This window comes from Thunnus thynnus, chromosome 1, assembly GCF_963924715.1.
Source record: "Thunnus thynnus chromosome 1, fThuThy2.1, whole genome shotgun sequence".
NCBI lineage: Eukaryota > Metazoa > Chordata > Actinopteri > Scombriformes > Scombridae > Thunnus > Thunnus thynnus.
This window is the reverse complement of record NC_089517.1, coordinates 17,210,106-17,354,284: the sequence shown is the minus strand read 5'-3', so window position 1 is coordinate 17,354,284 and position 144,179 is coordinate 17,210,106. Positions and strand designations below refer to the sequence as shown.

Sequence of the window (144,179 nt, the reverse complement as noted above, 5' to 3'; positions counted from 1 at the left end):
AATCAAAGCAAAAGAAAAGGAAAAAAAGCACCAAATAGTGCAATATACAGATAAACTGGAATAAAAATGAAATGAAATTTATACAAATGTTTCACCTGATGATAGAATATGCCATCAAGTTGTTAGTCAGTTCACAAACTCCTGCCTATTTGAATACAGAGCCGGTGACACCATGTTATCATCTCCTCAAGCTTCCTCTAATTAAATATGCTTCCTGTGTTTGTCATGAGAAGGTGTGTATGACAGCATCTTGATTAGTTACTAAATTATTAAGATGAGAAGTAAAAGCAAAGACATCATCACCGATACTGTGAATGGACTTGCGTGTGAATACAAATGCTGCAGACAAAAAGTGTCTCCTTATCAGATTGCCATTGTCTCTGATCACGGAACAGAAGCTGCCTGGAGGCTGCATAAACCTGTAAACTATATAACACAACTCCTTTTTCCGTTTCTTCCCCAGGCTAAAGCAATATTCAAAGAGGTGCTTGGTACTAAACCAAATCTTATCAAGCAAGATTTCCTGTAAGTCCAATTTGTTTGTGTGTGCCTATTTGTTAGATAACTGTGTAAACACAGTGTTTTTTTGTGTACAATCCTAGTCTATACCCAACTTTTCTGTCTTTAATGTGTTAGTACTCTGCAGCTTTAATGTATATGTGAGGCTATGTGCATCTTAAGACTTTTCTCTCTTTATGTAATCAGGAGTCTGGGAACAGTGGGTCAGGGTGTGAGCTGTAAGGCCTTACAGGAGCGTTTCAGAGCTGATCCTTTGCCTTTGCCAGTGAGAAGAATCCTGGCGTTTCTCAGGCAGCAGCCCAGTCCTCTGCACACCTCACTGGTAGACATACTGTTTGTTTGATTGATCTGATTGTACTGTAGGGCAACAAGGGCAGACGTGTTGTTCCTGTTCATGTGATATAAAATGCATTTTCATGTGTATTTGTTTCTACTCGGGACAGAAAAAGTGTGTGATCGATGAGCTGTATCAGTTTGAGTTCTTCTCTCAGCTGCTTGAAGATCTTGGAGCTGAGATTGCCCTGTCCATGCCGTAAGTCTGAAGTTGTAATTAATCAATGCACAATAAATATATTAACATGAGAGAAAGAGAAATAGTGATCTCGCTATAAATAGAAGATAATGAAGAATAATAAAATAAATAATAATAATAAATAATAATAACATTGAAGGTTAGTGGCTGCTCTCTCCTTATCGAGATAAAACATCAAAAATTGGCTTGATTTGGTTGATTAATTCATTGTCCACTTGACAGTATCAACCATCAACCTAGAAGAGCCACACTTTATATTCATAAAAGCTGAAACAACAGTTTATTAGTAGAGATTTAAAGACATACTCACTTAAAGACATACACCCTAACCCTTATTTTGTGTGTGCAGGGTGAGCACCATTAAAAAGTTCTCTACAGATATGATGGACACTCTAAGGAAGATAATTATTAAGGACCTTCATCAATTTATCGTGCTGTCAAGAACAAAACAGGAGCTCCTGGTGGACAAAATGGTGCAGAGGATGGTCAGTAGAAGGTGTTCAGTAGTGCAGAGTTTTAGTTGTTTTGTGTATTTGATGTGTGGTCAGCAGTGATTGTTGCACTCTTGTTCTGCAGGGCATGTACACAGGGGTGTTCACTGAAGAGGAGTTCCGTTCACTGGGCATCATGGCCACGTTTGTGGTGGATGAGGTATTCGTCCAACTGGACCGCAGCTTCTTCACTGACAATCTGGATTTCCTTCTGGGGCTGTGCTACAGCAGCAGCAAGATGGACATAGTGGCTTCAATCCTGCAAGAACCTGCTGCCTTCGGGTAATGTGATTACCTCAAATGCAAAGTTTTAACCATTGGGAGGAAAATGCAAGAAATCAGTAATTTTAATTGTGTGTGTGCATTTTAAGAGTTTATCCAGTTGGATTTTAAAAGTGTGTGTGTGGCAGATTTCCTCAACCTGTTGTGTAAGTTTTCAGTTGAGGTGAAAACATGAAAATTATCTGAATGATTAGGGATCTGAGTGATTGAGAGGACACATATGACAAAGCTCTTTGCGAACAGATATAGCAGCTGTTCACACCACAAGGCTTATGGTGTTAAGATGATGAAGTGTTCTGTTTCCTCACAGCCCAGTGCAGAGCTGGAACCAGACTACGCTCAGTCAGGTGGACAGATTTCTCTTTTTCCTGCCCGAGGAAAGGCTGCAGAAGATTTCCCCGGTGAGTTTACTGCTGTATTTTCATTCATTCAGTGTCACATCTTAATTGCCCCTGAGATAAGACAGATTGAGAAGAAAAAACCTTAAAACTAAAGATTACTTCCATTATCAGTAACCTGCACAATACAGTCTATTTTCTTGATTAGTCTATTATCGTCTGGTCTATAAAATATTGGAAAATGGTGAAAAGTGCCTATCACAATATCCTAGAGCCCAAGGTGACCTCATCAAATGTTTTGTTTTGTCTGACCAATGGTCCAAAACCACAAATATTCAATTTACAATCAAGAAAAGTAGCAAGTTTTCACATTTGCAAGTCTGGAACTATCATATTATTTGTCGTTTTTGTGACTTGAAAGATCAGTCAATTATCAAAATAATTGCACATTAGTTTTCTGTCAATCAACTTAAATGATTTATAGACTGATTGTTGTTGATTGTTGTAAAGAATTAAAACACAATGCTTGTACAGATTTATTCCATTTCCAGAAATCCATAGTGAGGTGTTGGGATTGTTAACTGAGACCATGGTAGGTTAGACTGTAAATAAATCCCTCAGGTGTCACATCTCCAGGAGGTGTCAGGATCAGATGGTGACATTCCTATTTTTCTCGTAAACCATCAGTGTGTGTGTGTGTGTGTGTGTGTGTGTGTTCCCACAGGAATTGATGACTGTCGGGCGAATAGAAAAGCTGTTCATGAGCCAGCGTCAGTGGGAACATGGGGATGTTGGGATCCACTGTTTAGACAAGAACGAGAGGAGGCGTTTTTTTGAAAAGCAGCAGTTTGTTCTTCAGTACTTCCTCGGCTTCCTCAAAATAAAACCTCTGTCACGTGAGCATCACTTTGGTTCTTAAATCTTTGATAGAATCCTGATGGTACTCTTGAATGTATGGCAATCAAGTTAGAATGATTGTTTCTAAAAAATTAAATCTCTTTTTGTTAAGTCAAGTATATGCAAGTAACACAAAAGGTAACAAAATTTGATCAAAAATGTATCTAATAATGAAACCTGTTGTTGTCATATATGCTTTAGATATAACTATATGATACATGTCAACAGTATCTCCTGATCAGATATACTGAATGCGTCTGTCTGTCTTTTGCCAGCGACCCCTATGGTTCCTACCTGTGAGATTCTGCATACAACAGCTCCCTCTGCCTGGACCTCGAAAAGTCTGACAAGCATGTCTTCATCGGCCTTCTCCAACTGTCTGGAGTTGATAGGTCAAGACCCATTCCTTGCATCATACCAACGCAGCCAGGTCATCAAAAAAGTCAAAGAGGTGAGATTATTATGTGGCTATTTAAAGGTATAATATGTAATTATTCCACATTAAAATGTCTAAAAACAACTAGACCTATGTTATATATTTTGTTGAGTCGTGTACTTACATCATCCCAAATGTTTCCAACAATTTTCAAACCCAGAGAAATCTGTAATTTAATCAAAGTAACGGACCGTTTCATTTGGTCGCCTGTCAATGGCGTCATATCTCCTGTACCAAAGAGTAAACACACACACTCCTCTACAATGGCATCTACCGAAGAGTAACTTACACACATACAAGATAGTACATCGGCGTTGTGGTTGTTCCACAGAAACTGTTATAATTTGACTTTTATTTAGTTTTAAGCCACATTTTTATGATAAATTTAGGTGTTATTACCATGTTTTGATTGAGAGACCCCTAGCGGCTGAAATTACATATTGTGCGTTTAAGTCCATTCAGCACCATCACAGAAGTCCCTACTGTTCAGGGCAGCTTCCCCTCTTCAGCCCAGGTGGTAATACTGTTTGTCTGCTCTTTCTTTACTGGGCTCCTTTGGAATGACGTGTGTGTATGAAGACGTATGGCCCCGTGTCCTCCTACTCCCAGTCTGTGATCTCCCAGCTGGGTGGACTAGCGGTGGAGCTGTCAGTAGAGGAGCTGACCACCCTACGTTTGACTGACAGGAGGAGCATCGCTTCTATGGGTGCTGTCAGTGCCTGGAGCAACAGACAGGTAGCTGCTTTGTTAACAGTAGTAAACATATTGGGTACATTTACTTTACGGCCTTGCTAGGCCGAAAAACTCAGTATTTGTCAATATTAAAGTCCAATCAAGTACAGAGACAGTGAGTTTGTGCTGTTCGTGTAACCAATTAACAAAAAAAGATGAATAGTTGCTTAGTGCCAACTACAGAATTTAATTTCAAGCCTCTTTGATATAGACAAGAAATGAGATCAAAAATGTGTTATGTAAGTAAATGAAGGATTGATATTTGTAATTTTACAACATATGGCAGTTTGTTGGTATGTGGCCATGATATAATTAGGATCAAGCTTGACAAATTTTTAGTTCCACTAGTCACGTCAGGTTGTTCGTTGCCTTAGCGTAATCCAGTTGTGGAACATATAACTTGTTGGGTATTATCTCTTACCTGTTATAAGTTATCTGTCTATTACAGTTTGGTTGGCTAGCCTCAAAACTTCAAACTCTTTTTTCTTAACGTCACCACTTTGGTGATTGCTGCTCTTTTCCTTTGTCGGACAGTATAGGTTTACGTATAATACAACACAATTATATTTGTCCCACATTCTCATATCTGTATTTGAAAGCAGATAATGCTAAATATGTCAGTTACTCAATGAAGTTCTATTTGTTTTTATTACCTTCACTGAATATACCAAATGTCAGGATACTTACTCTCTCCATTTAGTACACTGCTGACGTGAATCCAAGTAGAAGAAAATTAATTTCTAACTTAATATTAAACAAGTACCACTGATGTACTTCACAAAACACTGTGGAATGCAAACTAATGCACCCAACACTGCAAAGTTTTAGTATATGTCCAAAGGTTATGTCTGGATCATAACTCTTGTTTTCATCCTAGCTGGCTGCACTGTTTACCGCTGTGTTAAACTCCACCAAGCAGAGTCCGAGCCAGCTTGACTCCAGCACACTGGTTGCTATGGGATACATCGTGTGCGGAGCTAAAACCACAGAGATGAACACTTTCAATGCTGTAGAGTTTAGGTGAGCAAATAACACCAATAACAGACACCTTTACAGTGGTTCAATCACAGTATTGTTAGTTTCCCCTCCTTTCTCCTCTTCCCCTTGTTGACGTACTGTGTCTCCCCCTGGTGGCTGCAGTAAGGCGGTGCTCTGGCTGGGTCAGCTGAGGTTGTCCTGCTCAGAGGAGCAGCTGCTGGCACTTGTTGGGCTACTGACCCACAGCCTTGCTTTTGGACTCATGAGCTCATGGGGAACTGATGTCTTTATTGAGATCGGAGTTCTGGCAGGTATGGTGCATTCACTACATCTGTATACTTTTTAAAGCTGAATCACCAATGAAGAAACTTATATTTTCATTCTGTTGCTATTACGATACTGTACTATCAACAGTTTTCTACATGATAGAAATAGAAAATCAGATCAACCTTAAATTAAAGCCATCTTATTTTTATTGTTTGTTTTATTGACACCCTCTACATGTATTGTGTCAGTCTATTATGGCTGGACTCAGTGGACCTTTGTGCGACTTCACTCTTTGAAACATTTTGCACCCTTTACAGCTGGCATTTCAGACATGGCCATGTCCTCCTTGGTGAAAGAGCAAATTGAAGGAATCACACCTGTGGCTATTTCAATGATATCACCTAAAAGATTTGCTGTAAGTTGACAATGAATGACAACATGAAAACAATGTTCACAGAATTAGCTGTTATGATTTAAGATTAACTATTTATTAAGACCTCTATTTATTAAGTTCTTCCTCTGGAGTCCAAAATATCTTGATCTGTGATCATGTTAGTGTACTCATATTGACAACGACTTATCTGGTCTTCTCTTTTCCCATCTCTCTGTTCCTCTGTTTCTGTCTGTTGTGACACTTGAAGGCGGTGTTTCGCCAGCAACAGATCAGCATGTTCTCCTATGAGCAGGCTGCTGCAGTAACTGGTGAGCAGCTGTCAGCTCTGTCAGATGTCCAGAAGACGGCTCTGGCTATGGTGCTGACGCCCTGGGAGGACCGGCCTGTAGACTTCAGAGGTAAAACATTGAATGAAACAACCATGAAACTTTATCGTCCACTAAACATTTTCAGAAGCATACTTCATGTAACACAAATTCATAAACTGTAAATTATTCTTATGATTTTGTGTATCTGGTAAATGTTAACATACATCTCTCAAAGCTCTAACCAAAGTTGTGTCCCAATTCCATACTGATACTATACAGTATTTTATAAATTAATATTCATAATACTTAGTGTACAAGAAATAAAGCACTTTATATTTGCACTAAAAGGAAATGACACAAGGCATGCAGCAACAGAAGTCACATCACTGCTGCCAAATTAAACATAACAAAGAGAAAGCAACATGTTTTTCCAAAGATGTAATGCTTTTACATTTTGTTTTTCTTGTCTGAAATCACCACGGAGCTGTCCACCCATCATCTGCAATTTGTCTTAATTTTTCCTTTGTGCATTGCATTACAGGACAATAGCGTCCATGGAGCGCCTTCAGAAAATAAGATAATTTAGTATGATTTGATTATACTTCAGTCCCATATGTGTAGAATTTTCAGATAAAACTATTCCAATGTCAAATGTTTTTGCTTGTAAAAAAAAAGTGAGACAATCCTGGTGAAAATTGGTGCATTTCAGGGGTTTCATACAGTGGCCCATATGGATAATGCACACATAAGAGTGAATCGATTAATAGATTAGTTGTCAACTATTAAATTCATTGATTAATCATTTGGAGTCATTTTTTAATTCTCAAATGTGAATATTTTCTGGTTTCTTTAGTCCTCTATGACAGTAAACCGAATATCTTTAGGTTTTGGACTGTTGGTCAGGACAAAACAGGACATTTGAGGATGTCATCTAGGACTTTGGAAAACAGGAATTGACATGTTTCACCATTTTCTGACCATTTCCATTTTCATTTTATAGACCAAACAAGTAATATATTAATCGAAAATGAAAATAATCTTTGGTTTTGCTCTAAATCCTTGTTAGAGTAGTACGTAGTGTGGAATTGGGACACAGTGCGTGACTCTTAAATGTACTTTAATTCACCTATTTCAAAATTACATGTATCTTTTTCAGAGAGTGAGTTTGTGGAGTCATAGAGTTTGTAAGAGGTTTATTTCACAGCAGTCCATGAACAACGGACAATGCTCACTTTGAGAGTGATTGTGAACTTCTTATATTTATGCTGAAATGCTTCCTTGGGATTCAACATGCTAAATTATATAAAAAGAAACAGAAACAGGATCACTTGAGATGAGTATTCTTCCATCTGTTTTGTTATTCCATAGTCATAACAGCTCTAAAACCTGGAATATCACTTCAGTGTCATCCGCACCATTCCAGAAAGTGTAATGAAATACTGAAATCTGTTTTACAGTGATTTTTGTTATGATATATAAAAATGTATAACAATCAGGGATCATATTTTGCATGATTCTACATTTGTATTGGTTTCACTGTGTTCTTGTAGGGAAGTCACTGGGGCTGGCGCTGAGCCACAGTCCTCTGTGTCTGATAGTGGGACTGCTGATACTGCTGATCATCCCGCGCTACCCTGACCTGATCTGCCCTGGCACATGACCCCACTCACCCCTGCTGGATCTGGAGAGAACTCTTCCCTCCTCATCCACATAACCAAGATTATCTCATTCATCTGTGCAATACCATGTCTGATTGTAATAAGCGTCACTTCAGTATTTCTATATACTGTATTTAATGAGATTATTATTTATTTTGTGCAACTTAACATATCAACATTCAGCACTGAGGTAACCAAAGGAATAGTTTTTAACTTAAAAAAGAGAAAAGCAATACATTTTCACGATATAACCTCCCACAGAATTATTTTCATTGCTGTTGGAATATATATATATATATATGTATATGTATGTATATTTTTTTTAATCTTGAGAAACCTGTATGAACCACAACTGTCCCAGTGTAGTCTTCTAAGGGATGTTTTACGCCATACCTGGAAAAGCAACCCAAACACTTAAATATTACCAATATATATATTTTTTGTGAAATGACAAGAGTGTAAGAGCTGTAATGTTTGCTACATTTATATATTTATCCCGAGTTTTCTTAATTAGATAAGATTAAGGTACATAAAGGTCAACAAGAACTGATAATACTACTATTGGTCAACTTTCAGTCTATTGTTGCTGTGAGTTTTGTATTGTTGTGCACACATTCTGGTGTGATAAATATAGACGTAAGTTATTAAACTGAACCACTCTGCCTCTGACTCAATTTTGGTTTTTGTTTAATTTTGCACTCATACACACTCAGTGGAATTGTTCAAAAAATATTTTTTCACAATACTCAATAACTCACATGTGCAGTAAGAGTTTGTGTATAATGTTCATTTATGATAATCTGTGTGGACATACATCTCCCAACAAGAAAAGAAAGCTATAGTGAGATGATGCTAGAACTGCAACAATTAGTAGTATAGTAAATTTATTGTCAACTATTTTAATAATTGATTAATCATCATTTTTCAAGGAAAAAATTCAAACATTCTTGTTTAAGCCTCTGAAATGTGAAAATTTGCTTCTTTGTAGTAAAGTGAATATTTTGGGGTTTTGGACTGTCCGTCGGACAAAACAAAACAATTGATGACACCTTGGGTTAAAGGAAATTCTCTTTTCTGATGTTATATGGGCCAAATGATTGATTGATTAATTGATCAAAATAAAAGGCATCAGATCAATTATGAAAGGAATTATTGGTTGCAGCCCTATTTGTTGCATTATCCACCAACTATACTGTAAAGGCCAGTTAGGATGAAGTGTAATATGTTGTAGTTGGGACAATTTGTATTGCGATATAGTGCATTAAGTGTTGAAAAATGACACTGATTAAGGTGCAACAAAAAAAAAACTCAGTCCTGTGGGTTGTCATATTACACCCAACACACACCATATCAAGCACCTCCTTCTGTTTACTATTTAATTAAATAAAGACACCCATAGCTGCATGGATCAGTGTCATGTTGCTTTGAAGCAGTCCAAGTAAGTCAGGACATTAGATAAACTGAATGGGGCCAACAAGACCAACTTTACTGTCTTCATGTTCTACTTAGAATCCTCTAAAACTGAAAACTGGAGCCTTATGTAATTAATTTGATTTGTAATTTCTTTAATTTTATCTTAATTTCTTGCTTTTAATTTTTTATTTCTTTATCTTTATATATATTATGATCTGTGCACTACCTCAAGTATGCATTTCCTTGTTAATGTTATTGGAATAGTAAACCTGTTGTAAATTCCATTGTGTAAATAAAGTTTTTTTTTTTTGAAAAAAGTAACTAATTAAAAAAACGTGGCCAACGGGCTGCAGCACGGACTTCACAGCGAGCCTGTCAAACACAACCAACACAGCCAACATGGCGGACTGGGGTGAGGAAACTAACTTGGGAAGGATAGCCACCTTTACATCATCCGCTTGTCACAGTCTTTTTTCTACAAGCTTATCACTCCGTTATTGTCAAACTCGCCCGTTATAAGTGGATTGGACTAACACAGTTTTATGTTGTCTTTTTTTTATTTTTATTTTTTACAGACGCTGACAACTTCGAGCCGGAGGAGCCGATTAAAAAGGCGGTAGTGATGGACAAATGGGAAGGCGAAGACGAAGAAGAAGATGTTAAGGTACATTAACGTGACAAACGCTTCTTCGGTGTGTTTATGAGAAGAGCCGTTAGAGCCGTTACTAGCTAACGTTCGGTGGAAGCGTTGTGGCCCCGGCTGCGGTGCTATGCTTCGCCTGTCAATCCCGGCGTTAACCTCCGCTAGCTGTCGGCTAACTCATGTGGCTCCTTCATGAAGCCTTTAGTAACTCATATTTAGCTAGTACTCGGTCTAGAACTACCGGATCGTATCGTTAGTCGGTGTGCCAGTTGGGGGTTGTGGGTTAGACTTAATTTCTGGACGATGTTGGTGTCTGTTATTATTTGAAAGTTGGCAGTTCGCGGTTTAATTCGTTGATAGCCGGGCTAAAATTAGATAACGTAGCTCGAAGATAACCTCTTGCTGGGCCACTCAGCTAGCAAGATCGCTAGCTCGCTGAAAATGAGCTTTAATGTTAGGTAACCTCGACGGTGGCGTCGTTAACTTGAGTGGGTTGGAGTGCTTGGATAATGTAGACGGTTAGTCCATCGTTGCCCAGACTTGGTTGCGTTCAACGATTATAGGAGATTAGCTTTATGTGTCATGTCTGAATTCCCTCAGTTTGAGTTGCGTTAAACATGAGGCAGGCGGCGTTAGCTTGCTAACCAACTTTAGCCACAACCAGATGAAATCATCCTCTGGGTTGATGACTCAACTCTATCAAGAACTAGGCCTAGAACTTTCCGAATGTCCAACAGGCGTGTATTAGGAAACTGGTGTTCAGTTGAAGCGACAATACAGGTTGTTATTACCTGAATGTCATGGTTTCTGTCCAGAAACCTCAGATAATTGACCTAGAGAAAGTGCTGGTTAGAGGCCTTTTCAATTGTTCCATTTTTTTTGTGACATATGGTGCCCAAACTAAAAAGAAACTGATGATTTCATGTCCTCCTAAGTACAAACAGTGGCCTTATTCACTAAACTGGGTAAACAGTGTGGCTAACTGCAATTAATTACTGACCGAAATAAATCCATTTTGTAATCTGGTTTGGATTGAAATATTGGTGTAATAATACTATGCTCAAATATAACAACATGCTTGTAAAAGCTTATTGTGTAAGTGTTATTGTGTGTTTCTGTGTTTAAAGCTGAGTTGGTAATTTCATGTACAGGTTGTAAAGTATTGTATCTTGGAGATAATTGGATAAGTGTGGGAAAGGATATGTGTTGTTTGTTATTGTATTCAGTTGCATGGCAATCTCAAGTAGTGCTGGACAGTATGGTAGAAATCATTATCACAATGTCAATGTAAAAAACTTCCAATAATAATAGATATTATGATATAAAAGATGTATGAAAAAATACATCTAAAATAATCAGTTTGATCTTCAAATTAATTAACTATGTTACCCTGTTATGCATTATGAGAATCATTCATTTGATAACAGAAATTTGTAGAGTGATAGACCTGAAAAGATCATATCATCACAATATGATTTTAAGTGAAAATCACCCAACTTTAATATCAATGTGTTTATTAGTTCGGATTAACTTGGGATCATCATAATTAGGATGTCTCATTTTATATCAGGACAGATTTGTTACTGAAGTAGTGGGATGATGAGGGCACTTTGTGTGTAAATTTGGCTGTGCTTGTAAAATTCTAAATGTTTGTAATTTTGCCGTTTATCTGATTGATACAAGTTTGAGTAATGATGAAATGAATACAGCACTTTTTATAAAGCCTAACATAAAACAAAGTGTCACTCAATTCTTGACAACTGACTCATTTGACTGATATAACAACTGAAATATTTAATTTGATTAGTGGCTTGATCCCAGTTTGTTAGTGACGGCTGCTCATTAATTAATAATATGTCAACTGTCCCACTTTTTATCTGCACAGGATAACTGGGATGATGAGGAAGACGAGGACTCGAAAAAAGTAGAAGTGAAAAAAACAGGTGAGCAACTGGCAGTTTCATAACTATGTAATTAATTGTTAATCATTTGCAAAGTCCTTTGCTTTTTTTCCCAAATTCACCTTTTTATTATTCCGTCATTTCAATTTTCAGAGAAAAAGGTTTCTGATAAGAAAAAGTTGATGGAGAAGATTAAAGAGAAGGAAAACCGTTTAAAGAAAAAACAACAGGAGTTGGAGAATAGCGTGAGTTTTTACCCACATGGCTTTCACAGTTGACAGTATAGAGCACAAAACTATTGTCCCTTCTTTCATCGCTAATGATGGTTTCTCATTTTCACTTTGTGAAATCTGTTTATTCAGCGAGCAGAGCTTACTCAAGAAGAACAACTCGCAGAGAAGTTAAGAGTGAAGAAGCTACAGGAAGATGCCGACTTGGAGTTAGCAAAAGATGCTTTTGGTAAGAGAGAGATCCCCCTCCAAAAACCTACTATTTTGAAACTCTTCCTACGTCCTTATATGTAAAAAATATAGTAGTCTTCCGTAATACTGAATGTTGTTAGTTCATTTGCATTGCATAAATGAAACAGTACGTGTGTATTGATGAATATTTGTGTTAAATTGGTGCCTGGACTGATAAAATGTGTGCCCAGTTCCTCCATTGGTTTCTTTTACATTTCGACATGTACCTTGTTGTTCATAGATGCAAAGTACTGCAAGGCTTAATTAATTTGAAGCTTAACTCACTCATATAGGCACAATTGGCTGCGTCATGTACGTAGACTCTGAAGGTATGCACAGAGCTACTGTTCAGTAGGGCTGTCAAGGAGTATCCTAAATGAGATTATGTATTTATGTATATGCCTATGTATTTAGACATATGTGTTTAGAAGGAATAATTGAATGTCATTTTTTTTTCCAACGTTGGCAGCCCTACTGTTTAGTCTGTCCCTTGAATGTATGGTTTCATTAGAGGTACGAGTTGTCACTAAAAGCAAAAGAATCAATGAGAGAGATTAAAGTACGGTGTGCAGTATTGCCTTTTTTTTAAACATGCTTAAACAAAGCAGTTATTAATAAAATGATCATTTGTTTCTTATGTGTGTCAAACTTCCCAGAATCATTAAACACAGTTAACAGTGTATTTCACACTATAAATTATAGGGTTTTTTAATGACTTTATACTCAGAGAAATTCTCAGGGTTGCTACAATTTTTAACTTTTTGAGGAATTACTAATATCTCATGATGGCTGCTGTTGCATCAGAACACTTTGTTTTGAAGGGGAATGGGCAAACAGTAATTAATGTACATGGTCATTTCAGCATCTCCAAAATTCAACCCAGATCTACACTTTTGAGCCCAGTCGTGGACATAATGAAACCTCCTTTCTTGTTCTGTTTTCAGGTGTCAGCAGCACTTCAAACAGTGTCACTGGGATTGATGGCATGTGTCCATCTTCCAAAGAAGACTTCACAGAGTTTGAAAAATTGCTGAAAGAAAAGATAACCCAGTTTGAAAAATCTGTGCATTATTCGAGTTTCTTGGATTCATTGTTTCGGGAGCTCTGTATTTCATGTAAGCGCAGCATTTTCCTTACTGTCATTTTAACTGAACAATATTGATTGTCACTCATGCTCACTGTATTATTACTGTAAATTTTAATCAAAGCAGATTAGACCTGTAACAATTTTGCTTGTCTCTCTTACAGTGGAAGTAGATGACTTGAAGAAAGTCAGTAATTCCCTGTCAGTCCTACTTAGTGAAAAACAGAAACAAGAAAAAGTAAGTGACTTTATGTGTGTACTGTATTTTCTCACATATTAATTCTGATCTGTCATTTATATTCAGTAGGGGGTGCTGTTCACCTAGCCCAGTCACCCAAATTGGGCTCATAGTAGAAGCCAACTGTAATATGCCCAGTCTTACTTAGTCATGTGGTTTCTATAGTGAGTTAGAATCAACAGTCAGGTATTTAATTCAAGCGTAATATGTAACATACTAGTTTATTGTATATCATTTTAATTTATTTTCTTTCACAGCAAAACAAAGGAAAGAAAAAGAAGAAAGGTGTCGTACCTGGTGGCGGTTTGAAAGCACAGCTGAGAGATGACCTTGACTATGCAGAGTTTGATGGTGGATACGCCCAAGACTATGAGGACTTCATGTGACACTGGCTCCATCACCACTGTCCTCTCCCCCTCCCAACCCTGAGAAATGCAGCTGTACCTTCTCATGCTGTCCAGTGCCATCCTGGAAAATCTGAACTATGTGTTGCCCCCTTCATTTTGCTTCAATGACCAGAGGGACTATACCAGGGAGCATCCAGTCTCACCAACTCTTATGTTAATACATATGGAATTGCCTTTTCTCTGTCTCATTCAGCCTCGACTCACACACACACATAATCATGTAGTATATCTGTTGGGTGACCCAGCTTCAAGGGAAAATACACTTTAACTGCAGTTGTCTGAGTTTTTGCAGGGCTCATTTTTTCATTAAATGTTGCTCCTGTCAAAATGGCAGAAATAGTATTGCAGTTATAAGTGTAGTGACATAGAAACACATGGTTCTATGCAAATTCTTAAACCAGAATGTCATGTATATATTATAGGTCTCACTTACCTGTGGATTATTCTCTTACAGGAAAGTATATAGTATCTATAACTTTGGTTGCCAAATGCAGAACAATTATTCAGTACATTATTCATCTTTATCTCTGGAAAGGTTGCATTGTGGGTTATTTGAGACTGACAACATGTAAGTAGTAGTTATAATTTTACAGAGAGCACATGACATTCACTGTAAGATAAAAGGGATAGACAAGTGTAATAAATGTGACTTTAAAACATTACAGCCATTCTCTTAATACATCTCTGGAATATCCTTGAAAATTTGGAGCAAAGAGTGCTTATAGGTATTTTTTGTGCATGACAAAAATGTAATTTACTAATTTGATTTCTACTAATGCAGAAAAAGTATGGATCAGGCAAGTGGGTTAACTTGCTAGTACTGGTCTCCTAATCATTGCTTCTGCAGGCTTGTATCAAGTGTGATGAGGAGCGGGGGCTTCTGGGCTTCACCCCACCATGTCTTCATATGGGCTACAGTTATTTGAAAGGGGCGTATTTCTCCTTTTTTTTCTAGCAGTTGACCAGTTTCAATGTTACATGGACAATTGGATACATACAATGTGGAAGATACAGCATTTGCAGTGTTTTATAAGCATCTAATTTAATAAATCACTGGTCAAAAGGATTAATTGTGTTTCTGTTCTTGTTTACAACATAAATGAAAGAAACAGTCGAATAACACAGCACCCAAATTCAACGATTACTGATTTTTAAGGTATGTGTAATAAATACTCTATTTACAGTTTCAAGTAAATATTCACCACAGTACAGTTAAAATGTAAGGGAAAACAATGCAAACAATTCTTGGGAAGAAGCTGCAAGAAATAGGCCTAGTTTTGTGTAATTACAGATTTACTTAATTTGTAAAAAGTCAATGTAAAAGGTTTGCATCAAAACAAGGTTAACGTTATCCACTTCTTTCATTATTGATTTGGTCTCCATGTGGGGCCCTGACCTTTAAGTATTGTCTTGTTCAGCTTCTGGACTGTGTGCGTCTTCCTGTAGGATCTCTGGTGCTGCGTCTACGACTACTCCGGAGAGCATTGGCCCTCTGTCGGCGTCGGTTCTGCCTGCCTTCTCCTCTCACCACACTTGTCACTGTCTGACCTTGAGAACTCTGCAGGGTCTGGAAGACATTCTGGCGTGTCACCTCACGATCTCCACAAGTGAACACCAGTGCTACGCCCTCGTTGCTCTTCATGACACGAGACGTACCATCAGAGGTTCCATCAAAGCAGCGTCCAAGTGCAATCTCTTTGGCTGTGCGGGGATCCTGGTCTGTCACCGTATAGATTCCGTAGTTATGGCCCAGAGGGTCAAGAGGTGCTAGCATCGTGAACTCGTTGGTGTCGTTATTGACAGCAAGGGGCAAGTGGTTGACAAGATATTCTTGAAGTATTGGGTTTACTTGATCTCTCTTACAGCTACCTTGTGGAATCACCTTCACCAGAGTACGATCCACGCGGTCCTGATCATACAGCATCCCGCTGCACTTGAACTCCAGACACACAGCAGACAGTGTTGCCTGGTCCATGTCACGAATACTTCGAGTGTCTCGGAGGCCATACAGCTGGCCCACTGTCTTGGGGTGGGTGCCACCCATGTTGCGGGATCTCACATTGATCTCGTGTGGGCTGTTGATTTTGACTTTTATGTAGCAGGCTCTGTATTCCATGGGCTTGGGCCACCAACTCAAGTAGTCCTCTGTCCAGCTCATTGGATCATCTTCATTGAACGGCACTGTGTTGTAATCGTAGCGATCCCCTTCTACTCTTGAGAAGCGGAAGTGTGCTGCGCTGAATGGTGCCTCCTCACATTCTTTCAAATTCTCAAATGCATAGACTGGTCCGTTGCTTTCCTCGGCTGCGTTTTGACTTGGTTTTGCCACATTGATGCTGAATGCTGTCTTCTTCACTCTGGGGTCTTCATGGTCAGTCCGTCTGTAGTTAAGCTTATCTAGGTAGGGCTGAGGCACTCCAATGAGGTTGGGATTGAATTTGGGAGCAGAAGGGACAGCCTCCAATTCCTCTCCTCCAAGGTTGGCCATGACATATGCAGAATAGGCATCAGCTTTTTGTTCATCACAGAAGGCAGGAAGGCAGGCACCATTGGGACCGGTGACAACACTGTCAAAGCGGCCCCAGGCACGTGGGTTAGAGGAGTAGCCAGCTGTGGGCTCCATGTTTATGAGACTCACTACAACTCCCTCCACCTGCTCACTGGGCATGAAGCGTTCACTGCGGAAGGCCCTCACTTTTACGTAACACCTGCGGTTTTCTGGGACGTCCAGGTTGAACAGACGCCTCTCTCTGATCTCCATGTTACCAATCAGAAAGGTTCTCTCTTCCCTTTTGCCTCTTCTTTTCTTCTCCACCTGCAGACTTCCCTCCTCCTCCCACAGGCCAGTATCAGGGTTCAGGGACCACAGCTTCATAGTACTGAGGTGCTCGGGCATCGTCACCTGAGCAGAGTCCAGGAACACTTTCACTTCACCAGCATTCAGCGGCTCATTGGTTTCCTCTCCCCTGAAGTCAACTGAGAACATCCCGTAAGTTCTCAGTGGCAGGGTATCTCCTTCATTCCCTATAAAGTTGAGATCACTTTGGGCTGCAGCAGCTGTGGAGACATCTCTGGGGTCAAGAAAAGTTACACTAGCATTTACATTACCCATGAAGACTTCTCCATTCTCCTTGTAGAAGGAATGGGGAGGAATCTGGATTTGAACCATTGGCTCTTGGCCCTCTACTTCTCCAAGCTCCAGAGTGTTGGTTTCTGTGGAACTAATGGTCACAGGAGCTTTTTTTCTGAGAAGTTTGATCTCATGGTAAACAGCCCCTCCTTTGGTGTTAAATGGAAGTACCTTTGTGGTGTTGACAAATTTCTGCATGTTGTCCACAAAAGTCAGGACTAACCTGTCTGTTTCAGGAGGAACCTGTATGGAAAAGGTACCTTTGTAGCCTGTGCGGCTGATTCTGATTCCATTCATAAAGATATGGCCGAACCTCATTGGCTCACCGTTGTCAGCAGCAATGGCCCTACCATGCACAATAGCCTTGGTGTCCACACATTTCTGGCAGCCACACTCAGTCACCACCATGGTGGGCAGTTGGTAGCCCTGGCATGTTAACTGTCTCTCCTCCATCTTTGCCACACCACAGCAATAAGCCACTTTGTCTTTGCACCTTATGCCATTGTCCTGCTGCCCAGTACATGTACCTGTGGGGCACTTGCCCACATCATAGTAGAACGAGTTTGTGCTGTTTTGGTAGCAGTCATGTGGAAGGCGGATGAGGTGGGAGTCAGGCTTGGGGTTACATGAATGTTCATCTTTACCTGTGTACAAGATTTAGAAATCAACATGTTGATTTAGTTTGATCATATTACTGTATTTAATGTCCACAAATGTGTTTTTCACATTTCTATGTATTTATTGTATTATATTATTACCAATTTATTGAGAACACACCTATAACTTTGAGAGTAGCTGGTTTGGTCTTAATTGCCCCAGATGGACCACTTGCTCTGCAGTAGTATTCCCCAGCCTGCTGAGGATGCAGATCTTTTAGGACCAAAGTGCTCTCAGACTGCTTCTCCAGGAGACTGTTGTTATGAAACCTGTTGGTTCACACAGAAGAAAAGGCAGACAGCAGAAGCAAGGGCATGAAATACACTATATTATTGAAAACCTTTGAAAACATGCATAATTTCAAAATTTAACAAGTCCTACCATTGGTACTTGTCTGGCTGTGGTATTCCTGCCACCTTGCAGCAGAAGGCAGCAATTTGTCCTTCCCTTCTTGCCTTGCTCTCAGGGTTGCTCAACACATGAAGCTTCTCTGGAAATTGTAAAATAAAATGTGAAAAAAATTAAATGTTTAGGTATAAAACAAATAATCAATCTCTAATCCAATTTATGTTACAGATGTCTGTACCTGCTCTTTTCAGCTGGACAGTGAGAACTGAGGTACGCTCAGTGCTGTGGGGCACAACAACACTGAGGGTGGCGTGGCCCTGCAGGCTGACTGTCAGGGTGGTGTTGCCATCAGGGCAGACACCGGGGATGCGAAAATGTCCGTTGTGGTCAGTGAGGGTTATGAGTTTGCCAGAGCGAAGGATTGTAGCCCCTTCAGCAGTGAGACCACCAGCACCACGGACAGACCCCAGCAGGGTGTGTTCTTCACACTTGCATGCATCACATTCAGCGTTCACCCTCCCCATCACACATTGCAGGGAGCAATCTAAAAAGTAGAATAGAACAACCACAATGCTATTGAGTGATGTTATTTCTTTACAGTTCAGCCATTCCTTTTCAGGAATATTTCCAATATCAGTCTAAGTCAGGGCCTGACAAAATAACAAGAGTGATGTAAGTGAAAGTGCAAGTTGAAATTTTGACCCACTGATGTCACTAGATGAAAAGTCAGGAGGTCACCAAAGTCATTTCAATGTATCCAGAGGGGACATGAATTTGTGTACCAAAGTTCATCCATCCAAGAGTTGTTGAAATGTTTCACTAAAAACCTCTAATGTCAACCTCATGGTGACGTTAAAGGAAAAGATGGACATAGACCGAATTTTGTGCCAATCTGTTCAATAGATGTTGAGATAAAAGTCAGGGGATCACCAAACTTACCAAGATTCATCTTTTCTGGAAAAAATTTCATAGAAATCCATCTGAAGTGGTAGACCAACCAACCAGCGGACCTGGCCACCTCTATAGCCATGCCATTAGCATGGCCAAATAAAAAATTGAAGGGTCTGTATGACTAAACCAATGCCAGCTCACCTGTTATCGGGCACTCCGGTCCATTGCATGCTTTCCCTTCTACTTTAGGCCCGCTGCAAGACATCAAACGAGATTTGCAGTTTCTGGAGCGAATTTGGACCCCTACTTGACCACAGAGGGCGGGGCATGGGCTCCAGTCTGACCACAGACCCCAATTATCCTGGGGGTTTACACTGTTATCTGATAGAAAATAGAGAATAAGTGACGTTCAAACTATTGAGCTGGAAAGAGATTCATTAGAGATCTTATTTGCATGTTAAGAGAAAATAGCTGGAAGACTGATATGAGACCAAACCTTTTGGACAAAGGAAGCGGACTGCATAGTTGGAGCAGTTACGGTCAGGACCCTGCTCTTCATTGAGGCACCAGAAGCCCACAGTGGGATCTGCATGGACCTTCTCTCCAGTTTCACGGGCTGGGACCCATTCAGTGGTTCTGGCTTCCACTGCCCGGGGAGTCTCACACACTCGAGAACGGTAGTAGAAGCGAATAGCTTCCAGCTGCTCATAGTCTCCACGCCCTCCGGGGTGATCAACATTGAACCATGTGGTCCACTCATAGTTGTCTAGAGAGAGTACAAGAGAGGATGGAGAGAATAGCAGCTGATAGTTAATGTGGAATGTGACTCAAACCACCCAAAAAGGCCTTATACAGTTATGACTTTACAATATATTTGATACACAGTAAATACTATAAATACAATATATTGTACAGAATTTACCATCAATATGGAACACAGCAGGGCTAGAATCTTTGTTGTCTCTCCTCCATGATCCTGTAAGAGACAAATCAATGCATGATTGTATTATTTTTGTACCTCGGGGTGCACTACCATAATATCAGACACCTTACTTTAGTTGTCTCTTCTCAATTCTTATAGTTTTGAAAAACATTTAGTCTTTTTTTTCTAGAAGCCCAAGCGAGTCATTTTAGGATGAAATCTTTACATATTTATGAGTGTAAAATCTGTTAAGTGCAATATAGTTGTAGTAGTTCAACACAGTCTCTCTGTGTATTTGCGACATAATGGTTAAACAGTTTTAGCACTGTTGATCAGGGTCAGTACTGGTCAAAACTTGTGGAGTAGTGTTTTAGAAAAGTGGCTGGTTTGAATTAATATTTCTATGTATTAATCCCTAGATACTGTAAGTACAAACTGTCAGCTACATGTCAATGTTTGTAGCAAAAGCCAATCACACTTTAAAATTCAATTTTCCTTTGACTTTACAGATTTAATGCTGGGAATCCAGTGTGGAGTGTAAATTGCTCTGTTTTGTCAGCCTGCCTTCCACTATTCACTTTTATCAAATCAACGCAAAACTGTGTCCTCAGGTATCTTACTGTGCCTTTTTAAAAAAGAGTGCGGGGAGGGTTCAATGCTTTTCAATGCATATGTGCTAATAACACGTGAGGAAACGAGTCTCAACATCTTTGTGAGAGACCCACCTTGAGCTGTAACAACAGTGGCTGCGGTGATTCCCAGGATGAGAAGGAGAAGCCTTGCTGACATTCTCACACTCTGCCGTTATAGCTGACCCCTGAACTTTCACCTCTGGTAATGTGCGTTTGACACCAGGAACTCCGAAGAGGACTGGTGTAAAGATGAAGAAATGGGAAATAACAGGAAACAATGTTCCATGTTAATAAAAGTCAGTCAATGTTACATGTAAATAATCTTTAAGTACAACACATACTCTCATTATTTTGAACCAAAATTTCAACAAATTGATGTAACTCTTCATCATCACATCTTATCCAGTTAGACAGTTATTTGTAAAAAACAAAACAAAAACAAAAAAACAAACAAACACCCGTATCATAGTAAAAGTTAATTAAAAAACAATAGTTTACATCTAGAGCAAGAATGTTTCTTTAAGGATAGGAGGTTTTAGGGTGGAGAAAAAAAAAACATGGCTGGACTGAGCCCCCACTCAGATTACACATCTGTGTTAGCCATCATCATTTGTCAGGGGAACTCTCAAACATTTCTGCATCCACTGACGAAACACTGGGCTACACAATCCAAACACCCCACCCCACCCCACCCCCACACACAAGGTTTGCATTTGTACACTTAAAGTTTAAAAACACAAGTAAAATTGTGCACAACAGACTAATGCATTACATTTGTGCTAAATTGGAAAGGCAGAAATGATGTTGATAAAATAACAGGTTCAGTGCATCAAAAGGCTTTAATTACAATTTAAAAAAAAGATATTATCAGAAATGAATGTTAACAGTAAGCTGAAGTAAAGACTAATTTTATATGGATTATGTTTCAAATTGCAAGTGACAATATTATTCAAATTACAGGCTCCAAATTTTAAATCAACTGTCCATTTACTGTAAATTATTTTAAACTTAAACCACAAACAAATAATCTGTTTTTTTCTTACCTCCTTGTTGAGTGGACTATCTTGGGTCTGCAGATTTTCTTAATTGGAAAGTCCTTCTCTATCAGTGTCTCTGTCACTCTTTCTTTCTCTTGTTTCCTTCTGTTTCTTCCTGTCTCACATTTCTCTCCTCCTCCTCTGCTCTTTACTCTGGTTCAACATACTCCTTCACTGTCTCTTTTATACCGTTCTGAGTCCAAGCCCCCCTCCCTCCTCTGTCGGCAGTGTGCCACAGTGTCTTTTGATTACACTATTATCCTTATAATTTATCACCTTCATTGTACAGCCATGACACCCAATGGTTATTAGATAGTGCTACATATGAATGAGGGACAGTCAGGGGGTCTTAGTAACAAATGCTTGTGTTAATAAATCAACCCCTATGCCCAAGATCAATGCTGATTGAGTCAAACTGGGCATTTATCCTCTCCTCTGGTCTCAGGGCCTGTACTTTGTGTTGCATGACTTTGCATGTGGAGTGTACATGCTGATTAAAAAAAATAGATCTAGTCTGTGATATTGATACTCTTCACTGGCTTTGGTATGCTCCTCTGTTTTAATGCACATTTTAAAGCACATGTTAAAGTTTCTAAAACAGGAGATAGTGTACATTAAATCCTTGATTAATTTGTTCTGTTGTAATGTCAGATAATTTGTAATTATTAGGGATTCTGACATTTGTGGCATCAAATCATAACTTCTGGTTTAGACAATCTGAAGAGACAAGATCTTGCAATTAATTAAAAAGCAGAAAACAAGAAAATGTGAGGACATGCTCCATAACAGCTGAGCAAATGTGAAGTTGATTTGAGAATCCTGAGTTTAAAAAAAAAACTAACAATATTCTGCTCCTGTTTTTTTTATTTTACGTGTCCCAAAGCATCTACATTTTGTTATGCAACATTAACAGACCATTAATGTTTGTCTGGAAGTTTGATTTTAACATTTGAAATCCCGTAGGAGATACATGACACTCGTTTACACCACCAAGAACACAAATCCAAAAAACCTCACTCAGTGTCAGTATGTGAATGTTCACAGTTAGCCAGTGGATTTCCCCTGTGGTGTTTCAGCTGTAATTTTGAGACAGATGGTCTGATATAAAGTCAAACCAAATGAGTTTTTCTTTAACAGTTTACTTAAATGTATTTAAAAAATGGAGGATTCTAAAAATATATATAGTGTCAAGTAAAGTTTAAATTTTAGGAGCATAAAGTCAATGTTACAGTATCTGCCATCAGGTAAAGTAGGTCTTAATAAGCCTTCAAATATGGAGTGAAACTTTAACTTTATTTATCACAGTTGCTACAAAGAAAGATCATACTGTATTACATTTGATTAGAAGAATGTTAAACCCAGGTATACTGTACTATATGTCTGTCCTATGTTTGTGATTTAGTTTCTTCACAGTACAAAAGTACACTGCTTGATGACCATCAATAGTTCCCTTAAATCCCCAGATTTCCTCCCTGGTCACTGCATATTATAGTTTGCAAATATGTTTTGAAAAACAGTTTGTTGGGAAGATGTTTTGAGCTTTGAGCACACTATTGGGCACAAAAATCAAGTAGCATATCCTTAAGTGGTTTTCCCAGTGTGTCTACATTATTTTGTCTACCCACCTCTATAATCCAGACAAAGAGAGGCAGTGTCGGAAAAGAGGATGTCGAGCAGATTCAAAAATACACTTATATCAGTCATGTCTGTTAAAGATCATATGAAGTCGTCAGTATTTGTTGTTTTTCCACACAACGTTCAATTAGCTGATGTCATCGTGTCAATTACAAGGCAAAAAAACACACACACAGCAGGGGAAGAATAAAACCAGCCTGCATCTCAGTGTTTCCAGTCTGCGCTCACTTCCCTTCCCAGGCCAGGTGAAGGAACTAATGACTGGTGTCAGAAAAGTTTGAATTGAGGTCAATCACTGGATACATAAAATAAACTGAGCTTGTAATTTGTACAAACAGCTTAGCACAGGGCAACAGGACAGGCTGCTCTTCAGAGAAAACATCTTGGAATAAACAAGGTCTGAAGAAAAACAGTCCTGTCCCTCAAGCACAACTTAACTTCACCTTTTACCAATTACTGCTTTTCCTCAGCACAGGTGGTTTGGTTTGGTGTAAGGAAATGAGTGTCAGTGTGGTGAAATTAGGAGGTAGCTAAACAAAGGATCAAAGTCACGGTCCACAAAGTCTCTGTCGGTGTGGGATTAGGGATATAAATGCAAACAATACATACAGATTGAAGCTTATGCTGCAATGGTATACATTATGAACTTATTTAGAGGGCAAATGTCTTCATTAACGTAGTCAAGTAAGTAAGGCTGAAACAACATGTTTGTGTGTGTTTACCATTTTCCAAACACATCCATATTCAACTTAAAGTTAAATGCTTTTGAAATTCCTTATTTTTGGTAAAATTGTATATATTTATTTAACATTTATTCACTGGCCTACACTGCAAAGAATTCAGACTTTTAATGTCACATCACATCTTCCAGTCAGAGAGGACAGTAGCTCTCTACAGTGGCGTATTTTTCTAACATTTACAAGCAGGTTAGTGAGGACAACTTTATGGCACTTTGTAGGTCTTCAAAGGACTTTACAAACAAGGAGGACAGAGGTGGTGGGTAATGATGTGAGGATAGGAAAGTGAAGGAAGTGAGAAAATGGACACAAACACGCAAAGTTTGGTCTCCAGGCAACAGCAGAAGACAGAGTCCATGTTCTGCCAGTCTATAACTGGATTCCAGACAGGTAAATCACCATCATGCAAAGTCAGTGGAATTACATCAAACAGACTTTTTATGAAAGTTATTTTGATTTTTATTAGTTTTCTTTTTTGGTAAACTTTTACGTCAGTGTTAGGTTGTCTGTCATCAGGCTGGTATTTAATCAACCTCTGGCAACGTGATTCATCAGCAGTGTAAAATAAAAACTTTAATTAGTTTAATTGGTCTGTTCGGTTTCGCACATTAATCTACAGCAGTGTTTTGCAGAGGTGGAAAGTTACTAAGCGCATTTGTTCAAGTATTGTAAAAGGACAAGTTGACAATTTCTCAAGTCTGTCCTAAAACAATAGCCAAATGAACATTGACACATGTTTTTCTTGCTGCAATCATTTCTCCTGTTCATACTGGCCACTAGATGATCCCTTCATAATGCATAATTCAGTATAAAAGATGAGGAACAAAATCCAGTCCTCCTTATGTGAAAAAAATGTTTATTTGAAGCTAAAATGAAGCTTCAACCGTCCAAATGAATCTTTTTAGTGCCAAAGTCCCTCATTTTGTTATGATCCTTCTGCTGCAGCTGAGCAGGAAAATAATATCTGTCAAGACACAAAGATTTTTACTAAAAGGACTAATTGTGGAAGATATCCACTTATTTGACTAATTTTGTCCCCCATCACTTAGATTATAAGCACATTTGTAGAGGATCTAATGGTCAGTATGAACAGGAGAAATGATTACAGTAAACAAAACCTTTTTCAATGTTCATTTGGGCACCTGACTAATGCTTTAAGACAGACTTTAAATGCCTCTACACCACTACATTTCAGGGTGAAATACTGTTGTAGTTACTTCGCAGGTTATATAAACTCTACCTGTCCATCTGAAATGTTGCTTACATGTTAATGAAACACAAATCCAATGAGGTAATATATATATATGTACATATACTATATAAACACTGACAAGGGCCATTCTGCTGCATAAAAGAGTACTCTTACTTTTGATACTTTCAGTTTTGCTGAAAACACTTTTAATTTTGATTTAAAAACTTAAAATGGGATGTGTTTCATCCTGTAGTATTTTAAAATATACTGTAACACAACACTGTGCATTAAGAATAATCCCTTTGACAAAGTATAAATTCCTAAAACATCTGTAGTTGTCAAACCAGTGTTTAATCACATGTTGAGACTACCTGTCAATCACAATAACAGGGGAGGCGGGCTGTGTTATTTCATGATAATAAATATGCAGGTTCTTACTAGCAGCTCCACACCAGTGTTATATAAGCTCAGACCAAAAACAAAAACAACAGCAACATCCTGACACACCATTAATTACCAGGCTGGAGTCAAACCTGAAGAGGGGCTCTAAAGCCAGAAACAGTTAGAACTGAACAAACAATGCTGCACTACAAACTCCACAGTCACCTTGAGATATAATTATTCCAGCTCATGTCTGCTGGAGCGAGATCCTTCAGAGGGACGGTTTGCCAAGATAAGTGCAAATGTTTTAGAGTTTTAGTTAATTTCGTCAATCCCACTAGCCACACCGACAGGCAATTACTCATAATTGAAATGCACGGTGCAAGCAAACAAACATTAGTTTTTACTTTACATAAGATACAGCTAATAATTTTTTTTTTAGCTCAGTAATCAGATATTGTTGAAGATGTGATACAGGTTTTAAAAATAACAGATAAACTCAAGGGTTGTATAACTGTCTCAACATGCAGAGGAATTTATAGTCATTCAACTGAAGATTAAAGTGAACAAATATATTCCTCTTCTTACAAATGGGAAGTTAATTATATAAGCAATAAAACATACCTTTGCTCAATTTTATACACTCAGAGGTTCTGCTTCTACAGCCTTACATGGTCTGGTGTGTCCACTAGCATGTGGTGCTTATGTTAACAGACTTTAGATATTGTTATGTAATTGACATCACTGACTCAATTACCCCTTGCTACTTGTGCTACTGTTGTACTAGCTTGTGTTTTAGCATTTATCATTATCATTATTTCCATAGATTTTGGCCACATTGGCGGCTGCTCAGTAAAAGTTACATCTTGTCGCTTTAACAGTATTTCTGCTCAATATCAAAACTTGAGGTACCAGGTTTAAAATCTATCTCAGTCTAATCTTAACAATCTGCCAATGTTGGGCTGTGCAGCTCAAGAGCTTTCTCACGGGGGCTCCCTGTGATCCAAACCAATTTCACTCTCGATGAGAAAACCTCTCCTGGTAATAGTGGTTTTCACTAGAGATGTAATTGTTGTACACTGAAAGATGGCCTCCTTGCCCAAAAGTCAAATGTGCTGACTTCTAAATGTCCTGGCAATTTCCTCGAATCTGAATCACTTTTTTTTTTTTCTGAACAGACCTAAAGGAAGTAGAGTGGACTCTTTCCCTCTGTGTGATGGTGGGCCCCTAATGACAGTAGCAGGAGCCGCTCTGCATACTTTCACTGGTAGAGTCATTAAAAGGCACTAACACAACCCCCAGCACTGTCTGCTTAACCTGTGTCTCCTCACTGTCCTGGTCTGCTCTGGAGAAACATTTCATGAAGCTCTGAGTCTCTGTTTGGGCTACAACAGGCTTCTCTGTTTAACCAGCAGTCACAAATACACTGAGATACTGTTTGTGCTCTTTCCATAGTTTTACAGGTTAAAGGATAGATTCACATTTCACCAAATGTGTTTTAAAACAATACTCACGTGCCCCTATGAGAGTTATTTGTTGCTCTAACTGTTCCTCCTGTCCATACAGACTGTTCTCTTGGAGAGATCCAAGTATAAGAGATGAGTGATAAAATCCAGATTCTGCAGAAGCTAATCAGAAGCAAAAAATTAAGTTGTTCTCTTCCAAATATTGCCTTTTGCGTATTAAATTCCCTCTTTGTGTACCTGTTCCTCCACCACAGCTCAGCAAGTAAATACTAAGAGGGAATTTAGCACTACAGAGACTGTAAGTTTGTAAGATAATGGCTTGATTTTTCCATCTTGGAGAAGCAGCATTCAGTTTTGATGCGCCAAACATCTGGAACAAACTCCCAGAAAACTTGACGCTCAGTTCTTTTAAATCAAAACTTAAGACTTCTGTTTCATATTTCACACTGCACCCTTGCTGCACTGTATAATTTTTATTTTACTGTTTTGTCTTATTCTACTTTAGCTTATTTTTATTTTCAATTTTATTTAAATCTTTTAAATTCTATTTGAATGTGTCATTTTATAACATCTCGTGTTTCTTGTTTTATGTCTTATGTTTTATATAAAGCACTTTGGATTGCCTTGTTGCTGAAAGGTGCTATACAAATAAACTTCTCTTGCCTTACTACTTACTGAAGCCTCATATTAGCCTCAGCTAATAAAACACATTGGACTGAGGATATTGTTGTCCATTTCTTGCAGTGGAGTCATGCTACTGTATGAATGCTGCCAGAATGGAGAAGGTGAATTATCACAGTGACCAAAAACTTGTTCGGTATAGTGTACATGAAGCCACATGAGTACATTATTTTAAGAAAGACTTGAAAATGTGAACCTATCTTTTGACTACATTTTCAATTGACAACACCTTTTGTGTTTTCATATAGTCTTAGTGTCAGACTTATAGGGTGTGCTCTGGATCAAAGTAACACTTAACAGTTTCAGAATATAGCCTACCAAATGAGTTTGGTTGTGATTTAAACATATTATTATACCAGGCTGCATTACTCACAGTCAAAAGGCAATAAAATGAAAAACGTCATGTTTTTCTCGATGGAGGAAATGTGATTGGAGATTAAAGATGGGGCACTTTGTGTCTGGGAGATAGGTGCTTATTTGAAGTATGAGTAGATAAAACACAGAGCACAGACAGACTAAATGTTGACAGACTGTTCTTTGACATGTGATGATTAAAGCGTTTCAGCTCAAACACTGTATTTTAAAGTAAAGTTATGGTAAAAAAAAGGTTATGATAAATCATCAACATGTTCACCTGAGAGCTGTAAGACTTAAAATTTATTGTCAGGCATGTCAGTGCAAGCCTTCTACAAAAACATAAAAAAAAAAAAAAAAATATATATATATATATATATGGTACTTTAACCTTTAACTGTATATGTATATTACAACTAATTTCACATCATGAGCAAAAGAACAGGGACTATTTCTTCAGGGAAACATTGTCCACTTTAAGTTGGATAACTAATGTATACATAATTTAAATCTCCTCTCACTTACAGCGTATCACTGTGCAAGGCTAAACAATTACCCACAGCAATATAATGTGCAAAGTCACATAGTTCCCATCTAAACTCAAAAATAAGGACATTATAAACTGTGTAACTTACAGTACTGTGCAAAAGTTTTAGGCACCAAAAGTAAAGTGAGGATGCTTTCAAAAATAATACCATGAATACTTTTTATTTATCAATTAACTTTATACAGAGTCCAGTAAACAGCAGAAACTTAAACGAAACCAATATCTGGTGTGAGCACGCTTTGCCTTTCAAACAGCACCAGCTCTCCCTGGTACACCTGCATACAGTTTTTCAAGGTACTTGGCAGGTAGGTTGTTCCAAGCCTTTCGGAGAACTTGCCACATTTCTTCTGTGGATTTATGTCGTCTCAGTTCTACTGTCTCTTCATGTAATCCCAGACTGACTCGATGATGCTGAGATCAGGGCTCTGTGGGGGCCATATAATCTGTTGCAGGACTCCTTGTTCCTGTTGTCTCTGAAGATAGTTCTTTATGTCTCTGGTTGAATGTTTGGGGTCATTGTCATGCTGCAGAATGAATTTGAATTTAAGAATCTAAACATCTAAACCTTTTGCACAGTACTGTATCACTGCATCATCCTCATAAACATGAGTAAAAGAAATTATAGTCTTTATGGCTTGAGACCCCACTAATGACACACTTATGTTAGAGGAAAACAACTTTACCTCACACATGGAAAACAATCACATAACTGATTTGGCATTTGTGCAAAACCCACATAACACTGCTTATCTGCATACATCTCCAACAATCAACTTAATCATTCTTAGTGCACAAAACAACTGAACATCTGCTTGATGTATCACCGACTCATTCTCATTACCACACATGACCAGAGTGCAAACCTATTTCCATTTACACGGCTGTAAAGACATGTTAACCTGGATACAAGCAGAGGAAGAAGACATGTGTTTTTCTGCTGACACATTATGGAGAGCACATGTAAAGGTTATGGCACCTCCTTCATGTTTTCTGGTCGGCTCCAGCTCAGTAAAGCATGAAGACATGCGGAATTAAGGGCTAGATTAGAAACATGTGGGGCTGACCTGGAAGATGGATGATATGTTCTCTGCGAGGTCGTCCATTTTCCTCCTGGACTGCGGGTTGGAGACCTCTGGAGACCCCACTACTAAAGGTCTGCCTGCGGGAGGAGAACATTTTACTTGGAATAAAATTGAATATTCTCTCTAAAAACCCACTGGCCTTACATTACTGTAGCCCTGAATTTACTCAGGTGTAATCTTTATTTAAAAAAGTCTTTAGCTTGGTATGTCTGCAAAACTAATCTCGGTGTTAGTTCAGTAAATCTGATTTCAACACATTTAATACCTTTTTAAATCTATCAGATGAAAACTGATCTGTTGAACAGGTTTCACATATTCTACTTTTTACCCACAGCCACTCACTCTGCAAATAACATTAGTCAGTAGCTCAGTGATGCTGTTGCTGCTTGCTTTATTCCTTTGTCTGTTCTCACATTGTAATGTTCTTGGTAAGTAATGTTTGGACTCAAAAGCAAGACTCAGCAACAGAGCAGGTAGGATTAAAATGAGGGTTACTTGATCATGATTCAAGGCACAGGTCAGCAACAGGCAAGCAGTTGGCAGAGGTAAACAAATCCAAAGAATGACTAAGTAGGAAAACAAGACGCAGAGGACTGCAGTTTGTGGGTTAGGGTTAAACTGAGCGGTTGATTGAGGGGGAATGAGGAGCAGGTGTGTGAGAGGTGAGGATCAGGTAGCTGGGGAATGATGAGAACCAACTGAGGACTACTGCTGGACAGGTGGGGAATGACAGAGTCTGACAAGACAGGACAGGCCATGACGTGTCTATTTTCAGCCATGCCAGCAGCTCTAGGGATGGCGCTGTCGGCCTGATGATCAGTCGGTCTGTCACTTTGGTCCAGACTGAAATATCTTGACAACAACTGCCCTGTACAGACATTCACGGCCCTCAAAGGAGGAATCTTGCTGACTTTGGAGATTCTCTGACTTTTGCTTTAGCTCCACCAACAGATCAAAATTATCTAAACATCTATCACACGGTTTGGGTAAAAACATTCATGATTACCAGACAATGTATCACATAGTCTTTGGTCATCAAGACTTTCTTTCTAGCTCTCTATTCATGAGGTTGACATTTTTGAGTGAAATGTCTCAACAACTGTTTGATGGATTGCCATGAAAACTGGTACACAAATTCATGTCCCACTCAGGATAAATTATACAAACTTTGGTGATCCTCTGACTTTACATCTAGCACTACCATCTGCTCAAAACTGTCCAGTACTTAAGCTTATAAATCCCTGCAAAACTCAAGATATTCCCATTGAGCTTCTGCTGTACTTTGTGTTTAGTGCTAATTAGCAAATTTTAGCATGCTAACATGCTAAACCAACATGATGCGCCTGGTAAATATTACCTGGTAATGGGATGGCGATGTTAGCATGTAGCTAGATAATAGACTTATTTATGTGTCCTAGCAGTGTTTCAAAATGTTTATCACTTGAAGGATAAGGCTGGAGATATTCTATATTTTTCTTATCATCATGAAATCCAATGAAAAGGCTGTTGAATTATTCCTGCTAATAAGTATTGGCTGTGTAGCCAAAGCTGAAAATATCTTAGAACTGTGCCTTCCATTGTTTTACAAAAACACATCAATGAATTTGCACTGAATATGCTCCTTTGTTACAATAAACCTGGGCACAGTTAATTTTTTTTTGTTTTTCTTTTTTTGAGTCAATCCCTCATACTCTGTCCTGCTGCCATAAATGCTCATTAGGACCAGATCTGTATTAATCCATAAATGAAAATAGTTCCCAACAGAAGCACTATTTACTCATGTTTGAGAAACATTTGCTGAAAACTACAGTGCCTAACTCATTCAGGAAATTATTTAGCCCTTTTTAAAAATTAAAATATATATTTGTGACCCGTTTATGAAGATGTCCTCAGTCCTCCACTCGTTATTCTTCACAATTACTCTGTAATTCTCCATGCAACACCTCAAATCTCTGTCATGAACAAAGACAAATGTTCTAGCAGATCAAGGACACTAGATTTATTTTCTTTATAATGGATTAAATTCATATGGAATAATAATAGGAAGAATTACAGACTTTGATCCAGATCATGAAGGAGAACATCTATGTGAAGATAATCCTTTTTACATGCTTCCTGTCCCAAGATAGATAAAAGACAGGAAACTCTGGGAAGCTGGAAGAAACACACAAAAAAATCACGGGTTTTCATGAGTTTAAGGCTGTTTGAATCTGGCATGATTCAGCTATAGCTAAACAGTAGAGGAGAGAGTTAACCTATTCCCCAATCATATGAGTCACACATGGGTAGGAGGCTCTTTTGAGATCCAGACAAGAGGGACAGGATAATGTCTAATAACTGTGAAACCTTTGAGAAAAATAATGAAAATCTGATTCACAGTGTGCAGCTTTATTTTCATCCCTGGGTCTCTCTGTTTGCTGTCTATATTGACATTTCTTTTTTGATATGTATATGATATAAACACTGAATCATTGCTGGTGAAATACAATACCTTTCTTCTTTTTGTGCTTCTCTGCAAGAAACTCTTATTTGGCCGCATCCCGTTGTGATATGTGATGTGATATGCAGGAAAATCAATGATGGGAAAAACAAATCTCTTCCAAAGTGGATGAGATTTAATTTTGTCTTGTTTGTTGACAGTAATAACATTAGTCATTGTCAACTAAATGCTTTTTATTCCAAGGCCATATCATATATGCCTTGCAACTTTCAAGTCTCGCATTTTGTTTTTCCGCACCATTTCAATATGAAAGGCAACAAATTGCAGTTGGTCAAGAAAGCTGAAAGCCACTGAAGTGCACACTGTGTATATTGTACCTGTCACCATAAAGACACGGACAATCAACACTGATGTGAATTCAAAATTGCACTTGTGGCCATTTGAACCTTGCTCCATCTATAACTCAAACGTTTAATTCCTCTTGTATTGTGGCAAAAGTCACCCATTGCACCTCATTTTGAAGTGAAATCTTGTAGATTTGCTTCTATTTTTAAAAGTTTCCCTGACAGGGAAGCCACTGGCACTGTCCAACATTGTATTTTGGAAAACTGTCTTCTGACATGACATACAGTAACTGTTGTATTTATACTGCATGAACCACTCGTCCAGCAGTATCACTTAAAACATTAGCGAGAGAGAAGAAAAGGAACACAGCAGTCACAGAGTTCATCATCATGGTATGAAAGAACAATAATTATACTGGACAGGATTTCAACATTGCATAATGAGGAAAACTGTTGCTGGCTGTAAAACAGTTTGTTTTCCAGCCAAGAACAACAGAGGACAGAGGAAGTCTGAGCCAGAGCAGAACAAGTACCCAAATCCTGTGTGAACCATTCCTTAAATCAAGTATTGCTTCTTCAGTGTACTTTGACTACTTATGCCAATTAAAAATGCTCATCACCAGCATGTCAAAATGCTCATGAAGTGCTAATGTCAGACTGCAGATTCTGGTGGGAGGTTTCAGCAGCAACCCATGAGGTCCTTAATATGTATTGCTTAAAGCACCAATCAGATCAGATCGTACATTATTCATTTAAACATCTTCTTTAAAGTCTTTACGAGTCAGATTACAACCAGTAACACATTTGTGATGTAAAAGAAGCATGTTGCAACATCTTCTATAGTGAGATCTCAAATGGCAGCAGTCTACTGTATGAGAAAAATCAAACAATCATATACAGCATCTGTCTTCAATTTCTATAAATATTGGACTTCAATCACTGAAAAATAACTGTAAATTATGGAAGGCATTACAAAAGTATTATTCCCAACCAAAAGACGAATAAGTTGCCAGTGCCATGCAAAACTCCCAGTGACCTCAGTGGGAAAGAGATTGTGCAATCACCTCCAGTGCATGGTTTTCTTAAAGGTATGACATCACTGTCTAGGAGCTCCTTCAGTTCCTTCCCTCATCAGACTCACTACTTATCAAGGCGGCCACAGTCGCAGTGGAAAACTGGAAAACTGATATTCCCCATTAGACAGTGATTATTCACTCTCATAACAAAAACAAGAACTGAATACTGGGTGCTCGAGTTCCCAAAAGTAGCTTGAGAAGTTTTAGACTTGGTAATAGTTACATATGGTGCTTGACTTTCATCTGTGGAGGCCAGGACATATTTTGCTCTGATAAAGCAATTATGTCACACAATTTTCTGCTGGTAATCCCCGTGTGAAACCTGCTTTATATTAGTCTTTTGGGAAATTGTAGGCTATGATCTTGGCATGCTGACGTGCGTGAGCACACATTAAAGATTATCTAAGTGTTACATACTGTACTGTAGCACAGTGCTAATCTCCAATGTAAAACATCAGGCCACAGTGATAAAGTCTATTGTAATGTCCTCTTTGGATCAACATCTGTTAGCAATCTGAGCAGCAGTTTTGGCTACTGGATGGGGACCATGTGTGTTTTTCAAATTCAGGCAAAAAAAAAAGAAAAAAAAAAAGAAATTGTCTGACAATAGTTGATCTGTCTGGAGTTACACACTAAGTGTTATCATTTACGATTTCATGGAAGTACAGGCTATATCAGACAAACAGCAAGTTTCCCAGATGTTCATCATGTGGGATAAAGTTTCAAGTCCAAATTTAATGGTTTATATTTTTACTGAAGTCTGCACATACTTGATTTGATGAAAATTTAATACTATTGGTTGTATTTTGGCATGTAGGAGGAAGTTTTAAAACTTTACATGAGAGGATGTGGACTTAGTCTTTTTTCTTACTCTTTGACAAAAAGTAGCTCCTCCTCGGCCAAATCACTGAGCCAAACAAAGAACCTAAAACATGCAGTCATCTTTTAGTCATTTTGTCCATTCAGTCATTTATTTTATTTACAGAAGGCGTTTTTTATCTAAAATTTCCAAGAAGTTCATTCATTATATAAACAAAGAAAATTAACTTTAATTTCAGTATGCTAAAATGTAAATGTTTAGATTTTTAAATATGGCAAATTTATTACATGTTTTTAATGTTTTAAAGAATATTAAAACAAGTCACTAATGTTTAGATAATCATGTAATGAAGATTGATCGGTGTGCAGTGCACAGCTGTAGAAGAATATGTTGATTAATTCTCAGTTATGAATTCATCCACATCACATGGCTTATAATTTGAACAGTCCATAACACATTCAAAAGTCCAGGTATGAGCAAAGCCACACTGAACGCTTCCTTTGCAGCCATTTCTACTCTGCTTGCAGGAAACCTTGAGGCTGGGAAAGCTATCAAACCCAAATCATCCTGCAAACACACACACGCATATGCCAGTTTTGGTTTTTTTTCTCAAACTCAAGCAACTTTGGCAAAATTGTTAAGAAGAATCAACACTTAAAATATTCACTACCAAAGGGAATTGAATTCATTCATGTTGACACTGTTAATCACTTTGTGTACTTGTGTTTATACAGGTCTTTTGCAGATCAACTGAAAGTCATAACCATATTGTTGTGGTCTTGCTGTGTTTCTCCCTCCCTCTGTCTTCCGTAATCTACAGCAAAGTTGTGTATGTGAACTGCAAAGTTTTAATGTCACTGTTCTAACATGTTTCCATGTTCTGTCAAAGCTGGAACTCCATCAAGGTTGCAAAGTGGCACTGCTGCTCTCTAGTGGTGACCTGGTTTTGATCTGCATTCTCCAAAAAAAAAAATCTGAAATGATTAATCACATTTTAGTCCAACATGATTAATTGTTTCCATTGTCAGTTACTGACATTCACTGGTTGTGAATCTGTGTGGTGTTGACCTCTTTTACAGTTAAGAGAGTGTACAAGGTGGAGATCTGGGTGCTTTTAAGAAGAGCAGCATTTTAGATACATAATATTGATACATTATCTACACGTGAACCCAACAAATACTTCATTTTCAGCTGTTGTTTAATTACTACTTCAATAAGAATGTGGTATGATCCTTTATAATTGTGTCTTACAGCTCTGCGTGGCTTATGTGTGAGATGTATGATATTACCTTTTCACTAACTTGTAACTGGATATTTTTAACATTTTATTAAGATTTACATTCTGATTATCATATTTCATTTACAAGGGTAGCATGGTGGTGCAGTGGTCCACAATGTTTGCTCACAGCAACATAGCCAATGGGTTCTGGTTTCCAACCCACCAGCCTGCTGCAGCCTTTCTGTGTGGAGTTGCAGTGCACGTTCTCCCCGCGCCTACATGGGCTCTCTCAGGGTACTCCAACTTCCTCCCACAGACCAAAAGGTGAGGTTAATTGGTTACTCTAAATTGCCTGTAGGTGTGAATGTGAGTGTGAATGGTTGTCTGTCTCTACACTGTATGTTAACCCTGAGATTGACAGGCAACCTGTCCAGCGTGCACCCTGCCTCTCGCCTAATGTCAGCTGAGATTGGCTCCAGTTCCCCCGCGACCCTCTAGGTAAAGAAATGCATCGATATTTTATTGATTGCTTATTGTTGCTCTGTGTGTCTGCATGAGTCACAAATATGGTTATAATCAGTATTTCTTGGTTGTGTTTTGTTGCTTTTACTTGCTTATAGTGGATATTGTTGCTGTATTATTGTACTGTTAATTTTGTTGCTATTGTCTTTATGGCATCTTTTTCTCTTCTGTCTATAATTTTTAACCATGACTTCATTGTTTTCGGAACATTTGGCCAAAGGACAGCAGTTGAAAATTACTCTGGCACATTTACAGAAATGTTAATTAATGTGTTTTCCTTTCCCTTTAAATGAAAAATCTACATTTGATTGTGTTGTAACGCTTGAGATGTATTTGCTGTGGAGGATTTCATTTTGATTACTAATGAAATGCACCAAAGGAAATCACCACAGTTTAAATAGAAGGTGGATCACAAGATGATTTTGATATTATATAAGGACGGATAATGGGACAGTAATTCATATGATAGCCTGATAATCAATGGTCTAATCATCAATAGAATCATTTTTTAGAAATGTATATGAAGCATTTCCTCACTTATGCTTCTGTTTGCCCTGATGGAGGCCTGAACTAAAATGTTGTACTTCAACTGAACATGAAGCTTTTTGATTAAAAGCATTTCATTTAGAAAGAGTGAAGTTGACAACAACTGACATTTTGTGCAGTAATAATAATAACAACAACAACAATAATAATAATAATAATAATAATAATAATAATAATAATAATAATAATAATAATAATAATAATAATAATAACCTTTTCAAAAAAAACAAACAACAATAACAATAATACAGCATTGGTACATTAATGTAGAAAAGTAAGTTTATAAAATTAGTTTTTAGTAGAGATGTAAAGGAAGTTACTGAGATGGCAAGCCAAATTTCAACAGGAAGAGTGTTTCCGAGTTTGGGGGCACTGACAGCAAATGCACAGTCTCCTTTAGTCATAAATCTAGATCGGGGGAACTGCCAGCAGAGTTTTGTTGAAAGATCTGAGACTGAGTGCAGGTACATATGTGTACAAAAGCTCCCAAATGTATGCTGGAGCATGATCCTGAAGTGCTTTAAGAATAATGAGTAAAATCTTAAAATCCATTTCTAAAATCAACTGAAAGTCAATGCAAAGAGGATTTGTTTTTCCTTATTGTCTTCTCCTCTAGCTTGAATAGCCAAGTCCTTCCAGCAATGTCTTTTTTTCCCATGAGAAATGAATAATTTTTCTGCAACATGTAAATTTTTTCAGGTGGAATTGCAGCCAAAATACTGTAATTCCAAACTGGCAGCTCTTGAGCCCTTGTGCTTCTCCAGTGGGTGTCACTGTTTGGCAGTGGATTTCAACACCATCACAACAACACCTACTGTATGACTAATGGGAGTTTATAAGAGATCCATCAGTCAAGGAAAAAAATCATTTCACTCCCAGCAGAGCTCAAATATGGAGGTTTGGTGAAAACAAAAGGTTGCACTGAGTGAGTGCACACAACCAGCCAGCTGTTCTGTTAAGAGACCAGATTCACATTAAACCATGATGGCTTTTAAAGGTTAGCACAGAAGACTTTAAAGGTCAAAACTGGCATAACCTATGAGTGGAAATGTTTTCAATGGAAGAAATGTCTTTGTTTCTCTAAACATTCAACAAAATGGGTTTTCTTTGTCATCTAATGGAATCAATCATTCTCTTCTAAAATGGCTGCAATAATCAGTCTGTGCAGCTCTGGGAAATAAGAAACGATCCACTTCCAAGTGTAAACACATGTAGACTGTTTACCCATGCATGTTTGCGTGTGCATACGTGTGAATGCAAACATGTGGTTGTATATTCTTGTGCACGTGTGTGCATGCATGTGTGTGTTTCTCCAGGTGTGAACTTGCCACCCAGTCCTGAGTAATGGAGGTAATTAACTGGTCACTGTAGCATAGAGCCTTTACATACCATAAGTAATAGTCATGCTCGAGAAAATCACCGGGTAATGGGCAATTCTCCTCCCAGCAGGGACACTAAATGTCTCACCCCGCTTTTCCTAATTACCCAATTAAAGCTTATGCGGCAGATTTGTTTTTCTTTATTGTCTTCTCTTTTACCTTGATGGTATGAGGTCTTTTCTGCAGTCTTACCCTGCGATGTTTACAACACAGAGGAGGAGGAGCAGCACAATGTGCAAACCACATGCCAACATGTATGTACAGTACAGTTGTCAGAGTCAACAGGATTTTAGAAATGTATGTGTGGACACAGTCCTGGGGCTAAGAAGTGAGACTTTATGTCCAATGAAAGATTTTTAAAGTAACATTTTTGGTAATATTGATAGAACATCCATATTCTTACTATTTAATGTTTATTTTTATAGGGACAAGTAAAATAGCCACACATACCTGACCATTCATAGCCTATAAGTCAGTTTCAGTACCTTGTGTTTCAACTTGAGTTTGAAATGGTACCTGACATTATCCATTTTAAGATTTTGAGTGCACACATTGATCCCACCAAAAAGAGGAAGTCGTCTTTCTATAAGAGAATTTACAAAAGGGCACCTTATGGTTCGCCATAGACGCACCCCAAGTTATTGAGCCAGAAACCCTGAAAGATATTGCCACATCACTGATATTTAGGCGTATTTAATGCAAATTTAATGAGATGATCAAAACCCAACATATTTATTATATATATACCATATATATTTAGTTTATTAAGAATATGGCAATGGTGATCCATCAAATCCATTGTTCATTAACCTGCAAATTTAGCTCATTAACTTCTGATGAGAGCTAAGCCCAGGAAGAATAGCAACTCACACAGATTTCTTTATGTTGAGTGATAGACAGGAGTTTTCAAACTATGCAGCTATGGACTGTAAGAGATGCGACAGCTGGAAAGAAACGGATTGAACAGTTCTACTATACATACAGTATTGTCCACATACAGTATTGTCCACATACATCTGAAAATCTGCTCCATGACATGAGTTTTATATAAACTGAAGAGAAGTGGGCCAAAGACAGAACCTTGTGGAATTCCTATTTTAATGTCAGATTACAATATTAGAAGTAAAATTTAAGTGTGAATTGTGAAACCTCGGTATATACCAGGGTTATTTCAACTGAGAGAAGACATGGAAAAATCAAGACGGTACACTGAATGGAGAGTGAAGCACAGCTGAGAAATGAAATGGAAAAAATCTGTTTGGTGAAATGGGAGGTATATCCGTGGTGAGACATGGCTGGTAAAGGTGACGTCAGACCCCAGAGGTGAATGAGGAACTGAGGAGATCCCATATGTTGTTGGGAGCTTGTTACCGGCTGCGTAGTGAAGTGTGGTGCCTGTCTGTTAGTGATAATAGATGAGCAGGGACTTGCAGGGCAGGAGCTGGGCTGCAGGAGGGCCGAGGTGTTCAGAGGTTAGATAGACTGGATGGATGCACTGGTGTAGCTGTGAGGTGTGAGAGGAGAGTAGCAGCTGGCAGACAGCGATTCACGGTCAGTCGGTCAGAGGCTATAATGATGAAGCTCGCTGTGTCAGTTTGATTATTTCAGACCTGACAAGATCTGTTGGTGGCATTGTTCAAACAACAGACAGGTCCATAGCAGTAGTATGGTAGATGGCAGAACTGTTGGTGTTTTTCTGTATATACTGTAAGATAGGTGAGAAATTCAAGGAAAAACCAACACTAAGTGTCCTAGTGAAATGTTGGGCCACCACAAGCCACTTACAGCTTCAAGGCACCTCTACTGGAAGGATGGAAATAATTTTCTTAATCATCAAACCATTCAGTAACACCTCCTAGAAGCAGCTGCATTCGTCACATTTCTCCACTCATTCATACAACTGGTTCTTCTTAACGTTGTCACTAATCTGTATGATTGCTCATTTTAGGGTTTCAAAGATCTTCTCCTATTGATTGATTTTTCCTTATTTCTACAGTGTGATGTAGTTTGGAGTTACAAAACAAAGCATGCCTTAAGATTTGCATCGAGCAAGGTAAAAACACATGTCCCAAACTGCCCCAAACACCTTGCTTAGTTCTTCACTTCTGTAACATTTTGATGTCAACATGTTTCACACAAATTACATTTGAATTTACAGGCCTGCACATCTGAGTTTACATGCCTGCAAAAGACAATGTTAGTGAGTGATGTACTGTTTCGCCAGGATCTTTTGAAAGAAAGTGCTTTTTGCTGATCACAGTTGTGGATACATTTATTATTTTTAGATCTTCCACAGCAATAATACAACCCCAATATTTATCTTTTATCTTTTTTCTGTGTTGCATTTCACTGATGAACAACTTTATCATCCAGGCTCAGTATAAAGCTATTTTTAGGTTGATTTTCTGCTTTATTAGATAATATGCAGCAAAGACAGAGAGATGGAAAGATGGGGGGAAAAAGAAGACTCTGCTGTTCTGCTGTTAAAACACAGATCATGAGTAGATGCAACCCTGTTGCCAGACAAGGACATTGATATTGGACAATTCTGCAAAACCCTGGATTACGTTAAATGACAACATTATTTAACTACAGATAGGGAAAGATTATGCTTATATACAGTATAAGATTAATAAATACACAAAAGTTGATTGAAAACGTCAAAGGCCGATGATGCAAACTCCAGTCTCTTCCATAAAAGTCAAACATGCCACAACACACCCATCCTACCTCGATCACTGCACTGAACGCTGGCATTGGATGTAAATTGCCCAGTGCAGAATTGTCCAGTGTGCACATATTACCTATAGGGATTCCTAGGGAACGAGATGAGGCAGACAGTCTCCAGTATGTAACGGCAAAGCATGTCTAGAAAGGGAATTAAGTCAAGTCAGTGCTTCTATATTAGATCTTACACGTCTCTGTAACTCAACTGGAGGGATGAAACACCATTCTTCCAAAATATATTCCCTCATTTGATGTTTTGATGGTGGTGGTGCAGAGTGCAGTACAACATGTTGGTCATAATCTCCCATAAAACTGGAGTTCTGGTGACTCTGGAGGGGAATAGTTTATGATTCACATAATTTTCATCAAACCACTCAAGTAACCCTTGTGCCCTGTATGGAAGCATCTTCATTCGTTATGTTTTTCCACTCATTTATATATATATATATTTAACATATCAGCCATCTGTAAATGTGTTTGTTTCTGCTTGCTTGTATCATTGGTTTGAAACACCTCCTGTCTGTCTTTCTATCCTCCCTGTGGGCCGTTAGCTATGCCGTGCGTCTGTCACAGTCCCAGCAGTGTGTTGCAGACACAGAGGAGAAAGAGAAGACCATCTGGACTGGGTCACACTGTAGCAGCGACCACACGGGATGCAGCCAGAACTCCTCTCCAAGCCGGGTGGGAAGAAATAACGACAGAGAAAATACACAGCAGCTATGGGAACGTTTCCCTTCTCTACTTACAGTGGCGCTCTTTCTTTCCGCTCACCCCGCCCTCCCTCCTCTCTTTCTCTGTTTCTCACTCTTTCTTCACACCTCTTGAGATAGTTCTGCTTACATGAGTTGATAAATCCTTTTTGTGTTTCCCCGTTTATTCACGCTTTGTCTTTGCGCTACTGGCTTTGCTTCATTCAAGAGGCAAAGCAGTGTATCTGCAGAGAGAGTGAACATTTGGGAAAGAGCCTTTTGTTGCTGATTTGAAAGAGCAGCTTCCAGTCTGACAATTGGCAGCATACCGATAGGGGACAAACAGCCGTCTGTACACATTCACTGACACATTCACTGACACACATTTCCTAGCAGATACGCATGCTGCAACACTCATCACACACACACACACACACACACACACACACACACACACACAACTTTGCTCCTGCTTAGTTTAAGTGTGTGTCAGGAGCTGAACCACAAAGCTGCACCACTGGCGACACAAAACCGACAATTCACCTTTTTTAATCGTACATTTCCATAACATTGGAACAGTTGCTGGTACAATAAAGTACACTTCTCCTTCCTCTTTGGCATTGTGAAGGTGTCTGCCTGCCATGAATGCAGTGTTGTGTTTTGTGTCTGACACTCTTGACCTGCATTTTTTGGACCAGCATCCCTTCTGCCCCTATTTAGAGCTTGGAGAAATTCCCCATCGTGGATGGGATCCCCCGGGAGTCCCAGTGAACACCTCTCTGTGCCTCTTCCTCCCTCAGTGTGTAAGATAATGAACTCTCTTAAGAGAGTGGGTGACCCTCTTTTATACACTTTCCATCTATCCTTGCTGTGCGACAGAGAGAGGCAGCGTGGAGTAGAGAGAAAGGGTGAAGTACAGACTGGCAGTAATATCATAGAGACAGAGATTGAAGCCCTTGGACTGCACTGCCCTGTGCTAGTCTCGATAATGGACGAGCAAGTGGCCCCATCTCTCGGAGATGAAGAAGGAAAATGTCTCTCTCCTGGCCTGCCCGGTCCAACATTGATCCATTGATCCACCTCTGGATAGAGCAGGAGTCTATTATCTTGGAGATTACTTTCAAAGCTTTTCATTTTGTCCTTGTGCCTGTGGATCGGCCAGCCACTATAAGGACTGATTGAGTGCCCTGCAGTCACAAGTCTGACCTGGATGCAGCACAGACATCGGCCTCAGCCAACCACAGCCTCAAATTCTCAGTTACTCTCACCTCTCTGACCTCCATTCTCTCCACTTTTAACTCCTTCATAGAGGCTTCTTTTCCCCTGTGTTCACCTCTTCACGTTGCTGCTGCCCTTTAACCTCTCACTCTCTTTTTTTTTTCCTTCTGCACTCTCTTTTCACCGCAGCAGATTCTCACTTCATCAGATAAATTTGTCTTTTTGACCAAATGGCGCTCAATAGATGTCAAAGGCTCTCCAATCCCTGTCTGACATGGGCAAGAAAGCTTTTTGTACAAAGAAAAACAAAAGCAAATGCTGCATGAATGTTTCAGTAGGCTTATTAATTATTCATTGTTTAGAGTTATATTTATGCGCCTTGATGGCCAACGCTGAATTTATACTGTGCTCATACTGTGCCTTCACAGTTTATTTAAATTTTGCTAAATCAACAAGTTAGGAATTAAATTAGATCTGGCTGGTTGAATTGGCTGAAAAATGGCTGGAGGATTTATATCTCTGAGAAACTGGTTCATGCATTCATCTCAACCAGGTTATACAACTGTAACACTCTCTTCACTGGATTACCCAAACAAACAATAGGAAGACTCGTTCAAAACGCAACAGCCTCACGCATACACGCACGGACAAACATATAAAGACAGTACTTAAATAAAATAAAATAATAAAATAATAATAATTTAATTTAATTTATATAGCACTTTTTAAACTAGAAATACTGACTTGCATTTGTATGCCTCCAGCAACTACTTAAGTTGCAGTTTACATCCATGTCTGTCCAGACTCATATAATATTTGTGATGAAGACTTTAAAGGAATTGAATAAAAGGTATTAATTGTATTTTCCTGGCATTTGTTCACATGCTTGGCCAATTAAGCTGATTAAAACACAAAGTTGTAGCCATGACAGTAGACAAAGCTTCAGATATGGATGTTGCTGCAAAGAAGCTACAAATTCTAAAACGAAGATGCTTCACACACATCTTCAAACTGGCAGCACAGATGATCTATAAAATCACCACAGTTTCATGGAGGGCACCCAAGATTAGTGTCACCAATTCAGTATCCAACCAAACGTATGGAGTTATGGCGTTGAATAATGGCCAGAAAAGTGTTTTTGCAGAACATTATGGTGTAACAGTGAAGTTGATGTTTGACTTTTTGGATATAAAATGTAATCATTTCATCATTTTATCCTAGTAGACATTTGTGTGAAACTTTGTCATAATAAGCATATGAATTCTTGAGTTATGGCCAAAAATGTGTTTCGTGAAGTCACAGTGACTTTTGACCTTTGACCACCAAATTCTAATTCTAGTTCATCCTTGAGTCCAAGTGGACATTTTTGCCAGATGTAATAAAATTCCCTCCAGGCGTTCTTGAGATATCACGTTCATGAGAATGGGACGGATGTGAGGTCACAGTGACCTTGACCTTTGACCACCAAATTCTAAGCAGTTCATCCTTGAGTCCAAGTGGATGTTTGTGCCAAATTTGAAGAAATTCCTTCAAGGCGTTCCTGAGACATCGCATTCACGAGAATAGGACAGATGAACAACATGAAAATACAACGCTTCTGGCCGCGGCTATTGCCGACGTGGAGGCATAAAAACACTTAAGTGCTTAACACAAAACACGCAACAAAGGCACATATAAATAATCAATGTATTTTTAAAAGAAAGTAAAATACAATGATGCCCACAGGAATATGATAAAGGAAAGGAAAAGGAGATCAATAGGGAACTAAAAACCATTTGCGCTAAAAGACAAAAGACGATAAAAGGTGAACATCTGGATCAGAGCTGGTCAATACTATAAAATGTGGTTTCAGTTCAGTACCAGAAGGAATTATATCATTACTGATACTTTTTGTCATTACAGTAAAACTGCACCTCACACTCATGGAGGAGAGAGTGTCATAATTCAGGAGGTGAATACAGTTATTAGGCTACTTCAGGATAAAACCACCAAATGATTTGACAACATTAAGCACTTCTTTATTCTCTTTTAATCACTTTTTCACATGCATGTTAAAATACAAGACAGTTTTAATGGTAAATGAATCTTACAATAATTTTAACAAGGTGATTACTGTGATCTGTGAATGAGATGAGCAATTGTGAATTTGCACAACAGCAGCAGAGAAGAAAATAGTACATGTATTAAAAAAGACATGATCTTATCTATTTTATTGCCCAAAACATTATCTACCATAAGATGGATTTTTCTATCTTTTTATGCTAGTTCATTCATACTTAAAATAAGAATTTTTTATCAGTAGTAATGATATTTGAGGTGTCAAGTGGCCCCATTGCTCATATACCTAGAATAAGGACACTTTTAGTTATTGGTCCTGCTCTCTGGAACAAACCATCTGTAACAACTGTGTCCACAGTCATTATTAAACTTAAAACCTTGCCAGTTTCCCACATTTTTTTCTCTCATATAGTTAAACGTATTTGGCAAGTTGCAAAAGTGTTGATAATGAACATACGATTGTGTTAAATGGAGCGGAGCAGCTGGACTCAAATGCAGGAGACATTAGGCAGAGCAAGGCTGAAGATTAACTTGTTTATTTTAAGCTTGTGAAGGCAAAAACAAAGCTGGCAGGTCAAACACAAAACTGAACAACACAGAAAAAAACTGAGCAAACTGAACTGAAAACCAGGACTTAGATACAAATTGAACTAATGAGGGAATGGGGAACAGGTGACCAAACTGAGAACAAGGCAAGGAGCTGATGAGGAAACATTGGGAGCAGGGCAAGACTAATGAGGCTGATACAGAGCAGGTGTGTGGATGAGAAGAGGAGGGAAAAGCAAGCACAGAAACACAGGAGGGAAACACAGAGCCAACAGAAAACTAAAAACCCGGAAAACACGATAAAGACAGGATAGTGACAGGAACTTGTAAAATAAACAAATCCAACACAAACAATCTCATACAACCTGCTGTCTTCTGAAAATAATAACATGAATGATCTATCAGAGATGTCAGCCAGGACTTCATTAAAGACCAAGGAGAAAAGGTCGTTAATGAAGGAAAAGGTTAGGAAAGGATCGTGGTCTTGGTTTAATAAAGAAAAAAAAGTTTATTGACATTATCAGGCTTATCTTGATTTTTATGATTCCCTGAATTTTCCTCTGGCTTCTTCATGAGGTTGATATTTGTGGTTTTGAGTGACATGTCTCATCAACTATTGGATGACATGAAATTTGACAGGATGAATTGTAATAACTTTCCATTAAATTTGTTGAATACTTGCACTTAAACTAATGTCATTCTGAGCAGCCTCAGCTTCTGTTATCATGCAAATATGCTAAACTAAGATGATGGACATAGCAAACATTATAACAGATAAACATTAATGTGTTAGCGTTGTCATTATAATCATGTTAGCATGCTGATATTAGCATTCAGCTCAAACCACAGCTGTGCCCAAATACAGCCTCACAAAGCCACTGACATGGTGGTAGACTTTAAAGAACGTGTGTGTCAAGACTCAAAATATTTAAACTGAATGCATTTGCATAATTGATATATTTCTTTTATTTTCCTTTTTATTTTCCTCTTTTATTTCAATGTTGCTGGAAGACCCAGAGAAGACGTCCAGCTGATGGTCAGGTAACATCCTGGACATATATTCTTCTTTTACGCATACCAATATACCAGCAAACCATATACACACTGACCTCAGACACCCTCTGCCAATATATTACTGTGAAACAAGTGAGAAATGCAAATGATCCCCTTTCCTTCTCTTTTCTTGTCTTTCTTTTCCTTTCCTTTCATCTCCCCTCCAATCTGTTTGCCCCAGTTTTTCAGGCTGTCTGTCCATCCATCAGCAGGGCACCTCAGATGGATCCTCCTCTCAGGAAGAACATTTGAAAACTATTCCTTCCAGCTGTGTAGACAGATAAATCTGTCAATCATTACAGGTGCATGTGTCACACCTCCAAGCACCATGATTACCTAACGAGGATCCTGACTGACCTGCCATTACACACAGTTATGGAAATTGAGAGCATAATTAATCTGTATGACTCATTTACCTTTGTTTGCTTGACTTTTAATTTTTCTAATTGATTTTAAGACAGTATTGCAACTCAGCAATCGGGGCGCCAAAATGAGTTTGGTCAATTTCTGTCCTCCTCAGGTCTGGGCCAATTGATTCTACGACAAGGTTATGTTCCCTGGACCGTACTGATCAATTAATCATGATGGATTTCCAATTGTCATAGGCCACAGTTTGTAAGATCCTCCTTTATTACCTTAGAGACTAATAAAATGACCTCTGTTGGCCTTGAAGAAACCAAGTACCACCAGGAATAAAGACTTTTTTCACAGTGTACACACACATTGAGACCTATTTACAGTAATATGGGGATCCAGAATAAAAGTTTCATCATTTTTATAGCTTAGAAAATCTTGTTTTAAAAAGAATGAGACTGTAAATTGACACTGATAGCCGTTTTTATGGAGATCCTCAGAGAGTAAGAGTGAATTTGATGCGACTGAAAAATTATGAGTGAATGATGGGTTGTGACAGTGACAGTGTAATTGGTCTCAGGTGCACCATTAAAGCAGCATACATTGAAGAATATCCCTGACACCTCATTAAAACAGGCTGCAATATTTGTGTTTCATATTCTGAGAAGTCAAATTAAATTCTCCAATGCTTTTATTTGATAAATGGCACTGGTGGGGCTTACATCTCGTAAAATACGCCAGAGTCTTTGCAGTGCTTGATGATAAGACTCCTCCTCTTCTTTGATTAGTGCCTGAGTGGTTCAGATGAAGGGCAGAAGGTGAATTGATCCGAGCGGTGTCCTGTTCATAGGCAGCAGCCTGGCCATTTGATGGAAGTCAGGAGGGGACAGCTAGTCCGTCGGCAGGGATGCAAGACTGAATGACATTAACTCTGAGGTGGGGGAGGGGAGAGATGGAGGGAGGGTGAGGAAGAGGCAGAACAGATCTGTTGCTCAGCCGTGCTTTGACCTTCAGTAGACCTTCGACAGACAATAATAACCTGACTACCCCGCCTCCCTCTGCTCCTTCAAAGTAAATGCAAGCACTTATCCTTTTCAATTACAGTTGTGACCGTGTGAGAATGAACAACTGCACAACTAAAGGCTACATTTAGAGGCCTTGCATGGTAACACTGTTTCCTAGAAATTACTTTAATATACTGCAAATTTACAGCAAATACACGTGTAGAAAAACGTCATGCCACCCGAATGATGTTTTTTATTTATGCTTGTGGCATGGCTCTAGTGAGGGTCTGTTGGTTCATCACTTTGGTCCAGACTGAAATATCTCAACAACTATTGGATACAGACATTCATGGCCCCCAGAAAATCAAGGATGAATCGCTTTTCAGCTACACCATTATTACATTAAATTTGTTGAATACTTTGTTTTATGACCAAATCCTTGTAAAACTAATGACATTCTCAACATGTTAGCATGCTGATGTTAGCATTTAGCTCAACGCAACTACAGCCTCACACGGATGCTAGCGTGACTTTAGACTCTGTCGTATTAAAGAATGTATCTGTCAAGTCTCAAAATATTTAAACTGAATGTATTTGCATAGTTGACAGCATATTTCTTTTGTTTTCCTTCATTATCTGCTCTTGCAATACAGTATTTGTTTGAAACAACTAAAGCATGATCAATTTGCTTCTTGGTTAAATATTTAAAAACTCAGCAGTGACTTGAAGAATGAGACAGGACAAGTTTACTCTATTAACATTTAAAGGGGGCATATTATTCCTCTTGTGATTTTCTGTTATTTTTATAATGTTATGATATCGGATATCGATGTTAAACATGGTCAAAGCTCCAAAACTTGAGGTGAATGTATATGAAAATGCTCCCTGAAAGTCAAAACCCAGGGCTTCTTTGAAACTTAGTTTGCAATTTTTTTGTTTTGTTTTTATATATTTTTGGGCATTTTTTGCATTTGATGGATGGCTGATGGTGGACAGGTGTGCGGTGGGCGAGGGAGGGGAGGGGGCATGACGTGCAACGGGGCTTGCTGGTCGAGGTTGAGTTAGGGACGTTGCGGTTATGTGGCATACACAGTAACCACTCGGCTACCAGAGCAGCAAGTTACTTCTACTTCCTCCTCATGATTGATTGTTTGTGCATGCCCAAAAACAGCCATCTATTCTGTAACCTTTGTTTCTGAGGTTGACATTTTGAGTAAATGTTTGGGCTTAAAGAGACAAAAATTACAACAGCCTTTTTCAGACAGAGGCTGAAATGAGGGGTTGCATAAAGAGCCAGTATAAGATAAATAAGGAATTTCTTAAACTGTAAATCATGCAAACATATTCCAGTTGAGCTCCAGAATATAAACATAGTTTATTTACATCCCTTTTAAATCATGGTCTTCAAAGTGTTTTTGTTGTCTACACCTAACAACATCCCTTAAAAATTCTCTTAAAATTTGGAAAAACAAATATAGTATCTAAAAATATATACATTTCTAGGAGACAGGTTTGCATATATTCCTCACTGTCAGTAATGGAGGCATTGAGGATGGAGGAATTGTGGCAGAGATCCCAGCACCTGAAAGAAGACAGTGAAGCAAGACACACACCCGCAGACACACACATTCCTCAGGCATATTCAAATCAATGCTCAGCCCGACCGTGAAGCATTAATGACTAATTGAAGAATTTGTAATTATGAATGCTCATACATGCTGAGCAGCGGCAGACAATCCCTGGATGTGTCTCCAACTGCTGAATCCACTCTGGCAGTTAAGTGTCTCTATTCAGAACCCGACTGAAAACCAGGAGAGGAAGACTCCGTTTTTCTGTTATTGCCATGTGCTTGACAGGCATTACCTCCCCCCCAAACTACGTGTGGCACCTCCGCTATTGAAATGCAAATTTGAAAAACACTACAGGGGTGGTAAACATCAACATATTTCTCATATTAAAGCTGGGAGGCAGGAAGACTGTGTGATATTGTACGTATCCAACTGTGCTCAGCCCAGAGGGAAAGCGATGTGATCCAAACCAGTGGACAACAAACCCATCTCTCCAGTGCATGTGACTGCTACATGCAACTGTATGCTGCAGTCCCCCCCCCCAATTTGTCTTCATATTTCCATAATTGAATAGAAAACGAGGAGGAGCATCATGAGGGAGAACAAACATTGAGGTGATGAGGTTGAAGAAAGTGAAAGTGAGTGTGAGATTTCAGCAAGTGGACTTTCAGTTCTCCAGAAACATTCTTATTTGAATATAGTACTAAATGAGAACACAATAATTACCTGTACAGATTTGCTATCCCATTATTTGTACTCAAAAGATACTTTATCCATTCAACATTTTTGGTAGAAGAAGACATTGCTTTGGGCATTTGAATGTGGATGTGAACAGCTCTTTGTTCTTTGTTGCAGAAGCATATGCAATTATGCGCACAGAGAATTAACAAGTAGAATCAGCAGAGGAAGCTTTGAATTTCTATTTTCCATCTCCATACAAGTAATGCTGCCAATGTTATGCATAATGAATTATTCAGGATATGTGCGTATGTGTGTGTGTATATGTATGTGTGTATGTGTGTATGTAAATTATATGAGATAGTTATGATAATTGAATAAAGGTGGAGGACCTTCAATGTGATAATAACTGATGTGAAGGGAGGGACAATTGCTTTCTCTTGCACAACTCAACATATTCATATGCTCATTATTGAAATTCACTCTACTTTTTTGAATGTGCACATCACACCCCTTCAAACACACACATGCGACAGACACTTGGACATGTACTGTGTGCATAAATGTTTGAATACGCCGTCATTTAATTACTCACCGTAGCTGACTTTTTCTGTTCAACAGACAAAATGAGAAAGTGTCTCGTGTGATTGTGTTGCCAAACTGATAAGTGTGTGTTTGTGGCCTCTTGTTACTGTCACACTCACTGACCTTAACATCCCCCACAGTGAGAGACACAGGAGATGCAGGAGGGGACGGTCTCTCAGGGACAGACAGCGGAAAAAGGCAGCAGATCATCCAGAGTGGACAAAGTAGAGACGATGACAAAAAATCTTTTATATCATGTGTATATCCTGCTTCTGTTCTGAACTGTAAGAGTGCCAGGTATTCTGCCTCATGTATTGTTAAATAAAAACAAGTGAACAGACAAATATTCATGTGAAGTGGCTGCAAATTACTGCTTTCAGATATATTATATATCACAGACAGCTTGCCTAAGACAATGATTTTGGCTTGTTGGCTGTATGTAAGTTCCAGCCACAAACATTCATTTAAAAATGTATGAATATTATAGGTGTGTTCTAAGTAATGTTTAACATTTCATTAAAGAATGATTTCCCCTTGACTTTTTCAGCTATAAGATTAAAGCAGCTTTCCATTTTTAGGTTGTGTAAAACCCCTTAATGGGACATTTCACCTATTTTACAGATCAAGTTCAGCTTATTAGTCATAAGGACTACTCAGCCTGTGAAAACACTCATATAATGTCGTCCATATCTCTGAAGGAGCTTTCCAAAGTCTGAAAATATAACCCTGATGATGTAATTAGGGTTACTGCTTATGGTTGGCACCATCTTTTCCGTTTCAAGCCAGGGCCTTCCAGATAAGAAGTGCAGGGTGTTGCTTTTCATGCTCTGGAAACATGCCCCACTACCTCGGACTGAACCAAACATTAGCTTACTGGGAACACTGAGCGGTGCACACTTGGGCTAACATTAGCTACTATAGCTAAATTGTGCTAACAGGGCAGGTATTATAATCAAGAAAATTTAAACTTACTGAAATATTGTGACAATAGTCCGACTCAGCCAGACAAAGCAGCAGGTGAGTGAACTGTCAATCACAGCTGTCAATCAATACCCACAGGACAGACATTTAAGCTACTTTAAGTTTTCAAATCTTATTAACAGAGCAATAATTTCCAAAATGACCTCCAGCACACTTATAGGAGGACTTGAATTTAACGTTTGAGAACATAATGACTCATTGAAAAAAAATTATTGACTTTGTATTTCTAGAGAGACCCTCGGTGGCATTGCACTTTAAGGTATTTCGGCACTGGCTTCGGCCTCCAGCCAAGGTAGTTGCCACTTGGCACTGTTGAATTTCAGTATAGGAAATGTAGGATCTAGTGTTTTTTGACTCATATTAGGAACTAAAAGTCAACATTATTTTTTAAATCTGTCCCCCAACTTCATGGAAGTGCCAAACATTGTTCAAACACTCTCATAAATTATCAAAGTTTGTAAAGATACCAAATATTTCAAGCTGACTTTGGGGAAAAGACATCTAAAGTATTTCAATTTGAGCAGCCATAAAAATCTTGGATCTTGGGTTTGAATATTTTCAGTGTAAAACATTGTAAAGTTTCAATAGAGAGCTGGAACATGAACCTGTCAGACAGCAGTGTGGAATAAGATGATTTTTACCAACCTTAAACCTACTTGGTCAGAAACAACAAGGCAAATGTTGATATTAAGGGCTTCAGTCATTAGATAGATTGATCAAATTACTTATAACCAGAATTTAACAAAGAAATAAACTCTAAATAAATAAAATCAATTTCTATTACATAACTCATCAGTCTCGGAATATGAAACACTGCTCTTAAGGGCAGATAAACTATAAAGCATTAAATATATTTCACTGTTAGATGGAACATGTTCAATAAACAACCAAAAAAAAACCCAAAACATCTTTTTCAAGTTTTTTTGATTGTGTTATATTCTTCTTAGTCCTCCTCGCTTCACATCTGGATGAAATCTAAAACATCATCAGCTGCTAAATTCACATCAAATGCATTTGGGATCACATAAAAGGATGATAAATGATCAGTTCAAATCTATTAATGATGCTGAAATGTTAGCCACTACACCATGAGGTGTTCTGTAAAACACCAGGTCAATGTTACAGTATTGCTCTAAACCACATAACTAGCCAAAGCACCAAATCAATAACAACAGGGTCAGTTTATCGTGTAGCTCTGAAGAAGCGTCTACAGGTTACAGGTAGGGGGGTTAAGTCAGTGGATGCAGAAGGGGGGCAGGGGGACGCCGACCAGCTTCTCAGGGGAGTGTTGACAAATCCTCAGATATTGATTGGATGCAAGAGCTTCTTGACACATGCGTCCAAACTGATCCCTCCAAACCCTGGGTGAGATGCTGTAAACTGCAAGCAGAAGAGGAAGCTGGAGGGTATTAAATGTTGTGACAAAGACATATGTAGCTACTGAGAAGAGAAAGTGTGTGACTCTCTGACAGCCTTTTTGCTACTTGGTTTACTGTATACAGCAATATGCAGCATGGGATGACTGATTGCCCTGCGAGGGTTTATGGTTGTTGCAATTGGACCGTGTGTGTGTGTGTGTGTATGTTGGTCCTGCCCATCTAGTCTTTGAGATACAGGTCTGTTTGTATTGACATAGTAAAGAAACTGCACCCTCGTCAGCAATACTCAGCAAGACAGTCAATCACCGCCCAACGACCTGGATGCTCCCTTCCTCTGGGGTTCAATACACATATAAAAACGTACTCACACACACACACACACACACACACACACACATCTACACATGCACACACAAACACACCCCACCTGAAGGATCACATGTCTAGATTGCACAGAGGGATGATCCCATTCTGCACGACGACACCAAACTGCCAAATAAAGATGGAAGAAATCGTAAAGTTTATGAGGACTTATAGCTGTTGTTGTAAATATAAAATAAGTGATATGCTTAAAGTGTAATTTTTTTAAAAAGATTATTTATACCAAATTCATTTCTCTATAGTGGGGTAAATTTGAGGTGAACTCTTGCTGCAGTGACTACATCTGACCATCAGGGGGCAATGCCTTTCTTTCCTGTGCAATGAATTTTTGGTGTTTCCACATTGTATGTGTGTATGTGTGTGTGTCAGAGAGAGGGAGAGAGAGAGAGAGAGAGAGAGAGAGAGAGAGAGAGAGAGAGAGAGAGAGAGAGAGAGAGGGTGTGTTTCATCATCCATACATTACCAAGCATGCAGACCAATAGCATTGTGCCTATAGGTTGAGACAACAAAGGAAAGGCTATTGTAAAGAGTCCCTGTAATGGCTGCAGTGATGGGACAAAGGTGCAACAATTCATAGTAAGATGCAGCCAGAATCAAACAGAAATATGATTTTTAAGCAAAAATAGAATTTAAAATTTGATCAGTTTTGTACAAAAGAGATAACAGTGTAAAAGCCACTAATATTGTGCTTTATTCTTGTAGTCGCTGCCCCCTTAATATCATTATGTGCTATGATTCAGTTAGTGTTACACGTTTTATACTAATAGATCCCTCTGGTGAGCTCACTGGTATTTTATGGTCACTTATTGATTGTGCGATTAGCGGCCCAGTGGGGTACACCCACTTCATGTCCAGTTGAGAGTAATGGTTATTGAGTGAGCTGTCGATGGCAAAGAAGGACATTGACCAGAGGAACATGTGGTGGTGTTGGGGGATGGACGGTGGACAGTGAGGGAGTTTGTGGTAGCAGCAGCCACCCTGACCTTCACCTCTTCTCCACACCAGCCCCCTGAAGTCAACAAGATTTGATAAGACAAATCAGTGGTGACTTCCACCTGTGACCCATCCACCCATCCCTCAACCCTAACCTGTCTCTTCTCTTTATCACATGATACTTGGAAATGGGTCCTGTGTTTCAGCGAAGAAGTGGGTCTATCCATTAGGCCGACTATCCTTCATCCTGCGGGTGATGATGCAATTTGAGAGCAATGCAATCATTCCACATGATCCAATCTTAGAGTACAACCATGGGATTAAAGTGGACCCTCAGGCCAGTCCTCATTTTTATATGTTTCTGTTGTCAATAAAACAAGCTCAGCAGCTTCATATCGGTATGTTTGCTGTCCTAAAGCTTCAATTAAGAACCTTGTATACATGAAAAATTCCTTGTTTGCCTTTTGTCTCTCTCAAGGCTGAGCATTGAGGAATAAAAATGATGTTTCTAAAGCTGCTCTTTACTTCAATATTTATTAGATAAATGTGGAAATACTTCACCCAAGAGGAATAAAAAATCATGTTTCTAAAGCCGCACTTTACTTCAATACATATCCGATAAATGTGGAAATATTCAAAGTTGTTAATGGAGTCCATGTCCACTGTTTGCCCCTTGCCTCTTAAATACAGACCAAATTTCAATTTTAAATGTGATATACAAACCAAACAAATTTAACAAACCTAATGAAAGGCCTTCTGCATGTTGCAGGCTTATTTCACAGGATTTGATAAAACAGATAAAGCTGTGGAAGTGAAATCTCCCAGGTCTCCTGAGAGGGGAGAGAGGGCCGGAGAAAATGGAGGGTGAATTTGACAGGATTATAGTGACCGCAGATGTTTTGGAGGAAGAACAATATCACATATTAGACAAGCAATAAGCAACCACTGGCTTCCTCAAATTACACTACCACAATCTATAGTGTATTCAAACAGAAAAAAAACCGGCCCACAGTGGTTGATACACATCCAGACACTGAATCTCTTGCTACAAAAGTGCATGACCTGCAACTTCAACAGAAAATGTAAATAAATCAATAGAGTTCAACTTAAACCTGTATTCATTGATTTTTTACCACTTGGGGGCAGTCCAACAGACTATTAATAACCTAAGCTGGTACAGTGAATGTGTAAGCAAACAGTTGCCTATTTACGCATCAAGCAGCAGCAACATTAGCATTCATTCAGTCTTTTCGTGGCCACTTTTTATTAAGTGGGACCACATTCATGCTCCTTTTAGCTCTATTTTGCTCTCCATCAACACCTGAGGGAAGCTCTTAAGCTCATCTAAATGCTCCATTATATTCACCAGCTGGTCGCTAACTGCTGTTGGGTTCTGGGCAGGTAGCCTACAGTGGATTTTTAGAGCTTTTTCACTGAAAACTGCTGCCTGCTGCATGTGGAAACAACACCGATGAGAGCTGTGAGACTGAATCAAAACAGTAAAACCAAAACAACGACATGAAAGACGCTATAATTCTTCGTAGAGTTGAGGGGAACTGCTGAGTTGCACGTTAATTCTCTGTGGGTTTGTCACTATGGGCCATTGTTCATATAAAAATATGGATTAACGCAGCTTGAAGCACACAAGGAATCTAGGCAAAGTGTTTTGGTCATGATAAAGACACAATTCTTGAAAAACACATGAGCCATCCATCTCCATGGACCCAACCATCTCCATCCAGTTACTTCCTTTTCAACTGCCCAGGAGACAGCTGGGCAAACACTGACCCGTATCTGCCCCTTTCCCCACGACCCCTTAAGTCGCCTTCACCCCCACCAGCTCCCCGTTTAGGCCCCCCTGCTCCCTCAGTTGGCCCCTTAGTTCAAGCAGCCTACCTCGCCAACCAAGCAACTGGACCTGATGCCCACCCAGGTCTGCGGTCCCTCAGTGGGAGGGATGTGTGAGTCTTAGGAATTCAAAACACTTAAGAGCTCGGGCAAATATAGAAGGTCAATCCACACAAGAAGGGTCAGCTTCTTTAGACCGGACTAGCTAACCAGACACTGCTGCCATCTTTCTTTCTTTCTCTTTCTTTTTCTTTCTTTCTTTCTTTCTTTCGTTCTTTCTTTCTCTCTTTTTTGAATAAATGCATACATGGATATGTAAACTTTTATTCCTTCTGCAGTAGTCTGATGAGGGATGAGGCTTAAAAGAACACAAACACTCTCTTTCTGTTTCTCTTTAACCATCTCTTTCTCTGTTTCACACATACACAAGCACTCACAGCAACCCACGTCTGATTTATTTCCCGGTGAGTGCACTCCTTAACCCTTCCAAGGCTCAGGCAGCCAGGCTTATATAATCTGCAGAGTACACTTTTATGTACATAATAAATTGAACTCTCTTTCTTTAAAAAGAAGAAGAAACACTTCAGAAGCAGAAATGTCCAAGGTGTTTATTTGTTTCAGCTTTACAGAAGAGTACTTGATGTACTTGGAAGAACATTCATTAAGTATGTCTGAAGATTCTCAGTCATCTAGGTCATGGTTATCCAAGAAATAAAGGCGGTCCAATTCATTAAGCAATAAAGGCGGTTCAGGTACAGCTGTAAATCGGGTGTGGAGAATAAAACCTCGCTGTGCTCTCTGGGCTTTTCACTGACCTTTTCACCAACTTTGCTAAATGTGGATGTTAATGATAAATGGAATTCCTCCTCTTCAATGTTACACTTTGACAACAGCACTCCATCATTAAGCAAACTAGATACTTGAACAAGGCTGATCATTTTGTTTTGGTGTCTGAACTGAAACCGGGTGTCATATTGGCACTGTCGATAAATTTCAAATGACACTTTGTCTTTGTTTTTCAGGTCCCCTAATTTCTTAATAAATTTCTAGGGGTTTCCTGGAGAGAGCAGCAAATAGAAATAGAGACAGTTTAAGTACACATGGTAACTCATTTATTTGAGTTTTTATGAAAGAATTAGACAATGATAAAGTGACAATAGAGATGATAAAGTTTATAAACAAATTATTTGATTTGATTTCAGTTGAATTTCTTTGAAAGAATGAAGAAAGTCGGCTGGAAAATATTTGTTGAATTGTATGTTCGATTGTATTTTACAACTGCACAAAAAGACTAATTTTGCATTTTTTCATGTTCAACTGCCCTGCTGTGCACTGCATAAAAGAAGTTTACAAGACCAGTTAAGTGGAATTAATTGAAAGGTTACTAATTGAACAAATCTCGATTTTCCCAGGAAATCTTAACAAATTACACATTTCTTTGCAGGAATGTTTCTAAGATACAGTATTACATTTACATATCAGTTACTTTGCGGGAAATTGTCACGTAACTATGGTCCTGTGAAATTAAGTGTTACAAATAACTGAGTATACTCAACCACTAATATTTTACAGAGAACGGCAATCTGACCAGATTTTGTAACTCTGGCTATCTTGAAGAGACAGAAGTCCAAAACCAGGAAAATCAAAATAAAATTTGCTCACAATCAATGAAAAGTTACAGGTCTTGTAGCGTGAGGAACAATGCATACATTAAACATCACAATAACAAAATTATAATTATTGATTAATTTGATTAGTTGAGGGTGATATGATTATCTTAGTGGGCAAACATCCAACAATATAATAAAAACAAACTGATCTGGATTCAATTTAATTAACTTTGACGAAATAATCAACCCATAATCAAAACAATCAGTTTGTCAACTTGAGTTTCATCTAAATCTGCTGCTCTTTAGTTATTTTACAGTTGGTTTAACATTAGTTTCATTCCTCCCTTGTGTGACTCTGGACTTCCTGCTCTGATGCCCTGCCAGCCGTTTTTCACTCAGTAGCCAGCCACAGTTTGTGCGAACACAGTTAATCTGTTGCTCTTTAAAAAAAACAGGTCTCTCTCTTAACAGCACTAAACCCTTCTAGTGGAAGAAAAACAGTTTCCCGTCCTCACCTCACCTATCCTACTACCAGCATAGCAACTGTAAGAGTCACTCCAGTCCCCCATGTGTGGCCACGCCCTGGGGTCTAATTAATACAACACGCTGTGCGTCCATATGGCTCTGTGTGATTAAACAGATAGAGAGTGGAGGGGAGACAAAGGGAAAGAAAGACAGGATAGGATGGGGTGGGGGTGCTGGGTGACATCAGGCAGGGTTTACTCCTCCACATTTCCTTTATTGATGGAGAAGAATATATTGCTGCACTTGCTGTTTCTCCTCTGCCTGCAACAACTGTACTCTGTTCAGGCCAATGAAACAGTAAGCCGACCTTGGCACACAGAAACGTGATTAAACCCTGAAAAATCAATACGTAAAATGTTTGAGTCAGTCAAAGAGACAATGAATACCATCTTTTTTTCATGTCATTGGCTATGAAACAACTCTTCCTCAAGGCCAGATGCAAGTGATGGAACAAAGCCCTGTTTGCAGACCACAATCCCCCAATGGTTTTCTTCCTGAGTATGGATTAGAGATAGGTGAGGGCTGGGGGTAATGGAGAGGGACAGGCCTGAGGCAACAGGCAGCATGATAAAGTGTGGACCAGGAGAAGAAGAAGAAGCAGAGAAGAGGAAAGAATGAGTGAGAAAGAAGTGATGGAAATGGCCAATTAAACTATGTGTGCAGTATTGTCAGAAAGTGAGTGTAAAACTCTGTTTTCTCTTTTTTCTCAGGTTAGTTCATCTAAACAACAAAAAATTCCACGTTGTTTAATTTTCAGTACCTCTAGTGCATAATCAGTCTGGATCCGGGCTGGATAACAATTTAAACCGTAACCTGACCCAGACAACTTTAGAGTGACATCGATATCATCTCACCTCAGCTGTCATCATTCAGTTGACTAGTCGCCACAGTTAGCAAGTTTGTTGGAGCTCTGGGTCTAAAAGTAAAATGGCTTGTTCAAAACTAGCTGATACAAAAAAATGATAGTAAAAAATATGCAATGAAGGATTACTGGACTGAGAAACTGTGTTCATTTTGCCCGAGGGAAGAACAAGACCATTGTACTTTATTTGCAATGAAATGCCACTACGACATCAAAGATGCCTGTTTTGAACAACACTATCCCAAAAACACAGAGGTAAGAACCACAAAACTGAACCAGTTTAAGTTGTGATCTCAAGCTTCCAGCAGAATAATTGTAAAATCAGACGTTTACAGCAATTAATGAAGTGAAGAACGCATTCAGCATACCCATACCGGTGTCTCCGCCTGGCCATTGCACCCTTTTATGCTCAGGTTTAAGGACGAGATTGCACAATGAAGGTGTCACATCTCCCATTAATATAGGAATACTGTTCATATTTTTGTATTAAAATATCATGTAATGCATCCTTATTGGACTATTGGATTATTGTGTTGAGATACAGAGGTGAATTTAATTGTGTTTGTGGTGCCCAAAGCATTGAGAGAGTCCATGCTTTAGCCAGATGCAAACCTCAGCATGCTATTATGCTCACAATGACAATGCTAACATACTGATGTTTAGTAGGTACAACATTTAGCATGTTCACCATCTTACTTTAGCGTGCTAGCATTTACACTAAACATAAAGCTGACAGTGTGGGAATGTTACTCATTTCCTGGTATTTGGTTATTGGACCTGATGATGACACTAAATGACAAGTTAAGGGCTCACTAAAGTTACTAGCTTATCCTGAGGGGAACATAAACCAAATTTTGTGGCAATCCATCCAATAGTATATCAAAATATTTCACTAAAAAACAATGGACATTGCTGTCCCTTGAGCTGTGCTGTTAGCATGGCAAAACAATCAACAGCAATGTGTATTTACAGAAACTGTTATATTGGATTCACAGACCTCACTGTGAACTGATTCACTGGACCCACTTTCTATCAAAACTGAGTGTTCAAGGCTGTGAAACCAGCGTGTGCTTGAGGGCTCTCGTGTGGCCTTTTTGAACCCTTTCTTTCACACTTTCCATAAGTTTGCAATTCTACATCCTTAAGGGAATAACCCACAATTTATGGTGTTTTAATGTTAAAAATGATGGCAGGGAGATCGATGCTGTGAGCGCTGCAAACAAAATTCCAATCACCTCAACAGAAAAGTCAGATGAATCTCTCAAAACCCTGACGAATAAAACCAACCACTATTACTTACCTGCATGGTTAGATACCACCAAAGGCATTTAATTTTGTAATTTGGCTGGGATGATTTATACCATCTTTCCCTCCCTTTTTGGTTTTACTCTTTGGTTTACACCTGCTGCCATCCGTTGCCACCTCCAGCATCCTTGGATCTTCTTGCCAGCCTTGAAGCCACCCCACATCTCCTTCCCTTGCTTGCTTTGTCCCACCCTCCCTCCTTTCTTTGTCATGCTCCACACATCACTGACGCGGTGCGCACAGGGGATGCAATATCCCTGCCACTCCCCCTCCTCCACACTCTACCCTCCTCCCCCCTTTTTCTTTCTTGAGGGCGCTTGGGTGCGTTGTATGTGTTAACCGGTGAGTAGTCGCTCACTCACTGAGGGTGTGCATGCATGTGAGTGATAAATGAAGAGAAACTTGAGGGACAGGGTGGGGGGTTGTGTTATAGATGATGACTGCATATCTCTGTATGTGAGCCCTACGCTCAGTGCCACTGAAAAGGCCACCCGATTTATCTCTCAAATACATATAAATGTGTTATAAGGGCAGCTATACAGCCTGCATGGTCGACTCCCGCAGAACGATTCCCCCGGCACACATTGCAATCACATCAGCCCTCCTTTTCTCAGAAACAGTCACTCCATTAATGCTTTCAGTGCCACGTCTCCTGTGGCCTCAGCATGTTAATGCCCACATTCTCCATCAGTCACCCTCCACCACATGACACTCCATCTTAGACTGGAGCCACAGGCTACAGCACAGGGAAGGGAGAGGTGGCAGAAATCATATTGTCTTTTTCAACTGGAGAGGCTGACACACAGAGTCACAGTGTGGGCGTAATGAACAATAAGCAAGAGTTACGCAAGTTATTTGCAGATTTTACATTCAAAATGTGTTATCACCTTATAACACATGGAATACGTTATTATAAGCACTGATGGAAAACATTGACCTGACCACCGGGAGCCATTAGTGTTCAGTGTCTGGCTCAAGGACACTTCAACTTGTGGACAGCTAACCCTGCTGTGACTCCCCAGGTAAATCATCTGATAGTTTACACTATCCAGTATATAATGTTGTTAAATTTAGCCCCAAATTGATCAGCTACCAGATTAAAAAGCTGCTTACTGTATGAATCAGTAATCATCCTAAAATACTGAAAGGGGTCATCTGAGCATAATGAGCACTTTAAAACAGCTATTTAATATGTATGCAGGAACCTGTGGGGGCAGCAAACAAGTCCTGAGTAGCCTCCCTGTCACTTTAGATAAAAGCGTCTGCCAAATAACAAAATGTAAAATGTAATGTCAGAAATGCAACAGAGGAAGAGCGACTTTACAGAGCAGCCAAACAACTGTGGACTGACAGGATTCATCTTTTCATTTTGTTTTAATAAAGTAGACTAAAGAAGACAGTCAATGACGTCATCCCACCAGGTACTGACCTCATGATCGAATATTGTTTCCATATTACATGAAATGTAACAGGCTTTTACCTTCCACATCACGTCTAGTATGCGCATGTAATAATGAAAATTGTTATGTAGTAATAGTATTGTATAGTAAAACTATTATATAGTAATACAAGTGGAAGTACACTGTGCAGACAACAAATCACATCAAATTTACTCACTTTTTATTTGACCAAGTTCAGTCCAATTGAGTTTGGAAACTTTTGCAATGGAAACCTCACCATGACAGCAGTGTATAAAGTTGTAAAAATCAGGCAACAGATAAAATAACTAGATGCCACTAGATTCAGTGAGTACTGATAATACTTTTACTTACATTTGAATGCAAGGTATTTGTTTTTAAGGGAGTATTTTTTACATTGTCAGGGTCTGAATACTTCTTCCACCATTTAAGATTGTGCACACAACTTAGAATCCCTTTAATCCACCCTGAGACTCACACACACACTTACACACACACACAGTGTAAAAAAGAAACAGGAGCTGACAAGACGGTTTTGATTATTTGCGATGTGAGAGGAGGGATGTCACCTGGGAAGTGTGTTACGGCTGGGAAATCTGGAAACAGTAAAAAAAAGAAGAGGGAAAAAATAGGGAAAAAAATAGCGAACATCAGAGGTAGGCGGGTATGAAAGTTGGCTGGTTTGACCTCTGGCCTCCCTCTCTCTTGGCTGCTCCCTTTGAGCCGCTAAAAGGCGTGCGGTGTGAGAAGCCAGAAGACAGCTGCACCCCCCTTTCTCCTCCTCTGGGCTCTCTCTGGGAAACTGAGGTCCCCTTTCTCAACTCGCTTTAAATGCTGCGGGGTCAGGAGGAGCCGGGGCCCAGTTGAGGTGGTCTAGCCGGGGATAGAGTTTCACTGCTTTACATGGCCAGTCTGGCCTGTGTGTGTGTGTGTGTGTGTGTGTGTGTGTGTGTGTGTGTGAAACAGAGAAAAAGGAGCTGTTGTGCTTGTGGAAAACAACTTGGCTGTTGTCTCTCCAATAAATCCACAAATAAAGAAACTCGCTGTAATTAACACAGCCTCCGTCTGCCACTAGATCCTTGCACATAATACAAACCTCTCATCACACAAATTCACATATTTGCACATCTACAGTGTGTGTGCATATACACACATGGTCAATGTTGCGCAGCGGCTACAGCGACTGTAAGAAGAGGAGAGCAAACCTTAACAGATACTGACATAACTGATGGCCCGATGGCTGGGGGCCAGTAAAAGTTTATGCTGGGTGAGTTGATTGGCCAGTGACTGGCAATCAGAGTCATGGGTGTACAGTTTAGGATGAGGAGAGGACATTTCTCTTTGTTTGATAATGTTAAAAGTAAAGTTGGGCTTTGCTGTTGGTTTCCTGAATCATTTTTAAAAAGACAAGAGAAAAAGAGAGAGAGAATGCAAGTGAACTGAGAGCACAAGCAGGAGAGAGAGAGAGAGAGAGAGAGAGCAGGTCAAGTGAGGGGAGGGAGCAGTGGTAGAGAGAACAAAGCTAGTGAATGAGAGAAATAAAACGTTATTTTCTGTATTATAAGAGCTGGATACTGGACTAAAAATGGTGTCCATTCAGTCCAATAAGAAAAAGTTTCTAGCTTTGCATCCACGCTGTACGGCCCACTGAATATGTGCCGTCGTGTGGTTTTGAGTGAGAGAATATAAACTGTGAAGTGAATTGATGTGAGGAACAAGTTGAAGGAAAAGGAGAAGAAGGAGGTAAAACCAAGTGTAACATCAACTGTTTGCTCATGTTTTATGTAAATAGTCGACAAAGAAGAGAAAAAAGTTCTGACAAGCCAACATGATTCAAATGAATTGATGTTAAATGAATTTTGGATCTTCGGAATTTAATTCAGATATTACATTTATTATTAATTTTATTAAATAAAATAAAGAGTAAGTACACCCAGTTGCCTACAGAAGGTTTTATTGTTTGTAGCTACAGGAGGTGGAGGAGGATTTTCAGTTATTAGTATATGTTATAAATGTGTGTTTGAAGCACAGACTGTATGAAAATATGGACATCGTTACCGTGACGTCACCCATTGGTTTCTGAAGAGCAGTTTTCAAGCTCAAAGTGAGCCGCTCCAGCCGTCGCCATCTTGGCAGTATGGGACTTTGCCTAACTCCCAGCCAATCAAAAATGGACAAAGAGGCGGGCCGAATGGCTGAAACAAGCCACCTAGCGGCTGGCGGACCTGGAATGGAGATCCTTGTAAGCCAGTAGTGTAGGCAGAAATCACAGTGTGGGTGGGCACAGAGACAACCAGGTGGGCCTAGTCCATCCAAAACCAATCATATTTTATAGGTTCCGAAACGCTAACATTAACCAAAATAGGCCATTACACCTATACTTGCCTGAATGCACCACAGTTTAATCATACAGGCCTTATACATCATCAGAGGAAATGTTACAGGCACCAAGACTAACATTATCAGCATCACATAGCCTGGCACAGCAGCCACATATTTATACACACACACATCTGACAGACGCAACAGCATCATTAATCAAGTGTATGGATAGAGGTACACCAGCACCAACATGCTCAGTAACATTAAAAATGACACTTGAACATAGCCTGGCACAGCGGCCACATAAACCACACACATGCATGCATGCACACACACACAGATGGCAGACGCAGCAACATCAGCATAAAATCCACCCAACACAAATTATACCCAATAAACAATAATATTGAAATAGGCAATAGGTTACTACAGTGCGATATTGTAAATTAGCTTACTTTTGATGATTACATCAGGGGAAAACGGGGCTTGGTGTTGGGGAAACGGCTGAATTAGCAGCCATGTACGTGTTGTTACTACTTGGCACTCATTGAGGAGAAACTGATGCAGGAGTAGGTGTCTGGGTGAGAATGATGGCTGAACTTCAGCTGAATTATCTTCCATCTGCTCCTCATGACGTCTTTTTGTGACAAACCTAAGCAAACTGCTTTGTTTAAACATGGTTTCCTATCTTATGTTAAAAGCAGCTAGCTAGCGGAAAGTAGGCTTCTGTTCTTCTGTGTAACACGCAAGCATGGATGTATTATAAGAGCTGGTTCAGGCCCTGCTGCTAAGCCTTGCAGCCAATTTTTTCCAGTGGTCACTCATGGTAAAATACCCCTGTGGCCCAAAAAGCATTTTTCCCATAGATCACTAATAATCTAATAATCTGCTTTGACTTCTGTGTTTATGATCAAACCACCACATTATCAGTAAGTATCTACAACTGTAATTGAATGACACTTCTTAACACTATATTGCATTTAATATCAATATTGAACAAGAAAATGTTAGCAAAATGGGTTTAAACATTAGCTGGTTAACTAGCTTGATTATTTAACATTAAGTTGTAAGAAAAAAAAGTAAAGCTCACAAACATGAAGTTCACAAGCACAACTTTTTTAAAATGTCAATCCTGTTTGTAGGACACATTTCAGTGTTGCACATTTCTTTTGACAAAAACAATATTTTAGCTGCTAATGGTAGCAAAGGACAAGCTAACAGTTAGCTTGTTGAAAAGAAAAACAATTTTTGTTTATATACTGTATTATTAGGGCTAATTAAAAACACATATTCTGAAAATAGAATTTAACACTAAAGCCATCCAATCTCAAATATTTGTTGAAGTGGGCACGACGCCTCTGGTTTGGACAGTAATTTAACCAAAGTCGAGAGTTTTCAATCTCAATTTCGAAGTGAATATAGACAAAAAAATGTGCAAGAAATGCTCAGAAAAATTGACATTTGAACCTCTACATTTCCGTGACAACTGGGCAAGCTTCATCTGCTGAGGAATCAAAAGCTCCTGAACTGCTACTAAATGGACCATGTGGTGCGATTGTTTCGTCCGTCTTCATTTTCTCTTCCAAATAAGTTTGGCTGACCTGAGGGTTTGTTTAAAACATACAGTATGACCTCTGGTGAGTTTGATGTTATTCCCGATAGGAATGATGGCCAAAACTCCAAATAAAGACCTACAGTAAGTCCTAATAAACTGGAATTATCCTTTAGTACTTCACCCCAAAAATAGAGAGAGGAAACCAGACAGAGAGACAGAGAAAGAAGAGGCTGATCCATACTGGACTCTGCCTTTGTCTTGAAGTCCAATCATGCATTGGGATTCACCGTGATTAAGTCCGGCACTAACCTTCATCGACCTGGAGCTCTGGACCTCGTGCTCAATACTCTTTGTCTGGCCAGCAGGTCATGAGCTAATGTGCTGAACAGGAGAACAGGACGGTAACGTGGGGAGGGAGAAGAGAAGCTGGCATCAGATTGATCTGCTGCATCTCAGCGGACCAGAGGAAGCGAGGAGGAAAACACATATCTTTGCTGTAAATTACGATTCTTTCTCCACAGAGCTGAGCTACAGGCGCGCACACACACACACACACACACACACACACACACACACACACACACACACACACACACACACACATACACACACACACAATAAAGACAGTCTCTGGATTTATTATTACTAGAGCTAGTTTATTATCACTGTTATTGTTTTTTCTTCAATCAGTGTTGCACAATGAACCCTAAAACAAATACAAACCACTAAAAATGGTCTATTTTGATTTTTACACATATACATACACACATACAGTACATACAGTATATGTGGATATGTATACAGATTTATAATTGCGACATCTTGGGTCTACAGAGAGTGTAGAAACACATTTGGGGAGACATACAGTAGTGATCCCTGACAATGCTCTGAGAACGTCTATTAAATCATCTCATATTGACCTGAATTGGACTGTGGAAGAAACAGTAAAAAGCAGACAGAGGCAGTGAGACATATAAGACAGAAAGGCGGGAAAACACACAGACAGACAAACAGATGTGTGATCATGGGCTGAATTTAAAGATTTGTGCTCCCTTTGTTCCTTCCAAATGGTCGATCAATATATGAAATACAGGTTACTTTACAAGTGAGGCGTCTTTTGTAACATTCAACAAATACTTTAAACAACTGGAAATGTATATGGTTTTTGGTTTCAGGTTGGCACCACATTTGAACCCTGCAGCGATAACAAAAACAAACAAAAACAAAACTGCATAGATTAAATAGATATTTTACCAGTTTTTAAATGACCTGTAGCACCTTTACAAGCAGTTTCAATGAGGATGTAGTGAGAATAAAGTGGCAGACCATCTTTTTCTACTCTTGCCCTTTGCTGTGGTCAGATTTTCCGCAACACTTCAGACTATGAATTGCAAATTTAGACAGAAATTAATTTGTTATCTAAACAATGTGATAACCAACGGACCAAGAAGAGAAAATAAGTTAATGAAAGTGTTTTATAGCCAATAATTCAATGCTCATTTTTTTATTTTCTGCAAATTCATCAGGACCAGTTGTGCTTGAGGTTATGTCCTGTGTGCATTATAGGATTATTGTTCAGGCTCATTTATAGTCTTCAAACTTATCAGGACCTACAGCCAGTATCTCTAATGTTTTCAAGTAATTTATTGTTGTGTGTGTTATCTGTATGGAGCAGTCTGATTTCCCTGGGTAAAGTCCTCTGACAATGCCAAAAAAGTTAAACGAGACTAGGTCAAGTCAGTCAGTCCGTCAGTCAGTCACAGACTTTCATGTTTATAGGGCTGGCCCGTTGCGGTCCAGCCAAAAATAGAGCCAGCAAACACATTGTGATGCGTTTCACACCTTGTTTGTATTTCCACATATCAGATTTGACAGTTTAAAGGCCCTGAAGACAGATAGTTCTTCAATCAGTGATTGATTACTGTGAGTGACGGGGTCCTCCATGAACATAAAAAGTAATGCCAAAAGTTAGAGCCATTTTGGTTATTTCACACAACAGATGTCTGTATTTGTGTTTCTGTTTTTTCTCTCCTCATTGGTTTGAATTGAGATCAGTAAGAAAAAAATGATGTCATGCACTTTAATGCACCAATCAGGATTTAGAAACAATCAAATCAAACTGAATCAAAATGTGATGACAGTTTATGGGTTGTTTTGTTACTGTAAACTAGAGATCAGAAGCAGACCATTAGTTTTTGACATTTAAACAATTAATAAATAACCAAGGATGGTTTTCCCCCCTAAGTTTAAAATGTGATTGTTGCTTATTTAATCACAAATATTTAAAATAAGTTTTCACAGGCTTTAAATCCAGTTTCCTACAAATCTGACATTTCTGCTGGAGATGATAATGATTTGTGGAATAAAAACATGCATGGCTAATAAAAACAAACTTTAGCTTTAACGATTAAAACTTAATCTTATATCAGTTATTATATTTTCTGCGTATGAGTACACAAGTCCAGATGCAAACCAGCAACAATGAGCAAGAGCAGGTCAAATATTCTTACGCCCACATGGTTTGATATGGTAACAATATATTGACATTATTTCCCCGCAGGACTGAACCAAATATAATAAGTCAAATACAAGTAAAACTAGTCTGTTATGAGATGCTCCACACATAAAGATTTTACAATGCATGTCACGTAAGCAGGCTTAAACTACAATGTTTTTGCAAAGAGAAAGTGTTATTGACTTCCATGTTTGATGCTAACTTCACAGGACAGGTGTGGGAGTCAATCACACCTGCAGAGCAGATCCCAGTCAGGAGTTCCTCTTATTTCATTGGCCAAATAAAGGATGACTGAACGGTGTCAGATTGTGTTGACAACATCAATACAAAACAGACATTCTCCTCAAGCAAAGATGGTTCATGAAGGAAAATGAAGACAACTTGTCACTTTAAGGGTAACGGGACTGACAGGACCTCACCCCGAGTCACTCATGCGAGGATGACTGGTGGGAACAGGATGAGGATGAGGTGATCATCAGGCATCAGCGAGGGCAAGACAGATTCACATTTGTCAACCACAAGGTCGCCTCAGCCTATTTTCATCAATACACACCATCAATACACATTGACCGACAATGTGAGACGGGACCATCAATTTGCACTATATTGAGATCACAACATTATTTTTGCCATTATTTGGCTAAATATCACAGTGTTAACATCACAAGTCCAATAATGATTAATTTCAGCAAAAAATAACACATTAGCTTCTTGTTTCTCATGCAGATCTACTGTAGGTTTCTCTCTGCCTTCTACTTTTAAATACATTGGGCTCAACCTGCTTTCTTGACAGAGGTATATAAAATATAATACTGATCTCAAACATTAAAGTACAGTTACATTAAATCACCATTTGACAAGAGTATAAATTACTTGGAAAAATCTTTAAACTCAGCATTATTTGATACGTACAGTCATCGGGGTCTCAGAGCAGAACACCATAGAGATAAATGCATCGGAAATGTAATCAATTCACAATCATATCGGATGGTCATTTGGTGCCACAATGATCAATACCCCATAATTTAAAGGATATATCAAACAGAGGCTTGTTGCATCAGGCTTTTTGGACTTTCAAAGAGAACATAGTCAGAATATTCCCCAAATTCCCTCGCCTTTGAGATCAAGCATTGAGTTACAGCGTTTTAATTACACTCATAGCAGACATTATACAGTCTAAGCCTAATCTTGTTCTTCTGACTTGATCATGTGATCTACGTTCAGTTTATGCATAATAAGGCAAAGAACTGCACAGTTAGAATGATATACTGGTATCATATTCAATGTAAAACAAACCCTGCACATGCCCAGTCCAGTCCAGTTTGGTCCGGGACGCCTTCATTATGAAAACCTGAGTGTTTTGGGAGAAGTACAAATTAATTAAGACTGCAACTGATTACTTAAATTATTGATTAATCTGCCAATCATTTTCCAGATGAAACTGTTAATCTTTTGCTTTAAAAAATGTGAAAATAAAAATAATTCTAAAGCCCAAACAAACATCTATAAATCAACTTTTTTATGGCTCCAAACCAATATTCAGCTTATTATCACATATAATAAAGAAAAGCAACAAATTCTCAAAATTTAGAAGCTTCAACTAGTTAATGTTTGGTGTTTTTGCTTGAATTTTGAAAAATTACTTTAAAGATGAATCATTTCTCAAAATAGTTTTTGACTGATTTTCTATCAAGCGACTAATCAATTAATTGACCAATTATTTCAGCTCTAGACTGCATACTGAGAAATCACGTGCCAGAAATATAGGACTAAATAAGGCTACTAGCCCAGGAACAAAAGCTTTTCAAATTTTGTGAGAAGCATATTGATGACTTCTACGGTAATCCAGGCAGAGTTTATAATCAAAAGGAAAACGTGTGGAGGATTCAAAAAGTTAAACAGTAACTCCTTAACTGAGAATTGAAAAAAATTCTAATGATGATTTCCCTGAAGTCACTACAGATTATCTTTTAACGGATGTTCTGACCTAATGTTAATGTGTGAGCCAACATCTTTGTTTGGCACGTTAAGGAGGCAGCTGAACTATTTTCTGAGAAAAGTTTCCCTTTGTGTTTCTAGCAGACTGGCCAAATGAAACAAATAAACGATCATTATCCTGCCAACACTTTCTCTTATTTACTTAAATTAACAACAACAAAGGCATTCCTTACAGCAAAACCATCTGGACTGGACACAGAGCAGAATTTAAAGAGGAAAATCATGTTAAGTACAGAAAACCAAGTGTGACCTGTGATACACACATATAACATGAGGATCTGAGAGTCCCTGAGCACACAGGAGTAGGGTTTGGTGATACAGCACTTCCCAAGGCTGCAAAATATATAAGACAAAGGCCCCCTTTTTTCCCACTAACTATATCAGCGAAGGAATCATGTTGTCCCTTCAGCTGATGGGAGTTACAGCACCAGTCAGTCAGCGAGAACAGCTTTGAGGCCCCATTACATCACACAAGTTCTAATATACAGCAATACCACAACCTGACCTATCGAAGTCTAATCACGTAAACATGATCGTCACTGCACCACATTGCCAATGAATCAGGTTAAACAGCATGGCACTAAAACCTGTCACATCCACGGGTGAGATGTGGGCAATATCCTGCAGCAGGAGATTAACCCGAGGTTACATCGAGGGACAGAGCAAGGAAGGGGAGGAAGAAAGAAAAGCACACCACTTGTTTCTCCAGTGAAATTACCCTCAACACAAGTAAAAACACTAATTAAGGCCGGAGCAGCCTTGGAGAGAAAATATCACATAGTTAGTTAGTTAATAAATATACAAGCAGGAGACATTTAAGGTTGGGCATGTGTTCTGCTATTTTGGCCATTATTGTTTTTTTTCCAACACTTGTAACATGATATTAACACTAATTGTGTACAATTAAATACAAGAAATGGATGCAAGCGGAAAATCTGCAGACAAACAACAAGCATAAAGAAATGAATTCAAAAAGCCTAAGATGATCACTAAAATGGAGACTTGTGTGTGCAGGTTTGCATAACACGATAACACAGCAGGTGATTCTCTGCTGTGGGGACACGTACAACTCTCACGTGGAATGTCGTGGAGGTTCAGAAGATATGATACTGAAATAGAGACACAATAAGTGAAATATACATTTTGAAAGAAATATTTACTATTCTTTGGAACTTATGCTGCATTCACACAAAAGTCAGTAGAATGGGAAAAACTGGGTGTGTTCACATTTTTGTTTTTTTTTTGTGTGTTATAAATTTGTAGCAGTTTATTAAGTGAAACCAGATACAAAAAACTGTATAGCTCCTTTTATATTGGCTGAATCAATCGTATTATTCTTAATATTGAATTTTATTTAGATATGACTGCCACTGACTGGGGTTTTTTGTGGCTTTTTTGCCTCTTTTCACCAACTGGGATGTATCATAGAGGTCAGAAATTTCTGATATCTCTGACAAATTGACCTAGGAGGCTGATGTGAACCGTTTTTCCCAATCCGTTGCTCAGAATGAACTTATTGAACTGAACTGAACCGAACTTAATGCTGTGAACGTCGCCTTACTAAAATACGAGTTAAATAGGTGAATCAATAAACCAATCGTTTTGAATTTCGTGTGTGCTGGAGTTGTAAGTGCCACCCACTTTAACTTTTCTCAGTTTACTTTATTCACAGGTAAACTTTCCACAGCGGATATACAGTCAAACACCAGTGACAAAAAAAAATAAAGTTAACAGCTTGTGATATGGAAGAACAAAAAAAATCTGATGATAAACAAAGTTACACATTCACATCCACTAGACACTAAGCATGAACTTGAACCGTTTTAATCGTTAGTGCCCATGATAAAAGTCCTAAAAAGTTCTCCCTCCATTTGTGTGTGTCCCTTTCTGTCTACTTTTTTTTGTCTCTTGTCCAGCATGTCGACAATTATAATATATTTACATTTATATGTGTGTGTAATTCTCTTATTCGTACTCTGTATGTTTCCTTCATTAAGACCTGAGAGAAAGGCCAAAAACAGTGTTGAGGTAGGTAACCATAATGCATCAGAGCAAGTCCTGTACAATATGTGACACCACAGTGCAGAGAGCCGGATAGAGAAGCCCTGCGATCGTTTAACCGACGACCTTCTATCCTCCTCAACCAGCTCTCCGCCTGTGGTCGTCAGCATCCAGCGTTACTATAAACATGGTGTTCCTGAAGCACCTTTACTGGTCAGTGTTGACAGGAGGGAGAAGGCTGAGCAGCAGCGGTGGTTTTGGGAAGTGAGTAATGATAGACAAGCATGATCAGCAACTGTCATGTCTCCTGGGCACCAGAAGTGTAAAAGGCCACTCCTTTGTTATAAAAGGAGGCAAGTAAATGAGACGTGAAAACTAAGAGCACTGCAGGATCAAATATCCCGAATGAGATTAGAGATACACTGCTGCTAATTTAGATTAGAGGAAAAGTTCAGAATTTTGGGCTTGTTCACTTCTTTTCCGGAGAGTTAGACAAGACGATTAACACCTTACTTGTGTCTGAGTACGGTGCTGGAGGCATGAGGTGATTAGCTTAGCTTAGCTTAGCATAAAGACTGGAAGCAGTGAGAAGCAGTTTGGCTGCCTCTGTCCTAAGTTCAAAAATACGCCTACCAGCATTTCCAAAGATCACAGTATTTTTATACTGATTTCCTGGGAATTTGCAGGTAATAAATGGTACATTTTTCTTACAGAAAGGGTGGTGCAATTTGGTACAAATTATAAGAAAAATGGAAAACAAGTTAAGTCAGTTCAGTTGTAGTTTCATATGTAGTTGTTAATTTGTAAAAAATCTTATTAATTCTTTAACAGACAGAAAATACTCTTTCAGTTTTCAGTGTATAGTTTGTGTGTCAAACAATATATATGCACATTCTTAAAAATGCTATAAACAATTTCAGTAACACCTTATTTTATGGATCTCTTACTTTCCTATTAATTTCCTGAATTTTTAAAAAATAATTTCTTAAAAGTAGTCGCTGTGTAAATGTTAATTTTTTTAAGAAAGAATCTAAAATGCCAATACCAATACAAACTAAGCATTTTCTGTTGTTTAAATAATTAAGAGTCTAATTTATTAAGGATTTAACAACTATGAACCCAAATATAATGAGTGCATACTTACTAACTAAACCAACTTAACTTTTCTTATAATTTGCACCAAATTGCACCTCCCTTTCTGCAAATGCCCTTGAAATTAACTGTTAAATACCTGCAAATTACTCAGAAAAATTACAGGAAATTTGTATGAAAATAAAAGACCTCTAAAATAAAGCTCACTAATTAATAAATTATACCTTGATTGTACACAAGCAGAAATGTAAAAATGACATGTAACTATTTGATGCCAAGCACGTCTACACTCATTACCTGGGAGCCTCACGGTGATGACGAGACCAGACTACTTCTAGTCAAGAGGTAGTTACAGTATGTTACTCACTTTACAAACACTAAGTAATTATTGTCTTTTGTACAAATTGCACAAACCAGATATAACATGTTAATTAGTGAGCTTTAGAGGTGAGAGCTTATGCTAAGCTAAACTAATAACCTCCTACATCCAGCTCTATACATGAGAGTGGTATCAACCTTCTCATCTAACTCTCAGCAGGAGACCAAAAAAGCAACTTCCCAAAATGTCAAACTATTTCCTTAAGTTATTACACCAACAATAGTGGAATGATGTTTTCAGGACAGTTTTGTGCTTTTTCTTCTTCTTTTTTTTACATACATCACTTAAATGAAAATACTCACTCACTCAATAAAACATATTTGACACATACAAACACTCACAAATACAAACGCACACATAATTCAATCATAGCAGTAATTGTAGATACATATATGATGTATGTCCATTTGAACATTATGTATCACATGTCATTTAGCGGTAAATAGTCTGGACAATGTCATTAGCGATGCAGTGTATCTCTAATGGTGTTTACGTTCAACTGAAGCAACTATGCTTGAAAAAAAAGTATTATAATCTTGTAAGTGACATAAAATCTAAATAAAAAGAGCTTACAATGGAACAGCATAATTCATACATATCCCTAACATACTGTAATCCATACAACAGTGTTATCAGTCTGTCAACTTGCATGAGGTACTGACATTGTATCTACAAACATCATATTCATCAACAGAGGGAAGCCAGGATTTCACAGAGGGGGGAAAAGAGGGTTTTTTCATTATGCAATAAACAGACAAACAACAACAACAACAGCGACAACATTAACATTGTTATCTTGAGGTAGAACATTAACGTCAGCATTTGGAAGTGCTTTATGTTGGATACTCGTTTTTTTTTGTTTTTTTTTTCTCATTTTGCTTCGACAAGCAGGAGGAGAGAGACGATTCTTGACATCTGAGGTAGTGCGGCACCTGATCTTGTAATTCTCTGACCAATCAGTTCCTCCGCATGTAAAGTAATTGTGAACACATGGGAAGTTAAAAGTCCCTAAAAGCTTCCCGCAACACATTCATTCCGGCTGAGGTAGGTTTTTGTTGAATCGTAAGGTTCACACAGCCAAGTCTAGTGCCTGTATGAAGGCCGAGAACTCATAAAAAAATGTTGATATCACTGAAACAAAGTCCTGAGACAGAATATATCGAATCCCTGGAAGAAGGCTGAGGTCTTCTGTGAGCGAGAAGGTGGAATCATTGGTAGGTGAGAGCAGGCAGCAGGAGTCTTTGACATCCACAGAAAAGTAGAGATAAGACCAATAACTTATAACCACTTTGACATATAGGTGATAAAGATATATATGTATATATATATTTATAAACTTAAAAATAAAATCATCATTGTATAACAAGGACATTCTGGGGCCTCTATTCTGTGTGCTGCCCAACACCAGAAACTTAACAAAAGACCAAATGGTGAAAGTAAAGAACACTTAACTGGCCTGCCTGGCTGAAAACAGCCGTCCAACTGAAGAGAGCTCTCCAAAGCCCCAGGCCAAAAACACTCCAATATACAGTCCTAGATCCTCTAGAACCTCTTAACTTACCAATAAAAAAATCTTTGCACAAAAGGAAAAACTACTTTGAAAGGAAACACTTGTCAACCTGAGTGAGAGAAGAGTCTAAGTGGACACTGCAGACAGTGCCGTGTGAATTGGCCTTCATACATTGATTAGCCTTGGTCCTGCCGACCCGCTCCTGCTGCCGGAGGCTCCTGGAACTGCGTCTCAATATCCCGCTCCATGGTGAACTCGTCCAACGGTATTGTAGACAGCTGGGTGTCATTCAGCGCGTAGGAGACAAGAGATCTGTCAGACTGAAAACATATGCAAACAAGAGAATAAAATATAGTTAATTCAATCATAGTCAAGTTGCTTTTTTTTTAACTTAAATGACAATTTCAGCGCGATTGTGGCTTCTGCTTATTCCTTGCATTGGTTTACATCAAAATAGATTTCGCAGAAAGTGTAGCATCAGTCTACACCTTTTTGGTCAAACACAGAAAAAATTAAGCTGTGTTCCTTTGTTGAGAAGATTTACCTTTTTATTGTTTTGCTTTACTGAAAAATTTCAGTTTCAATGTTGCTTTGATTTGTCATTTGGTGTCAGCAGGTTGTGACTGAGAGAAGGTGGGCTCATTGTTTACCACAGAGACACAAAGCTGTTTGTCAAATGTTTGTTTTGAGAAGGAAAAAAAAAAGAGAAGTGGAAAAAAAGAAGTAAGACATCTACCTTTGTCTTTTTGCTGAAAAAGTGATAAGGATTTCTTTCAATATATGACATCTTACATCCTGATATTTGCATTCTAGTGCAAAACACAGCTGCCAGCCTCTCATTCACAGTGTTGAATTGCTTAATTGCTTAATAATTGTAGCTCCAGCCATTGATTCTACTGGCTATAATAACACTTACACATAATAACACTCACCAAAGTAATTTCTGAAATCTCACAACATGGTGACATTGCTAAAAACATGTAAACCGGGGCATGAAACATGAACAATCAAGTGATCATGCAGTTTGTAAAGAGGCAGAAGTGAAAGGGAGCACACCCGTGATGTGGCTAACAACCCCTTATTGCATAGGACAACTATGAAAAAGTCAAAGCTGTTTTACTGTTGGCCTTCGTTTTCTCTTCCACATAAACCTAATTAACCTGCAGGTTTGTTCTCAACCTGTACAACTATCTTCCCACACATGCTTGATGTGTTCAATGACTTCAGTAATTTCTTTGGTGAATACAATGTCCATAGAACTGAAGGCCAGATCTATGAAAATAAACCCGACGTTTTAATGAACTGAAGTTTCTTTTAAAATATGTTCATTCATATTGTGTTTATGTGAAAAGGTGCCCCAGTTAATGGTGAAATGATTGAAAATGCTGTTCCAGCGTTCTTACTATTAGGACTCACCATGCATGTATCTTGTGTGTTGGGTTGAGTGAAAAGTCTCTCGAGCTCGTTGCTGTCGACCACTTTCTTCCCCGCTGCACTGCCGTTGACCTCAATCTCTCTCCTGGCGGCCCCGTTCAGCCCGGAGACCCCCTGGGAAGAGGTAGAGGATTCTAGCACCGCGCTGTGCCCTGCCTCGGGGGTGGCCTGAACCGTCTTACACATCATTAACCTGAAGATTACAGGACACAGGAACACACACGCAGAAAACACTTGTCAGCTACATACACGACCGACCGACACTAACCCCAACAACGATTATCGGTAAGTTCAGATCACATCTATACACACCTGCCCCGGTAACTGAAGACGAGGAAGAGCACACAGAAGACGATGCAGGTGACTCCGATGTGTATGCCGATAATGATGCCTGTAGTGGATGTTTTGCTCTGTTCGTCTTTCACACAGTCACATGGGATGTCCAACACTGTGGAGATACAGCACACATCAAACAGATCTGCTGAGGTACGCACAAACGAGAAACAAAGTTTGTGTGTGTGCCTGTGACAGAGTGTATGAGTCACATGAATGGTCAGCTTGACTTTGACAACAGATGACATTTCTGACCCAGTGAGAACCATTAAACTTTGATGCACTGGGGCGATGTGCAGCAGTGTGTGGCTGTGTCGGGTAATCACCAGATTTCTCCACCGCCTCCCGAAGTGAAACAAATCGCATGGTGGCGTTGCCATCTCCGTGTTGGTTGTATGCAAGTAGTTTTATTTCATAGACCAGTGAGGAATCTGAACAAAAGAAAAGACAGAAAGAAATATTCAGATAATGAGTGAAACACAGACTCAAATCTGGTTTCTTCAATGAAGATAACAGTGAAGATTAAAACAATTTAAAAAAAACAGTCTGTCAGTCTTTGAAAACGACTCGTCTCACCAAGCTGAGTGATGTTGTACTGGGTGATGTTGCGAGGTAGGATGATGGGACCGGTGAACTGTGGTGTGTGGGCTCTTCTGTAATACAGTCTGAAGCCTTGGTGTTGACCCATCTTAGAGGAAGCCTCCCACATTGCTTGCACAACGCTACTGTTCACCACCTTGGTGTAGAGGGAAGGAGGCGCTGGCACTGCAACACAATACAGACCGTCAAAAAAAACTGGTTTGACAACATGAAAATAGAAGTAGCTTCTTGAAAGTGGGAATTATTACATTTCAGGAGCAAAAACATATAAAGGAAACAAGAATTTTAAATGTTACCCGATAAAATTTGGAAAGTTTGTAATTTTTGTCTCATAATTGACAAAACTTTGTTATCAAGATTTTGTTTAGGTGTTATGAATGTGTCAAAATGAAATGTGATCATCAAATCACATACAGTATCTGCTTTACAGTTTCAAAACTAACCTGGGCTAAAGTTAACTTGTTAAAAGAGAAAACAAGTTAGACTTAATCTAATCAAAATGTACGCTCCAAAATACGCTTTATTTCATTAAAGCAATGAAAGCATATTAATTTAAGGATGCTCTGAAATATATAAAAACTCAAAAAAGCAACCACCCAAAATGTGCATCTCTCTCGCAAATTTCCACACGTTAACCACTGCTATCTATAATAGATGTTTTGTGTGTGTTCTGCTTCCAGCTCTCACCCTCCCCATGAGTGCTCTCGGTAACACTGGCTGATGGTTTGCTGGCCCCGTGGGATGTGTAGGCCTTGACGTAGAAGGTGTAACTGGTGGAAGGCTCCAGATCTCTGATGTTTTGCTGCAGTGTCAACTTACTGACAGCCTCCTCATACTCCATCTCCGCTGGGTCTGAGGGAGAAAGTGGAATACAGTGAGGTGAAGGTGAAGAGGAAGTAAGAGGAAGATGAAGTGAGAGTGGAAAGAAATGAGAGACAGAAATGGAACAGACATGAATAAAAAAAAAAAAAGACATCAGGGATAAGAGGTGGAAAAGGCATTGAAGTGGTGGAAAATAAGAACAAGAGAGGAAACGATAAATAAAATCTGTTTCTATCATCATTTTATGGTTATTGCCCATTTCACTGGTTTTATCAGGGCAGTTCTGTTAGGTAATAGATAATCTAGTTTAGCCCTAGGAGCCTCAATGACAATGGTCAGGTGAATTGCAGGGGTGGAGTGAGGAGATGGAGGCGTTAAAAAGGGGAGTTACAAAGGATGTGTTATAGCATTTTATTGCTCTTAATCCAGAGACATCCAACCATAACCACCTCCAGCCCTCAACCTATTGGGCCACGCCATCTTGGAAGTGTAATCACAGCAGACCCTATTGGTTGGCCCCCGGGGCCCTTAATTACCCAACCAATTGAACTACTGAGGAGATCAGCAGCTGGCGCAAGGAAGCTCTTACTAACACACACATACACACACACACACTTTTGTGCACGCATGCACACACTCAGACACACTCACAGTTGCCTTAAGCCATGAACTAACATACTGCATGAACGTAAAAAAGCATGCAGAGGGAGCATTGTGCCAATATTGTCTACACATATGGACCTCAAAGCAAAAAATCTGAAATTATTTTTATTATGTTGAGTGCTACACTTGTATTGAAGCACTGAACATGCTTTTAGTTGTTTGTTGGGAAAGATGCATTTCCAGTGTTGACATCCAGCTATTGTTCCTGTGGAATCTGAAAGCACTTATTGTACTCTGGAAAAAGCATCTGCCAAATGCCTACATTGTAAATGTAATGGCAAACACAATGAACAACATAGTTTTTGTAGTTTCTATATTCTGAAACTATAAATGATGATCATCACTGCCAGTTATTGTTATCAATACTGTATAGATATTGTATTTATGCAGGTGCTCCATCATCTATTGTAGTTTATATATGCAGAAAGTTACAGATTTCTGATTTAACATCTGCTGCATATTTGAATTTTCAATGTCTGGCTTCCACCTCTCCTCATCCCATTTTATGTGACATGAAATCCATGCAGCGTATTGAATCAGTCTCTATTCATTGAGTACATGTTAGCAATGAATATGCATAACATCTGAATCATCAGTGCGTCCTCACCTGAGGTCCTGCGGATGTGGAGCACATAACCGATGATGTCCTGAGTGTTCTGCTCGGGCTCCCTCCAGGACACCTGGATGGTGGTGGGTGAGAGCGCCTCAGCCTGCACGTGGACAGGCACACCGGGCAGGCCGTCAGCCCAGAGCACCGTGAGGCGTGCACTGGCCTGTGTGGAGCCGGCGCTGTTCTCTGCGATACACTGGTAGATAGCCTCGTCGTCCTGGCTGATGCTATATATCGTCAGTGTGCTGTGAGAGAAGAGGAGGTGGAACAAGGAAGGGGGTGAAGAAGGACAGGAAAAAGAGGGTGTAAAGGAGAGGAAATACGCAAATAGTTTAGTTTCTCTGACGCCAACATGATGGAACATAACAGTTGATTGTACAGCATTGCATCCTGAAAATTTGCATTTTATATGAGATTTCCAAAGCGCTGCAATTTATAGAGAATGTGCTAACAAGTAGAAACAGTAGAAGTGTCAGTGCCACTAATGAAAACATTTAGGAGAAGTACTTATTGTGTCAGTGTTATATCATTGTTTCATAGTTATATTCATCTTTTCACACTTTAAACTGGCTTTTACTAATAACACTACACCTGCACCTTTGCACCATGACCACCCACCATCCAAATATAGCACGGTGCTGTAGGACCACCTGAAGCAGAAATGCCATCTAACCTTATAGAATAGCTCTTAGTTGACTTGTACTTTAATTGCATTCAAGATTAATGGTAGTTTATGTCAAACAGGCCACACCAATTAAAAAACTGGCAACCAATTATAGGACAAAACCTAGAACTTCGAATGCATTATGCACCTAATTTGGTAGTTGAAATGTTTAGGAGGCTTGTTGTGACAATATGTAAAATACAGGAAAATCTGTAAGCAGAAATGGCTTGTACTGGTAGATTTGTCTTGAATAAACAATTCTGTGGAAAAAAAAATCATCTTTCAAGAGTTAAGAGGCAGTACTTAATACTAATGTACTAATAATATAATATTAGCACTTATATAAATGCAAATAGCAAAGACAATGAATGACAAACATGTTAAGTGTGTGAACAGCGCAGCATACTGTGTTAAACTGTGAGTATTGAGGCTATTCAGCAAACTTTCAGGAGCAGGACCACACCTCAATTACGCCACTTCCGGCATTCCAATAAATACCACCTAACCCTCTCCGCTTCTTCCGCTCTCGTATTCTGCGCCCCTCCCTCCCACCCTATTTCTCTCTTCCTGTTTCTTCATGATTCTTCCTCTTCTTCGTAGGGTCCTGAGGGGGTCCGCTGTTGCCCGGGTGCTGCAGGAGATTCCCTGTAAGCTTCCCCACAACACAGTCAGCAACTGGAAGAACTATGCACATTAATTGTTTTCCTCAATAAATCATCCAAACGCATCTCATTGATGGTGTGGTCCTTGCTAGTGAATGTGTGTGTGTGTGTGTGTGTGTGTGTGGGTTTTGAGTGAGAGACAGCAGCAGTACTGTGTGTGGAGGATCTTCACTCATGCACAGCACATACTTTCAAACTGATTTGTCTTCTACTGGAACTCCCGTCGCAGTGGATAAATCTATTTCAGTGTTTCAAAAAATGTAATTTGCCTACATCAGTAAAACCTTTCATCTCTCACACACATATATGCGCACACACACACACACACACACACACACACACACACACACACACACACACACACACACACACACACACACACAGACACATGCAACCTCCTACACAAAGAAAATCCTTTATCTCAATGCTTTGACTTCTCCTTTTTCCAGCCACTGCTCCTCTCCGGTGTACCTCCACCACTCTCTGCTCTTTGTCCCCATCTGTCTATCTTTGGTTCTCTTTCTTCACCCCTCCTACCTGGTCTGTCTTCTGCACTGTGTGTGTATGTGTGTGTACATTTTGAGTAGGTGTTATTAGACTAGAATACATGCTCTCTTCTCATTGTGTTTGTCCTGAGGCAAAAGGAAAAATAAAACATTTAACATACTATGGAAATGAGGCCCTGTGGTGTAAAACATTTCTTCATTCCAAGGCCATTTCTACTGTATTTAAGTTAATATGTGCAGGAGAAAAGTGAGAACACACACATAATGAATACCCTGGGATTATAGAGAGGCTTTAGTTGTAGCTGTCCATTTTCCCTGCTTCAAAATGGTGAAGCCCTTGGTTATGGCATTTTAAGAGATCAGAAACATTTTTCAAATGGAGGGACGAAACCCTCCTGGCCTCTGGTTCTCATGCTGTGCTTTAAGTTGAAACACTGGAATTGAATGCCGCGGGAGTTCAACATATCCTGCAGCATCCTGCTATAATCTGTCACTTGGAGTTTGTAAGCACCTGTCTGTCAGATTGTCATCTTTCTTTGACAGACAGGTTGGATCCTTGGTGTATTAAATCATTTTTTTTGCCAGCATGATTCTGTGAGGAAAAGCACGCACTGTATTGAAAGAGAAGCATGTCAGACTTGTGCTGTATATGTGGTCTGTCACTTGCACCTTCTGGACCTGTGAAATGGGACATGCAGAAAGTGGCATTTCAGCTCGACAGACAGCGCTGACCTCGCACCCACCTTGCCGTGGTTTGTAAGGATGGATTTGTAAGGACAGGGGAGAGCTCTTCTGGGTCAGCGGGCAGGATGGAGGAGTGAATTATTCCATTTCTTTTTTAAAATTGATGTGGTGGGATACAATTACTGTACGTCTCTAATCTGGGTCAGAATAGGCTGCAAAGGTGGAAGAGTCATTATTCTCTCCGGTCTGCCAGGTGGATTCAATCTGGATAATTATCAGGTCAAAGAGGCCCTCTGTAGGTCACCCGCTCTGAGCCAATCTCACCTTTGACCTCTGAGGTGGCAGCAGTCGCCAACCCTCAGCTTGCTACTCAACCATCACATTTCTGACAGCCTTTCATATCAGCGATGGATGGAGTGTTTGCAGACAAGCAGCCTGACCAGACGCCACGGACGCAGCAAAGAGGCCCCCAGGGACGCACTACCCGATGCCACCAAACCTGGATGGGCCCCTTGGAGTGTGTGAAGGGAATTCAGGAGAAATTTCACAAGACATTGCTTGTTTCAGTAGGTACAGTGGTGTCCAACTGTATGTATGCACACTCACGTGCATGAACGCACACATATTTACTGTACATTCATTCAAATTCAAAACACTTTATTTGTCCCCGAGGGGCGACTTTCAGAAATGATGCTCATGCATCATTGCATGCATCATTTCTACATATTCAGCCACATACACATAGACTGATCCTGTCGACCTGTAGCTTATGAAATTCCACACCTCCTGGCAAAAACTCTTTAGTGGTTTCAGCAATTCAGAGTATCAGAATATATGAAAGAGCAAGAGACAAAGAATCCTAAAAGATACCGACTTCTTTGTGTAATTGCAGCCATTTGGTTTATAATTTTAAATGTATCTCTTCCCAGTTGGCTTGTATTCATGAACTGAATACGATTTTCTTTTTTTGTTGTAAATAATCACAGGAGGGTGCTGCATTTTAAGTGTTGTTGTCGGCAAGATTCTCAGTTTTGGTTTGATCTTGGCACTATCTTTGGTGTTAACTGTGGTGTTTTTTGACACTTCCTAGAGATAATTTGGCAGTCAAGGAGTGTTGGTGTGCCTGTGTTTGAAGTAGGTGTTACTGTTGCTGTGGCTGTGAATGTAAACCACATTCCTCTCTGTTCCTGGATACTCAGGAAAAAACAGACCGGATGGTGGATGTTTAGAGGAATTGGGTTTAAATTGAATCACAACTGAATTGAATCAATCAAAGACTGAGAAGAACAAAATATACATTTAATCATGGAATTTGCAAGTTTTATTTAAGAAAGTACTTAACAAAGTAGGGAATTATATTTATGAAGTTCTTTATCTTTAGAAACTTTTTTTTCATTTTATTTTCATTTTAATTCTCTGTTACAAAGATTACCAACTGACACCCTGTTCAATGGACCACTATTTAATTTTTGTTTAATCACTTAGAGTTATTCTGATGAAATAGCTTGGTCTCTAGTTTTAGAATAGATCAATCTACATCAACATGCAACAGTGAAGCAGGGCCACCAAAGAGCCACACAATGTGTGAGGAAACCAGATGGATGGAACCAGTGAATGAGAAAGAAGAAGAGATTTGGGGATTCGGGAGGTATATGACCTGAATTTGAGCTGTTTGCTTGTCTAACATGAGGTCCAAAGCCAAGCTGTCCTGTCCTGACAGGTTGACACCATCATTTACTCATCAGTTCAAGGTCATTTCACAGATTGATGGATAAGGCTATGGGCCAGGGGAGTGGCTGACAGTGGGGCCTTGGGCCTGTTGTTGAGCTGCGGAGGCTGTGTTTACTCTCCGTTGTCTCTGAGCAGCACCCCATCAAAAGCCAGCGTGGCCATTCTGGATCCAACGAGAGGGAAAGGGGGAAAAAAACATGGGGACAAAGAGAGAACAGGAGGAAGAGGTGGGGAAGGGGGAGGGGAGGAGCGATGAGCTGTCTTTGGCCTGAGAGGAGGGAAGGGCCCAGGGATATGACTGATTACAGGCGGGGTCAGAGTTCAAGGCCAATGCCCAGGCCCCAGCTCTCTGTAATGGGGGCAGGAAGGGGGATGTGGGGCACAGAGAGGGGCTGCAAACAAGAAAGGCAGGTCTTGGTGAAAGAAAGTGGGGGGGTGGGGGGGAAGAAGAAAAGAAAAAAAGACCCTTTGAAAGGATTCTGCAACGAAATGTCCAGGTTTGTGTGGTAGCCTGTTCCTTCAGATGTTGGCCATTAATTATAAAACACACCACGGCACTAGCACACACTTTAGCCCTGTTCCTTTCTTTATCCTATAACTCTTTACACACAAATATAAAAGGATCATACGTTTTTCAAACTGTTTTTATAATTTTTGTTAAGCAGAAAGAGAGCGAATAGGAAAAATGCTCAGGGGATGTTCTCACCAGGGAGATTTACGACAAGACATTCTGGCTTTCAACCTCAGCATTATTACACTTTCTGATGTGAGATCACAGCTTGTATGTGTTGGATGGTTAAACGTGCCAGCTTTAGAGACTAAAGAGTGAGGCTGGTCCTTAGACATAATTAGCAGCAGCTCTAACAGAGGCTTCAAATAGCCCCGATACACGTTTTACAGGAGCCTGGTCAGAAAAACACTGATAATGAATAGGGCAACAATAATCCTCGCAATGTGTGCGTGTTTGTGTCTGAGCGCGTGCATAAGCACTGCAGGTGTGTGTATCAAGATCTGTTGAGATGTGACGGTGAGAGCTTCACCCTCAGAGGGCCACGTCTTTTTACACAAGCAGCCAATCAGGTCGTCAGATCTCACATCATCACATCACATACAGCATTTCGCATAGCTTTGTCTTCTCTTTGTGTGTTAAGTGCGTGTGTGGATAAAGTGTAAAGGGCAACATGTTTGTGAATTTTTATGTTTGATTATGTGTGCGCACAAAGTGAATGATGGAATGCACCATGGGGCTATTTGTGCACATACAGGCTCACTTGCTTTTTGATTAATGTGTGTGCATGCGTGTGTGTGAATGAAATGTACAATCGATTCCCCTTCCTTCCCTTGTCCGATTTGCTGTTGAAGGTCAGCGTCATGAGAGATGGCTGAGGGGAGAAACCTCTGTGTGTGTGTACATTTTTACACAAACACACACACACTCATACCCAGCGCACACATTAATTAAAATCTATCTGCTAGGTATGTTACATTCACTGTAGATCCAAGCTTCTCCTATCAGATAGAGTATGTATATCTGTATATATATAGAGATGTGAGAATAGAAGCATTGTACTGCCTGGAGCAGTTGAATATAATTTGCATATTCCTTTTGTTTTGGCTTGTTTCAGAAGGTAAAATACCCTGTGCCATATAATTTTCCATCTATTCAGGATCTCCACTACAGAATGAAAACATATACGCCACATAGCTGAGGTTAAAGGCCTTCTAAACTTTCGGTAAAACTCATCTAACTACGAATTTTCCAACTCTGTTTCCAAAAAATTACATTAAAATCCATTTTGTAGGAAACATACAGTTATGCCACCTGGATTATGTTTTTTTTTATTAACAGAATGATATATCACCTTCCTTTTTATATTGAACATAAGTGTCCACTGGCCACACAAAATGTTGATACGAACATGCAGCAAAAAATGAAGTCGAAATATTTCATTTGTTTTTACAATATCCAATTGAGGCAACTGAACATGATCTTGAGTGAATCCCAGCAGTTTATGAACATCCCAAAATGTTATCAGGTGCATAAGCTTAACAAAAAACATGATGTTTTATGTTCAAGCAACTGAGAACACTTGGTTAAGCTTATGGAAAGACCAGAGTTTTGGTAAATCATTGAAAACATCAATGTTCCCTGCTTTCTGCTTCAAGTCACTGTTTACTTTTTTCAATATTTAACCAAAACCATGATCTTTCCTTAACCCATTGTTTTCATAGTCTAAACTTAACAACACGAGGGACGCATGATGTGAATCTTGGTCTCTGGTGTCAAAGTCTTGATGTATGCAACCAACAACCAACCTATGTCCTCCCTATGACTTATGTGACATATTTGAACTTCACACTTCCTGGATTGGAAAAAAATGTTGCGAATAGAACTGAAACAATTAGTCAATCAAGATAAAAAATATTGGCAACAAGTGCTTTTTGTTATTTTTAAGCAAAAAAATTCAAAAAGTTTACTGGTTCTAGCTTTACAAACATGATTATTTGCTGTTTTTTTTTTCTTTGTCTTCTATGATAGTAAACTGAATATATTATTATTATATATTTGGATTGTTGGCAATCTAAATTAATCAACTTTGGGAACTTATGATGTAAAGTTTTTACAAATTTTTGATGTTTTATAGACCAAAAAATGAATTGATTAATCAAGAAAATAATCATCAGGTAATTAATGATGGAAAATGATTGTTAGCTACAGCCTTAGTTGTAAGTAAGAGCTTTTTACATCCATAGTACTCTAAGATACTTAACCAGACACTGTGATAATGAATCTGATTTTAATGTCTTCCATCTACCTTCCTCACAGTTCAGCTACACAGTGCAAATCCTTAAGATGCACATCAAGCTGCTCTGTTCTCTAAATGGCTGACTGCATTTCCTGGTCAACTAGCTGACTTTATGAGCTAATTAGCTAATGGTAGATCTCAAGCTGAGGCCTGCCTCCTTAACCAATCACAGAGCAGGGTTTGTGATGCATGAGATCCATATTACAGCAGGTCATACACTAATGGTGGCAAGTGGAAACGATGTGATGCTCTGACTCCCGCTCTGTCTTTTTCTCTCTCTCCTCATTTGTTCTTCCTGCCGACTCATCATTTCTCTTTTGACCACCCCGTTCATTTTTCTCTCATTTTTTTTTTTTTTTATTAACATCCAAGTCTGGCCTCTCATTTGTTTCCTCCCTCTCTTCTTTCCTCCTTTGTTAGTGCCTCACTCCATCTCTCTGACTAATATAGACTGGTGGAAGCAAGTGTGAGCGGAGCAGTGTGTGTGAGCGATGGAGGTGTCTGCTCCCTTCACTCACTGCATCGGAGGGCAAGTATCGATTTTTCTGGTGCATATTTAATGTGTTCACTTCATATTTCTCTTTTATGAATAATAACAACATGCACGGCTGGTTGGCTGCCAGGGTCAACTGGAAAAATTGAACTTTACGTGTGCAGTAATGCATAACAGAATTTACTCAAGAACCCATTTGCTGGATGGACAGAGTGTAGCGGTTTACGGTCATACACCCAGCAGTATTAACAGCAGGCTGGACACTTATGTTTTATTCTTTTCCAGTAATGCCTTGAAACCATGGGCAGGAAAACAATAGAACAAGAGACTTGGCCATGATATGTTGTAAGCCATTATTCTGTTCATGCTCAGCCTTTATGAGATGTTATTCAGCTCAATTTATCAACTTTCCCATGAACTTCAATCAAGATTATTACAACAGAGTTAATTCCCTTAAGTAATAATAAAACCCAGAGCAGGGAAGCATAACCAATGTGCAATTAATCCTCTAAATTATCTTTGGGATGTTTCCGAGATGCTACATAGAGTAACTCAATAAAACAGCCGCTGCAACATGCAGCTTTTACAGCGCTAGGTGCTGAGAATGGTAAGTAACAGAGCTGGTAGCTGGGTCCTCCTCCTCATGACATTCCTGGGGACTGCCATGGGAAAGCATCCAACTTCCAGTCAATACACTCCTCACATACAAAGGCACAAATAAATTGAGGCTCATGTCTTGGCAAGCACTAATTCCAGCAGCTGCAGTGCTAGAAGCAACAGAAAAGCAGGGAAATTGAACATTACGATGATGCCAATGATTAGATCAAGCCAATAGTGATTAATACTGACATCCGTATTACTTCTGTGAGCCGGGTCCGACTTTGAAAGGAGAGCAGTGATAGTTGGGAGAGAGCTAAGCTGTACCAATGACAATTTGCATTATGTGATGACTTACATAATGGCCCTGAGCTATTTTCAGATTAAAAATAAGAACATCACAGTCACCCTTTATGAAAGTTGTAACAAATGGCTTCATTAACAGTTTACAAATGCTTCGTATAGCATTAATTCATTAACACCTTCTGAGTTGCCAGGTTGTGTTTATCCTTTCTATTTGGTTATTTTGAAGTCATAAATGTTGTTAATGCATTAATAAATACTTGTGGTTTTCACATTTTCTTGTAAGCCATCAAGTGTACAATTATACATGTTAATAAACTGTTAAGAAATTGATTTTTATCAAGATTCTCCGCAGGTTCTTTCAGAGGGTAAATGGTCAATTTGAGCTAAAGCTACATGTTCTACTTGCTGAGGGAGAAACACCAGTCACAGGGATTCTTCACAACCCAAAAATGTTCTTGTTAATGGCTAATATCTGATCTATTAAGTTTTAATAGAGCCACTAATCAAGACTTACAACCCGTTCATAAAGATTGACTTATTAGAAAGTGGTTTCAAAATCTCTCCTAGTAGCAAGTCTCTGTGATATGTGCACATGATAATGATACATGACATATGTATACATGCAGTATATGTAGTATATACTGCAATAAACTTTGCTGGTGCATCAAATTCAAGCACTACAAAACACAAGCCAAAAAAAAACAACGTAGAGGGCTCTTGTTTTGCTTTGTTATTTTTACCTCAACCCAACGAACCTGTGGGTATTCCTGTTTGTATGAATAAATTTAAAACACAAGAGCACAAGGCAAGATTTTTTTCCCTTACTTGTTGTTGTTCCTGAGTTTGACGTGTCCCCCGGGTTCCAGTATCTGCCCGTTCTTCAGCCAGGTGAGCTGGGGCTCAGGTTCGCCCTGGGCTTGGCAGGTGAAGATGGCGGTGGTGCCGACAGGCCGAGCAATGGACTGTGGGGGTTGAATAAACTCTGCAGGAGCTGAAAGAGGTGGTAAATGGAGAGTCAGGTAAGGTGGACTATTTCCAGAAACAAAACTAAAAAAAGACTTGAGTGCAAAACTGGAATAAGGAGACATAAGATTGATAAGGAGACGGAGAGAACTAGCAAGAATGAAAACAAGTAAAAATATGAGATTACGATGTATTCAGGCACCTACTTCTCATTTATCATAAAGAAGCAATGTACTGTATTATGGGAAAAATACTGTTGCTAATCTATAATTCAGGGTCTATTAGCAGGATTATAAGAGATGCCAGATCAATACAGCTGTAGGGAAATAGACAGAGAGAGAGAGAGAGAGAGAGAGAGAGAGAGCAGAAAAGTGGAAGTAAGAGAGCAAGATACTGCATCAACAACAGCACAACTTGAGCTATGTGCTTTAAAACACATGAAAATAAACTTCAGTTTATAGTTTCATCATATCATGTCTCATTCCATGCTACAGGCTAGTGGCTACAGTCAATTAGTGGTAATAACTTAATCATATTAAAACGGTTCTCTTAGCAGGGCATGTATTTTACAGATACTTTAAATTACAATAAGTAATTACAGTTACATCCGCTGGAGTTTCATTTCTGCATTGGGGCTTTTATTTGAGCTAACGGACAGAGAGGTATTGTATCATCTCCTCTGTACTCATTATTGTCCCAGCGGTTATCGGTGATTTGATAACCTGAATTATTTATGCTCATGTTAACTCAGAAAAAATATTATGGTAATTATAATGTCTCAGAGTCGTCACTGGAGGGTAGAAAGCTGGAACACTAAGCATAACTTATTGCCTGTTAGAAAAAAAAGCTCCACTGTCCTGTTTTCCATCAGTCTCCATCATTTAGCTTATCGTTACATGATGAGACTGAGCAACTGGAGCCAAACTGTAAAACTGCTGCTTTAACTCAAATGCTGTTTGGAAATAAACATTTAATTCTCCAGTATGTTAAAGCACATAGAGAAACCGGTACAGTTTTTACTTTTGTTAACAAGGAAGCCAAAACATTCCTTTATGTCATACTATGTTTAAAGTATAAGGGGGTTATTCTACACTTACTGATCTATTCATGGAACAAATACCATGAATAGATCAAAGCACACAATGTGTGTAAAGGCGCCTATAGACTGTGTGATAACAACAAATTCACTGCGTGTCATCTTCGTCCAAATCTGTGTCAGACTGTACAATATCAATTCTGAGACATGTCAGATGATACAATGAATGTCTGGTAAATTGTAGCGCTACAATGTAATTTTTGAAAATATAGCAAAACAAGCTTTGGCCACAGCGCTCGAACTTCTATACATCCGAAAACCTCATGGTGTATGTGGGATTGACTCCAACCAAACTAAAGCAGGGTGCCGTGGTAGCCTACTGGTTAAATTACATAACCTGCAGTTCACTTCCAGCCATGGATCTTTGTCATTTCATGTCTCTCTACAGTTTTGATTCATAAATAAAGGCAAAAATGCCAATATAAATAAATTTTACCTCCTAAATTTTATTTTGGTTTTTGTCTTTTCAAAGGATTTGATGAAATACAAAAATATAAAATATTGCCAATCTGTTGCTCAGTTTTTCCTATACTTTGTCTTTGTCCTGTTTAATATTTTCCTTCTGTTCCCATTGTTTTTCCCACTCTTCTGTCCTCCCTTATGTTCCCACCCTAATAGAGAAAATGTTGTCTGCCACTTTTTCAATGTAAGCATTTCCATTCTCTCATTGGAAAAGCTAAGGGGGCCCTTAGGCACTTGAATGGAGACTGCTGACAGTGTGTGATGGTCCTTTCATTTATCTCTCCCTCTTTTCCCGCTTCATTCTCTCTTTCTTTCTCTCTCTGCGTAGTCTTTGCGGGCTGTCTTAAAGGTGAAGGTCAGAAGGAGCTCGCGTAGATATCGATTTGCACCTGGATGGGTGTGGGTTAGATCACCAGCACCATCCATCCTTCTTGCTCTTGGTTTTCCCTTTTGGCTTTAACACTTCGACTCCTCCCTCTTTCTTTGTTTCTCTTGTCTCTCTTTTTGTGCCCCAAAGGAACCGAAATGAACATAATTGATTTACTGTATCAGCGCATTTGTTTGATGTGTGATGGTTTCATAAGTTGACTCGTCTGCATTAATTTGATGTTGGAGTTCCTGACCGCTGTACTCCTTTTCTGAATTAACATTGACACCCTCTCATATTCACAGAGGTGTCAAGTGGCTTATTTACTATAAACCAATTCTTCACGGACATGCAGTAAAATTATTTTTTCCTTATAATTAAAGAGGCCGCACATACATTTATTTGAGAGTCAACACCTTTGTTTCTACATATCAATAACAAAACACTGACACAGAACTAACATCCATGGCTTTGCTTCTTTCTTCCCGCTGGGGTACGGTACTTGTTGACAGGCAGATAAAATGAAATATTGATCAGGATCAATACTGCTATGGGCTAAAGCAAAGTGTGGTCCATCTGATCAATATGTGAGTGAGGCAAATGTTGGATGTTTCCTGTTTGGTGACAATTAATGCGTGCGGCCACCCACACCTGGCCTCATCCTAATGGTCAAGACCATCTGTCTCTCTGACTTAACATCAAGCACTTTCACGGTTCTGGCTCAAATTCACTCAACATTACTGGCAACCATTTTCAAAAGCACGGTGAACAATTTACTGCGGGTATTTTAGTTGATGTCATCTATATTATTACAATCTCTTATATTTAAGAGTCACTGGTCTTTATAAAAGCTGTATAGTGTATAACTGAGTCAAGTGTTTTGTTTTGACAGTGAGAGTCTCTATACATATAAGTAAAGTCGGCCTTGTTGCATGTTTACGATCTAAGAGAAGATGGTTGAGGATATTTCCTCTTTGATCATAAACAGGCCACAAAGCCAGCAACATTCCCCACTAAACAGAGTCAGTCAAGTTTTATCTCAAGAGCAACTACTTGGCTTTGGAAAAAATACATTTTTACAAATAAATAATATAGATTTGGGCTTTATATTTGCACGAAATTATGCAGATTATTGATCTGAGAATTGTTTTTGGATTAGATCCTCTGCAGACTACATTTTATTGATCTTGTTTGTGTATTCCTTGTCTATGAGACTGAACGACTGAATTCAAATGTTCAGTCTCAAACATCAATTATAAAGATGATGGAAACAAGTGTGAAAAATGTTCACCTGTAGTAAAATTTATCAAGCTGTGGAAGAATTTGATTTAAAATAGCTTTGGACATGAAAGACAGAATGAAAGTTTTTGAGGCAAAGATATTCTGTTTGGGTTCACAGTACTTACACAAAGACACAGAGGGAATCATGGTCTAGCCTTTTTAACAAGAAACTTGAGAAAAAAAACAATCCTCACACTTTTAAATCTTCTAACAATATTAGCTCCCCGTATTTAAAGAAAATTAATACAAACCTTCAGCTTATCTTCTCCACTGATCTATCTTTGAAGCATTCAGTACATTCAAAGACTTGTCTACATTTATGTTTCAAAAAAGAAAAAAAAAATCTAATCTACGATTATATAGTTCATGTCAACTCAAAACCCTCTCAAAACTTGAGCCCAATCCCTTCTTTCTTCACCCTATCTCTGTGATTGGTTAGTTAGATTTATGATCTGTTTGTCTTTACCTCTGTTAAGATCAATGACTCTTTATCTTCTACTTTGATTGTGGTTCATAGCAAAGCTTAATGCAATTATTATTAAAATAACAAACATATTTTTATGGTCTTGCAGCAGGAAGAGGGAAAAGCTTTTTAATATCAACCTAGTACAAGAAGTGCACTAGAAAATAACCTTCAAATTGGTGCTTGGGAGGTAGAAAATTTATTCTAAAATGTAATGTTATGCTTTGGTTGGCAGTAATGCAAAAAAGTCATGTGGTTCAAAAATATGCAAAAACCTTTAAGTCTAACAGATTTGCAGCACTCACTATTTGAGAGTTAGTGATTTAAATTAAAGTCCACCCACAGGAGGTACACGGGTAACGCAGTGGTAAAACCCTGTTTCAATATCAGGAAGTGGTGCCTCCAGCTTGGTTGTGCTCTCAAACAAATGTAACTGTAGGTGTTGGGAAGCCAGTGCAGGTATCGTGTCATGGTAGTTGAATTCAGAGCTTTTCCTTATCAACTGACTATATTTATTTCATAAATGACACATATACTGAGAAAACTTTAAGACTTTTAAAAATGGAACATTCCTTTCATACAGAACTCACCTTGGACTACAAGACGTCCCTGAGCGGTCCTACGAACACGGGTCCCGGGTTTATTAGCAGCACACACATAGACTCCTGAGTGCTGCACACCAACATCTGAGATCATCAGGTTCCCCGTGCCGAGTACCTGGATTCCCTCCACACCGATGGGACGGCCGTCTACCCAGAGAAAAAAAAAAAAGAGAAAGAGAGAGGTCAGTTGAGAGGACTGGGAGCGAAAATATGCAGGGGCAGCAAAAAAGACCAGGTGTGCACATGTGCAGTCTAGCATGTTTACAGCCACAAGTTGACAGAGGCAGCACTATTTTTGGTCCTCCTGGAGGTCAAGGATGCAGCTTTCACAGTGAAGTGTTTGATTCTTTGAATTGTAATGTCTTGTGAAGCTGCCAGTACAACAGTCACAAGAAAAAGGAAGAGAAGGTCACTGAGTTTGTGGTTTTGTATTGTGAGTGGCGTTCGTGTTATAATTACTCATCTACAGTATATCAGAAGCAATAGATATTTTTATGGTTGTCAGAGTGACATCCTACAGAGTACACACGTAAGAATCATCATGTAATGTAAGTGCAGCTTCTCTGATGGATGTTCAGATAATTAAAACGTTCACACTTGAGCAGGAACCTTGTCTTACATGCCTTTGTAACAACAAAGCCAGGCAGAACATTGCTTTTAAAAACAGTTACACAGGAGATGTTGCAGCCATCACTGGGGGATCAGAAACACTAACTGCAACTTCTAATCTCCTATCTCCTAACACAATTCATAGCTCCCTCCTCTCTTCTCTTGCTGTACTTACATGATAAGCTCACACTTTCCTGTGCTCCCTATCTGTAGTCTCGAACTCAACAATGACTCCAGTCTGCCTCTGATATTAGCTGTGGGGCCAAGGGGGCATTTTAATCCGATCTATGGCTTCCATCTGCAGCCTGTAAGGTCCAGATTTGATGTGTTAAAAGGCCAGGCGGCAGGAGATGGGCACCATGCTGGACACATGCAGAGGCAGGAACTCCAGCCAGAGATACAAACCATATGGTCAGGAGTCAGCAGTGTATTCTTAGGTGTACTTTCATGTCTTTAATACAAAGAAGTTAAGACAAGGCAAATTTATAATGTGGCACCTTTCAAACAGAGAGGCAGTTAAAAGAGATATAAAATAAATTACAGTTTGTAAGCTAATCGTTCTGCAAATAACTATGTGTCAAAATTATACAAAAGCAGGCAATATAAATATATAGAAATAAAGGGATTAAAAATGAGACAGGCAATCAAATCAAACTAATGAACTACAAAGAGGACAAGCAATATATTATGTGTAAAACTGATGTTTGATGAAAAATGATGAAAAATGAGTTTTCAGATGCCCTTTAATCAGCTAAATTCATTGATCTTACACGGCAAAAACAATCATCACAGCAAACGCACAGCTTTTTAAAGATAGCAAGAACCAGAAATAATCAAAATCTGAAGACCTAAGCTTCCTCAGAGCTTTTCAGCAGCAGTGAACTATTCACCAACCAGCCACTAAATCCAATACAAGTAATCAGGAGAATATTAAAATCAATTCAAAACTCAACAGCCAGTGAACTGACAATGATGTGAGCTCGGCAGTCATTGTGAGAAATCTCGCAGCTTCTTTCAGACAAGATGTAGTCTGGTGGTGATAGAGTATGAAAAGGACAATATTTGTAATTAATCATGACAAATTATTGCGATGAAATGAATCACTCTGCCTGCCAAGTGCTTTTGCTCTGCGTCTGTCATTATGATGTGTTTTATTGCTATTGGACTGAGAAGTAACAGTTCAGTGAGCTTTTGTCTCAACAAAAGCAGTTTTGTTCTTTTCTTGCCCTTTTTCTTCTATATTTCTCTCTCTCTCTTGCACTCTCCATCACTTTCTCTCTGTCAGGCACTAATTAACTTAGTGTCAGAAAAGAAAGAGCACAAGCTCGCAGGCTGCGGTGCTGTTCAATGAATAGTAGCAAACAAACTCTGGCATTAAGGAGTGACTGATGTGAAACTATCAGATTCATTATGCAGCTTATCCCAGCCTCCCTGCCGTAATCTAATACATACAAATCCCATCGTGTTAGCATTTCATTCTAGCGACATTGTGTAAGGCAATACTCTCAATCTGATTATGCCCGACTGCTTGGGAGGGGCAGCAATTTACATTTGGAACAGCAAATCAGACTGGATAATAGGTAAAGAAAACAGATACCAGATTGAAAAATTGGTCACGACAGACTTTGAGTGATAGTCAAGAAAAAAAATACACATGGAAGGAGGGGAAAACTAATCGTATCTGTCTCAGCACCTCATAGCAATTACTCAGAGGCTCTACAGTGCTTCGAAGGAGGTTCAACTTCATGAGGACATGAAGCATGCATTTATCAACACAGAGTTGAACATAATGTTTATCCCTAAGGCCTAATGTTGAATCCCATTGCCTCATGTTTACACAATAGATGTTCTACTATTGTAAATGTATTCTGTGCACACATGTATGTACATTACACAATGCAGAACAGATCAGAGCTGTGCGGCTAAGAACATACAAACACACGGATGAAATGCACATTCGACCCTCACAAAACACTAAGATTTCACATGCACAAGTGCACAATGGGACTGTACTCGGGCTCTGTGACATATAATTTCTCTTCCACACATGTGCACGAAATGAAAAATTCAAACTACACATAGGCAGCAGGAACCTACCAAGTCTGCTCCAAGACACGATGGGCCGAGGGTATCCGGTAGCAACGCACTCCAAGATGGCGGTTTGGTGAACTGTGAGCGTGAGGTTTTCTGGACCGACAAGGATCACAGGCTCTTTGTAAACAGATGACTGGGAGCCTGGAAAAAAAAGGGAGAGAGAGCATAGGATGGGAATGAGTTTGATGGATGGTGTCCTTTAATTGGATTTCTCTAGAGTGCATTGGCTCAATATACTGTATCTCTTAGATCAGGTAGAGGAACAATAGGTTTGGGAAAATCTTGGGAATATGCTGTGTAGATAAACAGGAGAGAATGTCTTGGTTGTATTGGAGCAGTGATGGAAAGAACAAAAGACCAGTACACAGCACAGATTTAGAGCTAAGTTAATCTACAGTGAGGGTATTTGAACATGCTTTCCACATGATAAAAAAGAATGACTGCTCATAATGAAATATAACAACCTGAAACAGTGAGGAGTGCCTCAGTGCTGTGTTTCACTCCTGCACTGTTATGGGCCACACAGCAGAACTTTCCACTGTCCTCCTCACGCACTCCTGTAATCTGCAGAACACCTGTGGGCAGGAGAGTGTACCTACAAGAGAAAAATAAGATATACTGTAAGGCAAGAAGGAAACAAATAATGTGAGGCCTAGTAAATGACCTATAAAGAGCTGCCATCTCTAATGAGTGTCAGGCCATGTTGTGTATAATCCAACCTCTCGTCCTTGGTGTCCACGGGACGGCCGTCTTTTTCCCAGCTGATAACAGGCTCCGGCAGACCATGGATCTGGCACTGGAATCTGGCTATACCAGACTCTTCAGCATGCACTGACTCTGGTTGTACATGGAAGTCTGCCATGGCTGTAGAGGGAGGGAGAGCGAGATATTAGGTCATAAAATCACAACAGCGTTACAGAGCAACATATTGAACAAGCCTGGCTGCTTCCTTCCAGGAAATTATTTCTGTAAGATATACTGTATATCTTCATATACTCTCTGATTTCATAAACACTTGACATGGTCAACGACGCCTTTATGGATCGAGCAAAGTATGGAGACTCTAGATAAGTCTGTGTTGTTCTTTAGCTTCTAATCATTATGTTGGCAGAGTTAAAGCAAAGTAGTTTCACAACAACACGGTGTGACGTGCCAATGTCACATGCACGCCTTCATTAACACATAAGGAGAAAGATAAGGGATGATTTACAGGGTGTGAATACTGACTGGCTGACAAAAGATCAATGTAGAATTGTATTTAGGGCACAATCAGTGTCTTACGACTCAAAGCTATAGCGTGCACTGCTATCTTTAGTCACCACAGCACTCAACAGATAAACGAGTTAAAACACGGTGATAAAAATGAGAAGGAACAACACCGCTAGCTATAAAGTTATTGTTTTAAAGAAAATTTGATTATACTTCTCTGGATATTTTTTGAAATAACCTGTATATAAGTAGGATATACTGTATAGCTGGTGTACCTACAGGTTTGGATTGAACAAAGTCTCTACAGACTAAAACTAAACTGGAACCAAAGACTAAAGTACTGTAATACCTTGACTAACCTTTACACATCCAACAGTTAAGTTGTGAGCTGCTGTGCTATCCTTCAAAAGAACTTTTACAATGAAAATGACAATGATTTTCTTTTCAATCAAAGTCCACACACATGTTGTTAGAGACACTTGAGTAGTGGTGCAATATGCCAGTTTTCACTATTGACATATTTAGTGCCCAGTGCAGTAATCTACCTTGCACACCACTGGTTATAGGACTGGAGTAGCAGAGATTTTAAAGCCATAACATTTTAAGGGCTTTGTTTTTCATTTTGGAACTTTACATGGTGACCGAAGGCAACTGAAAAAGATAAATTCAGTATATTTCTTATAAAGATAACTATAACTTCTTCTCTTTGAATATGAATATCTGATTAATGTAGTCTTGATCTAATCACTGTGCAAGCGTAGCTCCATGTCCTGCAATCATTTCCGAGTTAGCTCAGTAACTTTGTTAAAAAAAAGTTTCCTAAAAATGTTACCACAAATAAAGTTATAGTAGCATATATGCTATTCCTGTGCTCAAGTGAAGACCGAACACATGTACAGTACAGTAGTTGTATATGAACCACAGCCATCAGTTGCTGAAGGTGATCTTTACATACATATGTAAAGTAGAGGGCAGGCATATGGATTTCCTGCCATATGTTAAGATTTAGTACGTAGGTCAGGCACGTTTTTAAAAATGCATGCTAACACTGACAAAGACAACACAGACACACACAAACACATATCATCATACAGCAAAACCAGTATCAATATCCATACAGAGAGCCTCATTCAGCTGCACTTCACATATCTACTCCCCACAGAACAAAGGCGGCATCGAAGGTGGAGCCAGCGACAAACTCAATTAGAGAGAGGCCCTCTTCTTCCACAGTTCTCCCTCCTTCTTCAACACAAGTGTACTCATTTAAATGTCAACCATAATTAACTTGGATGAGGGAGGACTTATCTGAACACTTTTAGCATAACAACAGGGATGGACCCCTTATTATTTCATAACCTCCTGCTCTTCCAAACCTGCAGCCTGCATTAATTCATTACTTACAGGACAAGGAAGTGGTAAGCAGCACTACCTAGAAAGCTTATTTATGCCGGTAACATGCGTGGCTGTTGTCTGTTTGTCCTTGTGCTGATATATTTTGTTCCCCTTGTTTCTAATGTTAAAAGTATACTATGCAGGATTTTCCTTTAAAAAAAAAAAAAAATCTCTAATCCCTAATCACAAAAATAATCCCTCTCAATCATCACTTCTGACCCACTAGAAGTGTGTTGCAGTGTATTTATCTACAGAGACTCTGCCTCTGCCTGTATTTTGTTATTATGTTGTTGAGTTTGGGACGCTTCTGGGCGTCGACCTTTGGGCAGTGGGTGTGTAGCTCCCAGCCAATAACAGCGTGCAGGGTGTGTAGTGTAGCAATCCCGTTACATTGCTGTCTCTGTCTCTCTCCTCTGCTCCAATCTGCTCTCTGTCTCTGTGTCACATATAAAGAGCTGCAGGTCTGTGTGTCTGCTTGACCGAGGGCAGGACTGAGCTGCACACACGCACAGCAGAGAGGCCACAGCGGACAGGATGAAGCTCTGCATTCACACAAAATGCGGCACCTTCCTGCAAGGTTGTGCGGTGGTGTGGGTGTATTTATTTGTGCTTTAGAAAGTAACCTCCAAAATAACATTTTATTTATCTGATTCGCGGCTTTGTCAACGCAGCTTGCTCTCTTCATTCACTCTCTAACTAGCTCGACCACCGCTTCTCTCTCTCTTACTCTCGCTGGTTGAGCTGGGGAGGAGGGGCCAACTTTGAATGCTGTGATTACAAACACTAACCGACAAATTCTGCACAGTATACCTTTAAGTGTGTGCTTGTGCATATTATTGCTCCTAGGCCGCATGTTTGTCTTTATTGTGTGCTGCAGATAGTGAGTCTTATTTTCATCACCATTTTACACTGTTATGAAGGCTCAAAATAGAGACATGGTGCAATTTAAAGCATCTTTAAATGAAATCAAACCGCCATGTGCAAACATTCATGCTAATGGACAAAAGATTGAGAGGGAGAAAGAGAGAGAGATACTTCATATAGAGTAGCGGCACTTTAGACCAATGTGGCTACATCAGTGGTCTGATGCTGTGATTATTCCATTTCAGAGCTTAATGAGAAGTGTGGCATTCTCCAACACGACTTGACCTTAGATCTCTGAATGGATGTATGGAGCTCTGATGAAAATTTAAACATGTTCATTTAGTATTCTTCCAGTATTGTGACAGTTCACTCTTCCTACACTATGAGTTCTCTGTGAGAAGAGATAGCACATTCAGTGTTCCTATTACTTTCAAGGTTTTAAAAAAAACACTGCACCAAGTCTGACTGTTACTCAGCCTGACAAATTTCTCTGGCTCATATTTTTTAGTTTGCCTCCTTAATTTAAGGCCACACTTAAACAGCTGTACTTCTTACTGGGGTAATTCAGCCTAAGTGCTGGTCTCAAGGGCCTAACTGCATTTTTTTCCATCTGAGACCCACGACACTTCTAGCCATAAAGTGTTTTAGACTAGCCTCACTGCTGAGCATAGACGGATTCAACATGACAGTGAACATTAGTAATATTTTATAGCTTAACCACTATTAAAGCACATGTACAGCTCATTACATATTCTTAATATAGCTGCTTTCCTTTCCCAAATTCATTTATAAAACATAACGGGGAAGTTCTTCTCTTTCATTTCAATTTACTAAATTTGTAAACGCTGGATATCATTGCAAACTTGTCAGAATTATCACATTCTTGTATATTTCAAAGAGTCGACAGAATATTGGCCCAGGAGAACATTTTTCTGGGTTATCACTTCTTTTCTGGAGCGAGTGTTGCCAAAAGTAATCAGCAATACTTTATCTCACGGCCTGCTGTGATGCAGAGCCTGGGGGCAGAGACTGGCAGAGTGTACAGTACAGTAGCATTGACTTAACGCCCTGAAGGCACAGTGGCGTATCCAGGACATTTTGACTGGGGTAGCCATGGCATAGCAAACCTTACTGAATGGTAGGTGATCAAAATGTGTATATATAGATGTTCAGTGCATTGCATTGCTTCAGCCTATGTGCAGATAAATCATAATCGATGTTTGTACTCAAGGCTAGGTTGTTGTTTTTACATTTTATAATATGGCATTAAAATAAAGCTGCCATGCTGACCACCCACAACATTATGTCTTATGTTCCATAGATGTCTCTTACTCAGTTTAACTAACTGAAAACATCACATTACACCTTTAACCATGTTTACTGATTGACCTACTGTTGTCAGTCCAATTATGGTTGGGAAATACAATAAACCAAGCTTTCTTGTGTACATCTGTACAAGCCCACAGGTTTAACTTGGCTGGTTAACTGCCTGTATTCTAGCAATAATCTCACTCTTACTCACTCTTAACACAAATAACATTATCTATATGACACAGTAAAATGCTACTAAACAAAACTGAACTGTGGTGGGTGTACATAAACTAAACATTTCACAGGCTTTGTTGTGTCCAAATGGTTGTTAATGCTATCTATTAACACACATTAGGCTGTGAATTACACATGCTAATTGCTAATGATAATTGCTAGCGCAATTTACTAATGCTTCCAGCACATACACATATCCCGGTCCCACATGTACATTCAAATTCAGATTGTATGCAACCCAAACCAATGTCCACAACACAGGAGTTTACTCTATTTTGTCACCAGAACAACCCCATTATACTTTTCTTACCTGTGCAAAACATATTTAACACAGTTGTCAGGAATGTTATTCATATCATCATGGCATTAGCTCAGCTTGCGGTCACTGTGACCGGAGTCCTGAGTCCTGATGACAAGAATGTACTTTCGATTTCAAGACCTGTTTTTTTCTGACTCTTGGTCAAAAGTCTGCTGACTAGAGACGTGCTCTCACAGCCTCAGTCATACCACTACTAGTCATACTGGAAATGGCAAACTGGTCCTATATCAGCTGATCAGTTATCATCATTGATTGACCAGGGTTTGTCCTGCCCTATTATGTTGATGAACTTGACCAACGACCTATCAGATCTGGGGTGGCCACAGGGGTGGCCAATGAGATTTCAATGGTGGCTGTGGCCACTCCATGCCACCCCCTAAATTTGCAATTGTGAAGGCACTGCCACTGCTGATGCAGAAAGGTTGGGTATAGTGAAAAAGCTAGAAATCCTTCAGAAACACAATCCACAGAAAGGAGCACAGGGTGACTGATGTGATCAAAGCAGCTTGCTGTCTCAAATTAAGATACACGCAAACATGCACACACATGCACACTGTTGTTTGTATGGTCCATGTATATAGCTGTGAAAGGAACGCTGAGGACAAGGAGAAAAAAAAACAACAAAATTGCACATGAATGCTGAAGAACAAAGGAGAAGGAGGACCAGTGCCTATAGGAGCTTTCTTGTGCATCTCTGCCAAGTAGCTATGGTGTCCACTGATCTGGCTGTTGTGTGTGTGTCCGCCGACACAACCCCCCTAACGGGCCCCACCCTTGGCCCTCATGCATAAAACATGACTTCTCTAAGAGGCCCACACCCCTGCTACTATCGACGCACATGTAGAAACAGACACAATTGGAAAAATCACAATAGGGTTACATACACAGATAAACCCAGAGAAATTTCTTAAGCGTCAGCACTGAATGTAAAGGAACACAGACATTTGTGGGTGTGTGTGCTTTTTATTGCTAGAGATCGCATAGTCAATCTAAAGCAATAAATCCTAGAAAAAGCACATACATGCATATACTGTACATACACATGTAAAGAACTGCCTCAACAGAAACACACAAATATATCGATCCCCCTTGATGTTGTAGCAGAAGACTTACACACAAGAGGCAACAAGGCACTCTTGCTCATCCCAACGCCCAGCCCCAACAGACCTGTTCATCTATTGTTATTCACCCTTCCTTTGCTAAGTGTTGACAGACATTCACACATGATTAAAGACTGTCCACTAACAGCATGACGCTGCTGAATTAAATGGAACAGGTCTAATTACTGCAATAAGGGAGAGAATGGTTGGGGTGCATACTAAAAAGAACTCCGTACACAAGTGCGCAGGGAGGAGATCACTGCTCGAACATATGTTTGACAGTTCCTCGGTGACAACCACAAAAGAGGAATGAGCGAAGGGGTTATATGAGGGAAGGTCAGGGACAGGAAATGTGAAGTGTGGTGATTGAGATGAGTAGCTAAGCTATAAATCAAGTCTTGTCAAAACTCTGGTCATCAAATAAAAACCAATGAGTGAGTGGCACAACCCTTCTTTTAACAAATGGTTCCAAAAAGAGCCTGAACCAGCAAAAAAAAAAAAAGTAAAAACTGTTAAAATTTCACATGTCCTGGAATTTCACAAAGACACACAAAGGATGAAATATGAATGCAAGTGCAGATATTACCGATTATTGGATTTGAGGGCCAATGACAAGCTAAAAGGGTAGTCGATATTGATGAATTCGCCTGTCGTTCAACTCCACACTATTGCTCATGAGCAACAGAAATTTAAGCGAGTGGACTTTCTTTTTTTCATATGAGCAACTCAAATCTATGTAATGAAGAAATGTAGATAAAATGGTGATTACTTCAATGACCCTCTCGCTGGATTATTTTTTTGCCTAATGGCCCCAAAGTAATGATCCATTTCTTTATTGCTCAGTTAAACACACACACACACACACACACACAAATACTTAGAGAATAATCAACAGGATAATTAAAAGCCCACACTGTGCTGTCTTCTGTCACGACGCCTACAGCAAACCCCAAATCTGATGAGACTTTTCCATGTTTTTTTTACAGACCTCTGGTCACATGTGGATGTTTTCTTCCTACACTGGGGATGATTCATTGATATGACAGAGGTAATGATGCCAGCAGAGGGACGGACAACCTACAGCACCATTCAAACCTGCAGCTTGGCGTAAAGCTTCAGTGAACCCCCATGTTATAATGTCATCACCCTCCCTCATGTTTCCTCTCGCCTCGAGCCACCTTCCCACCGTACATTTCAACCGTTTGCTTGGCTCTTCCATCTCACCCCTCGCCCCACCCCCCAGGAGTCCTCTCAAGCCTGTGACATCATTAAGCACATGTTGTTCAAGCAGCGGTGATGACTGCTGTACCCACCCCACCCCCACCTCGGTAAACCAGTAAAATAGAGATGAGGCCCATAAATAATGGAGATGGTGTACAGCGTTATTCCAGCGTGGAGAGCCCACACTTCAACAGCCTTTAAATAGGCATCCCTGAAATAGCAGGCTCTGCGCCGGGACTCTAGAGATGGCATTTTAATGCAGATGTGATATTTTATTGGCTCCCTGCCCCACCAGCCCCCCCCCCACCCACCCTTACCCTGTGACCAAGCCTGGGCACTCCTGTGACCAGTCTTCTGGTTGGTGGTGCGTGATGCTTATCACCTACAAAAGGAAAGGCTGCACGTGCGTGGGCTGTACTCTATCTTCCTCTGACACACACTCATTCCCCTCCTTTAATGCTTTGGCACATCAATACCGTCCTGTGTCAGTACCTGCATGAGCAGAAGCATCAGCTGAGCCGCACAGCTGCCACTTAGGCTCAGGTGGCAGATGCACAGATGTACATGAGGACAGTGGGGCTCTGGGAACATCTCTATTGATCGTTCATCTTAAAAGCTCTCTAGCCGATTCACCTGTAATACAGTTTATACAGCAAGACCTGACAAGCATATTTTCTTGCTTATTTTTTATTGCAGTTCTAGCTTCACTTTTTAATCATTGTTTATCAGTGTTACCAACAGGCTCATGTTGTGGTCCAGTGCAAACTTTGCTAACACATGTTGTTAGCATGGATTGGCGATTTGAGTGAAATTTCTCTTTGTTTTAGCCCTCCGTCCAGACTAAAACAGCATTTTTCTCCCCCAAAAATGGAGCTTTTCCAAAACAGCCTCTAGTGTGTGGAAATCTGAAAACACTGGCTTGGTGTTGTAGTGTGTGTGTAGCAACAGGGAAGCTTTGTAGAAACGCTGTCATATCGGTGACAAAACAGATGGTGGCAATAGTGCAGTTTTTCATTGTTTTCATTAGAAGAGGAAGAAGAAGAAACACAACCACAATAACAACAATGGCAGATGGCTTCATGTGAGTGTTGCTCTCTTTATTGTCTACTTTGATTGCTTGTTCAGAGTTAAATATAGCTACGCCGCAAGCTTCTATAAAAGTGAGAACGAGTCTACAGCCATGCTAGCTACTCTGTGAGGCTGTTCTTTGCTTTCACATGACATGAATATGTATACCAAATGTCATGGCAATTCTCAACAATAGTTGTTGAGAAATTTTTACTAAACATCACAAATGTGAACCTCCTGGTTGTGCTAGAGAAAATAGTCACCAAAGTCAGTAGGATTCATCCAAGGACGAGAAGAGTCTGAGTCATACAAAGCAATCAAACACCAAGACATGAGCTTTCTTTGTTGCAGCAAATGGCATATCAGAACAGGTGGATCATCAACGAAAGAACACAAACATTATGTCCACTTCAATTACCAACTTAGTTTTTCCAGGCGTTGCTTTACTTGTCTTTGGTGATGCTCATGCGTTTGATTTCAAATACTCACGGTTGAACATGACAGGTTCTCTTACTTGAGTGAATTTCCTCTCTCACATTACAAAATTGTTTTGAGTGGAATTTAATTGCCTTTTCTGTTCGTATTGCAAGCTTGTTTGCAGGAGGCTTTCCAGCGGTGTGACTGTCCTTAGTCTGTTGTGTTGATCAATACCGTGGAGCTCGTGTGCACTAAGTTAAATATAGTAAGATTGATGGCTGCTATTAAGGCTCTTTGTAGGAGATGGAGGGGAGCAGTAATGCCACAATAGTTATCACTCACAAAAATGCTTTCAAATATTTCAAACATTTCTTCTTCATTTAATCAAAGACGTTAATGAAAGACACACTGAGTCACTAAAAAACAAAACAAAACAAAAAAAACAAAAACAAAACCCTGGATATTGAAATGTCTCATAATAGATACTCCCTTATAAAGGAGGTAAAGATGAGAAGTCCTCAGAATCAAGGCAGTTTTGACCATCTACAGTTCTATGATAATTTAGCAAACGCAATCTGCTTATGATGACGGTGCGATACAGTTGAAAGCTCCAGAACTAGCAAGTCAGTGGACCTTAATTTGAAATTGTTTTGCCAACTCCCTCTGTAAAGGTTACAACTTGCTGACATTGTGTTAGAGAGGAGCTGAATCAGAATTATACCATTTTTGGGGGCTGTAGTTTACCATTATGTTGTACTGGATTATAGCTGAAATAATTAGTTGAATAGCCGACTAGTCGATCGGTATAAAATGAATCAGTAACTATTATGATAACTGAGTAATTGTTTAACTCATTTTTTTAAAGCAAAAATGCTAAAAATTCACTGGTACCAGCTTCTCAAACGTGAATATTTGCTGTTTTTCTAAGTTGCTTATTATCAAACTAATTATTTACAATGAATACAGTTTTGAGCTGGACGAAACTATTAATTTGAACAGTCAACTTGGACTTTGGAAAACTGTGATGAGCTTTTTGTTTTACTATTTTCTGGCATTTTATGGACCAACTGGTTAATCAAGTTAATTAACTGATTAATTAAGAAAATAACTGATAATGAAAAAAAAAATTAGTTGCAACTTTATTTCTGGATCATGCAGTATTTTGAGTCTTTCTTGCAATATTTCTTGTTTGATTTTGTCAGCATAAAGTACATATAGCAGTATTCTATCACATAATAGCATTACTATATCACATAATACTGCTACTGTAAACCCTTTGGTGGGTCAAAAACATTATAGGTTTGTCTATATTCATTATAGTCTTTGCCAAACAAATATGATACTGCCTGCCAAGATGGCCAAAGCTGAACAAACACTTTAACAACATAATTAGACAGTGTCAATTATATCACAATGTGAATACAAAGTTGGCTATCACTTGCCTTGCATCAGCAATTAGTAGCAAAGTAATTAAGGTAAGAAGATAAAAGCGTTTTTGATGCGTAAAGAGAATGTGATGGGAAAGGCACATTGCTCACTGTCTAGTTGTTTTCCCCCCACCCCGCCTAACCTATCCACCCCCGGGACACAGACTGGGCCTCCACTGGTGCCCTGCACTGTGTTTGTACCTCCATCACACACCACACCCCATCGTCCCTCCGGCCTCGGCTCCTCCCTCTCTGGCACTCCAAGCCCCTGCACTCCTGCCCTGTCCCAGTGGCCCCAAATCTCCGCACTAAGCCTCCTACATTCACTTCAGCATGCAGACCCTAATTAAAGAGAGACCCATTAAAGCACAACAGATGCTGAAAATTAAGGGATTATTTAAATGATTCCCAGTCACGGCTTGGGTAAGATTAGAGACAAGCAACGAGAGAGTGAGAGCTGGGGGAGGACGAAAGAGAAAAGGAGGGCTAAAATAACAGACAAACCAGTAGCTTTTGATTTGAATTAAGTGCCAGTGTTTCTCATTGTCGGTGTCAACCTTGTAGATATTGTGTCCTTTTTTTTTTTTGGATTAAAAAAAATTTATAAGTGTTTGTGCAAGCAGAGACGCACAAGCAACAAAGGGGGGATTTGATGTGTGAGAACAAAAAAGAGCGGGCCTTTTGTATCATTTAAGGACTAACTGGGCGTAAAACTGCATACTCATTAAACAACTTCAAACATTCTCTCATGATAATCAGAGAGATGGCTCAAAAGGGCTCAAATGGACTCAAAAGGACATCTTTTCTGCTCTCTATAGACCTCATCTAGATTTCCTCTGATGGCGGATTTTCCACACTGTCCATCACATAATCTAGTTTACTCCAGAACACACATCTTCCTCTTAAACATGCAAGTCCAAGCCCAAGCTTTTTTTTACGCATACACGTCCAAACTCAACACCAGTTGGCGTCTCATACCCAGAGGCATCGCTACACTAACAAATACATAGAGTCCAGGTCTTGTTGGGGGGCTCACTTCATCCTGACCAAGGTGGCCAGTAGAAGAAGAGGACAGAAGATAGGTGTGAGGTGTTTCTTGAGTTGTGTTTTTTTATCATCAGATGCTTTATAGTTATCACCTAAATGTAACTTATTAGGTTTAAGACAACAATGTCTCCGTTAAAACAAGCTGTATCCTGATAGTTTTCCATTTCTGGTTCCTGCTTGTACACTTGGGATGCAATTCTGCTTCTACTCTGATAAAAAGTAGAAAAGAGAGAGAGAGGGAGATAAAAGAGGATTTGAGGACACAGACGGCTCAGTGAATGAGCATACTCTCCCATTACTGAAGCCTGGAATCCTCTACTTGAAAGAATTTGATCTCCTCTTAACTTGCCCCCTACTTAGTTTGCCCCTCTGCCAAATTACCACCTTATTAAGGACATTGCAGCTTCACTGAGCTGTCCCGTCCCTTTTTTTTAAAAGCTAATTACTGTTCTAGCCTCAGCCAGACAATGTATTTTTTTCATAGAGGATTTCTGTCTGAAAAGCTGAAACTAAATCTAAAATTTGAGTACCTTTTCTAACCTCAGATGAGTTTTAATAGCAGTAGGTTAAGACTCATGGGAGCTGTAGCTGTTAAATGGTAACAAAATAACAGTAGTTTTATTTAAAAGGCTCACAGTTTATTGCCCGGCACAGTAGTCGATATCAGAATTTGAAAAGAAAACATATTTTGGCCTTTTAGAAAGAATGATAAAGGAAACCTACAATGGAAAAATACCACAGTATATAAAGAGAATTGAAAGCTGCTACAACAAAGTCTAACCTGGAAGTGGGTCAGGATTTGGGCTCTCTACAGACTGCTGAATTCCTACGTTTTCTCTTCTCTTTAACTTGACAGATAGTGGATAAAAAAAATCTCTTAAGTTAATGAAATTCTTTCCTCTTGAGCATTTATAGGAGCAATAAGCTTTCCTTAAGGGTCTTTGCTCACATTCATTTAGTGGTAGAGGAAGAAATTCACCTACTTTATTAGCACATGCACTCTTTACACTCACACTCACACAATTCTTAGGACAACAGTATGACCATGACAAGAAGACAAGGCTGACAGAAATGTTTTTTCCCCCCACAACCATCATTCTCCAAGCATTTAATGTGAAGAATAATACTATATATCTTAAAAAAGATGTTGACACTCTTCTTTTCCACACCTAATTGTTGCTAGGAAAGAGGCTCTGCCTTCACAATGCCATTCTCTACTAGCCCAGAGGCCACATATCTAATTAATATCGCCAATACCTCAGCATGCAACTGCCTGCTTTAGAATTCAAATGAGATGCCTCTCCCATCATCCTACCAGTATATACGAGCTCATATCCACATGAATTATGTGCCACCTTTCATTCAGCTCATTCACTGTACGCTCTCTGCACAAAAGCGAAAGCCTACAACTGGCTTTATCCCTCTCTTGTTGTGTCTTGCTGTTGGAGAACTTGAAATATTTTTAAACGTTTAGAGACATCTGGGGTAAAAATAACATTTATATTCAAATGGAAATGCCATGAAATTCTTCTTTGGCTCTTCTCCGCCTCTTGTTTTGTGAAGCCAGAAATAAGTGAGGCCCGCAGACAGCAGTGACTCTGAATAACAACCTGGATGGACATTTGGCATCACAATTCTCCTCAGTCCAACACTCATTACTTCCCCCTCATTAGAGGACAACTGTTGGGTTGGAAGGCCATTCTGAGGAAGCCAGGATGGATCTCTCTGTTTCTTGAGTTTGACACGATGGAAGGAACATAAGTCTGAATATTTTTTGGAAACGAAAATAGATCCCTATGTTGATACATGTGTGTGTGTTTGTGTGTGTGTTCTTTTCTGAGGGTGTAGCATGTAATGTTGAGTATACATCTGACAGTGACTTTGGGGAAGGGTGGGGGTGGGGGGGGCTGGTCTGAACCACGGGTAGATAGATGACCCCACATCTGGCACTCCCACGGGACATCTGAAAGAAGCAGGGCGGGGTAGGCCCATGCGCTCCACTGCATCTCATAGCACCCTGAAAACTGGGCTCCCCAAATGGCTGCAACGGCTGTGTAAATCTCACCCCTTCTTCACTCCATCCCACACACACACACACACAAACACACACACACACACACACACACACACACACACACACACACACACACACACACACACACACACACACACACAAGACAAGCCCCTTGGTAGGGAAGTCTACTGTGTCTCAGCTGCGTGGTTCCCACTGGCCATTTATCAGCGTCCCTGCTGCTTTCCAAATCCTCACATCACAGTTTCCAAAAATGCAATCCTGTCAAAAATTCTCATCAACAAATCCATCAACAGAATGACAACTGCGAGTCTCAAATCCTCAGTTGCCCATTTAATTAACATCTCCAGTCTAGGGTTGGGCAATATGGCCCCTCTTTTTTTAAAAAAAATTACTGATGGTACACAATGTTAACTGATTTTCTTTCAGTTTTCTTAACACAAGTCAAACGTAAATCAGCAAAATATGGATCTTTAGTAAGATTTGTGGCAGCAGTAGCAAAATACAATCCCCTTTGTTTGTATGTTTTTTTAATGTTCTGCGTGGGAGATTTGACTCACAGATTTAATTCTTACCACTTGTTAAGTCGCTCATGGTATATTTAACATCGTGACTATGGTTACTATAACTACCCAACAATATGCCATTTTACAATGTACAAGTATCCACGCCTCCACAAAAGACAAGCTGACTCAGATGAGGTGGTGCCTCATCACTCAAACTAGTTCCTCAAAGCATTGAATTCAGTTTTATTTACTTAATTCCTGTATAAACAAACAACAAACAACTACCATAAAAAAGCACAATGAGAGTACCACTGGATGTCTGACGAATGCTAGCAAATGAAGTCCTGATGAGCTGTTTGCTACTGTATGCTGCATCATCAACCATTAGATAGCTAATTTATGCAGCTAAAGTTAGCTATATCTAACAAATATAATACCAATGCTACAATCCAAAGTAGAGCTTTAACGATTAGTCGATTGATCTACAACTATTTAGATAGTCGTCTTTTAAAGGAAAAATTTACTGGTTGCAGTTTCTCAAATGTGAGGATTTGAAGCTTTTCTTTGTCATACATGATGGTAACTGTTGATTAGGCAAAACAAGACATTTGAAGACCACACCATGAGCTCATTTTTCATGTACTTATGACATTTTATAGACAAACAATTAAACGAAAATAATCGTTATTTGCTGCCCTAGTCCAAAGCTCCCTCCACCTTTCAAAATATCATATATATTTTTATACAATATACATATATGTGTGTATATATAATTTTTATACTGTATATAATTTTCTGAATGCTTCATTCTGATGTGACCTAAAAAAAACAGGACATATCGTTTGTTTGTTTGTTGATGGAGAGCAAGATAATATATTTGCCACTTTATAACATACAATCGTGATTCCACAATTCAGATATAACATGCATTGAGCATAAATTAGACAAAATAATTAGATTTATCAACCAGCCCAGCTCCAGTCTCTCTTAAACTAAGCAGCAAAGCAAAAGCCTGAGCCACATATGGAGCTAATTTCCATATGAGCAATGTATGTCCTCAAAGCTTCATTTTGGCAGCGTTTGTGGTGTCAGTGAATGTAGATAGCGATCTCTCAGTGAATAGCACATTTATTTGCTTATCCATTTTATGCAAGCCTGCTCTCATATTTGACTGCTTTCTCTTTTTCCCTCTTTCTTGCCTTCCTTTCCCATTGTCACTAGCTCATAACCTTTAATAAGAATGGACAGGCAATTATGTTGTTTTTTTTTTAAATGGAAACCTTTCCATTGCTTTAACAAGTATAGGCTCTAACATAGGAGTAATACGTGGAAATAATATCTACACCACCTGCCATATTTACCTTACCACAGATAAGAGGGTTTTATCTGTGAATGGAGGATGGGAATGTGTAGAAACAGACAAACAAGAATCCATACGTTCTAACACACTGTAGAGGAGAATGATGGTGGTCATAAAGCGGCATGGTGCACACAGGTTATCCATTAAAAAGCTTAAGTTGGAGTGTTTGTGTGTACATGGTGCTGACAGAATCAGGTTCATTCATTTCTGAGAAACTGTCCATGTTACTTGGATACGAGCCGTGGGACACATTGTCACTTTTACACTCAGCTTAGAACACATGCGTGCACTTATTAACGCATGATCGCTTATATATGGCAAAGGTGGACAGACATGCATGCACTTACAGACATGCACAAAAATGAGTTTCTCTTTTTCTTTCTTGCACGCACACAAACACATACACACACACGCGCACACACACACACACACACGCACACACACACACACACACACACACACACACAGATACACGTACAATCACTCACACCCCTCCCTGCTCCGTCAGCTCAACTGACAGCAGTAATGAGTTTCTTCTCTGCGTAAGCCAACTGGCACCCACTCAAGGGAATTTTTCAGGCTGAATTGCGGCCATTAATCACAATCCCGGGCAACACAGTGCCATCACATGTGTGGCAAGCAGAGATGCGTTCGTGGGGGGCAACGGGACTACAACATAGCAAAGGAGGAGCTGGTGATTGTGTCTAAGACAGAGAGAGTGGACTGTTGAGGAAAGAATGAGACAGACCCTTAAAAAAATATAATAATGCCTCACAATGAAAATGTTTGTTTTGGTAAATCATCTCCCTCTTGTTGAGGGGAAGACTGGGCCTTGGCTCATACTGGGCTAAATGGAGGATTATGACAGGAAGTAGCAAAAGCACCAGATGCTCTATTCTGTAAATATGAGCTCAATTACCTGGAGAACGTGCTGTAACATCAATCATGACCAACAAGATAGGTGGAAGTCACTTCTGTCAACCACTCCATGCATGACTTTAGGAACTACACACACAGAGGAAAAAATTAGTTGCGTTGACAAATATCAACTTAAATGCAAAGAGAAAGGAAGTGGAATGAATACAGGATAATTCCACAGCAGCTACCGTACAGTAACAGCACCCCTTTCAGAGCATGGAGGATTTAAGATAATGACAATGAGAGCAACAGCCATTAATGTATGGAGAACTGCCATCGCCTCGTCTTGTGATGTCAAGATACGGACACTCATATCTCAATCTGCCTCCTATTTTCTTCTTTTCACTGTCTTTTCCCTCCCTCCTTCCCTCCATTCTGGTTGCCAGCTGACTGCGGTCACCGGGGATATTACTGCCCCTTGCTGATCCGAGGGACCCAGCCCCCCGCTCCTCTCAAAATTAGCTAATCCCGATGAATTCATGTTAATATGCAGTCAGTAGCCCCCAGCTCCTTTGTACGCACATGTGCGACTCTCCGCCACGCCCACTGCACTGTGAGTGTAGTTCACACCGATGCGTGAGGAAAAATAACCACAGAGGAAGAGGAGCAGAACAGGATAGAGGAAAGGCAAGTGCAGGCCCTGTCATAACCACTTAGTGTTACAAGACAGTGGGTGAAAAATGAAAGCCCTTTGTCTCTGCCTACCTATAGTGTATGTGCACACAAAGACTGTGCAGATACTGCAGTTGTTACGATGCTGTATCTGTTCCATCAGATAATGAAATACCATTTTCAGGATTTGAGTAAACAAAGAGCAGCTCTGGATTTACATAAATTGAGAGGAAGGGTTATTTTTTTTTCTATGGGAAAAAAATCCCAAGGCTAGAGCTTATAAACAATGGAATAAAATATAAGGTTTGTCTTTGTAGTGACTCTGCCGTGTCAATTATTCAGGATTATCAATTAAAGCTACAGTAAACTGTCTTGTTGTGGCTCTGAGCATTTTTTGCATTTATTTTTCGATTAAGTGAGCTTGTTTGAACTCATCTCCTATTCTTCTTTTTAACATTTAAAGAAGAGGAGTATATTAGTTGTTTTTTTTCCCTTTGGACACTAAATTATAATGTTTACTATAAAATATTGTGATATGTTGCATAAGTATATGCCTACAGTAACTGAAAGCCAACCATTGAAGCAGTCCTTTACTCACATACAGTATCAATAGTTCTTTGCTCTATTTTTAGATATGATGTAAAAAAAAAAAAAGTCCTCAACACAGAGGTTGACACAAAGAACAAACACACAGCCTGTAGTGGTGGCTCTCTGACAGCCATGCTCTCGTCTTGTCTGTTCACTGCAGTGGATGGGAGGAGCACTACCATAAGCTGTCAGACATGAGCACATATCACTGGCTCTTCCAACCTGCCATCAGCCAGCTAACCCTCTAAAACTGTCTCCCCACTCACAAATAATGCCTATGCTGGCAAATGGAGAGGGCCATTACACTACTCGCATCATGTTTCATCTTTTCAAGCTGAGGCAATGAAATGATCCTCCATACGACTTACTAACACACGACATGAAACCACTTCTATAAAAGAAAATGGAGACACATTCATAAATATGATTAAAGGCGGCAGTTGGACAGATGATACAAATTCTTTATATGATTATCAAATAAACACATTTCATCCTCTGAGCAGCTACAGAGAGAAGGCCAGTTAAAGAGTCTCTTATGATTGCTTGTACACCACTTGCGGTGGGAATTTAATTAAATGTTTCAAGGGTATGTTCACAGAGAGCGACGGGGCCTCAGTAACATGTCTATGTGTTGAAAGAATGCACATTAGTTGATGTTTTTTACTAGAAGCAGGTATGTACAGTCACTGACCAAGAGCCTGTGCCACAGCATGCACATGTCCACGTCAGTGCATTTATTTGATGATAAGCGTAAGTAATGTGTATGTTACAGTGATGAATTACGAGTGTGGGGTCAGGGGAGCAGTTTTCCGGCATGTTCTAACGGCAGAGGCGTGCTTCTTCAAGCTAAGCAAGCCCGCCGCTGTTGCTTTGCATCTTGCTGCCTGTCGAAAGCTGCCCTTGAAACAAAGCTGCCGAGGTCGGGAGGTCACGGCACAGCATCGGAATGGAATGTTCCTTCCTGGTTCAAGGTCCAGCCTCCAGAGCCAGAGGGGCCCAGAGATCATTTGAGACCATCGACACATGCTCCATCTATTTTACTCCCCACCTCTCTCCACTTTCATCTACCCCTGTCTGGTTTACTGATGGCAGCTTATTTTGCTGTGGCCTGCCCGCTCTAATCTCATCACTCAAATGAAAGCTACTAGGTCACCTACACCTCTACATCATGATTAAATGGTTTGTACAGTGTAATTAACTCTACTGTCACAACAAAGTCTTGGCATATGTGGTAAACAAAGTGATTAGAGGTGTAACTGTATGTTATAAATCTAATGCTTTCAAATCAATACACATATCTCAATGCAGGTTTTCCTCATGATCTATCTTGCTGAACATCTGGTTGCTCCTCTTATATTATAAATTACTGCTTCTTCTGTTCGTTATATTTCCCGCTGAGATATTACCACCGAAATTACCACCTTTTTATTCTGAGGTCTCAAATATTCTTCATTTATAACACTGAAAGTTACAATGAATTCTAATAACAGTGGAAATTTAAGCCACTTTCTCTTCATCTTCAGCTGTGAATTTTGCTCATCATCACACTCCTAAAAAGTGATACATGCTAACAAATCTACAGACATTGCAAACAGGTTGTCGGGAGGAAACTGGCCAACCCAGAAATCTTTCATCCTCTGCCAACAGCAACCTCTTCTAATTGGTTCCTGTGGAATTCATTTTATCCCCGGTGGCCGACTCCACACACACTGGAGCCTGAAAGGCTTTTAACCCCAAACACTTCAGGTACTCCATCCCCATGTGACAACTATGGAGGAAAGAGAGCAAACATTGTTCTGATTTAATTGATTTAAATATTGATCTCAGTGAGTTCATGCTGTTACAGAAAATCCTGTATTTCAGAATTTGATTGTGAAGAAGATATAGATTAAATATGTCTGTTTCACTCCAATATTTACAACATTACTGGAGGAATCAAACCTTCAACAACATCAAATAACATCAGACTTTGTTTGTCTGATGTTATTTGTGTATTAAAAGATGAGTCAAACAATGGGACACTGGGTCAACTTTTTTTTTATGAATAATGGATTGTGCATCTGAAGCAAGCCGATGTAACTTTAGGTGGTGATTACAGGAAAATGGTTAATCCTGAAACGTATTGTAGAAGTAGCATAGAGTAGAGTAGAGAAGAGTCCTGAAGCAAGAAAAGTGACTCTGTAATGTCAATTACACACTAATATATATCTGAAGTTTGCTACTAGCTACCAGAAGCTTGTGATCATACCATGACCGAGAGATATGAGTGCACTGAATTGAGAAACTGTGCCTTTTTATTTACTACATGCTTTTTTATTTGAGACCAATTTTTATTAGCTTTTTTTTTTTAAAAAGTACCTTTGTGAAAATAAACAACAAATCCCAGACAAAATGAAGGCACACTGATGCATTGCATCTGTTTTGACATAAGCTGTTTCAATGGCTGCATATAGAAGCTAGAACCATTCAATAATTTCCTCTCACAATCTCTCACAGTATCATACTCACCCTCCCTCATTATTCCCTGTACACAAATACCAGTAAGCCTTTATCAAAGGAGAAAAATAAGCCTTTCTTAATCTGCCTTATTTAAATCTTGTATATTGATAGCTAGCCAAAGATATTTCTAAGAATTACTTGTTTTTTTTCTTTAGATCTATGATAGTGTGCAAAGTGTGCAGTCACTGGGTCCAGTCATTGCTTGTCTAATAAAAGCTTCAACGCAGAACCTAGTCATTATAATTGTCTGACAAAAATGAAATATTGCCATGCATTTCCTACAGCTAAGTCCAACATCAATCAATCACCTAGTCATGTATTATATGAAATATGCCTGAAAACAACATTAGTATTAGAGGTGAAGAACTACATTGTTACAACTGACTTTTATTCACAGGGACTAACTGTTAAGCCTGCCTAGAGGAATGGAAAACCCATGACAGAGATAAATAAATATCCTTTCTGAGTGAGCGGAAATGTGCTTATTTGGCTCATGTTCGTCCAGGTTGCTGCGTTGCCTGTTTGGGGAAGGGGCAGGGTTAGAGCTGTGATGCCGTGGCAGGTTTGGGCCACCTTATTTCACTGCCAAAGCCAAGGTCACTGCCACTGCCCTGGGGCCATCAGACAGGGGGATGGGTCCCCACTGGGGAATGAGCAGGAGGCAGAGCGTTGGAGGAGGGTAACGTAATGGGAGGAGAATAAAAAAAGGGGAGGGGTATTCTGCCCTAGTGCACACAAAAAGGTCACCGTTTCCCAGATAAACCCCCCCCTACTCCATCGTCCAGCCCCCCGTGACCTCTGACCCCTCTATTTCTAAGTCAATGCTGAAACAGAGAGAGAAGAAGGGGGAGGGCGGTTGCACGGGGAAACACACCCACCCAGAGTCAGCAGTGACAAAAGGGGGCCTCAGCCACAGCTAGCTGAGTCGGTCAGGAGAACAAACGCTCAGGCCACCAGCACAAAGCAGAGCCACCAGAGGCTGCACATCTCCACAGCCTCTGCCTGTTCCCAGCCACTCCACTGCCCTGCATTTCACAACTAACAATAGGTGCTGCTCCGCTCGGAGAGGTACCCAACACACACAAACACACACATACACACAGGGTTGAGAGGGGAGAGGTGGCTGAGGCCCAAAGGAGAGCTGCTGCCTGCCCATCACTGACTGGCCTTTGTCTCCAACTCTTCTGCTTATTGGCCGCCAGAGAAAGATTTCCTGATCCCTGCTTAAACAAAATGGAAAACTGGACTGAGGGCCCCTGTGTGTGAACAACTGTGGGGGGATAATGTTATAAAATAGCACTATTATGTTTATTATTATCACTACTACAAGTACCACTACTAACTACTAACCACCCCTGACTCCACCTCCTGTCTGTCTTTGTCCTTATTACACATTTTCACACATGCAAAACAAAATGTCTGCCAAAGGAGAAGACAGGAAGAGGGAGTTTTGGTGTTTTTATTGGTGGATGGTGCAGACCCTGTAAAGGCTTTTAACTGCACAATCTGGCCATAAAGGCTCTGTTAAGTGTAGTGAAGCGCGGTGACGGGGCAGTAGCGGGAGCTAGCCAAGCCGCTGGTGAAGCCTGGAATCACAGGAACACCAACATACACACATTACACACACATTCTTGTGCTACCATCCTTAAGAGGACTGTCTGCTGACTGAATTGATTCCTTGTTGCCTAAACTTAACCTAAACCTCATCCAAATTCTCCTCATCTTAACGCTAAAGGAAGGTTAAAAAAAACACAAAATATGAATTCAAAGAAGTGAGAACCAAACAAAAAGTCAATGTGTAAAAATGTCCTCATTCTTAAGGCTTAAAACTCAAATACACACACGGAAATCTTCCAAGAGGCCCGGGGAACTATAGATGATGGTAAGACTACCACATGCTGGCATGACAACACACTAACACACACTTAGGACAGGCAAAAAAAAAAACACTCATACTGGATTTGTCTGAATCCAAGTAGGTTAATTTAAGAGTGCTGTGTGTAGATTGTAAAGCCAGACTCCAGCTTTTGGAGACTGGTCCGCCCCATCCAACCTATGGCCTGGCCTCTGCTCTCTCTCCTTTCACCTTTCACCTCTATTACTGAAGAATTCCTCCCATGAGCCTTAAAAGCAGGCAAAAGGAATTTTAGGCCCCCTTTTCATTTGTTTGTTTGAGAATACCTAGGGTGGTCCAGAGACATCCGGAGACCAACACAGACTTCATTAACAATGTCCCACTTTGCCCAACACACAAGCACAGATCACAGACACATGCTTTGACAGACACTGGCACACACACACACACACACTCCCAACACTGAACTTGAATTTCAACTAAGACCTAAACTGATCCCAAATGGTCAAGGCTAAGTTTACATTCCTTTAAAATGATCTGTCAAAAAACAGATTTGCCAGAGTTGTTAGCATTGTAAGAATGGAACCGGTGAATACTTCTGTAAGACATTCACTTTCTGGAAAATATTAAAGGTCGTCCGTGTGGAATGTAATCCAAAATAAACACTGCACTCTATGACACTGAAATAAGAAGATATTATCTGGATTGGCGTTATCTTGATGATCAGCTATGGTGTACACAGCTGATGAGAGCAGCTGCTGGAAGAGTTGGCAGAGGAACCATTCTGTGACAAGGTCAGAGTTTGCTCATATATTTTAGTTGTTTTGGTGTCAGCTATACATGAAAATCATCCTTAAAATTAGAGCTGCAACTAGCAAATATTTTTATTATCGATTAACCTGCAAATGTCAGAAAATAGTGTAACTATAAGAGCAAATTTCCCACAGCTCAAGGAGATTTATTCAAAAATGTCTTGTTTTGTCCAAAAAATAAAGATGCTCCGTTTACTGATGGTCATACATGTCAAAGAAATGAAATTCTCACATTTGAGAAGCCAGTTAAGACAATTAATTGATAATCAAAATATTTGCTGATTAATTTTCTGTTGATTGACAAATCAATTAATTGGCTAAATGTTGCAGCTCTAATTAAAATGAAGAATAAAATGTTTGTTCATAAAACTCTATTCTAAAAAATGGCTGCTAGGCAGTATGTTGAAGTCTGAAGGAGTGATGAGTTACACCTGATGTGTTAGTGTCTCATTTTCCTTCCTCTCTCTACACATTTTTAAAAATAGTTTGTATTGCCGGGGAAAAAAAGATGCATAACAATATGTGTTAAATAGACTTTCAGAGAAGCAAGTCAGGAGTAGAGGGAATGTTGAATGAAACTGGGGAAAAACACAAACATGAGCACAAACACAAACACTGTTCAGTAATTGTTTTCATTTGAAATAAGAAGTTGAACTTCCCAAGATAGTATTAGATATTAGGTAAAAAGTAAAGATTTGTGGTTACACAAATGGAGCATTCATTTTGTCGGTCATAATTTTAACCAGTTATTTTCATTTCAAACCAGAACTGACCTCCACCCAGCCTTCAGCACAAATTATCATTTTATTTTCCTTGACCATTCAGTAAATTAGTATGATGCCTCCTGCACTGATTTAAATGGTTTCGACTTCATCATGTAAGACGGATAGATATTTTATTACCAATCCCTGTAATTATGCATAAGAAGCCCCCCAGGGTTTAATTCTGGGTCCCTTACTGTTCCTTCTACTCATAGGTATTCTCCGCTATGGAGATCAAATATATGTCCCAACAAAATCCAGTAACCAAACTGAGCTGACCGTGCTGGTAAATGTCTTCAGGACATTTATTGTTGGATCGATCATTTCAGTTGTCAAGTCTAGCTCTTTCCAACATAGAATTACAATAAAGCTAAGTGCCTCATCTGAGCTGGAGAAAGATGTTCATGTGCTAGTAATTTTCCAATCAATTTCGGAATTCCCTAGACCGAATGCTTCTACTTGATGTAAAAAGACCACCATAATAATTTATTCCTCACTTTTCTGCATTGACTCCTGTGTGTTACCTACACAAATTGTAATATTTGAATATAAAGCCCAGAACTGTCTAGCACCTACTTACTTCACTGATTGATGTACTATTCAGCACCACTAGGTCCCTTAGAGCCTCCAAGCATGGCATGTTAACTGCTGTATCCCCAAGTCCCATCTAAAAAGGGCAGGGGACAAGTTTTTTTGTTGTTGTTGTTGTTTTCAGCACCTAGACTGTGGAACAGTTTTCTTGAAAATGTCAGCTCAATCTGTTATTATATATGTTTTTTCTTTTCTTATTTTGCATCTGTATCTGTATGTTGTTTCTGTTGATTTAATATATGTAAAATTAATCTGTACTTTGTTTACACATAAATGTAGCCCTTTATCTTATCTTATATACTCTAACTTGTGTGAAAGTTTTGTATGTGTATGCATTTAGAACATAATGTACGTGTGTGTATCTGTGCTACATTATGTTTTCCCCTTGTGTAAAAATCACTTTGGCAATAAATCGGTTAGTTTTTTTAAATTTCTATATAAACAAACATATAACACGATGCCATTATTTTTATCACTCTAAGAAAGACATAAATAGGATTAAAACCATGTCGAACATGAGGACAAAGGGCCTGAAGGAATAAGTGAAATGCTTGTTCAAGGCAGTTCAATATTTTCATCACCCAGCTGGTTCACCACTCTTCCTTTCCCTGTTTAGTAGCTTGATTTGCCAAGTGATGTTTACACAGGCAGATATTTTTAGAGTGAAAGGGTGCCTGTTCTGCCCCACACAGTAGCTCGTCCCTCATATTATGAAGCAGCTCCCCTCTAACAGAAGACTGTTAAAGCTTTCCACACATGTCTGCGCTGTGTGCATGGCTGAAGTCCTGACAGCAAAACTCAAGATGTAAGAACACTAGCAGCCATTGTGTTCTTGATTTTGCTGTATTTCGCTGTTTGTTCTTGACATTTGGAGATAAAGGCAATGCAATTGATATAATTCAGCAAAGCAAGTTCGAGCGAACGCCCTTTTTGTCTCCAAGCATGCAGCATTATCAATACTGTGATAAATGATAAACAGAGAATGATAATGAATGCATATATTGATTAGAAAATAATTAAGCAATCTTAATTGGATTGGAAAGCTCACTAAAACCAAATTTTATACTGCATCTTATTGTTCCCCACCATATGAAGACATACAGTAAACTAAGACAATAAGGCATGCTATGAGCAGAATGGGATCCCTTGGTGATTTCCTACTGCTTCAAGGTCAATGATGTGTTATCTTCAGAAATAATAGAGATTCACAGTGCCTCATCCTTAAATGAGAGTTGAAGTTTAAGCATCTGTCAATGCAAATATGCGTTCATGTTCTTCGTCAGGTGCATTCAGTTTTGCTGTTTATTCAATTCGATGACAAAAATACATCCCATAGAGGACAAACAGCATATTTACATATATATTCATATAACACAGTAGGGAGAGACAATGAGATCAGTAGTTAACTCTCACAAACCAGCTCTTAAAAGCTGATTGATATTCTAAAATAAGTCATGAAATCCCATTTTCACTGTTGCCAATTCTGAATAAACTCAAACAGAGCGTGCGCAGTCAGGCAATGAGATCAGATTATTTAGTCCGCAGGTGTACTGTAATAAACCGGCCTCTTTTGTAATTACACAGAAGAGGTCAGAGCTCTCATCCCCTCAGCCCGCCTCATCAGTACAGAAAAAGGGAAAAAAAGCTCTTTTCTTCCTCAATCCTTCTGACACAGTGGCGGACAGATGGAGGGGCGCTGACCACACAGCAGGAGGGAACACTCTGGTTTAACATCAGCCCACATACCTGCGCAAAGGAAGCGACAGGGCAGTCATAGGTCATGTCCGTATGCACTACTACTATGTGATATTTTCAAGACAGGAATATCAATGAGAGGAATAATATCAGCAGGGGGAACACAGCAATGACTATACTATATAATATGACTTTTCCTGAACAATCTAGATGAAGTAAGTAACGCTTGAATGTCAGACGTGTAATAGATTTTTCGCACATAGGTAATCTTGATTTTGCAAGGAGTAAAAGAAAACACTAAGAGGCTTTGTGCTTAAATGTCAAAACAAGCTTATGTTGGCTACTCTATATGACAGAGAGATGACTTGCTTCGTGGCAAGCGAGCAGAGAAGAGCAGGGCTAGGAGGGGGACAGATCGAGGGCGGGGTTTGGCTCGCAGACAAAGGGAGCCACAAGGAGATGTAGGGATGGCGCTTCAGCATTCACCCAGGCAGGAGGCCATGAAAGGGGTGGGGACAGGAAGGTCGGAGGGTGATGGAGAGCCACCGTCCACCCTTCAAACACACGCGCACGCACACGTACAAACACTCTCACGTAAACTAACATGAGCTCCCCATAAATCACTCTCACTAACCGCAGTGTGAGTCTGAGTAGCTGCTGGTGGCAGTCCATCCGCACAGCTTTCCAAAGTAGCACGTTGCAACTTCTCATCTTCAGCCACATGTAGTTTCTACTGGACCCTCTTTCTGCCTGGTTAACACTTATTTACATTTACAGCCCTGAATGGGAGTTAAATTCACACAAATGAGCATGGGTATAAACTGAGACACTTTTACAGGCATCCTCTGTCTTCTCCTATCTCATCCTTTACAGCCCCCTGGGTTCTTCTTTTTCATTAAGGTCTCATTCAGAAGCCTACTATTATAACGGCAGCACAATTCACCATGACGATTTTAGAATTTAACAAGGTGGAAATGATCATCAAGCAGCCGGGGCTCTTTATATATCATGACGCAGTCTATTAAGTAAATAATACACATGATATTTATACTTGGATTTATTGTATTTTCTACTATTTGTGTTTTCACTCTCCTCGTGTTTGCACTGAATTTGCCTTTTCTCAGCAGCACACTTCATATTGTGTTTGCAAATCTTTTCCAGTGCTCCCTGAGGTCAATTGCAGTCGTCCTATATGAATGGGACTGGGGGAAAAAAATAAATTATTTCCTAACAAAGCTTCAACTCTTTCCAATTAATTCCAGACAAACAGACAAAAGCAAGTCATTTCAATTGATCCTAAAAGCTATTTTGTAACAGAGGGCTTTTGTGGTGTGTTGCCTGGTGACGTGGGCGTGCTGTGGGGGAGGGGCAGGAGCCCTGGCCGGGTCCACTGTACCAGGCTTGTCATTCATCCAAATGATGAAAAGCTTCCTGAACCTAAGCTAATGAGGAGGTCCTAGAGAAATTGAGGAAAGAGCGAGAGGGGCAGAGAAAGAAACTGACCATCAAAGAGATAACATTTAGGAGAAAAAAAGTGTTTCCTGGACCGACCGCCGATTTAGAGGGCCAACAGGGAGTCCGTCCTACACTGGCCCCCGACAGTGAGCTCACACAAATGGTTGTCAAGCAAATAAAAAGTGAAATTTATGGAGGGTGGTAGTGTGGAGGGTAAGATGGAGGCTTTATCCACTGGGAGGGCTATAAAGAAGCTTCAGTAATCACACCAGCCATTGCATCACAGTGGTACAAGTCAGAGCTCTGTTGTAAGAGGGACCATAACACAGCAAATTACCTCAAAAACACAAAGAGAGCAACAACATTAACAAACACTTGGAACAGAAAAAGAAACAAACACTAGTCACTGATCTTTGTAAGGAAAACACTTACTCATACATCTGGGCCAATTCTCTTAATAAACGAAATACCTTATCCTGAATAACTTATATCCAGTCCAGAACTCTGAAATGGACCAGTGGTTGTTCAAACCCCTCTCTCTGGGTTATAGTTCACCTTAAAGATTAAGCTTCTAGCAGACAAGTCTAACAAATCGAAGCTTGATCAACAGGGGAACACTTCTGTACTGGACAGGAGGAGGCTGCAAGAAACTGGAGCTTGAGAGGTGCAAGAAACGGGACAGCAAGCAAAGAGTTCAAAAGAGTACAAAATTAACCCAGAGCATTTCCAGTGCCATCCATCAAGAAAACCTAATAGCAGCACTGTAAGTACAAAGGACACTATGCCCACTTCTGAAGAGCAAAAATCTGTGATTTTTCTTATGTGACACAACATAAAAAATATAAGATCCCTTGGTCAGACTGGAAGTCAACCAGTGCATCTAAAGGTGCAACAAAAGTCCCATTAATCTGATTTCTAAAAGCCTTAGACATTTTTTATACATTGTAAGAAAAAGGGGAATGCACACTGTTTTATAGCAATTCTTCAAAATTGCAGAAGCTATTAGTGGCAAATGATGGGTAATACGGGGACATTTTATCGTCACATATTCGTATATTGCGGGTTCCTTTGAAGGGTCTCTGGAGGATTATTTTCACAGCGATGGCTTCTTGCTGCCTTTATAGAAGCAAGACTCCATTAAGGAGGGAGGGAGTATCATTATAGCAGAGCCTCTACTCATTCAAGACCCCTCAAAAAGACTGCTTAACACAGCCCAAAAGGTCAGAGATCAGGGGTCAGGCTGTGACTTTGAGTAATCTTTCGGTCCTTTCCTAATCAATACAAGTTAGGAAGAAAAGGTGGAAAAGGTCTGCAGGAGAGCAAAGCTCGGCTGAAACATGACCATGACTGATGTTGAACTCCAGCTATGGCTCAAATAGCTGCATGTTCCAGGTCAAGTTCACTCACAGCAGAGATTAAATCTGGATTCACATCACATTCCACATTCACTTTGAATTCTGTATAAACAGATGAAAGACATCACATTGCTCTTTGATTGCATAATCCTTCATTTTCCATGCACATATTGAACCTCTGAATTGAAAAAAAAATGAATTTCACATTCAAAATTTATGTAAATTTGAAAAATTTACTTTTTTTAAAATATATTCAATAAGTTAATTTTATTCAGACCATAACATACTTAGCTGTTAGTTTCCTAACAGTATTGGAGAGAGACGTGAATAAGCTAACTTTGAGGCTAGTATATAGTTGAATTGTTTACAAAAACTTTATTACATTGCTGTGTCTGCACCAACTTCCAAATACACCACAGAGCACATGTTGATCTACCTGGCAAATAAACTGATTCTCACTGTGATTAGGAATTTTTCATTGCAGGTTTCAATAGAATACAAACGCCAAAACTTCAAGCGAGTAACGTGACAATCCTACCCGATATTGCAGCTATAAATAATATCCTGAAACTGCTGCAGTACAAATCATCAGGATAATTCTATTGTGCTCTCGGCGCCTTGTTCAGGTGATGCCTCCTGTGCTCATATATCTATAGATTTTCATTTTCCTCATGCTTTCTCACTACTATGTCAAAATAATTCAAGTTCATAAAAGTAGGGAGCCGTATTGATTACTTTCCCAGAGAAAGAAGCTTTAAAAAATGTGCTGAAATGGCATCTGCAAGCTGACCTTTGAGAGAAAAGCCCTTTCGGGAGGCCTTAAAAAGTTGCATGTGTTTGACAGCGCCAGCCACTGAGCTGAAGTGACTTTTCGCTTTGGCCAGTGAGACGTCCATGCTAACCTCCCTATCCCACTGAGTGGAAAAGCTGTATTGGCCACAACAGCACAGCAGTATGCTGTCTACACACAGCCCGAGAATCAACAGGCTTCTGCAGGTCTTTGTCCATCTCTGTGTTACAGCACATATAAAACAGAGCATTCAAAAAGTCTTAACTCAGCAGCGTGGAACAGTACAGTGTCACTAAAGCCGCTGCTTCAACATCTCAGCGTGTGTACAGAAGAATGTGCTCATCCTTGACTCTGCATTTAATTAAAGTACGTTGAGACATGCACAGTATGTGTGTGAGAGATGAGAAAGAAAAGCAGAGATAGTGATAGAGAGACGGAGGAGGAAGGAGTCAGATTGCCTCGCTATGATATGATAAGCGTGTTGTAAATTAACCGTGGCAACAATGCTAAAAGCTTAATGTTGAACTAGAATGACTTCAAATAAGAGATTTGGTGGTCAGGCCAGAGAAAAAAAAAAGAAAGATCTTGATGCCTTCACCAGTAAGTGGGCAGCTGAGTTGCTTCGAGCTTATTGCACTCTTACAAAGCAGCTTGGATACTCTCAGCATGAGCACTTGTTAATGCTAAACTCAAAGGCTTGAATTTCTAAGCAGCACTGTAGATGAGCATCAGAAAGTTCATTACACTCAAAGAATGATATTAAAATATTCAAATGACTCCACTGTCAGGGATATTAAGTACATTTACATGCACAGCAATACCCAAAAGACTGAGATTGGACTGAAATGTGATTAAGAGGATATTTTAATTACATTGTTTACACTTGTAGGGACAACAGATCACAATTTAATCTAACTTAAGAGGTCGAGGTTGCAGTTCATGCCTGTGTCATAGTTGCATTGTTTTATCAGGATGTCTTATTCTGACACAAGGGACTAAAATATTTAGTTGGTATCTCTAGATAAAGTAATTTAAGATGATAAAGCCTAAATATTACAATTAAAAACAAAATAATCAGCCAACCAGCTTCCAGAGTGCATGCCACCATGTTAGTTGTATCTGATGACTGACATGCGGAGGCTGAAAACCTGAATGGAAGTCAAACCAAGCAGGACTATTTCCTTAATTGGGTTTAGAGTGACTGCATGTAAACACACTAAATGTATCAAACCTTTACACAACTTACTACAGCCCTCAAAATGCATAACTCAAAGACAAAAGAAGAGACTTACTGGCTGCCTGAACGCGGGCCTTACGGCTCACCACCAGCCCAAAAGAATTCTGGGCCACACACTCATAGTCCCCCTCGTCAGATGAGCCGTCAGATTTGGTCTTCAGGAAGTAAGCGATCAGGAGCGAGCCATTGATGAAAGTGGTATGATGCTGGTCCTGAGTTAAAAGCAGGCCGTTATGCCTCCACTGTGTTGTAATTGGGGGAATGCCGTCCACCTGGCAGTGGAGCATGAGGGGCTGCTTCTGTACCGCGATGATGTCACTGGGCTCCAGGGTGAAGGAGAGCTCCGCTTCGCACGTCACACCTGGAGGGACACATGCAAAGAAAAGATAACTATATAGCTGAGTTTGAAATTTCATTCTTGACCTTGTAAACAGTAGTTTGACAAAAGAAATCTTAACTTAAGGACCACTTACTAGCTTTTTCATCTCATACATTAAAGCTCAAGTAAAGGTAGTACTGGTAAGTGGACATTGAGTTAAGATGGTAGCTATATACATGTGAAAATAATGTCTTACAATACATATACATACTATGTGTTACCCTGCTCTCTTGAGACATCTCAAGGTATCTAATCTAATCTTTTTAGCACTTTAGTTTAGCATTTCTTTTAAACACAAAGTTATGCTTCTTTTTCATTAAAGAAGTCCATACAGGAGGACACAGCAAACAGTGACAGCCACTATTGCACTTTGACATAGTCTATAAAACCAGAGACATGACTGGTTTTCATGCTCCTCTGTGATAATAAACAGATCATCTTTGGGTTTGGAACATTTTGAAGAGTAACCGTTAGCTCCGGGAACATTTTTCACAATTTGCTGACATTTTGGGGACCACACAACTAATCAATTAATTGAGAAATAATCAGTTCGAGGAGATGCCAAGTAGGCAAATCTGTGATGTTTAAACAACTTTATACTGTTTATTTCTTATTTTTATTATAAGATATTGTAACTGAAAACAGAGGTTTTATTTATCTTGATAATTTCTGATTAGTTAGCGAAGCTGTGTTAAGTCATGCATTCATTCCTTTTCCATATCTACTTGTTTTTTATAAAGACTCATGAGGGACCGCAACAGAATGATTATTATCATATCAACCCTCACACCTATACAAACAGGAAGAATGCTCCTTGTATCATATCACTGATAGCAGCTCACCGGGCCTTACAGCTCATGAATAAAAAGCCTTGACTGAGCTACCTCCAGGCTACAGTCACGAGGGAATTCATAGTCTATAGACTGAATGCACTCAGAGCATGTGCACTCTTGTACTATACACACACACATGAGCGACCTTGTACGTGCTGCACCACCTAACCAGTGGCAGCAACTTTTTTTTACTGTGATCGCAATGTTTTCTTTTTCACCCATCAGCACAAAACAATACTCTGTGACTAAACGGTCCACATCAGTTAATTTGTCGGGGGTGATGTTTTTCCACTTTATTATGGTCTGGGGAGATCAGATTTTTCTGTATTTGTGGTTTCTGGGGGTAAAGAGGGGGGAGCGGGAGAACAATAAAGAAAGGATGTAAACAGCCTAACCTGACTTGGTACTATAAAAGAGGAGCTTAGCTGGCTATCTTGGTATCATGTTTCAGCTGCTGATGGACTAAGCACTACCAGTCTCTGCCCCAGGCCCTGGAATCTGGTGGGAGGGGGGCTAGGGGAGGGCAGTGGAGGGGGGGATGGGGGGGCAAAGCACAAGGGTCAAAACAGAGAACCTCCGGCTTCATCCCTCAAATTCCAACCGAGAAATACTTCCCCTTAGGTGCAGACAAGGAATTCATTGACACACTCCTCCGTGAAGATCACATATGGAGTATAATGCAAAGAAACATTTCCTCTTCCTCTCTTCGTGCTCTGTATCCTTTCTTTATGTGGCCCCCTCCCCTTTTTTCACTCAACAAGCACGGTAAGTAAAATGGCCATGGGACCAGAGAGACATCAGTGCTACCACTTGTGAAAAACAAGGGGGTGCTAGTGGAGAAATATTTAACCCTTAGCTGGCAGACGGTGATCCCACTGCCTGGGCTGCTGCTCTCCAAAATGATGCTGACCACAGAGCTCCATCTCTTTTTTGGTCCAACAAAGATCACATGTTTTCACACAGGAAGCAGCCAGCAGAGAAAAATATCAGCATATTAAGAGCCTGCAGCCACACAGCCAGTCAGTCACACTTCATGTTTTGATCAAAACAAAGATAATTCTCAAAGCGAAGCAAGTTATTACATACTGTACAAAATGCTTCTAGACAAATTCAAGACTGTAAAACATATGAAAGTGTTTTATATTCAATCTTTCTTTGAAAAAAGGGGGTGTACATTAACTGAAATGTATTGAGGGCTTCCTATTTTCAGCTTTCAAAGCTGTCACATGACACAGGTCAATGTTATCAAGCCTTGCAGCAAACAGGATAATAACAGTCCAGTGTTCAATGTGTTAGGATGTCATTGATTTGAAGTTGATTAAACAGTTTTATTGATGTATATACTTTCTCATGATGACAATTAATCAGAATTTCATCCATTAGCTAAAACAATGAGAAAGTTATTGGGCTTTGGCTTTCCTAATGAATAAAGCATGTTGCTAAAGTGACTGGCTAATGCAATCCTGAGCTCAGGGTGAGGAGAAGGTTACAAACAACAATGTGGAAAAAGGTCAGTGAAAATCATTTTGAACACAACACTGAATTGTAAGACAGATCCAGTGAGACAAAGGAGATAAGAGGACAAAAGAAGCAGGGGATAGCCGGATGTTGCACTTTGTGCGGCTTAGGTTAAGGTCATCTGTGAACGCTGAGCATCCAGAGGGTGTGCAGATGGAGGAGAGAGCACAGCTGTGGAAACCGGTGGCAAGTACATGCCTATCCACAGAAACACATGTTCACAGACATGAAACTATACATGCATGGATTTCCATGGTTAGATGAGGGGACCCACACGTACGTACATCATCCTAATGTTCTCTCCATGCAGAGGGAAGAGACACTGGCATGTAGGATTAGCGGTCTGAGACCAGAGACAAGTGCTGGCTAAGTGTGGCTCATGCGCTGGCTTACTATTGACAGATACGTGTGGCTGGCTGGCACAAAGGTTTACTGCTGCAACAGTTAAGTGAGGATCACACACCAGCTACTGACAGACAGATGTAGTTAGCAGACACGAGCACCACTGACAGAGCTATGTGAGCTCAGGACACACCACAGGCTTCTTACAGGCAGCAGCATGAGGATATAATGGGTTACAAACACAACTGCCAGGCATCAAAACATATGATAGCCCTCAGAAAATAATGTCCTGCATTTACAAAAGATATGAGTCATAGATTTAGACTAATTTTATAGCTAAATTAGTTCTCTCCTTGCTCTCTCAGCATCCGACTGTTGCAGCTCATTGACTATACAGTCTTGCTCACTATATAAAAAAAACAACACATTTTTAGATAACCATTCACATTTGCTGTAGCATCATGTTAGGTTTGATTGGAATGCAGAGTCCCGTTTTATACACTGGACAAGGATTGTGGATTTACCCTCCATAAACTGCACTGAACTGTGAATAGAAAGCTCCGTTAAAAGGGTCTTCCACCACGCTCGGAAAAAGTCATACAGTATATTTCACTTTGAATCAAATGGAGTTTCTAGTATAACTGAGCTATTGAGGAAAGTGTCCACAGAACAGCTCAATTTCTTTTTTATATAGCCTACAGTGCCTCGCTAAAAAGCAATCTTTACTCTATTTCCAGAGGGAAGACTATACATTCAACATTGATATTTGCATTCCCTCCTATAGGCTTCTTCTTGATAAATTATTAATCAATATTTTTTCTGTTCAAGCCACCTTAATACTCATAAGCGTGTAGTTTCAAATATTTGGCTATTCACAACTCAGTGACGATTACACACAGTAATACAGTAGTAATATGCAGCACAAGGATGCTGAGAAATACCCCATGTGTTGGCTCGATAGTATACATGTAGGGCAGCTGTTGCATAATTCACCTGTGTCAACTTTGCCATTTAGTTGTCGGTGTACAATCTTCCTTCAAACATGTATTCAACTGTAGTATCTTTCTGTCTTACTGTGATAAACCAAACACATGCTGCTGTTTTGGATTAAAACATATAATCTTTAGATGTGTCTCAGTAAGCATGATAATACATGTTGATGAAGTTAAGTGAAGGCCCTCAATGTTTTTCACTTGTATGCTTTGACTTAATAGTGTTGATGACGTAACTCAATCAAACCATTCAAAGTAAATGATGAACACACATTTTCTTATTATCATGGGATCTTCTCAATGATTTAATGCATTTTGCCTCAGGGTTTAAGCTCTTCAGTCCATAACAGATATAATGCTGATCTTCTTCTTATTGCTTCTTTTACTCTTATCAAGTCTGCTTAAAATGTCATAAAAAGTATCTAAACCGAATCTAATCTCGGAAGTAGACGTGCACTTGAAAGAGTTTCATTTCTTTAATGCGACGGGTAGATTGGAATTACATCCATCACAGAGCCGTGTTTGTGAAGTTTTTGTTCCCAATCCTCCGACTGAAAATGTTATGAACCACTGTGTACGAGCCTTTATGATTCCAGTGGGGGCCTCTGTGGGTCCCTGTGTGGTATGCTTTGCAAATACTCAATACTCTCTCCTGCCTTCGAATTAAGGGGCCTCACATAGAGAGAGAAACTGTCTATCACAGTGGACAAAGGGGCGAAAAAGGAAATCTGAAAAGGAGGAGAGGGACAGTCTTGACATTTAATCTGTACAAATATTCTCCCCAGCAGGCAATAACCACAGTCTTTTAATCTATTCTCAGAGCAATAACCACTGTCATCTCACCCAGCCTCAGGGCGAGGTGCTGTAACGACTGACCGGTGCAGAACTCTCTAGTACAGAAGTCCTCTGATATGAAGTCACACTCCATCCACTATTTGAAAAAGTTTGCTTGATGAGTCAGGTCATAGGATGTGATGGTTTTGTTAGTCTTCTATGATAGCGAAGTGAAATAATTTTCTAAAGATTAAATGATTCATTGAGAAAATAATCAGCAGATTAGCTAAAGTGTTAGGTGCAGCCCTCATAGAAGCTAAATAGCAGGTTTGAAAGAGATATTCAGTTACAGGGTATAAAAGTGTTAAATCCTTCCACTCCTCCAAGAGCTCAATTTGTTATATCGAGATCTTGTGATGAACAATAACATGGGAATTGTGTTTCTAATTCTGCAGTGCTACTGAGACACCTGATTAAAAGGCAGTCATGAGGCAAACCAGACCACTCTGAAAACAGACAAGACAAACACGCAGCGACTGTAACTGAAAAAAATGAGACTTTCTCAGCGCACAAACTGGACATCGTTCAGTAGAGCCTTCTTTGAAGTCTTTTAATCGTCTTCCTATGAAAACAACCCAGAAACTTTGTTGACTACGCTGCACGTGGCTGCCGTGCAATATTACGGTGGTGCCGGGACATCCAAAAAGACTCCAATCCATTTGAACGAGTCGTGCATGTCAGGTGCTGGAGCAAGGACACGAATACTGTTACTGCTCTCCGGTTCCGCAGATGGAAACAGAACTTTTAACACACTATAATATGGGCTGCAACCCGATAACGTAGAGGTGTAAATTCCGCAGTGGTCAAGGCTCCTCTACTGGTCTCTAAACTGGCATTTACTGCCGAAATACTAACGGACACCGGAGAGGGGCCAAGTTCAGGGTTACTGGTCAGTAGCGCACTTATCGCTGCTTGCAGCATGCACCATGCAGGTTCCGGACAGCAGCAGACTGTTAGAAAGATATCACACCCTGCAGCATTGTTATTAAGATAATGCCACTTACCGATTAAAGCATTTAGGAGTATTCCCAAAAAGCACGGAACAAGGCGGCGGCGCCTTGTGGATGCCATTTAAACACTTCAAAAATATTCCAGCACTCGCAGAAAACAACGTGAGGTGAATAGACGGGAGGGGGTTTTAAAAAAAACAAGCACACAGATATATCCAGCTTCAGCTACTACATATTCCGACCTACAGTGCTACAGTTTGGTGGCTCGCTGGGGTCGAACAAGCTTTCGCCATTTTAACCATCTATCAGGAATCTGTCAGCATCCCGCTCTCTCTCTCCTCCTCATTCACTCTGCTGAATCCCAAAGACAGCCTCTCTCTCTCTCTCTCTCTCTCTCTCTCTCTCTCTCTCTCTCTCTCTCTCTCTCTCTCTCTCTCTCTCACACACACACACACACACACACACACACACACACACACACACGCTGAATCTGCTCTCGAAACAAAAGAGCCGACTGCTGAATGCTTTGCTCACAACGCATGAGAAACCTGCAAAAGCCGCAGGATTTCTGCATATCAATAAAACACCTACTGCTGGCACTAAAGATACAGATACAGGCTAGTAATACCACTGGCCTACTACTACTACTATTAATAATAATAATGATAGTAATAACATCCATGATAATAATGAATAATTATATAATAACAACTGAATTATGATGTAATAATAACAATAACGATTTTTCTCACCGTAAATCGGCTAATTAGCTGATTACGACCCAATTCATCAACATATGTGGTGTCTAAACCGAAAAATATCATCTGACATTCATTTTTTGCATATAGCTATGTAAACAAAACATATGGTGACAAAAAAAAAACATTTAAAACAACTGCACAGCTGAAACATTTTGTCATGAACACATGGCAGCTGTGTGTGTAAATGTTTTAAAAGCACGTCAAAACTGAGAACAATAACGAAAACAATATGTAATTCTCTACAGTGGATTCTTTTATTTAAAGCTAATGGTTCAATACAAGTGAACCTGATATGATAAATAAACACCTCTAACACTCAATTACAACAAAGCAGAGGTTCTTTAGCTGTCGTCGAGCTCCCCCTAGTGGCACAAACATGTAACTTGGATCTAAAACCTTCATTGGCTGCAGGTACCAAAATGTCCCTCATGAGATAAATGGTTGTATAATCTAACATCCTAATGGATGCACCTATGGGATGTACACACATGAAAAATAGAGAACTGGTACTTGACTGACAACACACCTTGATACTTTCACATATAGCTATATGCACTATGTTATAAAATCTGTACAAGACAGCTATAATAATACTAAAAATTTTGTTTCGTAATCAGACTAAGTCAACAAAATCATTAGGCTATTAGAATTTGAGCTGCTACTAATAATGATTCTCTTTATCGATTAATATACCCATTTTTTAAAATTTTTTTCAAATGTATTTTTATTTATTAGAAAATAGTAAAAGAAAAGGTCCATCCCAAGGTGACATCTTCAGAGGTCTTGTTTTGTCTAACCAATAATCCAAACCTTAAAGATACAGTATTCCTTTTATAATGATGTAATACAGAGAATGATTACCATTTTTCTCTATTTTTGCTTGAAAAATGGCTGCAACAATTTATCGATTATCAAAATATCTGCATATTGTTTTTTGTTAAATGACTAGTTAGATAATCAACAAATTTTTTAAGCTCTAATTACAATCATGCCTCAATATGTGTGGTCTCTAGTAAACTCAGATCAATCTTAAGTCATTGGTTGCACATACTGTATATAAAATCAAAGGAGTCAATGGTTTGTGCAAACTGCATATCAACTATCAAATCATCTCTTTTATGAGTACCACAAAAAAGCACAGAAAAATGTCAATAATCCCTTTTCATGTCACAGTAGGAAACACACAGGTGTAAACTTTAATATTAATAATAATGGTTGAATTCCATTTAGCTGCTTCAATTTCAGGGTCTTTGTAATATGCATGCTGACTAACTGTCATACTGTCATGTTGTACTGGGCCATCTGAATAGAACAGACAGAGCTCTCATTAGTGTTAACAGCTGTGCTTCCCCTACTATGACAAGTCAAAATGTCTGCTGGGAAAAAGAAATACAGTCTAGGCCTGTGACATCATCTGCCTAATTGCTGCAATCAAGTGACACACCTGGTGTTCATTAGCTGTTATTTCCTGACAACTCTACTTAATCCGGATGATGATTTGAAAGTAAAATCAAAAACTTGAAACTGCATATATGCCTCTTTGCTTTTTTGGAGTACCTTTACTCTAACATTTTCCAAACAATAAAGAATCTATTGGTTTTAATGTGTAACTGTTTTAAAGACCCCTACAGACATGTTTGAATATAAAACAAACATACAAAAATACTCTGCTTTGAATAATAATGTGGGTTTGATGTGGTTTCCTCCCCCAAAAAAGTTCAATGACCTTGTCAAATATTAATAAAATTACATCTACCCCTTCTGTCAGATCAGAATCTATGAATAGCAGTATGCAATATTGTTCATTTCAAAAGTTAACTGCTATACACAAAATGTCTCCTAAATACGTGGTGGAAAATCCATTCTCAGTGTTTGTGCACTGGAGGCTTCACGTTTCAACATCACATTTGCATAAGTTGCATAATGGACCAATCTCATACTGGTACTATATACACATCTTATATTCAGACTGAAAGTGAGCACAGGAACTTTCCCACTTCAGCAGATGAGTTTGAAAACAGACTTTCAGTGTCATACTCTGCGCAAAAACACATTTCTGAGAGGAGGGGGACTTTAGGATGAGAGCTAAATAAGAATCATAACAATAACAATATGGAAGTAGGCCTATATGTATTGACACTTTAATTAAATGCTGATTGGCACTGACACATTTTGAGTTGTCATAGTAGGAAAAGGACAGGTGTTAATAACATTAATGATGTCATGGCTTGTCTCTATAAGTGTCACTTAGAAAACTGTGAGGTACATTTGTCACTATTTCATAGATCAAATGACTAATTGCTAAAATAATCAGCAAAATAATCAAATCTGGAAATAATCATAATGAAAATAATGTTAGTTGCAGCCATTCACATCTGTGATGTACTCAGACTCTTATTGGACCTATTGGCCAGCGTGCAAGTTTTTGTTTATGCAACACAAAAGACAAACACTACAATCAGCATAATGGTGTCAGCCACTGAGCTTCTCCATATCATAAGTGAGTTGCAATCAATAGAAACTCTGATTGATGAATTCCTGCAACATCAGGCTCAGCTGTGCTCCAAATTAACTGACATCCAAACTGACTCAACTGAGCAACTAGTGAGACAGGATGATGGTCCTTGATCTTCTCATAGCCTTACAATCTGGTCTTCAATGGTAAAGGTAAAGAAGCTCTCTATCCCCTTTTTTGACCTCAAGAATGAACTCCCCCTGAGAAACCATTTCGCTCCACTGGCTGAACTTGCAGACAGCTCATTTCCTCCTCTTGCAGCTAGTAGTGTGACCAAATCATCAATGAGGAAATGTCCTATCTCCACTCCTTCGTCCAGTGGGACAGGCACTTAACCCCCCACCTTTGGACAAAGTGTCCCTAAGCCCCACACAACACCTCAGTGGCGCTCTCTTGCACCAGCCTGTTTCTGCCTTATTACCTTCTCCTGTAGGCAGTAAGGGACTGCTACTGCTGCTAATGCAGTGACAGTTCATGTTAATCATCCTAGCAACTTCGCCATCTACAATGGGGGATGTCTTAATGGTCTGAGATTCTTGTGATCAGTGATTCCATCGTCAAGTCTGTCAAACTTCCTTGTGGCGTTGCATACTGTTTCTCTGGATTTAAAGTATCTGATGTCATTGAACAGGTTCCTGCTATTCTTGATCTTTATCCCTCTGTCTTCACTGTTATTGTGCACGTTGGAGCTAATGATGTAAAGTCTAGACAATCAATCAAACTTCAGTCTGACTTTGAGGATGGTATTCACCCAAATGGACTGGGGGTAAAGCAACTGACTTCAGACTAATTTGATTAATTCTATGGCATCGCTGGCCTGACAACTACCTACATCTGTAAACAGTCTATCAAATCACTATCTTGTCTCCCTATCCCCTTTATATACCAGATACTGTGCCTGCTGCCTTGCCGAGCTCCAGTTCTGTTGTTATTCCCTGTAATTCTGCTCCTTCTCTGACATTCCTACCCGAGTCTACTCAATTCAGTCTAAATAATCCATATAAGTTTAAGACCAGAAAAGGCTTAGGACTGATTCAGTGGAAAATCAGAAGTCTACTACAGCATCAGAAACTTGATTACTTACATCTATTAGTCTCTCAAGCAGATCCAGATATTTTGGCTCTTTCAGAAACATGGCTTAAAATAGCATTAGTGATTCTGAGGTAGCCTTAGTTGATTACAATGTTTTTAGAATTGACAGAATTGGTAGGGGCATGGTAATCTACATGCTGTTACTGTGCCCAAATATTTTGAATTCATTGCCCTAAAGACAATAGTGGGTCTAACAATTCCATTGTTGTAATTGGGATTTATAGACGTCCTTCAGCTGATACTAGGTCTATTGATTATCAGGCAGAGTTACTCTCTCAGTATACCAACTGAGAAATGAGAGTTCTGGGAGATTTTTACATTGATTGGTTGACTGTTGCTTCTGACTATTTAAAGGAGGTTTCTTCTAGCCTCATTTTATCTCAATTGATCAAGGAACCCACCAGGCCTAATCTGAAGAACCCTCTAAGATCTGCTCTAATTGATTCAATATTTCTAACAGGAGTGGCCAAATCATTGTAAGTGGTGTTTTCGATTTAGGAATTAGTGAATAGTGTCCTGTTGCATGTATTAGGAACACACACTTGAAGAGAACTTTATCACGAATCATAGTTAAGAGATATCTAAGAAGCTTTTCTAAATGACCTCTAGGATAGCAACATTCATCTTACATCTGGAATTCCTGATGTTGAATTAGCTTTAGAATTTGTCAGAAAACGTTCCTGTCTGTTGTAAATAAGCATGCACTTTTTAAAAAGATTAGAGTGAAAAACAGATCTAGTCCATGGTTTTCCCTTGAACTATCAACCTTATTCATGGCAAGAAACAAAGCTTGGTCCCTTACTAGACGCACTAAAGAGGCATCCCATTGGGTCTCTTTAGAAAGATTAGAAGTAAATGCACGTCCCTTGTGAGAAAGGCAAAATCTGATTATTATTTGAACTTATCTTATTCAAACCTTATCTGTATAAACAGATATCTGAATATGAATGCAGAATCTGTAAGATTTTAGCACCGGATGCATTTTGGTTTCCGTTGGTAGTCCGAGTTGTATTGACCAATCACATTTGATTGGGCTTTGGTTATCTTTTTAAAAATGCATCTGCATTCATATGCATATATCTGTTTATAGAGATCAGCCAAAATGTCATCTGTACCATCTCAAGTTGCTAATGAGACTGTAAACAATGACTGGTGCATGGAAGAGGAAGTCTTGGCCCAGATATCCGCTGGCTACACCGGAACCCCCGTTGCCCCCAGAGGCTAAATTATTGTCAGACAGATAACTCATGAGTTCTGAGAGTGATTCAAACCCTGCAAAATTTTGGAAAGTGGTAAAAATCTAGTAATAGCAATTTAGATGTCTGTCTGATCGGCAGCAGTCAGTGAACTTGGGAACTATTAATTCCAAGTTTTTACCAGTAACTAAGAGTGTTCCACAAGGTTCTCTCTCCAGTTCTTTTTACAATTCATATTAATAATATTTTGCGTCTTTAACTAACAGCGATGAACGTTTATATATGGATGATATAATATTTTATTGTATTGCAGACTCTGATCAGCTAAAAAAAACCCTGCAACATTCCTTTGCACTTAATGATCTTAAACTTGTATTGAATGCACATAAAATTAAGTTGAAGTTAAGTTGAATTGAGTTAACAATAACAAAAACTTTCATATTTCCACTGTACAAGCAACCATTATTGAGAAATTGACAAATTCACATTAAAATTTCATATAAACAATCTTGTTAACAAATTATGACAAACATTTGTTTTTTGATATAGAAGTATAACTAACTTCCCAATGTTTTGAAGGAAAAAGATTGCTGACACTGTTTTTCTCTTTGTCATGGATTATGGTGTTGTGATTTATAGGCATGCCTCTGCCTCTACTCTAAAGCCCTTGGATGCTGTTTATCATTCTGCTCTTATTTATTTATATTTATTTATTTATAGCACTCATCATTGCATCCTGTACAAAAAAAACTGGGTGGTCATCTCTGATTGAGAGACGTGATAGGCATATGTATTTGTTTATCTACAAGGCCCTTATTGGGAAGCTGCCACCTTAGATCACATCTATGCTCGACTGGTCCTCTGGACCATATCATACTACATCTGATGACTGGCTTTCACTGCAAGTCCACTGCAAATGTATGTACTGAGCTTGGAAGATCTGCTTTTTGTTTTTATGCCCCAACCACCTGGAACTCCTTACAAAGCACCCTTAAGAATTAATACTTTAGTAACCCTTGGCCAATTTAAATCTCTGATCACAAACCACTTAACTTCTGTTTTTACCTGTTTTAATTGATTTGTTTTATATCTTGTATCTTTTATTATCTGTACTTATATACTTGTTCATATACTGTACAGTTCAATATATTAGATACTTTAGACTTTAAATAGTGTTAATATAAAGGTACCTTATCCTATAGGATGTGCTCTTATTTCCTATAAAGTCCAACTTGAATGAGACTGCCTTTTTTGTCTACTACAACATAAATATCTGCTCTGTAAATCACTTGTCCTGTGTTTTCCTTTTGAGGAAAGAATCCGAAACCAAAAGGGAGAAATTTATATTTTTTCGATGAAATATCTTTCTATCATCCGCTTATGTAGATGGAGTCCTTATTTCGATACAGCAAATCAATTAATAATTATAGCTGGAATGCTAATTAACTAGATAGCTAATTAGCTGCTCAGCTGCAGCAGATTAAATGGCATACAAACACTACAAAACTATTAACAAAACACTTGGCATTATTTTTGACTGCAAAGAGGGATGATTAAATGTGTTTTTTTTTTCAGTTTTGTCCAATTTCAGTTGGAATTTAATGCACCTGTTTTGTAGCACAGATCACAAATAGAAAACTACATTGACAGCACACCTTTATCCCTCTACTTTTGTCATAATAAACATGATCAATTCAATAGTTGTGAAATCTTGTAGGCTTACAGCAAAGGATCAATGAGAATCTTATCCACCTTTACATCTACTGCTGAGAGGTAACCTTAAAAAAGAAAGTGGTGGGACTTTGTGGGTGATGTGTGAAGGATGATAGGAGTTGTCAAACGCTAACTTTGACCATATGCTCTTCTAATGAAGTATACTGGTATACATCATCAGTTAGCATGTACATTAACGTTTAGCATGGTAGTTAAATTTCAACATGTGTGAGTTAAGTTTTATTTATAAACCCAAATTCAAAAATTTGACTCAAATGGCTTTGCATTCTGTACAAGACAAGCTAATTACGCTATATTCCCAATACAGTTAACGCTACTGCTAGCTGTAACAATAACCGCTACAAACAATAGACTGTCTATACTACGAACGTATAGCCTGTTATGTTAATGCTAGGACAGCTAGCGTCAAGGAAAATTCCGGTTTATTTGAACCTGATGTATTTCCCATAAAGATGGCCATTAGTGGCTCTATGTGTCATGCTAATTTTGCTCTCTCCAGCTGCAGCTGCAGTTGGCCATAATGGCTGCTACAGGCAGCTAGTTTCTGTATTAACTTTCGTTGAGACTCAGAAAAAAAAAATTGAGGCGATTCATGTAAAAACCAAATTCACTTTATGTGGACAGATGTAGCAGTCTCAGCAGCTTGCTCCGATGATCATCATTTTGTGTGATACCATAGACTGTAAAAAATAATGGTCTGGACTCCTTAACGCCTTGAGTAGAGAAGGGTCTATGTGCTGTCTTGCAGACCTACATGACACACCCACTTTACTACATGAAACACCCACTTTACTACACAACACACACCCCCTGTTGTTGTCACAGTAACAACATGCTACACGACACACTCCCCTGACCCCTAACCCTACCTCTAACCCTAACCATTTCACTGCTCATGCCTAAATCTAACCATGTGGGTGTGTCATGTAGTAAAGTGGGTGTGTCATGTATATACTAAGAGTTTGCAGATAGACCCTCTTGCTCCAGTTTGCATTTTGACTATGGCCATCATGGATTTTTGGAGCCAGAAGTGACCTTATTTGGATGAGAGGGTGGAGCTGACCCTAACGCTAGCTGCTAGCTTGATCAGCATGGCGCATTTACAGTCTATGGCTAATGCTAATGCAAATTTCCGCTAGCAAAAACAGGCTTAAAACCATTAGAACAAAATGTATGTACTTAAAAAACGGAGCATCCGACTCCTTAGAGAATCTTTTAGTACAACCAAACGCTGAACATTTAGGCGACCAAAATGTTACAATTAACTTTCATGAACTGAAAACACATTGAAACAGCAACGGCTACAGCTACGCCTATACTCCATGAATCCGGGGTTATGCAATGGTAACGTTACCTAACCAACATTGTTGCCATGGTGGTGACTTGCCTGTGCCAGCACCCACCCATCACTCAAAGCAGCCACACCCTTGATTATGCATAGCTTTAAGCCTTAATAAAACTTAAACGGGTGAGTTATATAAAAATTCACCCCCCTGTACAATTGTCATGCACAGGAAAATTAGCTATAGAGACCAAAACCGTTTTTTGTACCAGGCTGTAAACATGTTTACTTCTGCTGTAAAGTTGGTTTTAACATGGGGTCAATGGGAATTGACTTGATTTTGGAGCCAGCCTCAAGTGGCTATTCAAGGAACTGCAGTTTTTGGCACCTCCACATGTGCTTCATTTTTCAGCCCCAGAGGTTGCCACTTGTGGGATACACATCTTTTTGTGGCTTTACCCTAAATCTCTATAACAGAGTTGGAGAGAGCAAAATTAGCGTGACACATAGAGCCACAATGGATACATTTATGGGAAATACATCAGGTTCAAATAAACCAGAATTTTCCTTTAAGGCTAGCGGGACGCTAATTACTTTTAAAAGTGTTATGGAATTTTCCATCTTTAGGGGTTACAAATTGGATTACATTGGGTCAAGCCTGGGCCTTGAGGTCACACTGTAAATCTTATGCAGGAAGGAGACATTCTCTCCTCTCCTTGAGACTCCAGCTGTCTGTGATGTTTTGGGGAAAGCGGAAACCTCTCTAATAAAGGTAAATCAGCATTGCCATGGTCACCAAAGTCGGAGGAGGCTTTCCTAGACAACACAGATAGGTGAATGCGTAGATTCTATTGACACAATCAGACATTCAAACCAGAATGTGCTGACAGTGACCTGAAGGTCCATGAAACGTGACCTGAACTGACACAGGTAAAATGTAGTTCCTTGTTTAGAAACTAGTGAACCAATTAGACTGATTTTTCATATTGTAGGCTGATCTGCTTAGGTTAAAGACTAAGGGTCAGACCCTCAGGGGGCAGAACGGAAAGAGACGGCATCCAAGTTGCAGATGACTTCGATGTTCAATGTTTCAGTTCTCCGCTTGATCAAGTGCTTCGATAAACATTTTCAGCTTTAAGATATCAAAGGCTTGTGTCCGCTTTTCTCCACTGAGGTGTTGACCATAGCTCAAAATATCCAGAACACGAAGTAGTTTACGTTAACCTACCATGAAACAAAATGTTAGAAAAGATCAAACTGTGTGATGCTTGGTGAAAAGTGATGGGATCACCAAAGTCATTCATCCTCCAGGCAATGAATGTCTGTTAAAAATAAATCTTAGCCATACATAATTCAGTTATTATCAAGATATCTCACTCTGAATCAAACTATTGGACCAGAATAGTGGTGATGCAAAAGGACAGAATTCACACATCAAGGTTTCAGAAGCAAGCAACAAAATATTTGAGCTAAACTAAGTACAGTAAAAAGGGGTATTGAGGAGAAAAATGCTTAGATAGAGAACAGCCAGTGCTGAACAGTGTCACAATACTTAAGTACAATTTTGAGGCATTTTGTACTGAACTTGAGTATTTCCTTTTTTTGTTACTTTCTACTTCACTACTTTCAGGGAGAAATGTGTACTTTTTTGCTACACCACATTTAAATAACAGATAAAACTATCTCAACTTCTACTATGCAATTTAATCTAATGTCATATTATGATATATACTAACACTCAGTGGCCATCTTTCTGCATAAGAAGTACTTTTACTTTTAAAACTTAAAGTAAATGTTGCTGTTAATACTTATGTACTTTTACGTAAGTAGGATTTTGAAGGACTTTTACTTGTAATGGAGTATCCTTACAATGTTTTTACTTAAGTAAAAGATCTGAGTACTTCTTCTATCCCTGACAGTGAGACCAGAAAGCAATAAGGGGGTTTTACGTGTTTTTTGCAGTAATGGTCACCTGCTGAGTTTGGGATCTGTGGCGTCCATTAAGTCATAAAGAGAGCTTCAGCTCTAAAAACAGCTGAAAACAGCCCCAGTGATTTTGGTTGAAGACGGTGTGTACACCAATTAAGGCCATCATTGGTATTTGTTTAATCTGCTGAATGAGGTATTTGAAACCAGAAAGGCCAGCCATCCCATTAACCCCTGGTAATTGGCACAGTGTGGTTTCTGAGTTGTTGAGCTGGTCAGTGCAATCCCAAAGCTGTTCTGGGGGAGATTATGTTAATGCTGATGATAATGGTGTTTTTTAAAAGGATCTTCTGAGTTGTTGTGAACAAAATATAATCTGAAGTGTTTAACTGCAGTGTAGTGTGCAGGGGATAAGATGAACACTAGCAATATACACTCACAAAGCACTTTAATGTATTAGGAACACCTGTGCAAACTAATGCACTCCAGTACAACAGCTCTGCCATAAATTCTAGTTTATGTCTATTATTTAGGTCATAGTGGGTGGTGATGTACTGGAGTGCATTATACTGAAAAGTGTTCCTAATAGTTTGTCCACCCCATTAATATACATGAGGGGCAATATAATGCACTCCAGTACACCATGACAATCCATTACGACCTCAATAATAATCATAAAGTAGAATTATCACCTGTCTGACAATGTCAACAAAAACTGAAAATGTATAAGCTTCATTAAAGTAGAATATATGGCAGAGCTGTTGTATTGGATTGCATTAGATTGCACAGGTGTTTGATGAGTGTTATACAATCCAATGCACAAACTTTGCCATAATTAGAGCTTATTGATCCACTTTGAAGCTGCAGTTTGTGGTGCGGTTGTGTTGGATTGCCATATAGTCTTTGTGGCTACCACCACCTACTATGTATTACAATGAATTGTTGTAAAAGCAGCCTAAAACTAGACCATTACCTTAATGGATGCTAATCTTTATGAGAAATTTTGCAATTATAAATATTTTACTTCCTTGTCACACAAAGGCCACAAAACACAAAAAAACATTTGTGTTACAATAGGCCTGTGTGCAATATGGGAAATGGCCACAAGATGTCCGCATCTTTTAGTCTTACTGTCTGCTCCTCATGTTTTTCTTTTTTGTTTTTTTCCTTCTAAGATGATACAGGTAACG

At 39.4% G+C, this 144,179-nt stretch overlaps 4 protein-coding genes across 6 annotated transcripts in view; 2 read left to right on the top strand and 2 right to left on the bottom strand.

Annotated features, from left to right (window-relative positions):
• strc1 (stereocilin 1) overlaps positions 1-8,487 on the top strand; it is a 14,511-nt gene extending 6,024 nt beyond the window's left edge. Inside the window, exons 10-23 of the mRNA XM_067587556.1 lie at positions 464-525; positions 706-841; positions 963-1,051; positions 1,401-1,536; positions 1,628-1,824; positions 2,135-2,225; positions 2,887-3,058; positions 3,335-3,510; positions 4,075-4,230; positions 5,105-5,247; positions 5,368-5,516; positions 5,790-5,887; positions 6,114-6,264; positions 7,725-8,487. Coding sequence (XP_067443657.1) covers positions 464-525; positions 706-841; positions 963-1,051; positions 1,401-1,536; positions 1,628-1,824; positions 2,135-2,225; positions 2,887-3,058; positions 3,335-3,510; positions 4,075-4,230; positions 5,105-5,247; positions 5,368-5,516; positions 5,790-5,887; positions 6,114-6,264; positions 7,725-7,834 — 1,866 coding nt within the window. The 3' untranslated portion in view covers positions 7,835-8,487. The remainder of the gene's footprint in view (positions 1-463; positions 526-705; positions 842-962; positions 1,052-1,400; positions 1,537-1,627; positions 1,825-2,134; positions 2,226-2,886; positions 3,059-3,334; positions 3,511-4,074; positions 4,231-5,104; positions 5,248-5,367; positions 5,517-5,789; positions 5,888-6,113; positions 6,265-7,724) is intronic.
• A 1,064-nt stretch (positions 8,488-9,551) lies between these two features.
• On the top strand, positions 9,552-15,045 carry eif3jb (eukaryotic translation initiation factor 3, subunit Jb). Its single transcript, XM_067587549.1, has 8 exons — positions 9,552-9,657; positions 9,821-9,909; positions 11,774-11,831; positions 11,943-12,034; positions 12,152-12,248; positions 13,195-13,365; positions 13,499-13,572; positions 13,830-15,045. The coding sequence occupies exons 1-8, from the start codon at positions 9,645-9,647 to the stop codon at positions 13,956-13,958; spliced, it is 723 nt and encodes a 240-aa protein (XP_067443650.1). The 5' UTR covers positions 9,552-9,644; the 3' UTR covers positions 13,959-15,045.
• A 63-nt stretch (positions 15,046-15,108) lies between these two features.
• Positions 15,109-30,299, bottom strand: cilp (cartilage intermediate layer protein, nucleotide pyrophosphohydrolase). Of its 3 annotated transcripts, none has more exons than XM_067587527.1 (10): positions 30,014-30,299; positions 29,654-29,748; positions 20,653-20,797; positions 19,928-19,981; positions 19,502-19,771; positions 19,207-19,386; positions 18,353-18,658; positions 18,148-18,256; positions 17,887-18,035; positions 15,109-17,753 (listed from the first exon to the last, which is right to left on the bottom strand). In XM_067587527.1, exons 3-10 carry the CDS (start codon positions 20,714-20,716, stop codon positions 15,394-15,396), a joined length of 3,492 nt encoding a protein of 1,163 aa, XP_067443628.1. In that variant the 5' UTR covers positions 20,717-20,797; positions 29,654-29,748; positions 30,014-30,299; the 3' UTR covers positions 15,109-15,393. The 3 variants fall into 3 exon arrangements, with proteins under 3 accessions (XP_067443628.1, XP_067443620.1, XP_067443636.1); XM_067587519.1 differs by having other exon boundaries at positions 30,167-30,299; XM_067587535.1 differs by lacking the exons at positions 29,654-29,748; positions 30,014-30,299 and adding an exon at positions 21,603-21,763.
• Positions 30,300-71,357: 41,058 nt separating this feature from the next.
• igdcc3 (immunoglobulin superfamily, DCC subclass, member 3) lies at positions 71,358-132,868 on the bottom strand. The gene is made up of 14 exons (XM_067587507.1): positions 132,538-132,868; positions 126,691-126,996; positions 96,680-96,824; positions 96,425-96,555; positions 95,964-96,101; positions 93,246-93,404; positions 88,849-89,014; positions 79,571-79,818; positions 78,166-78,330; positions 77,455-77,643; positions 77,205-77,309; positions 76,858-76,993; positions 76,528-76,738; positions 71,358-75,431 (listed from the first exon to the last, which is right to left on the bottom strand). The coding sequence occupies exons 1-14, from the start codon at positions 132,602-132,604 to the stop codon at positions 75,288-75,290; spliced, it is 2,310 nt and encodes a 769-aa protein (XP_067443608.1). The 5' UTR covers positions 132,605-132,868; the 3' UTR covers positions 71,358-75,287.
• Between the last annotated feature and the right edge of the window lie 11,311 nt (positions 132,869-144,179).

What these genes read in the sequence shown, in the direction of transcription:
- eif3jb (XM_067587549.1), top strand. An exon ending in AACAGGAGTTGGAGAATAGC is followed by an intron (nt 12,035 to 12,151) that starts GTGAGTTTTTAC and finishes CTGTTTATTCAG; the next exon opens with CGAGCAGAGCTTACTCAAGA. An exon ending in TCGGGAGCTCTGTATTTCAT is followed by an intron (nt 13,366 to 13,498) that starts GTAAGCGCAGCA and finishes TCTCTCTTACAG; the next exon opens with TGGAAGTAGATGACTTGAAG.
- cilp (XM_067587527.1), bottom strand. Translation starts at nt 20,716, where the DNA reads ATGTCAGCAAGGCTTCTCCTTCTCATCCTGGGAATCACCGCAGCCACT. An exon ending in ACCGGAGTGCCCGATAACAG is followed by an intron (nt 18,659 to 19,206) that starts GTGAGCTGGCAT and finishes TCTACTTTTTAG; the next exon opens with ATTGCTCCCTGCAATGTGTG. An exon ending in CAGCCAGACAAGTACCAATG is followed by an intron (nt 18,036 to 18,147) that starts GTAGGACTTGTT and finishes GTGAACCAACAG; the next exon opens with GTTTCATAACAACAGTCTCC.
- igdcc3 (XM_067587507.1), bottom strand. Translation starts at nt 132,604, where the DNA reads ATGGCATCCACAAGGCGCCGCCGCCTTGTTCCGTGCTTTTTGGGAATA. An exon ending in GGCACTCCTCACTGTTTCAG is followed by an intron (nt 96,102 to 96,424) that starts GTTGTTATATTT and finishes TTTTTTTTCCAG; the next exon opens with GCTCCCAGTCATCTGTTTAC. An exon ending in GTCTTCAGTTACCGGGGCAG is followed by an intron (nt 76,739 to 76,857) that starts GTGTGTATAGAT and finishes TGTAATCTTCAG; the next exon opens with GTTAATGATGTGTAAGACGG.